Source organism: Rhinichthys klamathensis, unplaced genomic scaffold, assembly GCF_029890125.1.
Source record: "Rhinichthys klamathensis goyatoka isolate OS25496 unplaced genomic scaffold, OSU_Roscu_1.1 h1tg000595l_1, whole genome shotgun sequence".
Taxonomy (NCBI): Eukaryota; Metazoa; Chordata; class Actinopteri; order Cypriniformes; family Leuciscidae; genus Rhinichthys; species Rhinichthys klamathensis.
The window spans coordinates 2,230,826-2,375,004 of record NW_026607051.1 but is presented as its reverse complement, the minus strand read 5'-3'; the positions used below and the strand labels follow the sequence as shown (position 1 = coordinate 2,375,004).

Sequence of the window (144,179 nt, the reverse complement as noted above, 5' to 3'; positions counted from 1 at the left end):
TCAAATGTCTCATCAAATGTTTACTGGTGTTTTAGTCGTTTCTGCCGTTTTAGTAGATTCTGCCGTTTTAGTAGATTCTGCCGTTTTAACTATTTTGGATAATTGTAGACTGAAACGTTATTACATATTGACAATTGGGAATAATGTTTTATACTATGCTAGGTGTTTCGTTCGAGATGCTTGTCTCGTATATTATTGTTAATATAGTCCTTATAATAGAATTATTGAAGACTCACTTAAAGAGCACATATAATGTAATGTTAGGCTATACTATCATAAGAATCTGTTATCACATTGCTATGTTTTTTTAGGCCTTCTGTTTTGTGTGCATTATGGCAGACCAGACCATAATTACTCCAGGTAAGAATTACCACAGAATATGCTATTTCAAGTTAAAAAGTTTCTTCAAATGCAGCATGTTCTCCCTAGTTCTTATTTACAGATTACCTTACTAAATCTTTTGCCACAGAATGGCTCCCTGATTGTTTTAATGTCCTGAACATTTCAAAAACCCATGTGTCTGGCTTCATCACCAACGAAGCTGACCTCAACACTGTGCTAGAATGCCACAAGAGAGAAACTCTGACATCTTTCGTTGCTTGGTAAGAATGAGAATAAGAGTTGTTTTGGTTGCTTTTAGAGAACTGAAGATTATTATTACAATTTCTTGTCTTTAAGTGCTTGCTTTTATTCGTAGGTCTGATGATAAAAGAAAGAAAGAAAAGGGGCTGCATCGTCTGGTTTGGCAGGTAGAAGATTTTTCTGAGGATGTACCTCTTGCTGTCACAAACAGAGTAATTCATTGCTGTCAGCATGGAAATCCACGAAAGAATTGCAAAACTCAGGAGGTAAGATTCAGGGGATTTCTTTTTTCATTTAGGGTAAGTAATGTACAATTTTCAAAAACATACTTTTCAGTTAACACTTTTGCATATATTTCAGCTCTTTTCAGAGGCTGAGCATATATATTCTGGCAAAAGGAAGAGAATGTATATTCAAACGACCAAAAAAGTTGGCTGCACAGCCAAACTGTTTATTAGGTATATTAGAAGGTAAGCTACATTGCTTCTGTACAATAGTGTTGGGAAACTTATTTCAATAGCCAAATTGGATTTGTCTAGAAATATTTTAAAACACACAAAAAATACATATTCTGTATTAAGGTAACAATTTCTTTTAACCTACTGATGGTTTTATTGTATAACCTGAAAAGAAATGCATTAAATTCAAATTTATTTTGCCAACAAATATACAAACAAAGGTTATTCAACAGGAAGAGGCTAAGTTGACTAATGACTTAAATTAATAACTACTAGTTGACTAGAAATATCTTTAGTCGGGGCAGATGACCTACAATTTATTTATGTAGCATTTTTTTGAATAAATATAATTTCCAAGTGGGTTTACAGAGAATATTTTCTTATAAAATACATCAAACCATTAGGATTTTTTGTTTGTTTAGCAACTCTTTCGATCAATTATATTCTTACAAAGCATATATAATTTTTTTCCAGATTCGACAAATTCAGCATTGAGAAAGGAGCTTCAAAAGTGAGAAAACAAGTCGTCATGGACACTCTGAAAGCAGCTCTACAGAAAAATGAAGCAAAGTCATCTGACATAATTCACATCATCTTACCATTTGAGACAGCTCACCAACACCACAAGATTTCGGCAGAAAGTGGATACACAAGAAATATCCACCCTCTTGTGAAGAAAAAAATTCTAGAGTATGTGTCATTGGGAATTACATCTGTGCCTTTCCTTAAAAAAGTGCTTCGGCAGTTTGTGAACACTGAACTCTCAGTTTCGGATTGTGTCCTCCCAAAGTCACATGATCAGTGCTACTTTCCAACTAGCCATACCATTCAAAACCATGAGCATTTGGCTTTAGTAGCAGGAAGGTACTCTGGTCTTGATCAGCTTAATTTGGAAATAAAGCTGAATAAATGGAAAGAAGAGGATCCTGCTGCACATTTTTACTTCAGAAAATGCTCAGAGATGATAAATCCCAAGATGGTGATGGTGTGAAAAGTGAAGAAGAGTCCACCATGCAGAACACATTTTTGTTTGTACATCAGTCCCAAGAACAGCAGAGACTTCTTAAACGGTATGGAGACATGGTTCTCCTGGATGCCACATACAGAACAACAAAATATGCCTTGCCACTTTTTTTAGTTGTTGTCAGGACAAATGTTGGCTACAAACCGATTGCAGAGTTCATTTGTGAAAATGAGTCCACCATGGCGATCTCTGAGGCCTTGTCTTTAATAAAAAAATGGAATGATGCCTGGAATCCAAATTATTTCATGACTGATTATTGTGAACAAGAATACCAGGCACTTCAATTGGTCTTCCCAAATACTCACAAATACCTGTGTTCTTTCCATCGAGAGCAAGCCTGGATTCGCTGGACAAGGGAAAGTAAGTACTATTCTCTCTCTCTCTCTCTCTCTCTCTCAAAATGTATGTGGTGATGGACCAGGAATGTCTAGCCCTACATGTTTTTTTTTTTGTTTTGTTTTTTACAGTTGTCTTATTAAACCTTTTTTCTCTACGATCAAATCAGTATCATAACTCAGTTATTTTTTTCATTTAACTCAGACAATTTAATATGAGTAATAATTTTGTTTTCCGTGCGGCTAAGTGCAGATGTCACAGTTAGGGTTCACTGTTTCTGAAACACTGCAATAATTCAGATAAATCAAATCTCAGCTCATTTAAAATGTGTCTACATTAAGAATGATATGTAATTGTCCCACACAAAATGAGTATTTTAATTAACATTGCAGTAATTGATATTAAACAAAATATTAAGGGAAATGATAAACAATTATATTTGTCATAAGCGTTACGTTTTTTTCCCTATAATTTCAGCTGCTATATGTTGAGGAACCTACAAATAAATGCTTATTATTAGAGAAATAATATGAAAAAAAAGTAATGTTAGTTTATTGAACTTGACAAAACTAGAAATTACATGTGTGTTAAATAGTAATAGTTGTAACATTTTGAAGTAATTACTAATTAGGCATTGTAATGCACCTGTTGCAGGCAAGAACCATCTATCTGATCAAGATCGCAGTGAACTTCTTGGCCTCCTTCGTAGTGTAGCTTCTGCACATGATAGAGAAACATGTGAGGCAGCAATAAGTAAGCTCAGGGACAGTGTCTTGTATAAGAGTAATCCAGAAGTTCGAAACTATGTTGAGAAAAGATGGCTCAATATTAAAGAGGTAGGGTTACAACAGTGCCACCTTGAGAATGAATTTTTTTGATGGTTTGTTTCATTGTTTATAATTCATTGTAATGCATTTATGTACATTGACAGTAAAGGGAGATCAGAAAGTTTTTTTTTTTACTTTGTTAAATTACTTTTTTCTTATTTCCAGAGGTGGTGCAGAGGATTTTCTCCACATGGATTTAATGTGTCTGTAACCACAAACAATGGCACTGAAGCAATGAACAACTCATTGAAGAGCTTTTACCTGAAGATTTCGGGTACTAAAACAGTATCATCTTTGGTTGATATAATAGTTACTGAGTTCATCCCTGAGCAGCTCCTCTCATATGCTAAACTTAATTACATGTACAGCAGTGAACACAAGGTCTACAGTGCTAATGTTCCTGAGTTCCTCTGGGACCGTCCAAGAACCTTTGTGCAACATTGCCTGAAAAGCCTAGAGGCAGCTTGTTGTTATAGCTCCCAACAAGTTCAAGAGCAGAGTAAGGGGCTTTATAAAGTCCAGAGTGAGCAATCATGTGAATGGTACTCTGTGGATCTCGGAGACAAAGACCGTTTTCCGTCATGTGAATGCAGATCTTTTAAGTCCACTTTTTTACCCTGCAAGCATTTTTTTGCTGTTTTCAAACACACTGACAGCTCATGGTACTCATTGTGTCCAGATTACATCAGCAGTCCATATGTCACTCTTGACACGGATGTTGTGTCAAGTCAGAAAAATTTGAAGGTGAAAGAAGTGATTGACAAGGACGATACAGTCTGTGCCAATAGCCTCGTGGGCACCACACCGACATGTAATGACGAGGACAATACTGAACATCCTGTTGCCATAGACTGTCATGATATTCAGTATACAAAGACAGACACAGAGGCAAATGGAGTTTCCACTGCACAGTGTGCCCTGCGAGAGAAATTAAAAATTCTCCAGGATCTGTCATACATATGTGTGGATAATGAGTTGTTGCTAAATGCAACTGCAGTCATTCATGAAATTACAGGAAAGATGAAATTCTTTGTCCCAAAAGAAGACTCACTACCTCTTCTAAGTAAGCAAGATGACAAGCTGAAACTGCGTGTACTTCCAGCCCGGAAAAGAAAAGGAAAGGTGAAAGGCAAAAAAAGTAGAATTGAGAAAAGAAACAGTGGTAAGGTTACTATGGGAAGGACTGCTGTCTGCATCCATGTTATCATGCATCATTCAATGCAACGTTTTTTTATTTTTTTTTATGTTGTACGTGACACAGGGGACCAGTCTGGTTTTTTGAAGGAGAACTTGTTGACAGACTTTGCTGCAAAAAATTTGACAGGTGAGTAGTATGTTAAAGTTATACATTTAATATACTGCAACTATATTGATGTAAATTGTTTAGGTGTGTTATTGAAATTTACAATTACAATTTTGAAGTTTAAAATATGGTATATTTAATAAATACTATTTGACAGAGGCTGAGACACTTCTGGCAGAGCTGAGCAAGCATGAGATTGAGGTAGACAGTGGAGTTAGATTGTCCGTCTGTGGACAGGTGTTAGAGAGCAGTGATTTTGAATCTCTGAAACATCCTCACTGGTTAAATGATAAGGTAGAATTAAGTATCATGATAGGTCAAAAGGAAAAAATAAGGTTGAAATCTTCAAAACTAAGTTTCTTTACTTTTTGTCACAGGTGATAAATGCATATTTGGACACGTTGACGCTCGAAAGCAACATCGAAGCCAACACTGGCTACCGCTGTTTCAATATTTCTACATACATGCCTGTGCTCTGGGAACGTGACAGATTTGATGCCTGGATGTTTGAAAAGGTGATTATGACTAGTGTAAATCTTACAATATTTACATTTTGCTATGTTAAAGGGATAATTCACCCAAAAATGAAAATTGTAATTTACTCACCCTTATGTTGTTCCAAACCTGTTTGAGTATCTTTCTTTTTGTTCAGCACAAAATATATTTTTAATAATGTTAATGATAATGATAATAATGATATCTACTGATGGCAGTCAGTGACTTTCTTTTTTTTCTACTATGGAAGTCAACGGCTACCATCAACTGTCTGGTTATCAACATTCTTCAAAATATATTTTGTGTTTAGCAGAAGAAAGAAATTTATACAGGTTTGAAACAACATAAGGGTGAGTAAAGATGACAGATTTTTCATTTTTTAGGGGAAATATCCCTTTAACACAGGTAGTACCTACTTTGTCATCTGAACATAGAGACAATATGCATTCCTTTTCATTAGTATCTAAAAAATGAAATGCTTTTATAGTAAAATTGAATTGTAGTGAGATTCAGAAATTGTTGCATCAATGGTGGTATATTTAAAGGCATGTTTAATGAGTCTTTAATGATTAGTTAACTCAAAAATTAAAATTCTGTTATTTGCTCTCTCATATTATTACTGCTGTATAAGAAGTCGCTGAGAGCGTCGTTAAGGGTAACGGCAGCAGACAGCGCACACGAAGCGTGCTCTGTGGGGGCCCCGCTGGGCATTACTGGTGTAGCACCACCCCAGCAGAGCACGTCCCTGGGCTAGAGGTCCAGTGGCACCGTAAACCGGCTCAATCTCTTCCATCTCAGATAGGGGTGGACCAGTACTACTTTATTTGATTTTTTATTCTAAACTGTTTTAATTATTCTTACTTGTTTTGATTATTTTAATTTCTTCTATGTAAAGCACTTTGAATTGCCATTGTGTATGAAATGTGCTATATAAATAAACTTGCTTTGCCTTGCCTATTTCAAAACCATATGACTTCCTTCCTGGAAACGCAAAAATGTCAGACTTGCCATTCAGTATAACTACATTTTTAATTGCAGTGAATTGCAACCATTTCACAGTTTTTTTTTTCTTGATGTCTGTAAGCAATAAGGTACACAAGGCTGTGCTGTATTGTGAACTCTTCGCGCCTAACAACGTCCTTCAGCCTTGACTTATTCACAATACAGCACTAGACTTGATTACCTTGTTGCTTTTATAAAATGGTTGCATGGTGCCTGTTCTGAGATGGCTATGAATGGTGACCCAGCTTTTGATTGATGATTTCTGCCACACAATACAAATATTGGAATGTATCTAACCGTTTTAAAATTCGTTCCAAGATGGCGTTCTCCCGAATGAAGTGGATTTTCCTTCCAATCCATGTGAGGGGCAATCACTGGATACTTCTGGTAGCAGATGTTCCAAATATGGAAGTATCAGTACTAGACTCATTTTTAGGAAACAATGTCACATATGTTGATATGTGGAGGTAAGCTAGAGGATTTTTACAAATTGAGTAATGTTACTGTACATGTCTTTTAAATCATAGTGTAGTGTCATACTGTACATATTTTCACTCCAACAGAACTAAGTTCTTCTTGCTTATTGGCTTACTTGCTTATAGTGTTCGCGGCGCGCCCCATGTATAGCGTATCATCACAGTGCATGATGGAAAACAGAAGTGCAATATATACTTTTTTATTATTTTGGCGCTATTATTCACAGCAGAGTGAATGACGCGTGGCTCTATAGGTTGTGTGAAGGCAGCTTTCTGCTACTTGCAAACAGACTCTTTTATAAAGATGGCTAATTGAACTAGGCCACATTAGAAATACTAATTTTTACCTTGTAAATAATTGAATGTATTCCACTTATTTACTCAGGAAGTATATGGCTGTGAGGTACACAAAGACGAAAGAATTGGGAGGATTCTGGAGAAATGGTGGTCTCTGCTCTGCATCACAAAAAGATGGAAACAATTGTGGAGCCTTTGTACTACTGGTAAGGCATTACAGCCAGAGCTTTTCTTTTTGTAAGAATTTTTTTTAATACATAATGACTCCTTTTATGTGGCATTCAATATTTTAAATTTATCTGTCCAGAATGCTCTTGCCCTGACCAGAGGTATCAGTCCCAGCCAACTGACACAACGGCATGCAGTGGAAATGAGGAAGTTTGTGTGCCACAAACTCAAGCAAAATGCGTTATGCTAATATTTGTACTCTTCTTTCCCCGAGTGCTTTTCCTACTTTTTGGCCCCCCGCATCCCTTCAATTCTACTCCCCTTCCCAATTTTTTTGTAAATCGTATATTTTATTTATTTATTTATTGTAAACATATTTTTCTCTTAAATATGTTGGTTCCCTTGCATATTGTAAATAAATAGTTTGTGTGCAATTCAGTTCAGACCTGTATATATATTTATACATAATTTATATTATATATACCGGTAAATATTAATACTTTATAAATAACACTTTTCTTAAATATATGCATGTGTGTGTATTTATATAGACAAAATAATTATACACAGTGCACACATTATTTTGGATGAGATTTATTTATTGCCCAGCACAATTGTTTTGTAAATCGTATATTTTATTTAATTATTTATTTATTGTTTGTTTGTTTGTAAACATATGGTTCCCTTGCATATTGTAAATAAATCGTTTGTTTGCAATTCAGTTCAAAAATCTTCCTTGCTTTGTACACCTAACCTGGTAATGACAGGTGTTTTTTTTATGTTTTTATCTAAGCCAACAGATGTGATTGAGTCATTTCTATTTTTAAACTGCTCTCTAGAAACTTTATTTTTGCATGAACAGTACTTTTAATGTAGCTAAACTGGAATACAATGTTAATATAGTTAAGATTTATTACTAATGATAAATAAGTATATGTATAGTATATTAATAGTAGGCTACTAGTGATTACAATATCACTAAAATAGGTCTGACATCACACCAGTGAAATATAATTTCATCTCAAATTACACTGAAAAATGTAAGCTGTGTTAAAGTCAATGGCTACCAACATTCTTGTTAAATAGAAGAACAAGTTTAGAACAACTTGAAGGTGAGTAAATAAAATAAATTAATACTTTTATTCAGCAAGGATGCATTAAAATGATCAAAAGTTACAGTAAAGACATGTATAATGTTACAAAATATTCTATTTCAAATAAATTTAGCTTTCTATTCATCAATTAAAATAAATAAATTGTACACAACAGTTTAATATTGATAATAAATAATGTTTTTGAGCATTAAATTAGCATTAAAATGATTACAAAACTTATCGCTCCCAAAACTTTTGAGTGTGTGTGTGTGAGAGAGAGAAACATGATAAAACATATGTATACAACGTGACCCTTGAACACCAAGCAACAGTGTCAGGTGTTCTGATCTTAGTTACATTATTGCCAATACGCGAGAAGAAAAAAAAGAAGTTTTTTTTTTTTACGTTTAACATTATGATATCATTCGTGCTTGAACTGAGTGAAAATGAAACTTAAGCAACGAGTGCTTCTGCGCGATCATGACGCTTTTACAACTAATTCATGTTTTGCCTTTGCGGTATTCCCGGAGCAAGTAAACTGCGCATGCTCCATGACCTTGCGAACAAACCACGCCCCCGTGTTGTCGTCAGACTCGAAACCGTGTTTCTCAAAACCAAGAATGCAAAGAACGGACTTGTGTTCTTGGGGAGAACGCTCTTGCTAGTTGTTCTTGGAAGAATGAACTCACAAGGTGACGAGCACACAGAACGCTGCTGACAGTTTGAGACGATGTGTTCTTGCTGGTATTGCGCAATAATTCCCCCGCACAGACACCGTCTGCAGTACCCAAACATAACGAGAATTATTGACGATAACAGCCAGGCTGCAATGGTCTCTTGGCTGTGGGGAAAAACAAGTCTGTGAGCAAACTGGCCGGTTGGCTCGATAGCTAACGTTACACCCGCAGGCGCTTATGGAGATTCTCACTTCCGAAAACGTTTGAGCACATTTTCGATTAGCCATACATTTTCGTAAAATGCCAATATTTGAAATCTACACAGTTGATTTCTCGCATCAAATGTTCTCAGAAGTGAATTTTATGGAAGTTTTTTCCTAACATAATTAAAATTAAAATTAAAATGCTTAAAATATCAAATAATAAATCAAAGTCTCAAAACAACTGCTCAAATGATGAATCAAATGGTCAAATTATTAAATAATAAATCAAAGTCTCAAAATGGCTGCACAAATGATAAATCAAATGCTCAAATGCAATTTCATTTCCTCAATCGTGGAAGCATGAACTGTATCAAAAATCAAGTTAAAACTCATTTGTTTTTGATTTTTAATTTTCATTATCAACCCAGTATAAACCTGTCATAATTAAATCTATAAGTCAATGCTCAAATCATAAATCAAATGGACAAAATATAAATCAAATGCTCAAACCAACATCGAAAATGGCAAATCTAATGCTCAAACGGACATCGCAAATGATAAATCAAATGCTCAAACGGTAGCCGGAAACAGCAAATGATAATTCAAATGAAAATGAGGAATGTCAATCAAGTTGCGTGGGCGGAGCTTTGAGCTCAAGATCGATGACAAACTGACAATGTTTATACAAGATATAATTTTACATTTGCGTGCCCTTTCCGAAGATGTGTCATTGGGAAGCTTTGACGAAAAGGTTTTGGAGTCCACGGTGGAATATATTCTGGAGAGAATGGGGGAAATATCGGCCCTTACGGACACCGATGTCAACAATGTTGCGATTGCGAACCTGCGCGAGGTACTGAGGCAACTGCAGGTGCAAAAAATCAGAAGAACGCCAGGGAGACCAAGTCAAAACATCCCTGCAGAGACCATCGAGACGTATCTTTTGCGAGGTATAAAGGCTGCGGAAATCGCAAGATTGTTTGGTGTTTCGGAGATGACAATACGTCGTCGAATGCGTGAATATGGAAAAAGGTAAGTCTCGTATGGGACTTTTTGTGCGTTATCCCAAAATTGCAGTTAAGTTAGTTAAATAAGTTGCAGTTAACTAAGTTAGCCTAGTTATTGGAGAAATTATTCACCGAATGATTCACTAATGTTACGTCTGATCCATTTCTGTCAGAACAGGTCTGTGCAGTTTGATTTGAATTAAAAGCCCTTAGTCTTAATCTTTGCTAAGGGACCAATAACCAAATACTACGTTTTACGTTCCTAGCAGATTTCACAGACATGGCTCACAGAAATGTAATATTCAAGCAGCTTTATTAAAATGCCTTAGATAAAACGGTAACACTTTAGAATACGGTTCCTTCGTTAATGAATAACTACACAGGAACAAATGAGTAACACAATATTAACAATCTAGTAACTACTATTAACTAACAAGAAATTCTGAGTAACGAATTAGTAAGTAACAGTGCACAGATGAAAGTGGTAGTTCACTATTAACTAGTTGATAACTACTATTTTTTAATGCTTTCCAGAGAACTACTGAAGAAGATTAATAATTCATGCAAAACTAATCAATAACTAATGCAGGACAAATGACTAGCACTGCATTAACATTAATAACTGCTACTGTAAACAAATACACAAGGTTTATCAATATGTAATAGCATAGCAGACTTATGATTTGGGAAATAATAATCCTATGCTCTCTCCTAGATAACTATTTATCAACTGAATGATTTTAAAGAAATGGCTTTTTAAATGCAGTTGTCAGCACTTGTCCTGTAGTGATTCAATGCCAGTCCAGAGGAATGCCAGAAAATTGGCCAGAGTCACGGTGACGGCTGGAACATATTGAGTTATCAGCCATCCAAATACCATATACAGTGATTTTATTATTTAACCTATACCTCGCAAAAAAAAAAGAGATTTTATTAATGTCTCCTACCTCATATACGTGTGTGCAAATATCTTGTGAAGGAATAGAAGATTCTACACTTTAGGATTGGCTTTTGATGTAATAATCATGCTAACTAACTAGTAATGACTCAAGTGTTACTACATACTTCTAAAGGAATGACTAATTATTTGGATCCGTATTCTAAAGTGAAGATCATGGTAACTAACTAGTAATTACTCAAGTGTTACTACACACTTCTATGGGAATTACTATCTAAAACTTCACCAAAAACCTCAAAAGCTTAAAAGAATTAGCAACTCCTTTAGAAGTATGTAGTAACAGTTGAGTAATTACTTGTTAGCTACCGTGATCTTCACTTTAGAATACGGATCCAAAGAATTAGTCATTCCTTTAGAAGTATGTAGTAACAGTTGAGTCATTACTAGTTAGTTAGCATGATTCTTACAGTAGTTCTCTGGGAAGCATTAAAAAAAGTACCGGTAGTTATTGATTAGTTAAAAGTGAACTACCACTTTCATCTGTGCGCTGTTACTTACTAATTTGTTAATCAGAATTTCTTGTTAGTTAATAGTAATTACTAGATTGTTAATATTGTGTTACTCATTTGTTCCTGTGTAGTTATTCATTAACGAAGGAACCGTATTCTAAAGTGTTACCGATAAAACATTACTGGTGTGCATCTTGAGACAATGACACTGGCATATTTCAAGATATGTCAAAGTTATTTTCGACTCGAATTTGTATTTTAGTCTGGGACCAACTTAAGAAATGTGTATAAAAAACCAGCGGTAAATTTACTGTATTAGAGGCACTAGAAGGTAATGAAGTCCCATAAAACTTGCTTGCTTCAAATTGTTCTTTATAAATGAATTTGGAACTAGTTTCTGTCTTTGTGGCTTACACTTAGTTTTTCATTTAATTGCCATACCATTGTTTCCCCATTATTGCAGAGTATCTGACCTATACACAGACATATCAAATGATGATCTGGACAGAACTGTAGCAGAAATCCAGAACCTCTACCCCAACTCTGGCTACCGTATGATGCATGGTCACTTGAGCTCAAGAGGTGTTAAAGTACAAGGTAAGACTTGTTCGTCTCAATGTAAAATGATTATTGCATACAATTGGCTACACTTCTACCTGGACACGATTAAATGATGTAACTCCTGAAACAGGCAAATTCGATCTTCAGTTGTCAGAGAATTTATACAGGTAAGATTACGATTTTTTGTTTGTTATTTCTCTCTTTTTTCATATTAGTTGAAAGAGTGCGCAAGTCCCTGCGGAGAGTGGATCCACAGGGAACACAGCTACGAGCCTTGTCGCTACGCACAATAAGGCGTCGACAGTATTCCGTTCCAGCACCTAATGCCATGTGGCATATAGATGGGAACCACAAACTAATTAGGTATGTTTTTAAGATTTAAAGGATAAGTTCACAATTTATCTTTTAGTTTGTTGACATTTTGTTCCTTGATTTATAAACTCACTGTTCCAGAAACAAAGAAGATGTACATTTAAAAAATTATTTTGCATAGGTGGAGGATAGTGGTCCATGGAGGCATAGATGGCTTCAGCAGGATGATTGTGTACCTAAAAGCTGCTATGAAAAACAGTGCTTCTGTTGTGCTGCACAGTTTCATAGAAGCTGTAAATCGCTTTGGATTACCCTCCAGAGTGCGATCTGATAAGGGCCGGGAGAATGTTGATGTGGCCTACTTCATGGTGTCCAATCGAGGGGAAAACCGACACTCCCACATCACAGGGCGCAGTGTCCATAACCAAAGGTTGCTTTTTTCCCCCCCTTTTATTATCTCAGCATCTAATATTAAGACATTGTGGGTTTTCTTTCCCACTGTAAAGAAATGCATATGAGGTTTGAAAATATTCTATAATTTCAGCATGTTTTGTAAGAAATGCTGTAGTGCCAAGTATCTACGTTATCACAATACATCGGGCCTGTTGTCTGAGGAAGCATTTATGTTATAATTACAGGATCGAGAGACTGTGGAGGGACGTTTACCAGCAAGTTTTGGACCTTTTCTCCTGTCTCTTCCTTGATCTGGAGGCAGATGGCACATTAAATCCTGACAATGAGGTGCATCTTTTTGCTCTGCATTGGACCTATCTGCCACAGCTGCAAAGGCATCTCGGATTTTTCCAGGACGCATGGAATCATCATAAAATCAGAACAGCAGGCAACCAGTCTCCATTGCAACTCTGGACACGGTTCCAAGATATTCAAGATCCATACCAGGTGCTTTCAAATTGTTAAGTTAGTTACCTGCTAATCAAAATCACAAATGTAAAAAAAGTAGTGGATGACAAACAAGAAACTGAACTACAAAAATATTAAAAGGAAACAGGTTTGTTTTTGGGGCTTACAGTCTAAATGTGCCATTACACAAAACAAGGCCTTAAAAAGGTCTTAAATTCATAAAGACGTGACATTAAAAGTTGCATGTACTGCAAAAATGTCTTCCCCAATCATTTTCTTGGTTTCCAATACAAATATCTTAACATCCTTGAATAAAAATATGTGATCAGAAGGTTGAGTAAAAGTGATTTGTATACTGTAGTTGAGCTAGATTTTTTTGTAAAATAAATAGGACATTACCAATAAATTAAATCTACTGAAGCAAGATTATTGTAGTTAATTGCAAATATAGAAATATTTCATTAGTTACATAAATATAAATTACTGAAACTTCAAAACAATCTTAGGATTACAATGATAATTACTGACAATAACACTGACTGGAGTTGTATTTTCGAACTTTGGTTTGTTATTCATTGTGTAGACATTTACATTTAAAGAACCTATTGACATTGTGTTCTCCTTAATATGTTACATTCATTGTCTACCTCCATAAAAATGCAGAAATCTTGAACACATGAATAGTCTCTCGTCACTTTCTAAGCATCCTTAACTGTAGATTGGGGAGAATGTAACAGATTTTCTTTACTTCAGGTGGATGACGACTATGGTGTGGATTGGGAAGGACCACACTCCTCTGAGGAAGAGGGTGTGAATATCCCCGAGGTTCAACTACCACGAGAACTTACCATTGAGGAAATTGCAACCTTGCCTCATCCTGACGTTCCATTTTTAAGTGCGGTTCAAATTTATTATGATACTGTCAGTGTGATAAACCAGTTAATGTCATAATCACTAAAACTTATACCTCTTATAAGAACTTCAAGTTCAACTCTTGAGATTCTTGAATATAATTTGTTTATTGATGTACAAATACATTTTTCTGATGCACTGGCTGGTAATTACATTTGATTAAACTTACAAATACACATATTAAAAATATTAAAGTACTAGTACATTTACCTTTTTAACATAACATTTCATCTTTAAGTTACAAATTATGTAACTTGCAACAAATAAATAAATGGACATGAAATTATAAAATCATGTAGTATTTAGTTTCATTTTAATTCATTCATTTTCATTTTTTCTCTCAATAAACGGTCCAGTTAAAAGCCTGATGGCAGGGAGCATACTGGCCTCTTCATTTAAAAATCCCAGGAACTCTCCAAATGATTAAATTAATCCAAATCCACTTTCACTTGTGGACACTGCTGCTTTTAAGTCCGCCTGAAAGTCCATATAGTTAGTGTAGTGAGAAGGCAGTTTTATTTTCTCTGTGCATGTGAATGCAGTGGGCATTTTGATGGAGTTAGACACCTCCACATAGAGATGTTGTGGGAGGATTGCCCAACCCACCCAAAATGTAACAAGCTGCTCAATATCCAATGCTGTAGCTGTAGAAAAAATACAAATAAAATGTGTGCACACAATTTACAAAGTTGTGAAATGAGCCAACTGATGTCTGAAATGAATGTGTGGTAACAAGACCATTACCATTTTCAATGTACATCCTGAGGTACGATGCCATCTGGCATTTCAACTCCAGAGGAACCTCTTGATCATCCTCATCTTCATCCTCCTCGTCCTCATTCTGCGTCATTGGCCATATAACTCTTTCTAAAACCATCTATGGACAAAGGAAATAGCATAAATGCTTTAGAAAATGAACAGTTTTGTTAAAGATTGCATGTTTTCAGAACAATAAATAATCCATTACTTCAGGAAGGATGATTTTGTCAACAGCTCTTGGGAACAGCACTGAGATGAGAGAAGGGCGTTCCTTTATCATGAGCAGGACCCCAGTATCCTTCAGACCCCGTTTGATTTGTTTCATCTGCTTCTCTCTACGACCAATAACCTAAAGAATCAATACGAATACATGTACCGTTACACCCCTAATTATTAGTCATGCATTTGCTGGTTGAGCGGCGAGCACTGAATGAATAACCGTTGAGCACTTTGCTAGCGCGTTATTTAACTCAAAGAAACGCATCCTATATGAGACTAATCAGATGTATACAAAATAAACATAATACTACAAATTATATCGAAATAAACTAAATTTGACGGAGGCGGCCGCCTCATAATTGTCTATGCAGGAAAATGCTGTGTATTTAATTTTAATGCAAGCAAAAAGGTACGAGAGGCTGTGCTGTATCGTGAATAAGTCACGGCTGAAGGGGGTTGTTAGGCTAGAATCTTAAAAAATAAATACAAATTTTGTCAAAACTGCTCAGCACTAAATTTGAGCTAGGGAAGTTTCTGAAATTTGATTGATATGACCCTGTAATATGAACTTTTCTTCATCGGGTCTAATCTGCTTTTCACTTCCTGCCCTCCATCTGAATTTCAAACTTCATTAGAATCATGTGACTGCAAACAAGCTATTTCTTCTCATTCAACATCCCGTTTCACACAGAAATACACCACAATACTGAATACCGCATGTTGAAGAATGGTTTCTGCAAGCCACTTCCGGTTTTCTGTAGTTAATGTTGGCAAGTCCCAGCTAAAAGCAAGATCATTCACTTTGTATCGTTCCACATCTGTTAGATTCCGTGGCTCTTCAAGCTACAAAAAAGAGCAAGCAAATTGTTTAAATAAATCATTTAAATTGCAAAATAAAAAGTACTGTGATGACTTAACGTAGAAATAAACTAACCAGAGAAACAATATCGACTACATCTTGGTCTGGGCAGTCTCTCATGTCTCTCTGTGATGACTGGCTCATCACTTCCTAGAAGTAGGTTGAACATGGAGGTGCTCAGTCCTGTCAAGAGTGGCCCTCCATGAATGAACGAGTGGCCAATCATTCGACCAATGACTTTAAAAAGATCACTGTCCAGAAGAACTCGTGAGGACGATGGTACCAAGTGGTCTTCTTCTCCATTGAAGAACAGCATTTTTCCAGTGTTATCTTAAAAAGTTTTAAAAGTTGGCAATTAGTTCACACTATAATTAAGACAAAAACTTCTCAATTGCACAAGAAAAGTAAATAGAATACACTTACCAATATTTAAAATGAAGCCGTATTGTATTCTGGACATAAGCATCGCAAAGTAGTAACGCGTTACACCATCCCCAATTGCAGCATCACCTGACGCAATAAAAAAAGCATTCTTTATACATACAAATAGTATATAAATAATAATTCTATGTCTAATGAAAAATATTCCGTTTTAACCATACCTTTAAGGTTGATTGATAGTGGGGATGCCCAGTCAGTTCGGTTTGACTTGTAGAATGACAGAAACTGTCTATCTCTGTCTTCCATACTGCTGGTTAGATCTAGTGTAACCTTAAGGGGTGTCTGATTTTCTGATCCATGTAATAAATTTCTTCTAAACTGGTATACTGCCTGCTGTTCATCACTCTCGATTTTCCAATCTGAAAATATAAGTTTCAAACATACAAATTAACCCTCATCTTGGCAGTAGAATCGTGGTTGGCTAGTAATTTTTTTTATTGCCAGACAGATATTTCCTCATAAAACTATGTAAGGGTTAATGCCCGTATGGGTTGCCTCCGCCGAAGTCCACTAATACCTAGACAATGGACATCTCGAAGGGCATTAACCCGCTTATACCATGGTCACTTGTCAATTAACACATTTTTAAAACATTAGTTTATATTTTAATTAGTTTTACAATCGAAATCTAAAGTTTTTACAAACATTAAACTGGTGGTTGCGCTTAAAATATTAGGCCATTCCAGAGTTTCCGCAAGAAAAAAATGGTGCCGGCCAAAGTGACCGGCAGAGGTTTCGTTTAACTGACATTTTGATGATATGCCGGTCAAATATCGCCTCTTAATTAGTCAAGTTGAGGAAAACTGGAGGCAGGCTATGTAACTTAAAAAAATGACATAATCAGGCCATATAGAATGCAACATGTTATCATTAGTCTAACTTTCAAATAGACGGAAGTAAACATGAACGTCCAATTGGCGTCAATTAACACCAATTGTTTTTTACTATGGTTTCACACACATTCACTTTTTGAAACATTTCAGGATTCCGTACCAGGATACGTTAAATAGGGAAGCCAGGGACCGGTATGTGGACAAAATCGGCACTTTTAACGGTTTGGATCCATATGAAATTTCCTTACAAACCGTTAAAAGTGCCGATTTTGTCCACATACCGGTCCCTGGTTTCCCTATTTAACGTATCCTGGTAAATTCCACATCCTTTTAGGGATTTTAACATATTTTTTCTTTTCTTTCTCCCAACTCTGCTGCTGCTTCTCCTCGATCGACTTGCTGTATGTTTATGTGATACACACAAAGTATGTACACAATTGTGTTTTTTTTCCATTCTTTTGAATATGGTTAAGAGTAAAATGATTACATTATTGGCTTATGTTGTATGCAAATTAACATACTTATATTTACATTTATATGGACAAAAATAAAGGACTCTTATTTTGACATTCTGGCTGGAGAGTCGCGGGCGAAACCGTGAACTGCGCATGCTCCCTCATTTCTGCAGAGGAGCTGTGAAAGAGCAGACGCGACTCTCTCATTCTTTTCATTAAATCCTGTTTTACAGATAACAGTAATCTGTCAGCTGGGTCTCCTGTGCCGGGACCTGCAACAGATTCTTGGGGGCTCGTCCGGGATCCACTCCAGGTGACGCTAGGAGGCGGATCCAGAGATATCAGGACCGTGGGACAAGGTGGCACTGGGGCTAGAGGCCGGTGGCTGCTGCATCAACGGTGACAACGAGACACGCACAGAGGGCTGAACAGGCGACTGTCTTCATCCTGAGGTTAAGGCAGTCTCGGGAAGGACAACAGAGAACGACGTCATGGCAGATCGTACGAGGAAACGCTTGGTGTGGGACATCAGAAAAGACCTGATGACACTGCCTGCTGATGAACTGTTTCGCATCGCCAAGGTCATCGGGCCAGTACGAGGTAAAGACTCATTTGAACTTGACCTGGAAGACAGTGAGGGTTGTTTCGAGTACATCGATGCCTTCATGTCAAGTGAATCTTTGCTCGAGACGGAGGACCAAGGTATGAGTGAACTGTTGTCATTGCAAGAGACTGTAAAATCAGCAAAACAGATTTGCACTGCTGTATGTACATCTGAAGTTGATACAGACACTCACCTTACACATGTATTACATCCACCTGCCACTGATAACCCTTATCTGACATCACATGTTGCACCTGACTCTGGGAGTGTTAAGGGGGGTGTACCTGAAACAAACACAGACATGCGTAAAATGCTTGCAGAGTATGAAGAAATTGGTAGAAAGATTCGCCAGTACATGACACCTACCCAGAACACTAACTTGACCCACACAGTTGCACAGGGAGGCGCCACTACAGCACACATGTACCAGACTGAGCAACAAAAAAATTTAGCTCACGACTTCGCGTTCCCTATGGGGGGGTTTAAGTATATCCAGCCCCGTGAGTTTAAGATACATGGAGGCCAGATTGGAGATAACTCGTCAGACATCACGTTCAACAATGTCTGCAGGCAAATGGACAGCGGCCTAAAGGAGAACTTCAGTGATGCCGATGTTGTTAGAGGGGTGCTGCGAATTATCAAGCCAGGCATTTTTAAAGATATGCTGATGAACAAAGATGACATGACTGTAGCTGAACTAAAGGGGTTCTTGCAATCACACTTGGGGGACCGAAATAGCACCGAGCTATTCCAAGAACTAATGTGCACCAAGCAGAGCGAACACGAAACCCCTCAACAGTTCCTGTACCGAGTCATGGGGTTGAAACAAAAAATACTCTATGCGGCTAAACAAGCTGATTCAGACAGGAAGTATAGTGCAGCTACGGTGCAGGATGTGTTCTTACACACTGTTTACCAGGGTCTAAGCCACCGGTGTAAAGATATTCGCAGCGAGCTTAAACCCTTGCTAGCCGATAGTGATGTAACTGACGATGCTATCCTCAGGCACGTTATGAAAATCACAAGTGACGAGAATGAGAGGCTGCGTCGACTGGGCCCACCAACCAGAGCAAAACCATCCATGGCTAATAGTGCCCAAGTTAGCGATGAAACTGGCGGAGATGTGAAAGCTGCAAAAGGGTTTGCTGCACAAAAAGAGCAGAACGATCAGATTAAGCTTCTTACGGCCAGGATTGATGCTCTAACCAGTATGGTAGACGCTATACAACACTCCATGCCAGTACGAACAGAGGGTGGCTGCCAATGCTCCTCCAGCCAACCACCCTCTCGCCGGGTGAGCCGCTGGCGTTGCTGTCCACGGTGTGCGGACGAAGGGCGACAGGACTGTACTCACTGTTTCATCTGTAGTGAGGATGGACACCAGGCAGTGGGGTGCCTACGGCGACCTCAGCGACAGGGAAACGGGAACCGGCCACTGCAAAGGGGCAACCAGTGACCGCACAGCAAATGCCCCAACCAGACGTTGTTCCCTCAAAGCCGGCCAGGCCTAGGGAGAGAGAAGTGCTAGAACAAGAACACAAGCACCAGGGACAAACAAACAAATCTATAAATGAGGTGAGGTCCAGGAGCCAAGTGGCAAGTGTTCTGGGCTCCTGTAAGACCAAAAACGACAACATAATCAAACTGATCGGAAGCAAGGCACTGACTCAGTGCAACTTGAATGGCTTGACAGTGAGGGCATTACTCGACACGGGTGCCCAAGTCAGCATGGTGGACCGTGAGTGGAAAGATAAATATCTGCCAAGTGTTGAGGTGAGGCCGCTTCGGGAACTTCTTGGGTGTCAAGATGATCTGAAAGTCTATGCTGTAAATGGAGGCCTTATCCCATTTGACGGCTGGGCGGTCATCACAGTCAACCTGCTAGGAAATGAGGACCCAAGTCTATCTATTAATGTCCCATTCCTGGTGAGTAAGATGCCAATGGAGAGACCACTCCTGGGTTTCAACTTAGTTGAAGAACTGATTCAAGGGCAGTCCGAGCAGTTGATGCCAACACTTACCTCACTACTGGCCGGGGCCATTGATATCCCTCGCGAAAAGGCACAAACTTTAGTCAGGGTGATCCAAGCTGCTGAAGAAGATAACGGAGACGGGCACTTGAAGGTTGGTCCAAGAGGGGTAGTTATCCGGGCAGGACAGGTGACTTGGGTGAAGTGCAGAATCCCTTTGAAGATGACACAGTCTGACACGGTGGTCTTGTTTGAGCCTCATGAAAATAGTGACCATTTAAGATTCTTGGACATTGGAGAGGGGCTTTTAGAAATACAACCCCAAAGTGACCCTTGTGTTTCCATACCCATTGGAAATAGCACAGTGTGTGATGTGACCCTGCCACGTGGCACAGTGATTGGATCATTACAGCGGATTGAGAGGATATTAGTGGAGCCTGGGAAAACAAGTGAGCCAACGCAGACAATAATCCATTCTGCGACCACTCAAGAGGAGGAGGTGAAAACATCATTGTGGCATCCACCCGTCAACCTGGACCACCTGGAAGAGGGCCAACAAGAGGTTGTTCAAAGAATGTTGTATGAGGAATCTGGTGCCTTCAGCAGAGATGACAATGACATTGGTTGCATACCCAGCTTGCAGATGCCAATCACACTTAAAGACGACATCCCGGTTCAGAGGGCGTATTCATCAGTGCCAAAACCCTTGTTTAACGAGGTGAAGAGCTACATACAGGATCTCCTAGCGAAAGGATGGATCGTCAAATCAAAGTCACCATATGCCGCTCCAGTAGTCTGTGTCCGCAAGAAGGATGGCAAGCTGAGGCTCTGTGTTGATTACCGTCTCCTGAACAGGAAAACCATCCCTGACCGTCACCCATTGCCTAGGATACAGGATCTGATTGACACCCTTGGGGGATACTCCTGGTTCAGCATTCTCGACCAAGGCAAAGCGTACCACCAGGGGTACATCGCAGAGGGATCCAGACACATGACAGCATTCATCACTCCCTGGGGGCTGTATGAATGGGTCCGGATCCCCTTTGGGTTGTCCAATGCGCCTGCTGCCTTTCAACGCAGTATGGAAGAAATGCTTGACTCGCTCAGGGATGAGTGCTGCATCCCATATTTAGATGATGTCTTATGCTATGCAAGGTCTTTTGAAGAGCATGTTGAGAGTATCCGTAGGGTGTTGAGGGCTCTCCAGTATCATGGTGTAAAGCTGAAACCTGGAAAGTGTGAAATGTTCCGGAGTGAGGTCAGGTACGTCGGACGGCTGGTGTCAGCAGAAGGAGTGCGGATAGATCCTAAGGACCTGGAGGCGGTCCGATCCTTAACAACCAGGACTCCCCAGACAGTAGGTGATGTGAGGAGGTTACTTGGGTTCCTCAGCTACTACCGTGCCTTCATTCAAGACTTTTCCAGGACAGCAAAACCCTTGTACGAACTGCTGCAGGCGAAGCCTGGAACAACACTGGAAACCAGGAAGAAAGCTAAAGGCCCACAAGTTCCCTCCAGAACTCCAGTAGAATGGACCAGGGACCACCAACAGATCCTGGAGGAACTAATTGGTATGTTAGCAAGCCCACCTATACTGGCATATCCGGACTTCAACTTACCCTTCACGCTCCACACTGACGCATCTGAAAGGGGCCTAGGGGCCATCCTATACCAGCGACAAGACGGGAGGTTGAGAGTAATAGGATATGGATCCAGAACATTGACAACGACTGAGAGGAACTACAGATTGCACAGTGGTAAACTTGAGTTCCTGGCATTGAAGTGGGCAGTGTGCGAGAAGTTCCGGGACTACCTATTCTATGCCCCACACTTCACAGTGTACACCGACAACAACCCCCTGACATACGCGATGAGCACGGCAAAGCTCAACGCAGTAGGCCATCGGTGGGTCGGGGAGCTGTCTGACTTCCGGTTTGATGTCAAGTATCGGCCAGGGAAGGTCAACATCGACGCAGACACCTTGTCTCGTCTTCCTCTGGACATTGAAGTATACGCATCAGAGTGCACGGAAGGGCTACCCGCAGGGGCAATACAAGCAGCATGGGAGGGCAGTCATGTGTCAAAGATGAAGGACGTGGCCTGGGTCGCTGCTCTGTATATGTCTACTGGGGAGGATGAACCACATCAACCCACCACCTGGTTGCCGACAATAGGAGAGGATGAACTGATTCAAGCCCAGAAAGAAGATTCTGTAATCTCTCAAGTGAGACAATGGAAAGAGGATGGTGTCAACCTCACAGATGAGATGAGGGGAGTTTTGACAGGAACCAACAGAAAGCTGATGTATGAGTGGAATAAACTACATCTTGAGGGAGGACTCCTATATCGAAGAACGAGGGAGAGAAAACAGCTTGTCTTACCGAGCAAGTACAAAAAGCTGGCACTGGAGCACCTCCATGACAAGATGGGACATGTGGGTACGGAGCGAGTACTGAGCCTGGCGAGGGAACGGTTCTACTGGCCATACATGAAAGCTGAAGTGGAAGAATACGTGACCAGAAAGTGCCCGTGTATAAAACAGAAGAAACCGACTGTACATGTACGAGCGCCCATGGGTAGCATCACAACACACTCACCTATGGAGCTGGTCTGCATTGACTACCTGCACCTGGAGCCGAGCCGTGGAGGATATGAATATATCCTGGTCGTCATGGACCATTTCACAAGGTTCGCCCAAGCCTACCCAACCAAGAACAAGTCAGGGAGGACTGCAGCTGAGCGCTTGTTCCAAGATTATATTCTGCGCTTTGGGTATCCGGCCAAGTTACATCATGACCAGGGCCGTGAGTTTGAGAATGAACTTTTTCGCACCCTCCAACAGTTCGCTGGAATCGGCCACTCTCGAACGTCGCCATATCACCCCCAAGGAAACCCAGTCGAGAGGTTCAATCGGACCCTTCTACAGATGTTGAGGACACTTGCAGACAAAGAAAAAGAGAGGTGGAAAGAACACTTACCTCAAATTGTGCATGCCTACAACTGTACCCGGCACGAGTCCACTGGATATTCTCCCTTTTACCTGTTGTACGGACGGCATCCTCACCTTCCAGTAGACCTGATCTTCGGCCTGGTGGAGCCAACGGACGGAGTCACTACAAAGGGATATGCAAATCAGTGGGCGGCGCGGATGGCTGAGGCATACAAGATTGCTGAAGGAAACAGTCGTCAAGCAAGTGCGAGAGGGAAAGCTCAATATGACCGGAAGGCGAGAGGAGTGGTACTGAAAGTGGGAGACAGAGTGCTCGTCAGAAACCTTGGAGAACGAGGGGGTCCAGGGAAGTTACGATCCTACTGGGAAAAGGTGGTTTACGTGGTGAAGGGGCAGGTATCTGATAACCCAGTTTATGTAGTCTCCCCTGAAAATGGTGACAATAAGAAAACTAGGACACTGCACCGGAATCTACTACTACTGGTGAATGACTTACCTGTGGAGGCTCCCACGACGACATTCCGATCGACAAAACCTGAAAGACAAAAAAAGAAAAGGTGTCAGTCACCCAACAGAGAAAACATCAGAGACCGAGACAGTGACATGACGGACTCAGATGAGGAAAGTAGTGGAGGAGGATACTGGCTGAGAAACCCAGTTAGCTGGACAGAACCAATGAATAGCCTTCTACCTGAGCGAGCACCTGTAAGAGAAGAGTTTAATCAAACACAAAGAAGGGGAGTATCAAGGATACTGGAAAATGCCCCAGAAAGAGAACCAAGTACTTACCTGGTACTACCTGTGGAGGATGATGTGGACGAGGAGAGGGAAACAGTTGCTTGTGTTGAGCCAGAGGGAGTGGCAAGAGAGGCTGAAACTCCAAGTGTGGGGGATGAAGCTGCAGGGAGAAGGTCTACTAGAGAGAAAAGGCCACGACAGATTTACACATATGACACTTTAGGTCAGCCTGTGCTACGGCCATACCCGACACTTAATGCAGTAACCGCTTATCCCATCACACACGTACCATTCTGGGGTATAAATAGTTACTTACCACAAATTGGTTATCCCAATTCATACACTCCCCACACATGCATACCTTACAATTTCACTGTGCCTGTGTGTTGATTGCACATATTGGAGGAAAGAGGTTGACCACTGGAGCTTTTCTTATTTTGTCAGGGAGAGTGTGATACACACAAAGTATGTACACAATTGTGTTTTTTTTCCATTCTTTTGAATATGGTTAAGAGTAAAATGATTACATTATTGGCTTATGTTGTATGCAAATTAACATACTTATATTTACATTTATATGGACAAAAATAAAGGACTCTTATTTTGACATTCTGGCTGGAGAGTCGCGGGCGAAACCGTGAACTGCGCATGCTCCCTCATATCTGCAGAGGAGCTGTGAAAGAGCAGACGCGACTCTCTCGTTCTTTACATTGAATCCTGTTTTACAGGTAAAAACATGGACATTCAAAAGAGTATTATGTAACTATACCAGCGATTGCACTATCACTATTACTGTTTAGTGAATGTAAAGTGTTAAATGTGTTTTAGTTGATGACTTTTGTTTGTCATGATGTATGCGCACTTCAACATGAGGAAAATGAGATTAGTTCGCTCCAGTGGTCATTATATTTAGCTATACTGTTGTATTAATAGTTTGTGTGTCATGAAAAGTTTGTTAGCTTGTGTTAATTAGTTAATATGTCGAGTTTAGTGTATCTTTGAAGCTCTCTCTGTGATCGCGTTTGGCGCGCTTGCCAGTCACGTGATCGGGCACTGATAGAAACGTAGGAACAAAAGTGAAATGTTTCACAATGGTTTTAAGGAGCAAGTACCTTTTGGAATACACATTTTCAGAGTTCATATGCATTAAGTTCATACTTAATCTCATTGTGCTAAAGAATATTAGTATGACTAATTATAAAATATAATATATATATGTTAAATGTTAACTAAAGATGGTAAAGTGAAGAAATGAGACAAAAAGTGATTTATTTTGATGTTGGTGACAAAAGTGATGTAATGAGACAGACAAAAGAATGTGAATTAATGCTTTAAAAGCAACTGTTGTGCTTAATTGACTTATTGTGCATTAAATAAAGATATCTGCAGAGGAGCTGTGAAAGAGCAGACGCGACTCTCTCGTTCTTTACATTGAATCCTGTTTTACAGATAACAGTAATCTGTCAGCTGGGTCTCCTGTGCCGGGACCTGCAACATTTACTTTCGCGAAGCTGTCAACATGGCGGCCACGCCAAGTAATGACGTCACGACGCCCAAGCCCTATTACCAGACAACGAAAACCCTGGGCCATTCAGTGTTCTTTTGTAAAAACTATTGTTTACTATTCTTGTCTGCTTTGACATCATCTCGCCCAATTGCATTTGAAGACATTTGATAAAAAGAACCATTTAGAATATTGCTGGAAATGTGCAGACCCTTCACTACAGCACGGATCTCAGATCCACTGGTCTCTTGATGCTCCTGCTCTCTACCAGAAAGAATGCTCCCTGCTCTGCTGCTGTTTTCGTGAATGGAAAGGCTGTTGCTGCTTCCTGCTCTGCTGCTGCTGCTTTCGAGAATGGAAAAGCTGTTGCTGCTTCCTGCTCTGCTGCTGCTGCTTTCGAGAATGGAAAAGCTGTTGCTGCTTCCTGCTCTGCTGCTGCTGTCGAGAATGGAAAAGCTGTTGCTGCTTCCTGCTCTGCTGCTGCTTTCGAGAATGGAAAAGCTGTTGCTGCTTCCTGCTCTGCTGCTGCTTTCGAGAATGGAAAAGCTGTTGCTGCTTCCTGCTCTGCTCTCATAATGTAGGGTGTTGGGACTACTTGCTGGTGTATTGCTGCAAGTAAAGCTGCCCTGCATGTTGCTAAAGTGGAGTTTTAAAAGACTTGTGATCAGATTATAATAATATAATGTGTGAATAGGGCACTGTAAATTGGACACTTCAGAAATAAAATTTAAAGTAGCCTAAGAAATATACTTACAGTTCACAGCAATCAACATGTTCTTGTATCTCCGGTAATGGGAAAATCTTGCTGCAATACAAACAGACCACTGGTGGCCCATTTCCAGACACTTGTCCTACAGCAACCTGCCAAAAACATGCCAAACTTACAAAGGCTTAAAGTGATGCAGTGATAGTTTTAAAGGGACTGTTCACCTAGCCTGGTAATACCAGACTCTGCTACTTCACTTTGCTTCGTACACAGAGTCTGGGATAGCATAATAGAGAAGTGTTTTCTCTCTCGCTAGGGGGCGCGTACTGAAGTTTAAAATCATTGGTTACCCGTAAGCCAATCAGATAAGTTTGTTTATGACGTATGTTATGCTCCGACACAACCGCATCGAACCACAGACATCATGCATCGAACTCAAATCTACGATCGAACTTCCACTGTAAACACTTGATGATGCGAGCGAAATACCCGAGTGAACATGGCTGTAAACGACTTTTTTGATCTGTGAGTGATGTAATAGAATGACTGCTGCGCTTGACAGGGCACAAACGAGCAGAGAGAGAGAGAGAGAGAGAGAGAGAGAGAGAGAGAGAGCCCGGGCCGCGCGCGCGCACTCCCACGTCTACAAACAACACGAGCGCTGTCTTGCTCTCTCTCCCTCGCGCATATTCATATAAATCAATCGACAAGATAGTAAGAGGTCGGAAGACCGCGGTTTCACGTGGAGCATTTGGAGATTTTTAGAGATTATAGACTCTAGGAACAACATCTCAATGAACAACATCTCAACTATAAAGGCCTGTCTCATATAAGTTAGACGCCTATCTCAAGTACAAGCCGGTGCAGTTCGACGATTTGGGCAAATAAAAGCCCGGGCTATTATTTGAAGTTTTACGGTATTTAAGACCTGGAAAAGAAAAGCTACACTGACCTGTCAAAAGGCTCCCCAGTTTCTCGCTGACGATCGGTAATAGTTGATAAATTAAACTTTTCCCAAAGGGAGTAGGGCCACAACATCACCTCCATTCAAAGTGTTTAATACACACTCTTCTTGTTCGGGCTTCAGTTTGCTAATGCCGGGAATATTCTCCACAACAGAGCGAATTGCATCCGCATCTCCATATCAGCGGTCGTTTTCGATTTCCCTGACCTAATCTTAAACACGGCGCTTACCGACTACGTCACGGCTTTCAGCCCGCCCTCTGTTCGTTGATTGGCCAGGCTGTTTTCAGGCCGGTGGAAAACAGAAAGATAGGCTGCTATCTCAGACTGAGTACAGGAGCGAAATGAAATTAGCGGAAGTAGGAAGTCTGACGTAGTCAGGCTACTGTTCACCCAGCTCTCGTGCTTGGACGTGAGCACTTTAAAATATAATCTGTGAGCACTTTAAAATAGAATTACAGGGCTCCAGACTAACTTTTCCACTGGTTGCACTGGTGCTACCAACTTTCTCAGTTGGTCGCACCAGCATATGATTTGGTCGCACTTTTTTTTTTTTTTTGCTACATGCCATGGGATTAATCGATGCATGCTGATGAATAGTGGTTTTAATGGCCCAAGGCTAGCAAAGGCTTTCTGGGTTGCAGCATTTATACCTGTAATATATTATATATATAAAAAAAAAAAAAAACATGTATTATATGATAATTATCATTGCCAAATTTCAGGATTTTCGTGGATTTTGGACAGTAATTTTAATCTGTAATTTTAAGCATTTTACATTTGAATTATACAATCTAAAAAATGCTGGGTTGTTTCAACCCAAATTTGGGTCTAATATGGACAAACCCAAATGTTGGGATGAAAATGCAGGGCTTGACATTAACTTTTTGAGGCACTTGTCCTTCGGACAAGTAAATTTAGGTTTCTCTTGCCCATGCACAAAAGTCACTTGTCCCGGTAAAGATTTATAATTTTATCTAGGGCTGCACGATTTGGGGAAAATGTCATATTGCGATTATTGAGTTCAATATTGCGGTTGTGATATGCGATTGCGATATAATAAACAAATGGTTTCATGAGTCAACTTGTTTGGTTCTAAACCAAATGCACACACAGATTAGTGATAATTCTGAAATTAGCAATAACAACTAAATGATTGATAACACCTATAATGATCAATAAGCCATTGATGTCTGGATAAAAATGAACTGTATAACAGGTAGGACATATACAGAAATTGAATAAAGTTATCAAACAGTCTGGGCTGCATAAATTATAAATCATATATAGACTACTACTTATTGAAGCTACACAAGTTCTTTAGTCAAGAGCAGTGAGTAATTTTCTCTGTTCCCTTTGTTCTTTCAGTAACTTTACTGACAGAACGCTTTATTGGTAGCTGGCCCTTTAAGAGCAGCCGCTGTGGACAGAGACGCGGATATCACACGCGCCTCATTCTCTCACGAGTCACAACTCTTTATGTCCATCATAAGACTGTTCTTATGTTATGAAGATACTCGACAAATGACATTTTGGCTTAATTGTGTGTGTTGTTGATGTTCGTTCAAGCGCGAAAGAGAACTTCTGGCGCGCGGTCTGTGCATGCGCATTATACTGGCGCGCGTCTTTCTGTGAGTCACATTCAGGACATTCACAGGCAACGCGAAAAAATGTGTTCGTTTCAAATCGGTAAAATTAAATCTGTAAAATAGACGTTACGAGTGGCACATAACGTGAAGTAACATGGCATTTTATTTTGTTTGAAATGTAACTTGTCCGGTCGGACAACTAATTTTCTCTTCTACTTGTCCTACAAAAAATCCACTTGTCCCGGACAAGCGGACAAGCCTTAATGTCGAGCCCTGAAATGTAATAAAAAAAATTTTACAGTTGGAAGGGAAAGTTGAAGTTGGGTTGAAATTTTTAATTACATTTTTAACCCAACATTTGGGTTTGTCCATATTTGACCCAAATTTGAGTTTAAACAACCCAGCATTGTTTAGAGTGTATACATCTATCTATTTACATTTTAATTATATTCTATCTATCTATCTATCTATCTATCTATCTATCTATCTATCTATCTATCTATCTATCTATCTATCTATCTATCTATCTATCTATCTATCAGCATCATCTTTCTATCTTTTAAAAATCATTAAACATTAAAATGTATGCATTACATTTTAAAAGATGAGAGTAGTATAATATGCTGATACAGATTTTCCGTTATCAAAGTTTATAGTTGTAACAAAAATTAGAAATCTCACACTCCTTACCTTCTGCATTTTACAATAATTTTCCTCTGTCGATCGATTACTATCATCTAACCGCTGAAAAGACATAGGAAGGGGCTCGGTATTTCGTGAGACCTTTTCATTTTAATATGCCTTAATTCCTGAATTCGTAATTGGCGCGTTTCACCATCAGTGTGCAATGCACGTGACGTGTACGTTCGTCAATAAATAAACTGCACGTGTCTTGCGGAAGAACACTGTAGCCGGAGCTACTTCTCTCCGTTAATGTCTATGGCGAGTCACGCAGGCACTGGGCAACTCCGCAGCCGAGCCCGGGATAAAATAGTCAGAATATAAACACTTCAGTGTTTCCCCTAGGATTTTTTTTCAGGGGGGGGGGGCTGCTAGTGTTGCGGAGCGGGCGTGTTACGGATACGTGGTGTACATTTTTTAGCAATCAAAAAGCATGTCTAATTAATTGAAATAGTGTATTATGAATCATTAAACGTATACAACATTTTAAAAAAAAATATGAAAAAAAATTTCACACTAATTCTGTGTTGTGTTTTTTCTGGTAATAAAATGAAGACATAAAACACAAATGTTATAATTTATCATCAGCTTTAATCATATGAAATTAAATAAACTTTTTGTCAAATAACGTGCTGCACAATGAGCTTTACTGTTAAAATTAAAACATGGATTATTCCTAAAAAAAATCAGTTTTGATGATAATTTATTTGGATTAGTGTTAGTATTATTACATTGGGACATATCTAAATTCTACTGTACAACGGTAATATATTTCTGTCACGTTAAACCGAACTTTTATTTTGACGGGTTGCCGTGAAGACCTTTTGTGTGTGTGTGTGTGGTACGTTAAATGAAACTGCGCGTCGGCTGCACCATTCATTCACACAGAACAAGCAGGATTCGTATTTAAATAGTCTTTGTGGTTTAATATCCACACACACTTGTCTACATCGCGATTTGATTTCAAGTGTATACTGAACTGCTTTCTATTTATTTCTCAAAAGATTGACAAATTCCATGAAATTCCGCGTTATACAGTAAATTTCTTTTTAATGACTGGATTTCGTCAGCAATTTAGGGGGGGGGGGCGGGGGGTCGTTTTGGGGGGGCGGGCCGCCCCCCCCAAAACAATGGTAGGGGAAACACTGCACTTATTATAAGCGTACCGTAGGGATTCAGGATAAATCAAAAACACGGTTTGGAAAATGGATTCATGATGTACTCGTTCATTTTCAACATAAGTTACGTTACGGACTGCAGCAGCTGATACAACGGCGTTCTGTTGCGCGAGCGTCCACTCGCACAAATGCGACCACATACAATTAACTCGCACATTCTCAAAAAACGGTCGCAGTCTGGAACCCTGAATTAGTAATTCTAGAAAAAAAATTTACTGGAAAAGCTGCTGGAAAATAAGACAGGCAATGCCGTTTTGACATAGCAGCATTCTATGTTCGATCATGAGAGAAGAGAAGTGTCACAACATACAATGTAAACAGAAAAACAAGCAATACATTGACACTAGAAACATTTGAGCTATAATACTAATAGTAATTTAAAGATGTGGTAGCATTGGATCTGGACGGGAAGGATAACTCTGGGAGTTGGCAGGGGTGTGTCACAATCGCGATTCTGCCTTCTCACATCGCGATACAGATCGTGGATCTGAATATCGCGATTTCGGTTTTATATCGCGTATCGTTACAGCCCTAATGGAATACTGAAAACACAAGTGAAATATTAATTACTGACTGTATGTATAAGGTTCACATTGCCAGTTTTTTGGAATTGACAATTTTATTCAATCCTGGATCTAAAACCTTCAGATGACACGTAGCTCAGCTCTCTGTGGCTGAAAACTCGCAACAAACAGTAGACACTCTAAAAGATTATGTGGGTTTTTGTTTCTAGTCTGACGTATTTTGTACATACTAAAACTCATCCACTTGTTTGGTTATCCCCATGGTGTTCGTGGAAACCCATTTGCAAAGTTCTTCCCGTGAGGCTACATGTATCTGCTCTTTCCCTTAGTATGTCCTTTTGATCTATTTCGTATGCACAGTGGTGTAGTCTAGTTTTTTGTAGTGAGTATACTGTGATATACTGTAGGCTAAGTTACATTTGTGACTGGATTCCGTGATTCGATCCGTGTCGCTGCACAAACACAGACGGCGCGGTGAATTTATGAATGAAAGTTCTGTCACAAAACGATGTTGTTACGAATCCTCACGCTTTTTTAAGTGGGTATACGGAGATCCTTGACCTTTCCTAGTGGGTATACGGAAATCCTTGACATTTTCTAGTGGGTATACGGCGTATACCTGCGTATCACATAGACTATAGGCTACCACTGCGTATGCAAATTATCTTTAAGTTCTGTACCACAAACAGCTTTGTTTTAAGAATTTTTTAAACACTTACTTCTGTATTCAGATCTTTTTGCAGGGGTCTTACATAAATTGTTGCAGCTCCTATACCGACTGCATCAGAGCACAAATATTCAGGAGAGTAGCCTTCATCTGGACATGGGATAGGTTCCAGAATTTTTGTCCTGGTGCAGCCTCTCGTCTTTAAAAGCTGAAAACCACCAGCTTCACTCAGTTTTGGGAACTGGCGCATGAGTTCTTGACTAAACTCTGACGAAGAAGAGTATTTGTCTGATGAGGAAAACATTTAAAGAAAATGCACATTAACATGCAGCACATTATCAGTTATGATATTATGTATATGATATAACTGTTATTATCATAACTGTTGCAAACTCACCAGAGAAAATAATTTTCTTTTCTCCAAGTCCAGCTCTCTCCAGTTGAAACTTTTCTGGCACCTTTGGAACTTCTGAATCTTTCCTCTTGGCTAGGCAAAAGAATCTGTGTGTGTATGACACACACTTTTTTTTCAGTCTAGGAGATTGTGAAGGAGGGAAATGCCCAGTTCTTCTTAGTTGATTAACTGGACGACGAGGGTAGGGTGAAAATAATCGATTCACCTCACCTAGAAATGTCAAAATTTAAAGCAGTGCTAAATACAAAGTCAATGCCTTAAGTATAAAAAAATCATTATTAGCTTAACTCTGTCCCCTTACAGCACCAATATGACAAAAGTAGTATGTCTCAATTCAAAGTACTCATTAAAGAGCAGGCAAAAAGTACATAGATGACATACTTTTTCCAGTAACTCAGGTGTTCTGTTGTTGGATGTAAGAGTGAACATAGCAGTCTCCGTACACCTGACACCAGAGCAGCTGATAAGTGCATAAGACGCAGTGGATTACTTTTATTTTTCGAAGGGAATGCCGCCCCTTACTTTTACTTTTATACTTTAAGTAGTTTTGAAACCAGTACTTTTACACTTTTATTTGAGTAAAAAGCTTGAGATGATACTTCAACTTCTACAGAAGTCTTCTTAAACCCTAGTATCTATACTTTTACTTGAATAAGTTAATGAATTATGTGAATAACGTTACTTTTGACACCTGGCAGTAATGAAGGGGAGAGGGCACACTTGATGTAAAATAAAGCTTGAACAAGTGACCGTAACGGCCTTGTGGAAGGGCCCTTTAGAAGGGATCCCGTTGTTCTCTTTCCCTGAATGCCCTTAAAGGGCGCAAAATGGCGTTTGGAACTAAGTACAAAGTTAAAACAGCTAATTTCAGATTCATTTTGAAAACATGACACAACATTTATTTTTACCATAGATATGAAGGGGACTGGAGCGATTACAAAATGGCTGACTGAGATTAACGTTAGACTCACCTTGCAACGTTACTACCTCTTGTGCCCGTCGATCTGGAGCACATTCAACCGAAGGCTGCTGGGGAGGGCCGGTTGTCAATAAGGTGCTCTGCTCCAGGGCCTCTGCTGTATGGAGTTTCCTTTGTGTCTTTTTTATTCAATCAAACATTCTGTGTTTGAGAATAAAGCTAATTATTTTGTAAAAAAAAAAAAAAAAAGAGTGCAAAAAAGTCTTCTAAAGGCTCAAAAATAAAGAAGTTGATAACATAATTATTTGCAGTGTGTGTACTCTTGTGAAAACTTTTTTTATTCTTTTTGTGCACTTCAAAAACTTTTCATCACAAACCCACACATTTTGCTCTCCTTTCTGCTGTCTTTTTTGCGGGTGTAAATATTTTGCTTGCGAGTTGAAAAGTTTTGCTTGCGAGTTAAAAAGTTTTGCTTGCGAGTTGAAAAGTTTTGCTTGCTCGTGAAGATGTACCTCAGTAGGCGGTCTCTAACAACCAGATGAAAGGCCTTTTTCTATTGGTCACCCTCGATTGAAGTGACAGGTTTGCCACGCCCACTACAATTTCCCGCCGCTGCTGCTGCCATCATCGTCGCCAGGCCAGTCTGTGTCTGAGAGAAAAGCGAGCGAACTTCTAGAATGGCGAGCAACAGGTCGTTTACTGGGTAAGTAAGACAATTTAATATCATAAACAGTGACAAGTGAACTGAATGATTCTCTCCTCTTATGCTGTCCCATTTAAATACGTTGCGTCGGATAGACCAGTCTGTAACGTTAGTTAACTTAGTGTTACCGCTGACTAGATTGTATTAACGTTAGCCAACACCAAATATATTGTACCGCTTGCCGTGTGATTGATGTCCAATGTTGCTATCTGAGCAGACATACATAATCACATTGGATTTTCTCAGCGTAACGTTAAAGGCCACTATTTTCGATGTTCGTATAGTTAGTTTCTGGAGTGAATATATAGGCTATATATTCTGTATTTACACGACTTTGGCCAATCAGCGTGCACTAAAGTCACTGGTAACGTTAGTTCCTTCCTATAAGTTAGTCCTGGTTTAGACCCGCCATTAGTTCGAGGAACTAACGTTATAATAAGATTCCTTCGGTGCATCAGCCCCTTAAAGTCATAGGCACGTTAGTATTTTCACCCAAAAAAAATAGTTTAAAGTCAGTTATTCATCAGTTATTTTGCTGTAGTGTGTCAGAATTGCATCACCTTGGAGACGTTGCCACAGTTCTTCTGGATTTTGTCTGTCTCCGTTTTTCTGTTTCTTCATGTAATCCCAGAAAGAATCAATGATGGTGAAATCAGATTACCGGTATACCGGCTGTTGTCAGACTCATTGTGCATATAAACAATTCACTGGATTATTACAATTAATGGCTAAATGCATGTTTGGAAATGTAATGTTACACTGATATTTTACATCTTTTTTTGAGGGTGAAAATACTCAAGTGCCTAAAACATTTGCACAGTACATACATATGTATGTACCGGTATGTGTGTGTGAGAGTTTGTGTAAATTGATCTAGCCACATGGATTGTATTTTTGATTTTCACAGTGTATTGCATGTATAACTTAGTTATTGTATGTTTTACATTAAATTTGAGTTATTTTCTTTGTCTTAATGGCAGAATTGAAAGCCAACCAGGCAGGTCACAACCACAGGTAAGCTACCGGTATTAGCTTATTTCTACAAATTAATCAGTTGACAGTTTGTTTTGGTCAGTATTATAATACTAGTGTTTTGCACCTAAACCTTTTTTCCCCAGTATGACCAACGTGCTGTAACCGAAGCAGCACAACATTTAATGTCCTTGGTGGCCAGAGTAATCCCTGAGGAAAATACAAGACAGGGTCAGACTCAGAGCCAGATCCAGCAGTCAGTAAGACCTACTGTGGAACATGAAATGACTAGGTAGATAGCAAGCATATTTAAAAGGGCCAGTTTAGGTGTTACACAGGATACTCAAACATTCCTTTTTTTATAGTGATAGAAGTTCGGCATAGGATGCAGCAGCTAAAAATAGTATTTCTTGCTACTCAAAAATAAACACCAAAAACACACATTAATAGTTTTACCTATTCTATAATTTGCAGATCTTTTCCTGGATTTTTTAGAAATACTGGCAAAAATAAAAGACATCTTGCCAGAAGTCAAAGGCCAACAGTACCAGCAAAAGTGCAGAAAACGTTTGATTGTTCTGTGTCTTTGCTGGGCTCTAAATCTGATACAACCCCGTCTATATCTGAAGAGCTGGAGCTCATGCAAGCAGGGCTAGGAAAGAGGACCCTGTCCTTGACATCAGATACAACACATGCAGAGGTGAGGAGCCCGATCCTAAGCAAATGCATATTCTGAATAGCATTATTTGTTGTGTCAGTGTTTTAAGGGTTTTCTTTAACCTTAACAGTTATCAAGTTTGCTGCGGGAAGCGTACTCAAAGATGAATGATTTGGAAGACAGGTGGCTTCTTTTCAAAGCTGCAGGTCTGCTTTTATCATCATTTGGTGTTAAAGGGATACTCTACTGGTTTTTCATATTAAACTATGTTATTCCCTTAACTAAGACGAGTTGATACATACCTCTCTCGTCTCAGTGCGTGCACTAAATCGCTGTCTTGCGGCGAAACTTTGTTAGATCTTATCTCAGCCCTGTTCATTCAATACGAGCCCAGAAGAGAAGCCACCAAACACCTCCACGTTTTCCCTATTTAAATAGTTACAAGAGTAGTGTAACTCGACCTAGGACGGTGACACAAAATAAAACGTTGCGCTTTTCTAAGCGTGTAAAATGGATAACTATATTGTATGACAGAATACCATAGCAAGTGCTTGGGAGCACTTCGACTCGGCGCAGTAATATCATCACTCGTGAAAAGTCCTCTCCCCCGCTCCCTCTCCTCCTCCCTCTCATTTCAACGGGAGCGGACTTTTCACGAGAGATGAAATTACTGCGCCGAGTCGAAGTGCTCCCAAGCACTTGCTATGGTATTCTGTCATACAATATAGTTATCCATTTTACACGCTTAGAAAAGCGCAACGTTTTATTTTGTGTCACCGTCTTAGGTCGAGTTACACTACTCGTGTAACTATTTAAATAGGGAAAACGTGGAGGTGTTTGGTGGCTTCTCTTCTGGGCTCGTATTGAATGAACAGGGCTGAGATAAGATCTAACAAAGTTTCGCCGCAAGACAGCGATTTAGTGCACGCACTGAGACGAGAGAGGTATGTATCAACTCGTCTTAGTTAAGGGAATAACATAGTTTAATATGAAAAACCAGTAGAGTATCCCTTTAAAATTCAGTAATATAAATTAGTCCATTCAGTACAGAAAACATTAAAGAATTATACCGTAGAGTTCTCTTTTTCAGTTGTTGTATTACCCTCATATAGGTGGGAATGGAAGGAGAAGAATATCTGTAATACCATTGGAGGCAGAGGGGTATACAGGATCAGTGATCAAAAGTGCTTCTAGTGGTGGGAAGAACTTGCTGTACGTCGTGCCGTTGCAGGATGAGCTTGACATGACACCACTGCCACCAGATGCACCTGAATTTGCCCGAATGCCAAAGGCAACTTGTAAAAAATGCAAGACTCTGATGCCACTTCAGACACTGGCTTTGCATGTTGACCAGTGTGACAGCATGCACAACTCAGAAAACTCTGAAATTGAGGTAAAACTACGTTGCGTAGCCTTTAGGTTACTATCTTAAAGGGGCATTTCACCCGTGGGAACATTAATCTTTATTGAAAGTGGGTCATATATGTAGTCGAAAGGTAACATAAATGACGAATTTGGTGCCTTCTTGACCGAGGAAAGACAGAAAGAAACTTTAGGGGGCATTTGTATGAAAGACAACAACTCCCACAATGCACAGCTCCACAAGCCACTCCCACTAATCCAGAACACCGCCTATGAGGTATCCATATACGCACGCCAGCACCGCTATCCATATGGTAAAAGTAGCCACGAACATCTGGGTTGAGCATCAGCCTTTCTAAATCCTCTTCTTCCATATCATATTGAGTACCTTCTGCCATTGTCTTAATTCACATCTGGCTCCACAGCGCTTGTTAGCTTAGCTTCCAAACAAGATGGCGGATATTGCTTTTAGTTTCTGCAAGTGAAGTCCCACCCACTGATCTGTAATAGGTCTGTAGCGTAAGAGAGTCCCACCCCCTGGAAAAATGAGGAACGGGTGTGTAGTCTCAATCCCTATACAGAGATGTGGGACTTCCTGGTTACAATAACGCAAAATGACGATTTTTACATCATTGTAAGCAGGAACTACAACACTGAAATCTGTATTTCTCCTGTCTCAGGGAAAAATGAGGGAATAATGCACGACCATTCAAAAATATGACTGGGTTTCTAACGATACAAAGATTAATGCAAATGGGTGAAGTGTCCCTTTAAAGAACTGTCCAGTGACAGTGCTGACAAATAGCAAAACTTGTTATTACTCCAATTGTAACAATTGAAATTCAGGACATTCAGTAACACTGTAGCCTTGCAGAGACTTTGCCTTGAAGACCTTTTAATATACTAACTTAACACATTCACAACCACATTTCACTATGCCCCTGACTTCTAAGTTTTTTTTTTTTTTTTGACATATTTTTCTTTTCTCTTTGCAGGAAGAAGATTTGGTGTTTATAGAGGAGGCAACATCATCTAATGTTATACATCACCCTCAGGAGGTACACAACCAAAAGCTACATTTAACATTGGCTATGTTTACATAACACCTTTTGTTTCAACTGGAGTGAAGTCATTCTGATTGATGAATCCGAACGTAGTTCGTAAAGTGATCGGGTTGATGTGTGCGTTAATGTGCCACAAGTTTCAAATCATGATTGATTATTTTAAATGCGCTCACTGCATGAATATACGGAGTTTCCTGCTGTTTGTGCATTCCATTCTCCTACATTGCTTATTTTCTTTGTTTTAAAGAGCAGACATATTCATCTATTTCGGGTTCTGATTAGGAAACGATGAGCACATGAACTGTTATGCTGTGCTGCTTATATTTATCAAACAGTAAAAACGGCAAAAATAAAGTGTCTGTGGATGAGAGTATGAACGATTGACTGATGGAACAATGTTCTCTACTTCACAGATGATGAGTGTAGAGGACTTTTAGAAAAACTGTCATTTGTGACATTTTATTTAAGAACAACTGCAGCTCATTCGTCATACCTCATTGCGCCATTTCTACGTCATTGCACACACTCAGTCCTTTCCAGTTTCGGTTTTCAATCCGATCAAGTGTTTACATGCATGTTCTCTCAATCGGATTAGAAAAGGAATAAACCACCCATTTCAATCCGATCAATCATTCGGATCGAACTAAATCGAATTCAATACGATTACTAATGGATTATTTGGTTGCATGTAAACATAGCCATTGTCAATTATCAATTACTTCTACAGAATTGGCCCTGCCAACATTTTGTCTTTAACTTTTAGGCACTTGAGACCCAGTGCCCAATATGCACAGGAACCTTTCCAGTTTCTGACTTAGAATTGCATGCCAGCTTTTGTGGAGAAAGGTAATGAATGGTAATAGTGACTCGCAATAGAGCTTAAAATAACACCTAGTTATAAATGTTGTTCTCTGAATCCATATGATCACTGTATGATGAACAGGTCAAAATGTAATTATTTATTCACTCACAAAATTAAACCATATACAAAGACCAAATTAAATCTGGCAATGGTGAAGAAAAATATCTTCATAAAAAAAAACAAAATTCCTTGTGCGTTTCTCTGGTCAAATGGCATGAGGTTGAGTGATCATTTTTGGGTGTAATATTTATTTTATCTGTGTTTACACTGTTGCTGAAGTGTTTGAAAATGTTTAAAAGTGGTGAAATGTTTATAACCTGAGTATGTATCAATTATTATATTTTTGCTTTTAAACAAAAAACAGTCCAGATGGAGTGCCAGAAAAAATACCCTGCTCTGATTTGGATCATATCTCATGGTAACCTACCTATGTTCATTGCTTCTGTTCAAAAAGGATATATATATATATATATATATATATATATATATATTTACTTTATTTTTATTTCCAGTGAGGAGGATGTGATTCGTCATGCAGCAGCACAGATAAATACAACAAAGACCTTTGAAATCTGTGTGTCACGAGACAACATGGTTGAGAGAGGTCTGAAGCTGTGGAAACGTCAAAAAACAGGAAGCCCTGTCAATCCCTTGAAAATCATCTTCCTGGGAGAGCCAGGAGTTGACACAGGGGCACTGAGGAAAGAGTTTCTGTCCAGTGTGTAGTTTGCTTTAATCATGCATTTAGTTGACATGTTCATTTATTTTATTTTATATATATATATATATTCCTAGATTTCATTATTCTAAAAATACATGGTCTGTATTTGAAATATCACAGCTGTGCTGTTTTTCAATGCCCCTCTCTCTAGCCTAATGATATTTAATCTTTTTTTCTGGATTTAGCTATGGTTGCTGGCATTGAAAAACGTCTCTTTGAAGGTGATGCGAAGAAAGGAAAAACACCGAAGTACTCCCTCAATGATCTGGATAATGAGCTGTTCAAGTATGTCTTGCCATTGGATTTTGGGTTTACTTTATATTCACACAATTCCTTCTAAATCATTGCAGATAAAAGAAAAGTTTGGAATACCACAATGGTATAATATATATATATATATATATATATATATATATATATATATATATTAGGGCCGGGACTCGATTAAAAAAAATAATCTAATTAATTAGAGGCTTTGTAATTAATTAATCGAAATTAATTGCATTTTAATTGCATAAATATTTGACCTGAGAACAGTGAGAAGTAATTTTTTTCACATGGATTTTTAGTATACCATTGAATAATGACAATACATAAGCTTAATCAACAACATATTGTTTATTTTTGTTCAACCAAGTCCAGCAGACCAGTGCAATTTTTGCCATTAAGTGTAGCCAGGGCCTGAAATTAACAACCGACCACCTGCCAAATGCGGGTGAATTTTGCTATTGGCGGGTAACACTGTCAATCTACCTGCCACATTGGCAGGTAGCCAATGAGAATTGAGTGATTCATTAGGTTTTTTTTTTTTACGTTTTCATTTTCATTGCGTTGGACCTTAGCTATAATGTGGCGGCACATTACTGGGGTAAAAAGGCCAGCTGAAACAAACAACCAACAAAAAGATGAGGATGAGTCAAAGAAAAGTAAAACAAGACATTTTAATACAAAGTGGTCAATTGGCGACAACGGCAAGGTTCGTGAGCGGCTGATTTATGACAGCGACTGTTGTTTCGTAACGTTCATGCGATCAGAAAGAAGATGAGGCCCTTTTCTGACTACGTTTGGATGTGCGAGTATTAAACTGTTGGTGAGATGGGATGAGATAATGTAACGCTGACGTAGGCTCCAGAACAATGACAGTTGCACAGATGTGTGCGTGTGCAAATGTAGTACATGTTGGGAGTTGGGAACCGGTGAGAAAATGTCCGGTACCCGGTAAATTTACCAGTAATAATATTAATTTAGTTCAGCTTAACGGTTCCTGAACGCTGTAACTAAAAGCTGTCAGGACCTAGCTGTCTACGTGACTAAATCAGCCATCAACACAGCCGCGTGTTGATTTGTTTACATACGAGCTGCGGTAAGTCTATAGATCTGTATGTGCGTGTGTGTCAAAATCAATATATAAAACGATTTTTTTTAAAATGTATATTCTAAGAGTTATTATTACTTATATTGATTTCGTTAATAACTTGACAGCACTTAAATGTGTACAAGTTAAAGAACAATATTGTGAAATTCCCGTTTTTCACTTTTAGGCTATGAGGCAAAAAAAAAAAAGGCTGGTAAAAAGTCTCTGTGGCAGGTGAATTTTGATATCCACCTGCCACAGTGGCTGGTGGCCAAAAAAGTTAACTTCAGGCCCTGAGTGTAGCAATAGCTACACTAATAGCAATAGCGAATTCCTTGTTGCATAACTCGCACACAACCATGCTCTTATCGACGCTTCCATCCGTTCGTTTTTTTCCACGGGGCCAACCAAAGCGATCTATGAAGCAAGCGATCTCGTCAGCTTCTTCATCGTGAACGCTAGTTGGTGCTCCAGTATAATTGGTCCGCCGAAACTCATCCAGTGAGAAACGTTCCGCGGTGCAAAAATAAGTGCGATTAAAATGATTTTTTGTGTAAATTAACGCATTAAAGTCTGTAATTAATTAATCTTAATTAACGCGTAAAAGTCCCGGCCCTAATATATATATATAGCCAAGAACTGTTGTCCATATATAAAACAGTATATATCTCCAGAGTTGCAGGTGAAATATTCGCTGTGAGCATTGCGCAAGGAGGACCGCCACCACGGTTTATGCAAGAATGGTGTTACGAATACCTTGTTACTGGTAACATCAAAAGGGATGGTGTATATGACACAGAGATATCACCACTAATCAAAATGGTAGGTCTGGTTGACTTAATTTCATTAGATACACGTTCTCTATTAATTATTGTCCATAAGTAAATTAGTTTGATGTTATCATGTTATAAAGCCAATGACAAATTGGTTTTGCTTTAAAATTAAGCTGTGAACCATGCTTGTTACTATTTATTAAAGGTAAAAATTTTACTTTTAGATTGAAGATGCATCTGACCTGTCCAACTACACAAAAGATATCCTGGACTGTGGCTACACTGGACTGATAGACACTGACCACAAGGAAAGCATATTAAGGTCAGCACTGAGAAAAAGGTTGTTCATTTACATAAGTATAAACTCTTAACAGAAGTACAATGCCTGCTGTGTTGTAATATGGTACAGATGAAAATTGAGCAATATCACACTCACAATTATAGACTTGTTTGATGGGAGCTATGAGTCTTTCTATATATACAGACTCATACATTATAGTTGTTCTTTAAACCAAAGGAATTTATTTCAATTATACAAATAAATGTTATAAAACTATTTTATAGTTCCAGTCCTTGATTCTGATTAGTTGAGCTACGTTCAAAGCCGTTGTAAATTACTCAACATACACCTGTGAGCACATTACATTAGTATTACTGCGCAACTGCTGTTTGATGCTTTGTTGCTGCATGTGTTGATTGGCAACCTCTGGAACTACATTGCTTGGTGGAGGAATAAATGTGTTATAATGTTATATTTTTTGTTGCTGGTCTTTATTTAATGAATACATTTATTAAAATGAATATTTTTGTTATATAAATAAACTGTTTTATAAAAGCAATAAGCCCCTTGAAGCCGTGTTTTACAGTGAATTTAGAACAGCTAAAGGGGTTTTAGGCACTCCACGTCGTAGCTAACAATGCCCCTCAGCTGTTCTACATCCACTGTAAAACACTATTCAAGAGGCTTATTGCTTTAGTACAATCTGCTTTGTTGCTTTGAATGCCCTGTTTTTAAATATGAACATTTTTAATGTTTTAATTTTGCCTTTTATTTTTGTTTTGCCAGAGCTCTTTCTCTACATATTACAACAAAACGCATCCCAATGCTGCAACAACTGCGTGAGGGCCTTGAGATATACGATCTCATCAAAGTCATGCAGAAAAAGCCACAGGAGTGTCATGATCTCTTCGTCATAGGATATAATGACAAAGTATGTAGAAATTAAATTTTGAGCATTTATTTATTTTGCTTTTGTATTGTCACAAATTACAAATGTTAAAATCTATTTTTATGCTTTTCTTTTTGGTATTTAGGTTGACTCCCATTACATTTTATCCCACCTGGCCCCAGAGATGAGCCCAACTGGTTCGATTAAACAAGTGAAAGAGTCCAAAATCATGGAATTCTTTCAAGATTTCCTACTTGAACTTGAAGGTATGGACTTAAAATGATTTTATAATGTGCTATGTTATTTGATAACCAGGTGTAAATGTGCTACTGTAGTTCCCATTGTAAAAGAGTATAAATAAACAAACAATCATTCTAATTACATCTCTTTACTTCTTCTGAAGACACTCAACCAGAAGATGCGACAGCTGGAGAAACCTTGTCTGTACCAAATATAATGCAGTGGATGACTGGGCAAGCTCACAGGCATCTGCTTGTATCAGAAAGGGAAAATTTTAAAATTGTGTTTAAATTTGACCATTGCTGTCTACAGCACATGCCAAACCACACTGTGTGTTACCCAATTGTCAGTGCTTGCACTAATACCGTAACATTTCCCGTAGTCCATATGGTAGATTACGAGTCTTTCAAAGCAATCTTGCAAACTGCTGTTACATATGGGGCAAGCTTTGACAGGGTGTAGAAAATTTTCTGAAATTGTTGTAAAACTTTGTATTTGGTGTACATTTCTTAAAAATGAATTACAAAAAAAAAAATCAGCCTATTTCTTGTGGGAGCCACAAACAGGTTATAATAAAAAATAAGTTCCTTATTGCATTACAGAATTTATTTTTTGACTTTCTCATTGAAGGCAAAACACTTAATAAATTACATTTGAGACAAAGCAGACAGCAGGATGTCTTTTTTCATACATGGATTTATATTTTTTTGTTGCTGTAGTCTGTTTTAAAGGAACACTCTGACTTTTTGGGACTTTAGCCTATTCACCTTATCCCCCAGAGTTAGAAAAGTCCATACATACCTTTTTCATCTCCCTGTGCGTGCTATAAGTCTGTTTGACGCACCCACCGCTAGCCTAGCTTAAGCGAAGCACTGCTACTTGGGCGGAGTGATAACCGCAGCACCTGAGACGCGCTCTCTGCTCCTCACCACGGCTCGTCTCAGGTGCTGCGGTTATCACTCCGCCCAAGTAGCAGTGCTTCGCCTTCAGAGAATATAGTTCCCAGTATTTATACGGTTAAAATATGTCTGTCTCATGTGACTTTGTACACTCTGTGACTATACAAACCACAACATGTAAATAGGAAAATGTTTCCGTTATTTTGTCACTTATTTGGATTAGTATGCTAGCTGCAACCATTTACAAACAGTCTTTGTGCTAAGCCAGGCTAGCGGTGGGTGCGTCAAACAGACTTATAGCACGCACGGAGATGAAAAAGGTATGTATGGACTTTTCTAACTCTGGGGGGATAAGGTGAATAGGCTAAAGTCCCAAAAAGTCAGAGTGTTCCTTTAAAGAATATATATTTATAACATTAAATCTACAGCTAATTCACATGCTTGTAAGTAGATGTCATAACCAAAACAAGTGGACTCAACGCTGGGGTTCACTTGATTCTGTAAAGTAGCAAAATCTTCAGGTGACAAGGGGCAAGGTATCTCTGGGACAATGACTCCATGCTCAGAGTCAACACGCTGTGAATTCTGGGAGAATAATTCCTCAGCTTGCAATATCTGACATTTGGGGGGAAGACAGGCATTGATTACAAGAACACAATCACCTTACAACATACCATAATACAGTATAGTTTTTTTTTCCAAATCTATCTTAAGTCATGCTTACCTCTGCAAAATCAGGCTCTGACACAGGTGCTTGCAACATTCCAATATTCCAAAGCTGATTCGGTGACAAATTTCCCTCTGTTCGCAAGGGATGGCAGTTCCACATCTCTATGAAATGCTGCAAATCTGTGTGTATTCTCGGGATGAAAACATATCTCACACAGAATAGGTGAACGGCATTGGACAGGTCAAGTAATCCCTCCTCTTCCAAGCTGTGGAGAACATTGTAGTAACTTGATGTTACAGCAGTCCAAACGTCTCTCCATAGCCGTTCCACTCTAAGACAAAGAAAAGTGTGAGGTGCTGATTTAACTGCATTTCTTAAGTTTACATTTAAAAAAAAATCAGAGATGCAAAAAAGTGTATGAGAAGAATACATTAACCATGCTCTCCTATTTAATTACCTTTGGTTATGCACACTTTTTCCAGCAATAAAGCTGCCACGGCCAGTTCCTCGCACAGTAAACATGCACCGAGCAATGTCTACATTCTCCACCCCTTGGTCTGCTCGTACTCTAAAAAAGTTCGAAAGAGCAGTTTTTTATTATTAGAAGTATTATACGTGTTGGTTTCACGAGCCTCAAATCTACAAACACCAAACTCGGCTCAAACGGTCTTTACAGCACGGACAGTTTCAGTACCTGATTATGACTGGGTACTATGAGCAGAGTAGTTATTACACATACCTGGCAAAGTTAATAATAAGTATGCAGCTTCAAAAACTTAATTTATTGATAACAAATTTCTTCCCTCAAGCAATGTAGCTCTTCAGCAATGTTTAGCAGAACGATTGTAAAGCAACACAGCCAAAGCTCAGTAATACTTATTTAATGAGGTAATGGGTATGTTTAAATTAGGGCTGTCAGTTAAATGCGTTATTAACAGCGTACATTTTTTTTATCGCGAGATTAACGTTCTTTTTGGCCTACCAAACTTTGTAGTTTTTTTCACATGCTTTTGCAACAACTAGTAACGTTAGTATAACTACAACACCACACCGGATCTAGCTAGACCGGAGAAGCGTAGCGAGCCACGTCTAGGACAACTCGTATCGCACATCGGACGCGCACTTTCTCAGTTTATGGCCAACAATATTGTTGTTTAAGGACATTGTGGAAGTAAGATCACAAGCACACACACACAACTGATGCGAATTCTCCGCCCCCTTGTCAATATCAGGACCTCGTCAGTATTTCTTTAACCCTTTTATTGATGGACAGTGTTACATTGTGTGAGAATCATTCTGTATAATGTGCATACCTTGATGGCCATCCATTTTTTTCTATTCCATCCATGAAAAACCCAAAAGCTGTTTTGGCTTTGTTATTCCCAGCAACATCCAGGTAAAAGATCTGTTCAGGAGTTGGACACAACAGCATAATATTGATATGTAAGATATACAAGAGAAATGATGAGGGGTTGATTAATAAATATGTTTACCTTCCTTGAAAAGCCATCAATAGCCCCAAAAATCACTATGTTGTACCTATTAAAAAAAAGCCAGCATTTTGTTTATTTTCAAAAACATAAAACGTTTATTTTATTTGATGAGCAGTCTCTTCTGGATTTCTTTGATCCAAAATATAGTAAAAACAGTAATATTGTGAAATACTTTTACAATTTAAAATATAAATCTTTTGTAAGATAAATTTCTTTACTGTCACTTTTGATCAAATTAATGCATCCTTGCTGAATAAAAGTATTAATTTCTTTTAAACAGTAGTGTCTAGTGTGTAATGTTGCAAAATATTATATTTTAAATTAATACTGTTCTTTTGAACTTTATTCATCAAAGAATCCTGAAACAAAATTGTACCTAACTGTTTTCAACATTAATAATGATATTTTTTCTTGAGCATCAAATCATATTATAATGATTTCTGATGGATCATGTGACACTGAAGACTGGAGTAATGACTGCTGAAAATTCAGCTTTACAGTCACAGGAATAAAAAATAATAATAATTGTAATAATATAATAATACTGTTTCTACTGTATTTTGGATCAAATAAATGCAGCCTTGATAAACCAAGAGACTTCTTTTTAAAATATAAATCATCTTCTACAGATCCCAAACTTTTGAGTGGTATGTGTAAATGAGATTTAATGTCAAATCTCATTGATTTAGCGATATAACATCAACATCACAAATGACACAAGACAAACGTAAAGCTATGATTAATATTTAATTAAAAATATATTAAAAAATTGTATTAAATGTATTAAAAAGTACCTTATCAGCTTGTGATTAGTGTCTATATGGACAAGAGACAAAGGTGCAGGAACAGAGTATGTACGTCTTGCGACGCATGACAGCTGGACCATCCTTGAAAGTACCCCTGCACCATCTACACGTTGCAAAGACATCTTTACTCTTCTCCATGTAACTCGGTGTCCCATTGCTTGTAGAGACCCTTTCACCAGCCTGTATCCAGCATGAGGTGTTCTTGCCTTTATAGATCTAACTTTCTGATCAAGCTCATGATCAGAAATATCAGAATAGTTGCTCCTGACAGACAGACTTTCCTCTTTCATTCGCCTGTATAAGGTTGATCTTGAAATGCCATGCACTTCAGCCAAAGAGGCCAGAGGTAAGTGCATGCTGAGCAAATTTTGGAGTGTTTCTCTTTGTATGTTTAATCTGGGACGCCCCACACTTCCACTCCATTCAGCCACAGCTACATTGTCCAACAATGGAGGGACAATACTCTGTGAAAGGTAATTGGAGATAACTACATTTAACTGTTCTAGAGCATCCACCACACCCTGGGGTATGTCTATATATGATGCTCCAGCTCGAACAAACTGTAACTCCTGACAGCAAACAAAGTGGAGATAATCAAAGTCAATGGGATGCCTATTAACAATTGAACCAATTCTATCCACAGACCTATGCAAAATCTGCCATTGCGTGGTCCTGCAAAGAGAAACAACATTTAAAAACAAAATTAGCTGATGTAACAAATATATAACATTCAGAAGCATGTCTATTTAACTGTATTACTTAGTTTTTGACTAAATCAAAATGTTGCTGTAGTGTGTCAGAAGGAAATATCAGTGTACATTTCCAAACATGCATTTAGCCATTAATTGTAATAATCCAGTGAGATGTTTATATGCACAATGAGTCTGACAACAGCCGGTATACCGGTAATCTGATTTCACCATCATTGATTCTTTCTGGGATTACATGAAGAAACAGAAAAACGGAGACAGACAAAATCCAGAAGAACTGTGGCAACGTCTCCAAGGTGATGCAATTCTGACACACTACAGCAAAATAACTGATGAATAACTGACTTTAAACTATTTTTTTTGGGTGAAAATACTAACGTGCCTATGACTTTAAGGGGCTGATGCACCGAAGGAATCTTATTATAACGTTAGTTCCTCGAACTAATGGCGGGTCTAAACCAGGACTAACTTATAGGAAGGAACTAACGTTACCAGTGACTTTAGTGCACGCTGATTGGCCAAAGTCGTGTAAATACAGAATATATAGCCTATATATTCACTCCAGAAACTAACTATACGAACATCGAAAATAGTGGCCTTTAACGTTACGCTGAGAAAATCCAATGTGATTATGTATGTCTGCTCAGATAGCAACATTGGACATCAATCACACGGCAAGCGGTACAATATATTTGGTGTTGGCTAACGTTAATACAATCTAGTCAGCGGTAACACTAAGTTAACTAACGTTACAGACTGGTCTATCCGACGCAACGTATTTAAATGGGACAGCATAAGAGGAGAGAATCATTCAGTTCACTTGTCACTGTTTATGATATTAAATTGTCTTACTTACCCAGTAAACGACCTGTTGCTCGCCATTCTAGAAGTTCGCTCGCTTTTCTCTCAGACACAGACTGGCCTGGCGACGATGATGGCAGCAGCAGCGGCGGGAAATTGTAGTGGGCGTGGCAAACCTGTCACTTCAATCGAGGGTGACCAATAGAAAAAGGCCTTTCATCTGGTTGTTAGAGACCGCCTACTGAGGTACATCTTCACGAGCAAGCAAAACTTTTCAACTCGCAAGCAAAACTTTTTAACTCGCAAGCAAAACTTTTCAACTCGCAAGCAAAATATTTACACCCGCAAAAAAGACAGCAGAAAGGAGAGCAAAATGTGTGGGTTTGTGATGAAAAGTTTTTGAAGTGCACAAAAAGAATAAAAAAAGTTTTCACAAGAGTACACACACTGCAAATAATTATGTTATCAACTTCTTTATTTTTGAGCCTTTAGAAGACTTTTTTGCACTCTTTTTTTTTTTTTTTTTACAAAATAATTAGCTTTATTCTCAAACACAGAATGTTTGATTGAATAAAAAAGACACAAAGGAAACTCCATACTGCTGCATCCCTTAAAAGTCTTGTAATTGCATTTGTGTCCATTATTAAAAAACGATGTCGTCGAAGAGGTAATTTGGTAAACACTCGACAGGAGCGCCTGAGGTAACGTTACCACGGCCCGTTGGTCTTAAAGCTCCGCCCACGCAACTTGATTGACATTCCTCATTTTCATTTGAATTATCATTTGCTGTTTCCGGCTACCGTTTGAGCATTTGATTTATCATTTGCGATGTCCGTTTGAGCATTAGATTTGCCATTTTCGATGTTGGTTTGAGCATTTGATTTATATTTTGTCCATTTGATTTATGATTTGAGCATTGACTTATAGATTTAATTATGACAGGTTTATACTGGGTTGATAATGAAAATTAAAAATCAAAAACAAATGAGTTTTAACTTGATTTTTGATACAGTTCATGCTTCCACGATTGAGGAAATGAAATTGCATTTGAGCATTTGATTTATCATTTGTGCAGCCATTTTGAGACTTTGATTTATTATTTAATAATTTGACCATTTGATTCATCATTTGAGCAGTTGTTTTGAGACTTTGATTTATTATTTGATATTTTAAGCATTTTAATTTTAATTATGTTAGGAAAAAACTTCCATATAATTTAGTGATGAAATAGTGTACGTAATTGTAGAAAAACGAAATACTGTATTGACCTGCCTCTCCTTCCTCGAATGCCGAATTGAATGCTGGGATATTTCTGCCGTCAAGTTCACACAAGTTACCAGCCGATGCATCCTCGGTAAAATGGGCGTGTCAAGAACACATCCGGGATTTATAACTGTTCTTGCCAAAATGCAAACTTGTGTATTGGGACAGTACTTGGGCCACAAAAGATGACGTTTCACAAGAACACAAGGACACAAGTACAGACAAGAACACACAGATTGAGAAAGGCCCACCAGTGGATGGACGGCCTACGTCATTTCCGTATCGTCATTTCCGTATCGTCATTCACTTTTCAAATTTGACGCGCCATGCTGATGTCAGCGGTAAGAAAAAATATATAAACTGTCGATGATTTATAGGTCATGTCAGAATTCAAATGCACAAACTAGCTAGTTAAAAAATCGTCTTGTTTTCAAGGTACTTTGTCGTGTTTTTTAAAGGTATTAGTGAACTCTGGTGTGCCTCAATTCTAGAGCTAGGTTGCTACAATAGAACACTTGTACTCCAATATAGTTAAATATAAACATGCTCATTCTAATCATATTGTACATCTGTTCTTGCTTTAGGTGTGGTGAATGTCAAAAAACTGCCCCAGGCTGTAAGAGACATGTGTGTCCCTTTTAAAATTGTACAATGCAGAAATTGCAGATGTTCTTTCAAAGACTGGGTGGGGTACCGTATGGAGACCTGCGAGGGTTTTATACAGACCCTGAATTTCCTGAGCATTGCCCAGACTGCCAGTTTTAGGCGGCAGGAATGAGGTGTGGTGTGCACAGTGTGCAATAGGCTTTATGCACAGCTTCACTACTTCCTGAACTTCAGCCAGCCCTTTGTTTCCTGTCTGTCATTATTGGACAAACTGATTAGTCCAGGTGTGCCTGATTATTGTTACTGAGGCCAGGCACACCTGAATTAATCAGTTTGTCCAATAATGACAGACAGGAAACAAAGGGCTGGCTGAAGTTCAGGAAGTAGTTAAGCTGTGTGTGCATAAAGCCAATAGTTTATTTGGTCTATAGTTTATTCTCTTGAAATAGGGACTTCCCCCACAACCTTACGGGCCTGACTGTGGCATCTTCATTCTGATGGTCAGATTTGACTAATTTTACTAATTAGATTGTGTAATTTCCAATAAATATTGCAAAACCATGAAGTGTTAATTTGATCTGGATTGTTTGGTAAATTGTCTGATCATGTGAATCTACGTATATTTTAAAAACAGAAGTGGTTACATTTACAAAAAAAAAAAGAAAAGAATTGAATATCCAAATGGGCAAGGCAAAAAACTGTGGTCAATTAACATGTACAAGTCTGTTGTATTGACAAAACGTTATAGTCCATTGATCTAGGCTGAATTTAAGTCACAAAAAATAGTGATATGATCTGAACAATATATATTTTCAAGGTGGTTCTTGTGAATGCAGTTTGCATGAATTATTGAAGTTATAATATTAGGTATATAATTGAGAATTGTTTTATGTAAAGAGATATGATAAAGATCATATTTCAATTTGCACACAGCTTTTATATTATATATTTTAAGTCATAAAAGTAAAATGACAATACGGAAAAGACGTGTGCAATTAAGCCTGCAAAGAATGCTGTCTATCCAGAGGTGAAAACAGAAAATAAATATGCTGTCTATCCAGAGGTGAAAATATAAAATAAATATGTCTATCCAGAGGTGAAAATCTAAAATAAATATATGTCTATCCAGAGGTGAAAATATAAAATAAATATGTCTATCCAGAGGTGAAAATATAAAATAAATATGCTGTCTATCCAGGGGTGAAAATATAAAATAAATATGCTGTCTATCCAGGGGTGAAAATATAAAATAAATATGCTGTCTATCCAGGGGTGAAAATATAAAATAAATATGCTGTCTATCCAGAGGTGAAAATGTAAAATAAATATGGTGTCTATCCACTGGTGAAAACAGAAAATAAATATGCTGTCTATCCAGAGGTGAAAATCTAAAATAAATATATGTCTATCCAGAGGTGAAAATCTAAAATAAATATGTCTATCCAGAGGTGAAAATATAAAATAAATATGCTGTCTATCCAGGGGTGAAAATATAAAATAAATATGCTGTCTATCCAGGGGTGAAAATATAAAATAAATATGCTGTCTATCCAGGGGTGAAAATATAAAATAAATATGCTGTCTATCCAGAGGTGAAAATGTAAAATAAATATGGTGTCTATCCAGAGGTGAAAATATGAAATAAATATGCTGTCTATCCAGAGGTGAAAATATAAAATAAATATATGTCTATCCAGAGGTGAAAATATAAAATAAATATGCTGTCTATCCAGCGGTGAAAACGGAAATTAGCGGCAAAACGGAAATGACGGAGAAAACGGAAATGACGTAGGCTGTCCATCCACTGGTGGTGTCCAAGGGGGTAATCCATCGACCGGAAGTTGAAGCCGGCCGGGTGCCGCCATGTTGTAGCAGAACTTCACTTGCGTTAGCATTTCCATTGACTCCCATTCATTTTTGCGTCACTTTGACAGCGAATAACTTTACATCTGAGGCGTTTAAAGACTCCATTTGTCCATTATTTATTTCTAAAGAAACACGACAATGTATAAAGGGCTCCATTACCTTCTATGTTACACTATGGCCCCGTAGAAACAGATTTAGTAAAAATAGGCTAACGATTGCGTCATAACCACTCGACTCTCTGTCGCGCTGTACAGAAATTACCGTACAGACAGGAGGAGAAGCTCGCAGGCAATCGGGGGGACGTCCCGTCAAGGGAGAAGCCCATAGATAATGAGTCCATAAAAACAACAGAATACTTACTCCTGCTCACTCACGCCAAAGAACTCTTTGCTCAAGTTCCCCGTCTCTGCAAGTTTAACGTTGGCAGTTTTCACGCACAGCTACTAGAAGATTAACGTCTGTCAGACAGGTTGCTCACGTCATCAAGCTTAGTTTGAGTCGGTCTGAGTCTGCGCGTCAGGAACGGAAGTTCTCAAAAATCGCTAAAAGTGGGCTTCAACTGTCTCAACTGAGTTCCAATGAGATCGCTCTGTCCATTTCTTTTACTGTCTATGGTGGTGTCTATCGAGAAGTGAGTCTGCGGGGCTGCAGCTGGATATAAAATAAATATGCTGTCTATCCAGAGGTGAAAATATAAAATAAATATATGTCTATCCAGAGGTGAAAATATAAAATAAATATGCTGTCTATCCAGCGGTGAAAACGGAAATTAGCGGCAAAACGGAAATGACGGAGAAAACGGAAATGACGTAGGCCCGGATTATTATTATTTTTTTTTTTATTGAATATCAAGATTTACAAACAAACATGGCTGCATAACTTCCTTTTTTACAGAATAGGATATAAGAAAAATATAGCCAGAGGGAGCAGCACTTAATACAACACGAATGTAATGTAGACAATTACAAAATAGGATATTGGTAAGGAAAATAAAACATAAAAAATAAATAATAATAATAATAATAATAAAAAATAAATAATAATAATAATAATAAATAAATAAATAATAAGTATGTAGATAAAACATCCATGACATAAGGGGTAAATTCAGACTTTTTCATCCATTTATCTCAGTTGGGAAGTGTTTTAGGGTATCATATATTTTTTGAGCTTTAGGACCTTTCAGAGTTTTTAAGGATTTTATATACAGTTTAAATTCATTTAAAAAAACAACAAATTTGGGAGATGATTTCACAATTCTACACTTGTGAATGAAGAATTTAGCTAGACATACAATTGTATTAATACACAACTCAACATCCTTGCTTTGCAGAATCAAACCAAATGTAATGTCGTCTCTGGATATAAAGGTTGGGAATGAAGATATCTGCTGCTTAATCCATTTATGTACATCACACCAAAATATCTGTATTACATTACATGAGAAAAACACATGGTCCGTAGTTTCAACACCCTTTTCACAGAATGTACAAGTGTTATCATCTATACCAAAGCGAAGTCTCAGTAATTCTTTAGAGGGATAAATGTTGTTCATTACTTTAAAGTGAGTTTCTTTCACTTTGGGGGGTATAGGGAGTGTTAGATACATTGTTCTTAGTTTAGTAATTGAATCTTTATCAAATTTTTGAATGATGTTATTTTTATTTTGCCTTTCAGGGTAAAGGTATTCAGTAAAACAATTTCTAATAAAGTGGTTAGTACATTTTTTATCTAGAATACAAATCCCTTGAATTGATAGTGAGGCCAATTGTGGTTGTATTGGATATTATAAAACGGTTAGTTCCAATCCTTGATTCTGATTGGTCAATAGCTGTGCTTTATTCACGATAAAACACGGCTATGACCGCTTCACCCAACGGTTCTATGTATCACTACACAACACCCCTAGCAACCACTCTTAGCAACTTAAACAGATGTTTCATCTCATTGATATTGTTCATTTAAAGCTAGAGCAGAGCATTGTGAGAGATCGAGTAAGCGAGTGTACCTGCATTTACAGTAGACGTAGCATTTTCCTTCAGGTCAGTCCTATATTCATAATAAAAAAATGCGTTTGAATGTCCGCTGCATATTTTGTCCTTTTAACAGTCATGGGGTTTTCCGTGCATAACGTTAATCATCTGTCAGTTGCGTCTGTCTTCTCTGTGATCACAAGTTCGAGTCCTTTCAAAAGCCTTCTCTACAGACTCACTCACTCACTCACTCATAAAGACAGTCTTTGCCGCCATCTATTGGCGAAATAATATATGTAACTTCTGTTGCTGTTCACGTTCCGGGACTATTTTTTCCAGCGGAAGGCAGGCTTTTAGTGATTTTACTTCATGAAAGTTGCATAGATACATATTTTTCGGCTTTAATATTTTTATTGTGTGGCAACCGTTTTATAAAAGCAATAAGGTACTCGAGGCAAGTGCTGTATCGTGAATAAGTAACGGCTGAAGGGGTTGCAGGCACTCCGCTTCGCGTCGTGCCTAACAACGCCCTCCAGCCGTTACTTATTCACGATACAGCACAGCCTCTCGTACCTTATTGCTTACATATGCCAAAGTGTTTCTTATTAGAAAGACAAATTGTTGGGGTAGCGCTCTGTGTAATTTAGTGAAGTCTGATTTTAAGGGTTGGAAATTATGTTTGATGCCAAATTGTTCATAATTTAAGAAATGACCATTGATATCCATTAAGTCAGCTATGGACCATATATTTCTCCCATACCAATCTTCAAAAAACAGAGATCTGTTGCAGTGCAGAACATATCTGTTGTTCCATAGTACAGACGTGTGGGGTGAGAAGTTGTGTACGTACAACATTTTCCAATACAAGAGTATTTGTCTGTGAAACTCTGATAAGGATATAGGTAATTTGTCAACATTAAAGTCCGCTCTAAGCAGAAAATCTAAACCTCCTATTTTCTTGAATCAAGTATTTGGAATACAATACCAAAAGGCGTTGCCGTGTTTGATCCAAGATTTTAACCAATTTATTTTTAAGGTCCCATTAAGGCAGTCAAAATCAATAACTTTTAGTCCTCCATCCTTTGTGTCTTTAACCATATTGCTTTTTTTCATATAATGTGGTCTGTTTCTCCAAACGAAGTTTATGTTGATTTGGTTGATAGATTTAATTAATTTGTTTGGAATGGCATTGGAATAGGCTGGGTAAATACATCACGATAAACATTCCATCTTAGTTAGGTAAATTCGTCCTAGAATTGATAGGTCCCTCTGTAAGTAGGCCCGGATTATTCACCACACCGCTCCAGTGTTTGAGAGCGAATCGAAAATTCACGCGCACGGCCATTGATTAAACCACGTCAAAATCATGCAGCACTTAAATTAAATTATGAATTTAAAACTGATTTTGGAGATCTATGACTAGTTCATAGGTGCAATGGCCTATGCCCACACATAATATACTGCGGTCACAAGAATAATACAAATAAAATAAAAACTTTTGATTATTATTTATTTATTTATTTATTTATTTATTATTTGATTATTCGCATTTTTTATTCTTTAGTTATTTATTTTTCATGTCAATCTGTGTTCATTTTGACCACGAACCATGCGCTGTCACTTAATTCATCGCGTGCAGCCATTCATCCCTTTAAAAACGAACGATAAATAGTGCTGAACATGTCTGAGACGGAGAGTTTTGAATTGTGCAGCGCAGCCTATAGCTCTATAGGCCTATGTCTAAAATGACCAGCCATTTCTCATATTTTTTTATCACATAATTTATCAAAATGGTTAATTATAAAATAAATTGTCTTTGAATGCTTGAGATGGACCCGCGCAAACGCGACATCGGCCTCCCGTATAGTGGGCCGACTCAAAGCCGACGTAACGGAGCTTGTAAATAGAGCACTGACAGACAGGAGATCTGCCTATGCCTGGCCGACGCCTCTGCGATGTTATAGGGAGGGAGGCCGACGCTCGATGTGGGGCCGACGTCGGTCAGACGTACGTGTGCTATCTGGGTACAGTGTAATGCCATCAAATTCAGTAAGCAAATATAATGCAAAAGCTATGGTTGTAACTATTATGTTAGCTGCGTACAGTAGCCTACCAATATAATTTGTGTAAAGAATAGGCCTACTTATTTTTTTATGTGCAATTACTTCCCAAACTAAGTGTTGTATAACCAACATTAGAGCACTGATGTGTGAACTAAATTTGTTGTGTTACAGTGAAGTTATTAAATATTTTTTTTTATATAATATAAAATGTGCAGAAGCAGTGCAGTATGACCAGTGAGTTTACCATTGATGTGTAAACTGAATTGGGTGGTTTGTAACATTGAAGTTAATGACTATTTTTATATTTTTGACTATGAGTTGATGCTGTAGTCGTTTTGGGGTTATATTGCACTTTGCAGATGGTCCCTTCGGACTCAGCCGCCTGCGTGCTCATAGAGATCCAATTATATATTATAAAGCTCGTTTTGAGGAGAATTGGGTTGTATCTCGTTGTCTAGGTTACTGTGATTGTAAATAGGTGTCGTTTGTGTTTTAACAACGTTTAGCTCAAGAATATTGATCCGGGAAGTTCGAATAGCATGTGAATATATTGCCAACTTCACTGAACACATTGAGTTAAGCACTGACCGCATTTCTTTATATTAGAGTCCAAGTTCAAACACTATGAAACGCTCCATTAACGTACGGAGCTCTGAAACACTGCCAGCGGGACATTAAACAGGAGGAAGTGTCTGTCCGAGCTGCCAACAGGTTTTGCGTGGGAACGCAAATATCTTTGCGAGGGAACGCAAAACTTTTGCGTGGGAACGCAAATAACTTTGCGAGGGAACGCAAACATTTTGCGTGGGAACGCAAATATCTTTGCGAGGGAACGCAAAAGTTTTGCGAGGGAACGCATAGTTTCTCGGGGGAACGCAAAAGTTTTGCGAGGGAACGCAAAAGATTGAAAAAAAAAAAAATCTCCTATCCTAAAAAAATTTCCACCACCACGTCCCTTTAGGGGCTCCGTAGGTTTGTAATGTTTTTGTAGTGGAAGCCATTATAATTTCTGTGATGGTTTCTATTTTTTTTTTTCCAAAAAATAAATACATAAATAAATACATAAATGCATAAATACATACATACATATTGGTTTTTGTCACGAATCTTTGTGCGCAATGTATTTTGTCGGGTCTTTTCCCATAGTTCTTAATTCCGGAAGTAGCGCAGGATTGACAGCATAGATATATACATATATAATATATATAGATCCCTCATTAGCGATTCCACATAAGCCGTCCAAACGGTCAAAGTCAGTCCATGAACAATCGAGAATAAATTGACTGTGTTTGCAAGCAAAGTTATATGCAAGTATGAATATCTATAACTACTGTAGACTTCACCAGATGATTTTCATAGGATTTAATACAACAAGATGAAAGCATTAGCTAACACGACATTTAAAAGTTAGCATAGTTTAAAAACCTGTAATATTGAGTTAATATACATTAAAAACATAAACCAACACATTCCCACCTGTGAAAGGTTATCTCGTTTTTTTTAGGGAATTTAAATCCCGGCAGTTTTTACAAGCAGAGGCTACACACTGTTGTGCCATCTAAAAACTCGTTGATTTACAGTGAGGGACGACAGCATCTGAAGGGTTTTTGACCGTTCCAATATGGCGGACGCGTTAACACGTCTGCAGTGGTCGAATGTGATTTCTACGTTTAGATGTCTATGATTGTCAGGCCCACATGTTTACTTCCTTTAGCGTCTCCGTTTCCTCCAGAACTTTCTACAGCTTCAGAAGGAAAGTACTGAGAGCGGACCCATGGCAACCAGCGGGTGAGTTATTTAAGGCCTTTTTAACAAATGCGTTTAATACCTACACACACATACATGTAACGTTATAACGTTACCCATATAATGTGAAATTACATTGCAGGCGTTTCTCTGACAGTTTCATAGACGAGGATCCAGAGAGAGCCCTTGAGGTAGGCGCTTTTTCACTCTCAGCTATTTTTGCAGTTTACACACAATACTTCAGACGTGTTTATCTGATTTAGGATTCAAACATCTCTCTCGCGATGGGCAGCTTGGCGGTTAAACGGATTGTTTTAAGGTTAGGTTTAGGGTAGGGGTTGGTATAAAGCATCAAACCACATGAATATAATGCTGGTAGCATAATCTGTTAGGTAGCATTTTTTTTCGCTGTCGAACTGTGCTAGCTACCTACAGTGGGAGCTAACAAAATCTGAGGGTAGCATAAATTGTCAGACTGGTCAAAACTTTGAGCTTCCGCAAGAGCCAATGAGGTTTGTTCTCGCACGTCAAACAGGTTTCGGGTTAAACTTCTGTTTATGTTCACTGATATTTATAACGTGAATAAAAGCCTAAATTTAATCTGTTAATTATTGCAATCGTATCTCTTCAGAAAATCTGCACTAAACCGCTTTATTCATATTGGTAATCCGCGGGCAGGCCAAATAATATAAAAAACAAAATTCCAATTAATTGTGGGTGGGTCGCGGGTGGATGAGATAAATCATTGTGTTGATTATAATAAAGGCAGAACTCTAATTTCGCGGTAAAACGCAACGAATGTCCCTCACTCTTTTAATTTCGTTTTCAATAACAACGATCTCTTCAGGGAAAACCAATCAAGGAAAACATATGCCCAGATCACCTCCTAGTGGCCATTATATAAAACCCCCACATGAGATATTGCTTAACTTAACAGCTTTAACTAAAAAAATATACACAAGGCAAAGCTTAACAGAAATTATTCTGATTAGAGTGTTTTCCAACATAATGGAAATAACTTGTTTAAAGCTTAATTTTTCATCAGGCACTAATTTGCCGACTCTTTAAGCTATGCGGTTGCGGGGTCCATTTGTTTAAGCAGCAATGAAGGCAAAACAGATCCAAGAGAAAAAAGAAAAAAAAAGAATTAATAACAAAAGAAAAGTACAGTGTGTGAGCATTTTACTGAAATAGTTAACTAGGATGAATCAAGTGCTGGTTATGTGATTAGTAATGAACGTGAAGCGCTGTAAATGACAATAAACTAAAAAAGCCTATATCCAGCTTTTGCTTATAGGCTTAATGTATTTAATATCTTGTGTGTGTAAAAGTGAATTATACAAGCTCATATACAAGTCGATGTGTACAAGAATGGTAATGCGTTTTATGCATTGCGCACAGTTAAATGATAGAGCTTTCATCATAAAACTAAGCATTTAAATATCATCTTACTAAGACACATTACTGGGAGATATTATAGCATGTGTGGTAGATTTTTCCCTAAACCTAACTACGTACCTGGGTCTTGTATCCAATCGACGTCCCCTAACGTCTTCAGTCGACGTTTAGTCTATCTGGGTCTCGTCTCCAATCGACGTCGCCTAACATCTTCAGTCGACATTTAGTCTATACTCCAGCGAGTCTACAGTCGACTTCAGCTGAGTTCACTAACTCTAAATTGCTCCCCTAACTAGCTTACTTGCTTCCCTAAACTGACCAGCTGCGCAGCAGTAAGAAACAGACAGACCTCAGCAAATGTCTTCTAAATGCTTTAATCACGGCCAGGAGAGAGTTCTCGACATTTCCTCAGAGAACGGCTCTATGCACGGCGGTATTTCCGGTGAAGGTCTAAGGATGCTGGATTACTTCAGCCGATCGTAGAGTCTAGGGGTGCGCCGATCCGATATTCGGTATCGGTATTAGTCCGATACTGGCCAAAATCACTGGATCGGATATTGTATGAATCGCGGGAGTATATTCCGATCCGATACGACCACGGACCTAGTCCTAAACTGTCAAACAAATGCTTAACAACACCTGAGAGACATGCCGTAAAGAGAGATGAGCAACATGCGTCACGCTGCAGCTGCACGCAGGGTCGCCAGATTTTCACAACAAAACCCGCCCAATTGCATTTTAAAAAGTAGCCAATCGCGTTTCGGGGTGTGAGAGGGAGCGCTGACTTGGCAACACTGGCGTCACGTGAACAGTAGCTAGAACGAGTAAGGTGAGACCTGTCAGCAATTATCATGTCAGCTGTGTGGAGTTATTTTAAAAAAGTGTGCATTTTGTTTTGTGAGTCTCCGCAACGGCGATAGATTGGAGCGCGTCCGAGTGAAGATTGTGCGCGCGCCACAAGAGAACACTGTATCCGTGCAACTGATAGCAGCGGCAACAAGCGCTCAGCTTGATTTAAAAAAACAAACACATTTTAGCGCTAGGTCTAACTATGTTAATTAATGCTCTGTTAAATGGAGATGTTTTATTTATTTGTATTACATCTGTGCCTCATAATGTTTCAAAAGTGTTGGGGGGCAATATCGATCCTGAGAAAAAGAGAAAAATACATAGCTACAGAACATATATCATCATAATCATGTTTATTTGGCTTCATGTTTTATCCGTAGAAACGTTTCTCTCAGTTGTTTATGTGCGGAACCGTGTAGAACAGCGGTTTTTAATAGGTGAGGCGCGCCTCCCCAGGGGGGCGCCAAAGAGCGACAGGGGAGGCGCGACACGCAAAGAAAAATTAACTGTATGCAGCTCTTGAGCTCTATTAATATCGGCTGTGAGGGAAAAAAAAGATTTTTTTGGGGGGGGGGGGCAGGGGCGTCATGCAAGCCAAAATTCTGGGGGGGCACAATCTGAGATGTTGCAATTGTTTTCTGATGGGTGATATGGATCATGTTAGGAGGGGTCAGGGGGTTTCTCCCCCTGAACATTTTTTTAATTCTGGCTGCTAAACATACCATTTCAATGCAGTTTGGGAGGGACAGAAATACCTTAACGGAGCTAGCAGCAACCCTCCTCTATCTGAGGACTAAGTTAAAGTATCTATTTTGTAAGTTTATGTAAAAGACAGGTTGATGAAAGAACTGTAAGCTCAAATTCAAAAGCTTTTGAAGTCTACTTCATTAAAGCATGTTTACACACACACTTACTGTACACTTAGGCCCACTACACATGATTTTAAAAACAGTACCATTGCAGTTTTTATGTTATGATTTTAAATTGGTATGTGACCTAAGAACGATCTTACATTAAAGGTAGCACATACAAGTGCTGAGGTCTGACTTTGTGGTGCTCTGAAATTAAGTTATTTTAATATTAATATTTGATGAAGGACTTTGAAAGAAGTTTGACAGATTTCAGTGCTGAATAAGGTTAACACTACCCCGTTTATTTGAAAATGGTTAATATTTGACAGAAATGTAAAAAAAGTAATCAAATCAAATGCAATATGTATAGCTATCTGTATAACAACTATGCTGTAGGGATTTGGGGTGTAGTCCTACTATGATATTAGACTACATTAAAAGATAATGAATTTCAAACCTGAACCAAACATATTTTTTAATTCAAAGATCAAAGTCTGTCATTAGTCTTTAGTCTGCCAAAAAAAAACCCCATTAAAATCATGAACTCAAATGTCATTGTGAAAAAAAAATGTGTTACTGTTGTAACAGTGTGTAGGCTAAATCAGACCTTTCATGCTATAGCCTAACGCTAATAAGCCTTATGGCAAAATTATTATTACAACTAAATTGTCGGTCATTAAATAGGAAAACTAAATAATTTTGTAGATGATTTGCTTTGTGTAGGCCTAACCCGACATCAGACTTTATAAGGCCCGGACGAAGTTTTTTTTTGCACACAGTGACGCGACCAATCAATCACTCCTTTAATGCTGCGTTCACACCAGACGCGAATAGCGCGTCAAATTCGCTCTAGTTATAGCCTACGCGTGAACACTTTAGGCTTGTTCGACTTCATGCAGCTCTGCGCAGACCGATCGGCGGCAGACTTGAAGCAGTGCATGCCGGTTAGAAATTTTGTCCGACTTGATACAGCGCCGACGCCACGTGACTGTGACGTATCCCATCAAAGTACCGCGAGAGCGATTCGAGAATAGCCGGAGAACTCAGCCAGCGCAGCTTCTGAAGAGCGGCTGCTCTGGGCTGCACGAGCTCTGATGACGACACAGCTGTTCCACGATTGGCCGGATTCACCGCATGACAACGATCACGTGCGTTTCGTGTTTATTCGGTTTATTCTCACACACCTTTAGTTCCACTAAAGCTCACAAATCATTTTTTTTTAACAGTAAACACTCTTTTCATGTAGTCGCGATGTATTGTGTTATGTTTATCAAAATAAAACTGATTAAAAAACGTTGATTCCACTTCATTGATAGTAGCTGTAGGTTTATGTTGAACTTTATTCTTGTTCAAACAAACGCTGTATGAAGCAGTACATAAAGTATTGAATGAAAATGTCTCTGAAACATCTGTGTATTTGGCTAATATTGCATTTATTTCACTTCAGCTGTGCTAAAGTATACAAACACCACGTGAGCGGTCACTACGGGAACCAGAAAGTGTCCGACTTCACGTCTCCGTTTGCAGCTCCTCCCCGCCTGCACGCGGCTACTCTCGCCGATCAGTTACATCCAGCCGCAGCCGATGTCGAACACACCTTTTGAATCCATTCGCGCGTCAAGAGCAAATGACGCGCGTAAAAAAACTAAAGTTTAGACTGGCTGCCTGCACATTCACTGTCCTCGCGGCTGCGGCTGCTGCAATTGGAAGGGGCTGGCTGCAGGACGACTCAACTTCCACGGACAGTTTTTAATATTTTATATCAAGATTTTGCTTTAGTAGGCTATAATTTTCGGGACAATTAAGGCCGGTTTCGGGATTCGGGACAACAGCTTAGATTTGGGGACTGTCCCGAATTTTTCGGGACTTCTGGTCACCCTAGGGAGGAAAAATCTGAGGGGGCACGTGCCCCCTCACTTTGAATGGGCATGACGCCACTGGGGGGGGGGGGGGGGGGGACTTGCATGCGGTTTAATATTTTCGAGTCAATTAATTTCACCTACCAATCATATGAGAGGAACGCAGCTCTAACACGTTACAAGCCTATCAGAAGCAGAGCGGGTCCAGGCAACACAGTATGATTGAGATCCAGTAGCGTACTGTGGGGTTTCAGTCAGGGCCTTCAGTAACGACCCCACCCCCCCGCGCGCCGAAAGCGCGTGCATGCTAGATAGAACCGACGCCTATTTTTCACGCGACACGCAAGCGTGTTTGAAGCGTTTCCAGGCAAAATAGAATAGGAAAAGATGATTTTTATTTTGTCCACGAATACATATTAATAAATTACATTTTGATGGTTGAAAGTCTAGGTTTTGACATAAATTTAGATACAAATATAATTTATAAATAAATAAATAAATATCAATTTTCAAACATTGCACCTGTCAATACAGAACGAAATATTGTGTAGTCTATTTTGCTGTCAATAGTGCTGACAGTGTCTTTAAGGCTTTATATTTATGCTTAACATGAAGTAGCCTAGTCACCTATGAAGTCACCTAGCAGCAGCGCCGCGTCAGACACGTTTCTGGTGTGCAAAGACACAGAAAACGCGACGCAGTCGCCACGCTCACGCCACGCAGCCAGTGTGTCATCGGCCTAACACTCACTCATTACTTGTAAATAAAATACATCCTCCGATCATTTCTGATGAAACGTTCAATGACCTCCTCATGCAGTTGTGCGTCCTGCTTAGGGTGAATAAGCAGCTCCTTATCTATGGAAGTAAGCGGGCGCCATAACTGAGCTGTTGCTGGGTAGCGTTGCGCCATTGCCTCCTATTGTTTTAGTTGCAATTTGCGTCCACTGGAATAAACAGCCCGCGATTTACGACTGTCACTAACGTTACAACTTTTATAATGTCGAGTGGGAAAACATGTTCCGTTTTAAATTGTTTCAGTGGCGGCAGTAAAGGGCGCATTGGGGTAGTAACATTACTGTTATGTCTGTTGTTAATGTTTGATTTGCTTGACTGTGACAGAATTTTTTGAAAATAACAAATTAAATTAACAGATTAAATTAAATATAATGCCGTTTTTGTTATAATAACAATTATTTAATGATTTAAGTAAAAAATATAATAAATAGGCTATGTAATATAGTGCTCAGCAAAATCTCCTCTCTAGCTATTTTTTCTATTCAATTAACATGCTATGGTCATTAAATGGCTTTCCTGAGCTAAATGTAACGTTATGTGACATAATTGTTCTCCTGCGGTTATATTGACCTCTTTCCATGGTTTAAAACACTAATTGGTCGATATTATGTATACTTTCTAGCTGTACCTTACCCTTGCCTTTTGCAATGTGAAAATGAGATAATGGACACAAATGAAAAACATGAATTTCCTGAGCTAAATGTAACGTTATGTGACATAATTGTTCTCCTGCGGTTATATTGACCTCTTTCCATGGTTTAAAACACTAATTGGTCGATATTATGTATACTTTCTAGCTGTACCTTACCCTTGCCTTTTGCAATGTGAAAATGAGATAAATAATGGACACAAATGAAAAACATGAATTCGTTTATTTGATGTCATTCATTTATTTATTGTTGCCAAATGGACAGATCTTTTTATAGTTTCCTCCAAGCTAGCTTGCCAAGCTATTTTCATAAATAATCTGTAAGATCATTTGTACCTTCATCTGTGACTGGAGGCCACTGTCTGACATCATCAACCCAACAAGTCATTCTGCCTGGCTGTGTCATCGACGGTGCGTTATCACGGAGGTTTGTTTACATCCCGGTAACAGCTCGTAATGGCGTCGCCACAAGATGGCAGTCTACACAGAACGCTCGTCGGATTCGTTCAATAGCGTCTGGCTGCAGACAAGTGACGTCACTTGCACTCTCGGACTTGCACGCTCAGACACGAGCGCTTCCTCTGCAAGTGACGTCACTTGCACTCTCAGACACGAGCGCTTCCTCTGCAAGTGACGTCACTTGCAATCGACGCCTGATCTCTACGTAACGCGATCGTAATAGTCTTTAAACGAAACGCGTGAAATTTGACCGCGTCAACACGAAGTGTTTGTCCGCGGCAATTTTTTACGTGTTTCTTTTGAACGCGTAGACACGCTCATTTTGGTCGTGTTAAGGTGTCATTTGTCATTTTGTTGACAGTTTTTTTCAAATTGCTAAAACACTACAAGTGGAATTTGAGGCTCACTCAGTGAAACCATTCACTCATGTACCCAATCTTTAGACCAAGCCTGCAAAAATACAAGGACATTATATGCTTTGCACTCAGTTTGCATTTGAAAAACAAACTATTTGCAAAACTCTAAACACATTTCTCTACATTACACACATCATTCAAAACTAACAGCTCTTGTGTTTCATTTGGGAAACACTGGCATTTAAATGCCACATTAATTTACTGATGACCTACAGCCAATCATGTGGGAAAACACTTGTACATAAATTGATCACTTAGAAATCAAAACTCAGTTTTGAGAAAGAAAGAAATTATTTTTACTATTATTATATATTTAATTATTTTCAAGACATTTTGGACAATTTCATGCTCCTAACTTTGTGGGAACAGTTTGTAGATGTAAAACATCAAGATGATGCATTTTTTTTCTTTTTATTGTAAATGTCAATTTACAGTTATTACACACAGTTAATGTGCAAAACAGACAAATACAAGGTAGAAATAGACAATATACAACATATATAAAAACACATTAGCACATTATTCACTTTGCTCTAGTGTAGTTCGACAGTTTACCTTTAATTTCATGACATCGACTACATGTTCAAGAAACATTTGCATGTCATTCATTACAGTAAAGATGAAGCAAAAGGGTTCCAGAGCATCGATTCTGTCCTGTGGAAACTCAGCCTTCTCTAATCTCTCAATGGCTTCCGCAACGTCTTCTTCCTCCATACACTCTACTTTGGGCAAATGAACAGAACCATACAGTGCACTAGATTGATCCAAACACCACTTGCTGGCTATCTTCAAATCTGGCATCAATCGACTCTGTGAAATAACACGGAGAACAAGGGATTGCAAGTGACGCCACAGCCGGTAGCGGAGAGCAGGTGTCGACTGCAAGTGACGTCACTTGCAGCGGAAGCGCTCGTGTCTGAGCGTGCAAGTCTGAGAGTGCAAGTCTGCAGCCAGACCCTTCTCGATTCGTTAGATGCCAGTGCAGAGTCGTGTTTGTCCAGTAATTCCTTAAATACGTTTTGATGCGCTTGAGAGCGGAGAAAGATCGCTCAACTGATGCGGTGGACACTGGAATGGTCGCGATCAAGCATGTGAAGGCATAAAGCTGACATTTACTGACATTGCTCACAACCCGCCGAATTTTCAAACGGCTGATGACATCAGCGGGGGCTAGCGCCGATACACATCGCTGCCCCCTGGGGCGTTCTGTCACTGCGCATCAAATTTTGATCGGCTAATAATACACGTCAGTCAAAGTTAAGATCAAATGGGAAATGGCAGCTTCAACGGAAGGCTAGCTATACTACTAGTGCTGGTCCACGGAGCTGGGATGCGTTAGATCGATGACCATATGGAAAATCCAGCTCAGCCTCAACAAAATAACCATATTCTTTCAGGAAATATAAGCATAAAAATGAAAAAAAAAAAATATATATATATATTTTATATATTATATTATATTATATTTTGACAGGGCCAGCAGAGAAGGCCCTGATGGCCCTGACAGCCCATAATTACTATATAAGAGAAGAGGCATGGTTCGTTCGAGCAAGTTCGATAAATGGACAATAATATGTTGTCCAAGCCGATCTACTGTGCATGCGTGGTACGCGTTCACCGAGCGGACCTCAGCAGACAGCAGGGGCGTTGCTAGGGTCTTGATACATTGGGGGCTTAGCCCAGTCCCCACCACCCACCCACCCCCGCTTTTGGTAACTACTACTTCTACTCAGCGCAGAGGCACATAATAATAAGCAATAATAATATAAATGGGGGGTCTGGGGGACCTCCCCCAGGATTAAACACTTAATTTCCTGCATTCAGGTGCATTTTTTGTAGCTAATTTAATTGATAGGTAAAAAGATAGAATGCTTTATTTGTAGAACTGTAACAGCTATTCACAGAAACACAAATAAATAATACATGAATATTAAATAATATTAAAAAAAATGAATATAAAACTATATATATATATATATATATATATATATATATATACTGTATATAGATATTTATCTATATCTATTTAACTATCTACACACACACACACACACACACACACACACACACACACACACACACACACACACACACACACACACACACACACACACATAAATCACTCCAACAGTCTGCTTGTATAAGTCTGGAAAAGGAACTATAGCAGGCATGAAAACGGGTCAGGGGTGAAAAAGTTGAGAAGGATATTACCCCGGGGGTCTGGGGGCATGTTCCCCCGTAAGAAAATTTTAAATATTCCATATTTTAAAGCATCAATCTGATGCATTTTGAGATGCATTTTTTGCCAACCTGGAGAGCTGGGAGAAACTTAACTTCAGCCATGAGTCAAAAATATTATGGCCTCCGTAGCGTTAGCTAATAATTTTCCACCGGAGCTTTAGCTAGCTGGCTAATGTTGCGTTCTCTCCTGCTGTGTTCAACGACTCAATTCATCAAGCTAAGCCTATGTCAACAGAGCTCCTGGGTAACTTAGATATAGCCTACCAGAAAATATTAGGGATGTCCCGATATCATTTTTTCTGAACCGATCCAATCCGATACCAAAAATTCGGAGTATCAACCGATACCGGTCCAATACCAGTGCAGTTTTTTTTAAATCAAAGTAGAATTTCTATAACTCTGTGTGTTGAACTGATAATCACTCTTTTGTGTGTTAAACACAATCTACTTAATACAGACAACTTCATTATAAATAAAAACAACAAATCAAAAAAAAGAAAAAATATGATCATAACCTATGACAAAATTTATATTATAAACTAGATTAGTGGATAACTCAGTAAAATTTAGTCTAGAAAAAGAATAATTGTATAAAATCTGAAAATTTAGTGAAAAAAACATTATTTAGTGGGGAACAAAGAGACAATAAGTGTAGCACTAAATCAGGTAAAACGTTACACATTGCTCTTTGTATTGTTGTAAAATACATTCATGAAAAACAAGATAAAAATCAGAAAGATCAATGATATATATATATAGTCTACTATAAAATTAAGACATTTTTAAATGTATAGCACAGCTGTTTAATGAGGCAGCAACATATGATAGATAGGACAGAACAGAACAAAAAAAGCTATTAATAATCTTTCATTGCGCAAAAGTATTATGATATAATTATGAAAGACTCATGTGCGGCACACAGCGCTTATGCGCATCTCGAGCGCAGAATGATGCGCTTGAAGCAACACGGAGTCACAGCGCGCAGAAAAGTTAAAAGCACAAAGGAAGGCATATCGATGCATAGTGTATTATACAGTTTCAGTATCTATCTATGTAATAGTTTATTGAGCCTTTTCTTTTAACAGTTTTAAATTTCAGTTAATGTGCGCGTGAAGAACAATTATAGTGCTCTCCAGTGTTGTGATCTAACAGACACACGGTAGAAACGAATATTAAGGTAGCCTACAGCAATACAGTCCAGCAAGATAGTCATTTTATGCGAAACCATATAGCTTTATCTATTGTCCGATAAGTAGGCCTATAATAATAGTAACATTGAATCATCTTGGAGAGAGTTTCATCGTTGACTGTCGTAACCAAACACAACGCGCTGTTTGATGCTGAATGGAGAATGACTGACAGCCGCAGCGGAGGGAAACGTTTACGTGATCTTGAATTTAACGACTTAAATTTGTATTTCTATCTCACATTATACTATAGTCTTCATATAGTATATAGTATACCTTCCCCCTCTAATGTCCATAATAGCTACCACCAGAAGCCACAAACAACAATGACAGTCAAGCCCTAAAGCTGTAAGTTAACTGATGGTTCTTTCAGGCTCTCTCTCTCTCCTCTGGTGCGCACTCTAAATGCAAGCGTGCTGTAACTATAGTAACCATAGTAACTTTGATCTGCTTGTACACATTTTAATCGTCTTTAATACATGATTCCGAAGGATAGATTAAAAGACCCGGTCATTTTTTTTATATATATATATAAATACAAAAATATTAAAAAATAATAATAATTATCAATAAATTATTATTTTTTGAGATCCGGGGCTAAAAAAAAAACATCCGGGGCTGAAGCCCCGAATGCCCATGTCTAACGACGCGCCTGGCAGACAGTAATACAAGTAGTGCGCGCCCGTGCTGTCCGCGGCTGTCCATGTACGCGTCCAAACTGGAGTATATTTTGTGCTTCACACACACACACACACACACACGACGCACAGAAAGACACGCGCCAGTATCGAGTTATCTTTCGCGCTTGAACGAAAAATAACACAGACATTTAGGCTATGCCAAAATGTCCGTTTTGTCGAGTATCTTCACAAGAACAGTCTTAAATGAGTTAAATACAATCTTAAATGAAAGTAAATAGTAGTGAGAGAATGAGATGCGTGAGATCCTGTCAGCAGGTCTTAAAGTGACAGTAGCCACTAATTCTCTCTGTCAGTAAAGTTAACGAAAGAACAAAGAGAACAGAGAAAATTACTCACTACTCTTGAGTAAGGAACGCTTGTAACTTTAATAACGATTAATCTATATTCCATTTATAATTTATGCAGTACGGACTGTTTTATAACCTTATTCAATATCTGTATATTTCATACCTGTTAGACAGGAAAGGTACAGGCAAATATGACATTTATTATGGGTTTAAGTGAGGATTGTTTTAAGTTAACTTAAATTAAAAGTTATATTTTTTTAAGCTTAAAGGGTAAGTTCGGTATTTTACAATTAAAGCCCTGTTTTAAGATCGTTTCTAAAGAAATCGAACGGTTAAGATTAAAGTTTGGACACATGCTGCTGTCCCGAGAATTTTAGGTTTATTTGGTAGCTCCCCCAACCTCTACAATGCTTTCATATGTGCATATGAAAGAATCATTCATAAAACGCATATAATAAAATACCGAACTTACCCTTTAATGTACGGAGCAAAAATAATTTTCATGGAGACATCATAGCTATATTAATATCAGTGATACTGGACCTTCATTCATAAAAAGATGCCATTAACATACAGCCATAATACTTGAAAATAAATCCATTGAAGATAAGTCCATATGTGCAGTTTCTCTCCAATCGGCTTTGGCGCCGATTACACGTTAAGCATGTTTTGTTGACTTGTGGTTAGGCCTACTGACGTTCAGTGATTTTAAAAGTAGCCTCAATTAGGCCTGCATGAAGTTGGAAATGATTTGCTGTTGCAAAGAATCGTTTATGAATGCACTTTAAAAAAAGTTGTGGAAATAAAATGTCTTCAAATACAATATTAAAAACTATTTACTTTTTATCTGTTTTTATTGAAACTCTTCATTGCCTGGAACACACAAAAGATGGCATTTACTGCAGAGGCGTGTGGGGGTTAGGGCAGGCGGACAGGATTTTGGGGAAGGGGGGGCTCGGCTGTCCTTACCTACTGTAAGGGGAGGCTCACATTCACCCAATTTGAAAACCCCTGGTGTAGAACTCAAAGTGAGGAAATGAACACAACGTCATCATTCGGAAGGGCATTATGATATGGAGTTATGATCACATAATATGATAGAGCGAATGAGCTCTCTGGGTGGGTTGCACCCATAAGGATTAAACTTAAATCTAGATTAAGTCAAGGTTTATCTAATAATTCTGTTGCACCAAACTTTAAAAATTGTTTAAAAATAAACAGGTTTGCATTTAAACCGTCATTTTGATCATTTATAAGATAGATTAACATTAACCCTGTTTCTCCATAACTTAAAAGTCAGATTTAAATCTCAATTAGGGATTAACTTTAAATTTACAGGTGAAGAGGCTTAAATAAAATAAAGTGCACCTACAATTAAAATATGTGGCTGATTGAACAAAGACAGAACAGTGGGTGTGTCGTCAGGTTTGTTTTTTTGGTTATTGCAAATAAAAATAGAGCATTGAGCTGCCGAAGTGTGAGGGTCATGGCGGACCATAAATTTACGCCTGCTATTGAGTCCAGGATGCGGATCCCCCACTCATCTCGGTGCACTCTGTGACGGACAAAGAAAAGAAGAAAGGAATATATTTAGCATTTAACGACATCCACGCGTGGCTGCTAGGCGGCGATCACTGGTCACTCCGCAAATCATGCCAGTTGATCATAAGATTATCTTGGTGGTTTTATCATACGTTATACAGCCATGCAAGGAATAATTGACGACGGACTGTTGAGTTATTAGAAAAATAATGCATACCCAAGGTGGTAACGCAGCCACGACTCTTAAAAATGTTGTTCAAATGATGTATTTCAAGATGTTTGTCAGGTTTTTGTTTTCAAAACGCTCTTGTGTGTAGGACTAATTTCTTGCACATCTAATCCCAATCCTCCTTTGCTAATTCCAAAACATAATTTTAGAGCTAGTAGGTTTGAGCCACAGATAGCAGAGTAATGCAGTTATTAATGCAGTAATTAGAAAGTGAGAGAGAGAGATATTAAGCGTGTCTGAATTACCTGAATCTGTGCATCTCTCAACATTGTTCGGCACCAGCATCTCTACTAATATCTGCTCCAAGAACAGCCCTGTTATTACCTCGCTAGTAGTGAGATGTCACGTTGCTTTTAAGTTGTTAAACTATTTTACTGATAAAATCGTCAGAGCAGAACTGACAACATGTTAATGTGTCAGTGTGTCCGTTTGAGTGGGAGAGAGAGCAGGAGAAAGAGAGTATGTGCTTTTCCATAATAAATACATAATACACAATTAAATGTAATTTTGTGGCAAAAAAACATGGACATAGGGGTGGATATCACAGGGTACCTCACGATATGATACATGGCTCACGATACCAATAATATCACGATACAGCAATTTTGCGATAATCAATATATTGCTAGACAATCCTAGAATGATACATCACGATATCTGTCGAACTATGAAAACTAAATGCCCGTGAAAAGTTAATGTGCAGGTTTTCTCTCTTTATTAAAGTCCAAACTGTTAGAAAACAGCACAAAAAGTTTTTCAGTCTAAATTAATTTTAACATTTTAAGTCAATTAAACATTTTATGCTTGTGCTTTTTAAAAGCTTAAACTTTTCTTTGTGAAACTGACAAATTTAACTGCTTATCGACTTATGTAAACCTGGTAGTGGTACATTTCAAAATTTATCAACCTCTTTTATTTAAACCTGGGAAGTGGGAACATCTCAGCGTTTACCAGCTTCCTTAAAATAAACGTGAATAGTGTTGCCAAAGGTATACCGACTTGGGTGTAAATGTTGTAAATATGTTGTAAATAGACTTTTTACATCTAATAGATCTATTATTTTACTTGCACTGCTGTCCGCCATCCCATTAAAAAACTGTCTTTCTTAGGCTAGTTAATTTATGTTCACGTTTCCCTCATTCATGTGTTGAGCGCTACCTCAAGGAGCCAAGAAGTAGCGATGCTGGGAGCAGGGAAATCTATTATTTTATTAAAGGTCCCATGACATGAAATTTTCACTTTCTGAGGTTTTTTAACATTAATATGAGTTCCCCTAGCCTGTATATTGTCCCCCCAGTGGCTAGAAATTTAAATCGGTGTAAACCGAGCTTTGGCGATCTTTCTCTGCCTTTGAGAAAATGAAAGCTCAGACGGGCTGCTCTTGAATCTCCTCCGTATGACGTTATACGGAGGAAAGGTAACCTCCCCTTTCTCTGCTTTGCCCGCCCAGAGAATTTGGCTCGCCCATGAGAAAATGAGCTAGGAAGTACGAACACGCGAGCGAGATTTGAGTTTTTCCTCTCGAGATATCATGGCTTGCAAACGAGCGAAGCATGGCAGTTGATCAGTGTTCGGATTTACAAATGAACACACAAGTAATTTTTAGTTCCTTCATCCGAGCCTCTGAAGAAACAATGGGTTAATTTTATTTTCTCTGGAAATGCGCCGACACAACTTCCCAAAGTTTTGTATGGTCCAAACATTTCACCGACAACGGTTTCCTCAACTTGGGCCAATACAGAGCTGGCCTCGATGAACGTCTGAAAATAAATCGATCGAGTTACCAAGCAACAATTTCTGATGTGTAGCCTAATTGTTCAAGTTCAGACAGGTAATCTTTCTCTCAAAATCGTTCAATACTGTTTATGCATCAGTAAGTCAAGCCAGTGACTAAAATATCAACTTCACATCGTTTCTTTTAGTAGGATGAAAATAATCTTATTTAAATTGTGAACAAATTATATACAGAAAGCGATCAAAGAACAATCTTTCCACACAGCGCGAGTTTATCTGGACAACTCGTTATGAAATCAATGACACACGTTACACTGCACAACGAAGCTCTTACTGTATGTACATCGTGTTTGCATTGGTGAAAGCATTAGATAGAGTGCAGAAACTGCGTTGCAATAAGATCTTCATTCTCGCGATCAATAGACTGTCATCTGCTTGCTCAATGCTCATCACGGCAACATTTTATGTGATGGGAATAGATCTAAATACTTTAAAAACTTCTCACGGTTCGTTAATCTCGATAGCTGTAATAGTAAAAACGTATAATAGCTGTAGTAAAAGTATTCGAGAGAGTTCCACATGTAATACGTAGCTATTTCATATGCAAGCATGTCAGCCAATCACAGCAGTGGCCGGTTACACTGAATCCCACAGCAGACACGCCCCTTCAAACAGAGCGTTCAAATCAGAGGCTAAAATCAGGCTAGGAAAAATGCCTTTTATTTCTAAATTATGACTATTTTTGATCTAAAAAACATACTAACATTATAAGGGCAACCCAGGAAACATTATAAAATAATAAAATAACCCCATGTCATGGGACCTTTAATTAAAATATCGATATTTGGCGTCAGCGTGTCGATTATAGTATGGCACAGATATATTGCGCTATCAATGTTTTGTCCCACCCCTATTGTTTACTATATTTATTTGCTTGTTCAGTGTTTGAGGGTTTTGGTTCTTTTGCTGTTGTAGTCTGTAAAGACCTTTTGAAATAACTGAAATCATTTGGCGAAGTGGTATGGAACTGTAATGCAGTCAATACCTGCCTAGAACTACTTTAGCCGTGCATTTCCCTGAAAATAATTGCACACCATAGAACAGTCGTCAACCAATCAGATTCAAACAGCCCTGTAGTATAATACTCCATTAATTGATGCTATAAATATATTTCCAGGCTTATGAAATCCACACACGCTGCCGCAATGTTTTCATTGCCTGCTTGATCCGTAACACTCTCTCTATTTAGCAGTTTATAAAGACAGCTGACATTTTACAAGTTTACATCTACTAATGTCAGAGAGAGAGTTTCTGGTGGTCAATAAAGAAGGTAAAGTAATATTAACATTGTTGCTGTTTAATTACAATGGAGCATCCATCATGGTGGAGAACATTTATTGTAAATGGAGGTTTTAATCGCAGGTTAGAATTCTAATCCCTGATTTGTTAATCTGTGTTTAAAATTAAGTGGTGCAACACAACTCGATTTAAAATAAAACCCAAATGAACAAATCCTTGATTAGCGTTAAACTTTGCTTAATTTAATCCTTGTTGGTGCAACCCTGACTCATAACAGACACACACGGAAGAAAACAGTGCTCTGTATGCTGTTTCAAGCTCTTCAGATCGCATAATTCAGAGGAAATGAATAGAAAATGATAATCTGTATAAAGAACATCTCAGACACCAACATTCTCAGACACCAATGATAACACTCAACATCCATTCTCTTCTCTCTTTCGGAATAATAATAATAATAATTCATTACATTTATATAGCGCTGTTCTCTGCACTCAAAGCGCTTTACATGGAAGGGGGGATCTCCTCATCCACCTGGATGATGCGACAGCAGCCATATTGCGCCAGAACGCCCACCACACACCAGTTTATTGGTGGAGAGGAGACAGAGTGATGAAGCCAATTAATAATAAATAATAAACTTTATTTTATAAAGCGCCTTTAAAAGCAACTTCTCAAAGTGCTGTATGCAGAATGAGCAATACAAAGCTCAAATAATAAAAGTAACATCAACAATCAAATGCTAATTTAAAAAAATATGTCTTAAGTCTACCTTTAAAAATGCCATAGTTCTGAGCTTCCCTAAGATCAAGAGGCAGAGAATTCCAAAGGACAGGAGCATATGAAGAAAAAGCCCTGTCACCCATAGACCGTAAGCGTGTATGAGGAACAACCATAAATAGGAATAGTATAGGAAGGGGTATAGGAAACTAATAAATAATAAGGAGCCAAGCTATGCAATGCTTTATATGTGAGCATCATAATTTTAAAATCCACTCGGATTCTGACTGGGAGCCAGTGTAAGGACTCCAAAACTGGAGTAATATGATTACATACCCTGGACCCAGTCAATATCCTGGCGGCCGAGTTCTGTACATATTGCAGTTTGTTGAGTGTGGATTTAGAGACTCCAGCTAAAAGGGCGTTACACTAATCTATCCTTGAGATGACAAAGGAATTCATCAGCTTTTCTGCTACTGAGAAATTTAGCATGGGATGCAATCTTGCTATGTTTCTGAGGTGAACAAAGGATGATTTAACTGTACTCTGAACAAAAGAATCAAATGAAAGACGAGAATCAAAAATAACTCCAAGATTCCACACTTTAGCTTGAGTCGCCAAGACAGAGCCATCAATAGTCAAAGATAAAGAACCAGCTTTGGAAATTTGATTTTGGGAACCAATAAGCATAACTTCAGTTTTACCACCGTTCAGACAAAAGAAATTATTACTCATCCATTATTTTATCTCAGAAACACAGCCGGAGAGAAAATCAACATCAAGGTGTTCACCAGATTTTGAGTGTAGATAAATCTGCGTATCATCAGCATAAAAGTGATAATGGAGCCCAAGCGATCGCAGCAAATGACCAAGTGGTGACAGATAAATATTAAAGAGCAGAGGGCCCAAGACTGAGCCCTGGGGAACACCAGTGAGAACAGAGCTAATCTCAGACCTGAAACTGCCCATGGAAACGAACTGAGAACGGTCAGTGAAATGGGATTTAAACCACTTCAAAGCTGTCCCTGACACACCAAAATCTTGTTCAAGCCGGTAAAGCTGCTCTTAAATCAAGAAGGATGAGAATGGAAATTGCACCAGAGTCAGAAGCCATCAACAAATCATTGGTAACTTTGACCAAAGCCGTTTCAGTACTGTGGAATTTATGAAAACCTGACTGAAGAGGTTCAAAAAGGTTATTAATTGGAAGATGGTTACACAAATGAGAGGCAACAACACGCTCCAGTATTTTTGCCATACACGGAAGATTAGAGAGAGGTCAAAAATTATTAAAATCATCCAGGGCAGTATTTTCTTTTTTTGGTACAGGAGTTACAGCATCAATCTTTAATGCTGCTGGAACATCCCCCATCTGCAATGAGTCATTTATAATACTGAGGACAGTAGGGCTCAAAACATCGAAGCAAGATTTAAATATGCTTGTGGGAATAGGATCAAGCAAGCAAGTGGTAGATTTTAGGGGTGCACGATTCAGAAAATGTCACGATTCGATACCGATTTTTTTGTCTCAAGATTCGATTCAAAATCGATTTTCGATTCAAAAACGATTCTCGATTCAAAACACGATTTCGCAGTATATAAATGTAGTTTACTTTTTCCTGTGATTGATTGCAGTAGACACAATTTAAAAGAAAAAAACACAACAAATTAAATGTAGTTTGATATTACTTTATATGACTTCATACAAAAATAAAAACTTCTGCAACTAAAAAGTGCAAAGTGCCAAGCTTTGGCCAGCTTACATTTAATTCAAGTTTAAAATAAAACTTAAATAGAAGCTTTTACATTTAGCTTTAAAGTGCTGTAGTCAGATCAAACAAACAATTATGCTAAATGTGGTTTAAGGACTACTTCAGCTACCAGGTTGACTGTTGAAATGTGAACTCGACTGGGCATATTGAACTTCGTAAAAATATATACTAATGTCATAGAACCCTTGCGAAATTATTTTAAAAAGCCACCGCTACTGGTAACATCTATGGTTTAGATTGATTTGTTTAGATCCAGTGAAGTCGTTCATAGGCGTAATTTGCGGGTATCTCCAGTTAACTAGCAGACCATAAATTTATTTCGCTATTAAATAAGAGATCTGTTGTTTTTGAAATCAAGCTGAGCGCTCGTTGCCGCTGCTATCAGTGTCATGGATACAGTGTTCTCTCTCTGTGGCTCGCGCAGTCTTCACTCGGACGCGCGCTTCAATCTATCGCCGTTGTGGAGACTCCGGTAAAATCACAAAATAAAATGCTCACAAACGTGATGAACATATTCGGTTTTGATGAGAGAGAGAAAACACTATACGAGTGCGGTTTAGAACCCGTAACCTCTGACACGCTTGGCAAAAGATCTACAGAACTCAAACATAAGATCTGCGGATCGATGCATTTATTTACGGGTTGAGCAGAGAGGCTGCACAGTTTGACCAGCGGGCGGCAAGAACTTGCAATGTATAACTATTTATCAGACCGGCCCTCGCAGCCTCGAAACCTTTACAGTCTATGCTCGAAACACTACCGGACCACCGGTAAAAGTCCCGACTCACCCGATTGCCACTCCACCCGTGCACGCCATAAAAAAAATAAAAAAAAATCGATTTTTGGAATTCTATGAATCGATTCTGAATCGGTAAAGATTGAATCGCGATTCAAATGTGAATCGATTTTTTTGCACACCCCTAGTAGATTTCATTCTTGATACCTCCCTTTTGAGAGCCTCAGAATCAAAATGTAGGAAATTAGTGAGAGAAATATCAGTAAACCCAGATGAACAGAGAAGTGAGATGGTGGGAGCAGATGCAACAGAAATTTTTTTGCGAACACTATCAATTTTAGAGTTAAAGAAATGAAGAAAAGAATCACATAGCTGTTGAGAAACAGGCAAGGTGGTGGCAGCATCAACTTTAAGCAGTCTATTTATAGATTGAAACAAATGTCTGGGATTTCCTTGATTGTTTTCAATAGTCTGAGAGAAATAAGAAGATCTTTCAGTCTCAATTAATGCTCTGTAGTTACCCAGAAGATCCTTCCAAGCTAAATAATAACCATTCAAGCCAGTAAGACGCCATTTGCACTCCATTTTTCAAAACCATTTTTCGATTAGTGTGTATATATATATATATATATATATATATATATATATATATATATATATATATATATATATATATATATATATATATATATTAGGGCTGTCAGTTAAACGCGTTATTAACGGCGTTAACGCAAACCCATTTTAACGGCGTTAATTTTTTTATCGCACCATTAACGGTCTTTTTGGCCTAGCAAACTTTGTAGTTTTTTTCACATGCTTTTGCAACAGGACGCGGCATGCGCGGTGCTGCGCAATGAAACCCATTAATTTCAATGGCTTGCTCCGCGCGAGGACATTTTATTGCTTCGTCGACCAAAGCGCAAGCGGATCTAGCTAGACCGGAAACAAAACAACAGGCACGACGCCGCACACACTTGTTTAGGCTTGCGAGCCGGCCAAATAGTTGGTTAACGTTAAGTTTTGAGTGGATGACGACGAGTGCGAGACGCCGAAACGGATGCCAATAAGATTCTGAATGGAAAGTTTACTTTTAAAAAGTTGCCAAATGGTTCCTGTGAGGGACCAAGCAGTCAAGGAATGAGGGCCATAGAAATATTTCCAAAAAACATATATTTTACTGAATCCAGAAATCATATTCAAAAATATTCAAAAAGGAAACCAAAGTCCAAATAATCAATCAAAAGTTTAGGCCTATAAAAGAGATCAACAAAACAAACTAAACTCAAACAACTGAGTACATGTGAGAACAAACTAAACTGATCTACAAGTTAAACATCAGGGACACATTTATACCAACGGACTAGTCCATATTAACACATAAGGGAATACAAAAACAACAAACTTAACAATACAACACCAAAATCAATAACAAGACCAGTTACATAATTACACTATAATTAAGTGTATATCTTAACACAAATAATAAATCTAAAGAAAAGAACAAGCAATTGAAAAAGACAACACAAACAACAACTCCCCCCCCCCCCCCCCCCCCCCCCCCCACACACAATCATTCTTCTGGTTGGTAGCGGCAAGCGAAACTAAAATAGCAGTTGAAGCGGTATGCCGGTATGCCGGACCACCAACGGAACTGGCCGATCGATCACCAACTGAAAGCTCCAGCCATCCCCTCCTCAGCAACACAGCGGTAACTTAAACTCAAAGAAAGTAATTTTAATAAATGTGTGTACTGCACAACACCAACTAGATTGTGTGCACTTCAACCAGTTAATGATGTACTGCAACTCAAATAAATATCTTAATGAGAAATAAACAATGTCTGAATCTTATTGCCAAATAAATATATGAACAGAAACCATTGAAAGAACGAATGAAACGAAAGAATGTACAGGATAAATTCCAAGAAAATCTAAGTAATGGGTGTTTGTATGTATGTGCGTGCGCGACATTACCGCTCACTAATGTGTGGCTGCATCGGGGCCATCACAGTTCCATTGACAAGACCAAAGTGATCTGTGTGTTTTGTCGTTGTGAACTGAGCTATCATCATCGCAGCACGTCCAGTCTGAAATACCACTTGAAGCAAGCCAAGCACACACACACACACACACACACACACACACACACACAGCTGATGCGAATTCTCCGCCCCCTCGTCAATATCAGGACCTCGTCTTTATTTCTTTCACCCTTTTATTGATGGACAGTGTTACATTGAGAGATTATTTGCTCCAAGTGAGAATATTAGTGTGAAATTGAACACAGTATATGCCAATGTTGTTTTCATTAAAAAACATTTGCACAAAGCAAGCCGATCCACTTTTCCATGTTGATAAGAGCATTAAAATAAGAAAAAAATAATGGGACAAAAAGAAATCAAGAGACATTTAGAATAGATAAAAATGTGTGATTAATTGCGATTAATCACAAGTTAACTATGACATTAATGCGATTAATCGCAATTAAATATTTTAATCGTTTGACAGCACTAATATATATATATATATATATATATATATATATATATATATATATATATATATATATATATATATATATATACACACACTCACCTAAAGGATTTTTAGGAACACCATACTAATACTGTGTTTGACCCCCTTTCGCCTTCAGAACTGCCTTAATTCTACGTGGCATTGATTCAACAAGGTGCTGAAAGCATTCTTTAGAAATGTTGGCCCATATTGATAGGATAGCATCTTGCAGTTGATGGAGATTTGTGGGATGCACATCCAGGGCACGAAGCTCCCGTTCCACCACATCCCAAAGGTGCTCTATTGGGTTGAGATCTGGTGACTGTGGGGGCCATTTTAGTACAGTGAACTCATTGTCATGTTCAAGAAACCAATTTGAAATGATTCGAGCTTTGTGACATGGTGCATTATTCTGCTGGAAGTAGCCATCAGAGGATGGGTACATGGTGGCCATAAAGGGATGGACATGGTCAGAAACAATGCTCAGGTAGGCCGTGGCATTTAAACGATGCCCAATTGGCACTAAGGGGCCTAAAGTGTGCCAAGAAAACATTCCCCACACCATTACACCACCACCACCACCAGCCTGCACAGTGGTAACAAGGCATGATGGATCCATGTTCTCATTCTGTTTACGCCAAATTCTGACTCTACCATCTGAATGTCTCAACAGAAATCGAGACTCATCAGACCAGGCAACATTTTTCCAGTCTTCAACTGTCCAATTTTGGTGAGCTCTTGCAAATTGTAGCCTCTTTTTCCTATTTGTAGTGGAGATGAGTGGTACCCGGTGGGGTCTTCTGCTGTTGTAGCCCATCCGCCTCAAGGTTGTGCGTGTTGTGGCTTCACAAATGCTTTGCTGCATACCTCGGTTGTAACGAGTGGTTATTTCAGTCAAAGTTGCTCTCATATCAGCTTGAATCAGTCGGCCCATTCTCCTCTGACCTCTAGCATCAACAAGGCATTTTCGCCCACAGGACTGCCGCATACTGGATGTTTTTCCCTTTTCACACCATTCTTTGTAAACCCTAGAAATGGTTGTGCGTGAAAATCCCAGTAACTGAGCAGATTGTGAAATACTCAGACCGGCCCGTCTGGCACCAACAACCATGCCACGCTCAAAATTGTTTAAATCACCTTTCTTTCCCATTCTGACATTCAGTTTGGAGTTCAGGAGATTGTCTTGACCAGGACCACACCCCTAAATGCATTGAAGCAACGGCCATGTGATTGGTTGATTAGATAATTGCATTAATGAGAAATTGAACAGGTGTTCCTAATAATCCTTTAGGTGAGTGTGTGTGTGTATATATATATATATATATATATATATATATATATATATATATATATATATATATATATATATATATATATATATATATATATATATATATATATATATATTAGGGGTGGAACGGTACATGTATTCATATCGAACCGAAACGGTACGGGCGTCACGGTTCGGTGCACGAATTTACACGGAGAATACACGGTATAAAAATAAATAAAACTCGCGTGCAAATTAATTAATGTAGCCTAATGCGGAACTACCGTTAGATTACGCGGGTTCTTTAGGGACACATAATCTGTAGGCTACCATCGGGTTAGCTCTGAACGCGCGTTCACTTCAAACGTTGGCTTTATACGCGCGTCCTATTCGATTTGGACTAGCGTCGAACTAGAAGCGAATTTGACGCTCTATTCGTGTTTGGTGTGACCGCATAATGAAGGCTGCGATGTCAAGATTGAAATGCTGGACTGTGTGTGTGTGTGTGTGTGTGCGCGCGCGCGCGCGAGAGAGAGGCGAGATCGAACTGTGTGTGTGTGTGTGTGTGTGTGTGTGTGTGTGTGACAGAGAGAGAGAGAGAGAGGCGCGCGACCGAACAGTGGAAACATAAAAAAAACATACTGCGTAATTTTGTTCATACAGATCATTAAACCTGCAAAGTGTTTACTTGTATTTGTGTACACTCGCAATAAAACACAACATTGTGCACACTGTAAACTCTTGTCAAACTGTAACCTACAACTGTCACTCAACCAAAATCATACACACACACACACACACACACACACTGTTTTAAAAGAAAAACATATTTATCCGACTCCATTTCAAAACAGTCTGTGTTCCATCTTTTGGACATTCATCATATTGCATTGGTTTTCATTTGTCGTCCTCGGAGCACTAATCTTACATATTCTACATTGATTAAAAAAGAAAATCGAATTTGTTTTTAATGGTAGTATTATTTTAACAGAAATCAATTATTTATAATTCAGATGAGAATAATGTTACATTGTTAATTAATAATGTTAATTAAAATTAAGGAAAACAAATATATTGATCTGAAATATAGCAAATTAATTTTAAATTAATTCAGGTACAATTACCAAACATATCGCAAGGTCTTTTTGTCTTTTCATTAATTTAATTAATAAACTAATTAAATAAAACTATTGTCAGTGCACTACAAATAAACTGGTTCTATGCCTTTATACTGGGCTCGACATAAGCAATGGCCCGATGGCCCGGGGCCAGTAAAAGTGTATGTCGGGCTAGTTGATTGGCCAGTCACTTGCCCGCGCGGGCCAGTAACTGGCCATCAGATAAAACAAACAGCAAACGTCATACACAGTGGCGCGAAGAGTGTCAATGTTACTTCAGGTTATTTATAACGTGTTAAAATGTCAAAGAACTACGAGGCTAATACGAGAAAGAGTACCGAAACCCGGTATTAAACGGGACTGAATTTTGAAAGACCGCGCTGTATAGATAAGCTCGGACGTTATCGGTTCTGCTATCGGTACTGGAGAAATACACGTAGGCTATCATTTATTATTGCTATAAAGACTTTTTTTTTTTACCATCTCGCTGAGTCGCCAGCCATTTCTATAATAAAATTAAACCATTTGTCTGTGATGCATTTTTGCTATTCGCGCAGTCCAGAAGAGAGAGAGATCTCACGCGGTGCCACAACACGCACAACACCTGACGGAGGACAGAACTAAACATTCAAGTTATGGTTACACATTAGATCTGTGATATTAGTATGATTTTATTTTAGATTTCGGCTTCCAAAGATTATAGAATATATTTGAGGTAAAACCATTAAAAACTGCATTCTGTCTAGCGCAACTTCTTTCCCTTCGCAGCAGTACGCTGTCATTTCTCCTTAAAACTCAAACTTTAAGACAGAATCAGCACGATCGGTGATTGTTGTAAAATGCAGTATCTTCTGTTGCTAAATTGCGGGACGCTTTTAATAATAAAAAGAGCTATTAAAACTAAAAGCACAAAAATCTGCGCAAGAGATGCGGTTCCCAATGCGGCGCGCGCTCCGAAACAGATCGTAACGAGACAAGCAAATTATACTTTGGGCTTCATGTGCGCGTCTAAACGATCAAATGTACACAAAAATGTGTCAAAATGACTGGCTTGGAGATTCACTTAAACAGTTTATGTCTAAAATGGACGCAGTTATGGAAATAGTTGGGAGAAAATATGGTGCATCAGTAGACTATTAGATCTGCACTCGTTCTTAAAGGGGAAGCAGTCTAATAAACATGCTGACGATCACGCCATTACTGAGAATCAAACAACAAAAGGCAAAAAGAAAATCACTCTCAGCTCTCTTGAATGAATAACTTTAGCTTTAATAAGTAAGATGAGGAGACTGAGAAAAAAAGAGAGAGGGAGATGAGGAGAAAGCAGGTAGGCTATTGACAAATTTACTGCACACTGACATTTGGTTATTTTTGCATGTGTCCAGGGGCTCTCTCTTAATTCCTGAACTCCCTTCGCTGTTTTGATTAATCCTAATGTATACAATAAATACAGTTTAATGGAAAAGGGCTTTTCCTTATATTTCTTTCAGGGCCAGTCAAAATATAGAAGGGGCCAGCAAAACTATGATCTACTGGCCCCGGGGGCCAGTGGGGATTTTTTTTTATGTTGAGCCCTGTGGTTTATATAATAAAACTTATTTAAAAAATACAATGCCTTCTGCATTTTTGTTTTGCTTTTCCCTCCATTGTACCGAAATCGTACCGAACCGTGATGTCTGAACCGAGGTATGAACCGAACCGTGACTTCTGTGTACCGTTCCACCCCTAATATATATATATATATATATATATATATATATATATGGGGATGATTAGGAGGCCATGATGAACAGAGGCCAATGGGCAAATAGGGATCTATTGTTTCAAATCAAGAGCGTAAATTCAATTATGACATACATAATCGCGCTGAGTGTGAAAGACCCTTAATAGTTTTTTTTTTTTTTTTTTTATCACTTGGCACCAGTGTACAGGTACATTTGACATCACTAGAGTCTGGTGGTAAAATGCAAAAGTTTGATGCATATTTTATTTGCTCAAGTTTTCAATTGCACAATATTCAAAAAGTACTTGACCCAAGTGTGTATGTTTTTACTATAAGAGTGTTTTTGGGGTGACAGATAAGTTTATCCCCTTAATTTTTTGCAAATCTATAGTTCATCATCCAACACATCATTTTATCATACATATATAATTTAATACTCACAATATTAGAGAAAATAAATGTGGGTCAATGTGTTTGTGTATATAATTTCTCTGTCTTGTCTTACAGGAGCTAAATGAGGCATTGGGAGAGAAAGCTGAAATTGCTGAATGGCTCTGTCAGCGGGCTTATGCCTATATACTATTGAAAGAGTACACTAGTAAGCACTCCTTTACTTGTCTATTTTTTTACTTGCATGCTATTGAAAGACTACAGAATACAATTCTGCAGAATTAAGCACTCATTTATCTATATACTAAAATCTTTGCTTAAATAGCCTAGTATCGCTGATTAGGGCTGGGTATTTACCAAGCGTGCCACACAAGTCCTGAAATCATCTCGATCGCCCCTAGGTGGCTGGATGCAGTATAGGTCATAAGCCCTCTCCATGTAATGTAATGGGACATGAGACAAACTGAACAATCAAATTACACTTTAAATAATTTTTTCCAAAGATGGTTTTTAGTCATTTTAGGTGGTTTTTAGTCATTTTAGGCAGTTTTTATCACGCTGATGTAAGTTTTTTATAAAATAAGTTTGGTTTTAGTTATTCATTTATTTGATGTTATAAAAACGTATGTGACGTCATGATTGACAGCTTCTTTGAGTGAAGTAGTCACTGAGGCACCGACTTTTTTTCTGTATCTTCAGGTTGAAGCTTAAACTATAATTTCTACATTTCCATAACTGTTTATTTCACATAATGAGTTGTTCTGCAGTAAACTGTACTAACCGGCCTAAGAGATCCGATGGACCTTTGAATTTTTTTTCGGTAAGTTAAATTTATAAGCTAATTAGAACATAAATGTTATGGGCCAGCTAGCTAAAAGACAACAACCGTCTATGGGCAGGACCTTGATATCACGGCTCCACTTCACACTCATTACTGCGCAGATTCAAGACTCAAGATGTCAGCGCCATATTGGGACATTGGCTGCTTTACTTACTACAAATGGAAGAAAGTGAAGGTGCATCCTCCATCTTAATTTACGGTCTATGGTATTAACCCAGGTTCATCGATTGGTTCAGATTCACAAGATCTTGATTTAAATAGGTAAAGTTCATAAGATCCAGTGAGAAGCATTCCACTTGGGTGACTTCTCCGATACAAACCACAAATCAAAATCCTCATGAATGAAACTAGATTAAAGCCAAATGAAACAGCGCTGACATTCTCAACAACACTGATGTGGGAAACAGGAGAAACATTGAGCCACAATTATATAGTTAGAAAGCTTTTCAACATTTACCATGATTTACCAGGGGTGTAACGCAAATCACGATTCTGAACTCACAATACGATATGATATTTTAAGCCAAGATAAAGTTTATTTTTTATTTTTTACTCTTTTATTATTATTATTGTATTATTATCAGGACCAACTATCATTCCCCCATTGCCTTATTATACATTATATTCAACATTTTATATAGTCGTTTTACCCTTATGTACTGGTACTCCGTTTTGATTTTTAAGTTGTCGGAAATATGTGACCCTGGATCACAAAACCAGTCTTGTGGGTATATTTGGGTATATTTGTATTATATATAATATAATATATTATATTATACGGGTATAATTGTGGCAATAGCGTAGCCTGGGTTTCCCCATACTGCCTTGCCGCAGCGCGATTTTATTCACGCTGCTAGGTAGTCGGGATACCATGGACCAAATTTTCGCCTCATCTAGGGAACCAATCACAGAACGGGGAGGGAGCAGCAAGACGACGACGTCTATGCGACACACCGAAGCAGTTTGTTTATAGCTATGGATCCAACATGGCAGCAGACGCGAAGTTACCTTTCGATGTAGCCTTACGGCCGTTTCACACCGCAAGCGTGAGCGGCACTTGAGCAGCGCGTCAGCGTAACTACATCGTCACTGCAGCTGCGCGAGAGTATTCACACTGGAAGCGTTTGTACAGTGTCACAGCAGCGGCTCCAAAGCTACATATATAAGCGAGCAATTCTTTACAAAGACAACTATACATTTGTTTTTAGAAGTTGGTAATTTATAACATTGATAGTCTTGAAAGTTTGTAATGGGGAGGTGTACAACATTCGCATATTAATGTTAAACAACAAAACAACCCAGAAAATGGCTCCAATCTATTCGTTTCAGTCATACTTTCGATATGTTTACAAGACTGCAACTCTGCGGATAAAAAACAAAACACACAAATAAACCACACACTCGGGTTTGATTTGGGTTGTGCTAGCCTATGTAGCTGTCTGTGTGTTACATAAACTAAAAGAACGTTTATATATATTTTCTGGCTAGTTTACTTTAGTTTTTTTTTATATAATACAGATACACAACTTTCACCCAAACTGAATAATTAAAAACAAGTTTTTACCGGGTAGCCTAAATCTTCTATAAGTCTTTATTTTCTTTTATTTGCCTACTCAAGTTCTTGTTAAAACTCACTAGACATGCTTATTCTGTGCATTTTGGGCACTTTTTGTGTGAAATCATATTTATTTTTGTCCATCAAAAGTGTGCTTTCACTTTAATTGAGCGTGAGCAGAGCAGCAAAAACAGATTCGACGCCGAAACCCCCGCTTCACTGCTGCTCACTCGCCGCTCCTGCTCGACTCTCACGTGCTGCTCCTGCTCCCGGTGTGAATGGACTCATTGATTAACATGCACGCCGAAAAAAATACACGCCGTCTCACGCATGCGGTGTGAAACGGCCGTTAGATACACGCCATCGTGTACACATAAATCTCTGACCCATCGTCTTCTTCCTCGTCTAATTTCTGTCGCTCTACATACGTCATCTGGTATAATTGAAACGATTGGCTATGAGCTACGTACAGGCGCATTTGATAGACATTCTTAGCACCCAATAAACGGCTCTGGACATTCGTAAACCACGCCTCAAATACGAGAAAATGAACATGTGGTTCCCAGACCCAAGTCTCAATGAGACTTGGGTCTGACGTTAGCCAGGCTAGCAATAGCGGGTATATTTGATAGCCAACAATACAATGTATGGGTCAAATTATCCATTTTTCTTGTATGCCAAAAATCATTAGGATATTAACTAAAGATCATGTTCCATTAATATATTTTGTAAATTTCCTACTGTAAATATATACAATTTTTGTGAGTGAATTCAGCACAATCGCGAAGATAAATGGATAACTTTAAAGGGTTAGTTCACCCCAAAATGAAAATTCTGTCAGTAATTACTCACCCTCATGTTGTTCCAACCCCGTAAGACTTTCGTTCATCTTCGGAACACAAATTAAGATATTTTTTATTAAATCTGAGAGCTGGATCACTCCTCCATAGGCTTCTTAAGGGATCGAAACTGGCCGGCCCAAAAGTTATGAAAGACATTGTTAAAATAGTCTGAGTGACTACAGTGGCTCAATCTTAAGTTTATCAAGCGACGAGAATACTTTTTGTGCGCAAAAAACAAACAAAAATAACGACTTTATTCAACTATTCATTTCCTTCTCTGTGGGGCATGAGATTTCACGTAGTGAAACTACGCAAAGCTTCTAGGTTGCATGTCACACGTAAGCTCAGTGTAGTTGAATAAAGTCGTTATTTTTGTTTGTTTTTTGAGCACAAAAAGTATTCTCGTCGCTTGATAAACTTAAGATTGAGCCACTGTAGTCACTCTGACTATTTTAACGATGTCTTTCATAACTTTTGGGCCGGCCAGTTTCGATCCCTTAAGAAGCCTATGGAGGAGTGATCCAGCTCTCAGATTTAATAAAAAATATCTTAATTTGTGTTCCGAAGATGAATGAAAGTCTTACGGGGTTGGAACAACATGAGGGTGAGTAATTACTGACAGAATTTTCATTTTGGGGTGAACTAACCCTTTAAAGGCGATTTTCCCAATGTTTCGATTTTTTTGCACCCTCAGAATCCAGATTTTCAAATAGTTGTATCTCGGCCAAATATTGTCCTACCTAACAAACCATACATTAATGGAAAGCTTATTTATTCAGCTTTCAGATGATGTATACATCTCAATTTAAAAAAAAAAATACCCATGTGACTGTTGTTTTGGTCCAGGGTCACATATTAGGTACCGTATTTTCCGCACTATAAGGCGCACTTAACCCTCTGGGATAGACAATCACGCCGGCGTGATCTGCTCGCTTTTTTTCTTATCAGTGCAAAAGAGACTCAAAATACTCGGTTGATTTTGATTTTACATATAAGTGTTATACATCATTAGATCCTGTTAAGTTTCTATTTTTTTTGTGGATACTCACAATAAAAACAAATTGTTGTGCTTTTCACCAAATAAAGAAAAACAAACATGATGCAAGTTCTGCGTTCTCTCTGTCAGTGAAGTCCATTCTGAAACGCGTCCTAAGATTAACTGTAACTCCGCGATTACTTGTCACACAGGCACGAGAGATTTTTCTTTATGAAGCTTGAATTCTCTTCTTTTAAATGAAGTGATTTATATAAAAAACAAATATTCTCAGTTTATGCAATCTGTATGAAAAGAGAGTGCTGTCAGTATTTTTTTCCCCAGCTCATTACACTTCATTACGCGTTAATCTGACACGCCCACGGAGGACGCGCGCTATTCAAACGCAAATGTCGAGGCAAGCCATGACAATGCCCACATCAGCCGTTCCACCGCGGCGGTAAAATGTGTGGTGTATTTGCTGCCTTTTACCGCTAAGAGGCGCTACAATCATAGACTCTGAAAAGTGTTCGTTTATTCTCTCTAATGCGTAATCTCCTTCCGCAGATATGCTGGCTGATTCAGAGCGATTGAAAGCTGGTAGCAGATGAATTCAACAAGTGAAATGTAGTTAAAATAATTCATAATCACAATACTGAAATTAGGCTACTGAAATGTAATTGAATAAATAATGAAAACATTTCAACATAAAACATTCCAATAAAAACATTTAGGCCACATCAAAGAGGCTTTACGACTTTATCAGCGTACAGAAGGTAGCTCAGTGATCAACGCAGCAACACGAGCTTCGAGGAGCTTCAATCGACCCGAGATCGAATCTCAATGTAGCATAGGCCTACATGTTGTTAACCGATGTTGTCCTACAGCGTCTATATTTTACCACCTTCATGCTTAAATAGGTAACTGTTTATAACTGTTTACTTATTTAAAGTCAAGAGTTTTGTTTGATTATCATTACAACATAAATTTGCTACATTCCTGTAGAACCGCAGCCGCTGCACAAACGACAAAAACTGATGAAGGAAGATTGTCAGCCGATTGCATCAGAAAATGAAAATGAAGAAGCTCGTCTTTAGTCTGCTAAATTATTGTGTAATGTAAAAGAACACTAAAATTACTTAAGTTTGAAACCAATTTCGGACATTTCAAGGTTTAAATAGTGTCGGGACAGTTTTTTTAAATTTAAAACATGGGTTGCATCGGGTTTAGAGTTTATTTCTTTTGCGATGCAAAATAAGAAACACTAGGCTAATCTTATTCTTGCGACATTTTAAATTTGTATTGCCAAAGAAATTACAGCTAAATTAAACAATTAAAACCGTACAAAACGAAAATTGTCCAAAGAAACATAATTAAATTAAAAACATGCGTTTTTCTTTGCCTCTCTCGAGCTGGATCTCTTTTTAACAAGTTTATTTAAACTTTAAACTTCAATTGAAATTTTGTGTGAAAAAAAACTTAAAATAGGCTACAATAAATAAACTACAATATTTATAATTTAATAAGATATGGGGCCTACATTTGGACACAGATTTATCCTTTCAATAATTTTGCCTGCTCATCAGGCTGGCTATCTGACACTCTCCATATGAAAGAGGAACATTAACACCTTTGTCCAGCAACTGTCCCTCCAACCCCCCACAGGCTATCGGAGTCTGAGGCTGACTTAACACAAAGAGAAGTCGCAATTCACACTTAACCCCCTGGGGTCGGCTATCGCGCCGGCGCGATTGTCTCGCTTTTTTTCTTATCAGTGTAAAAGAGACTCAAAATACTCGGTTAATTTTGATCTTACATATAAGTGTTGTACATCATTAGATCCTGTTAAGTTTCTATTTTTTTTGTGGATACTCACAATAAAAACAAAGTGTTGTGCTTTTCACCAAATAAAGAAAAACAAACATGATGCGAGTTCTGCGTTCTCTCTGTCAGTGAAGTCCATTCTGAAACGCGTCCTAAGATTAACTGTAACTCCGCGATTACTTGTCACACAGGCACGAGAGGTTTTTCTTTATGAAGCTTAAATTCTCTTCTTTTAAATGAAGTAATTTATATAAAAAACAAATATTCTCAGTTTATGCAATCTGTATGAAAAGAGAGTGCTGTCAGTATTTTTTCCCCCAGCTCATTACACTTCATTACGCGTTAATCTGACACGCCCACGGAGGACGCGCGCTATTCAAACGCAAATGTCGAGGCAAGCCATGACAATGCCCACATCAGCCGTTCCACCGCGGCGGTAAAATGTGTGGTGTATTTGCTGCCTATTACCGCTAAGAGGCGCTACAATCATAGACTCTGAAAAGTGTTCGTTTATTCCGGTTTATTCTCTCTAATGTGTAATCTGCTGCCGCACCGCGCTGATTCAGAGCGATTGAAAGCTGGTAGCAGAAGAATTCAACAAGTGAAATGTAGTTAAAATAATTCATAATCACAATACTGAAAGTAGGCTACTGAAATGTAATTGAATAAATAATGAAAACATTTCAACATAAAACATTGCAATAAAAACATTTAGGCTACATGAATGAGGCTTTACAACTTTATCAGCGTACAGACGGTAGCTCAGTGATCAACGCAACGACACGAGCTTCGAGGAGCTTCATTCGACCCGAGATCGAATCTCAATGTAGCATACATGTTGTTAACCGATGTTGTCCTACGTTTATATTTTCCCACCTTGATGCTTAAATAGGTAACTGTTTATATCTGTTTACTTATTTAAAGTCAAGAGTTTTGTTTGATTATCATTACAACATAAATTTGCTACATTCCTGTAGAACCGCAGCCGCTGCACAAACGACAAAAACTGATGAAGAAAGATTGTCAGCCGATTGCATCAGAAAATGAAAATGAAGAAGCTCGTCTTTAGTCTGCTAAATTATTGTGTAATGTAAAAGAACACTAAAATTACTTAAGTTTGAAACCAAGTTCGAACATTTCAAGGTTTAAATTTTTTAATTTAAAACAGGGTTGCATCTTGTTTAGAGTTTATTTCTTTTGCGATGCAAAATAAGAAACACTAGGCTAATCTTATTCTTGCGACATTTTAAATTTGTATTGCCAAAGAAATTACAGCTAAATTAAACAATTAAAACAGTAGGCCTACAAAACGAAAATTGTCCAAAGAAACATAATTAAATTAAAAACATGCGTTTCTCTTTGCCTCTCTCGCGCTGGATCTCTTTTTAACAAGTTTATTTAGTCTCCCTCGCTGCGCGCGCGGGTCTCTCTCTCGAAATTAAACATTTCAGGGTAAAAACACATCATACAGCTGATCATACAGCTGAAAAAATTATTTAACCTTTAATTGTTGCTTCAAAGACACAGCATGCCTTGTTGAATTCACCTTACAATAACTTCAATTGAAATTTGTGTGAAAAAAACTTTAAATAGGCTACAATAAATAAACTACAATATTTATAATTTAATAAGATATGGGGTCTACATTTGGACACAGATTTATCCTTACAATAATTTTGCCTGCTCATCAGGCTGGCTATCCGACACTCTCCATATGAAAGAGGAACATTAACACCTTTGCGAGCGAGATTTTCACCCTTGTCTTGTCATTTTCTCATTGGGAAGCGCTTACATTGCATGTTTGAGTAGATCCTCTGTAGGCCTATACTGTTTTTGTCGTTAGCCTATATGAATACAAGTTTACAGTTTTGAACGATGTAAGCCTACTCTACTCTTATCTGTATGACCAAAAAATTACGGGGGGGGGATTAAAATAATTCAGCAGAAGCAGGGATGTTTAGACCAGAAGGAAATCCTAGTCCCCCCTGCCAAATCACACTTTACTTAAAACCATGTTTTTAAAAACTCTAGGTTGTAGGGAACAGACCTCTCTGCCATGCGCGCGCATGGTTTGGAGCACAATATCTGTCTCGCATGCACGCTCGCTCTAGATAGATTACGGGATATTTTAACTAATTTGCGGTATAACTAGTCGATCACGAGTGGCTCAACAGGTAGATCTATAGATAAACTATATCTTTTAGGAATTTGACCGACCGGGTTGACACTTCAGCGTGAGAAATCGGGGGTGTGGCGTGAGAGCGTGAGATTTGGGTCAATTGCGTGAGTAGCCTACTCTCACGCTCAATGCGTGAGAGTTGGCAGCCCTGAAAAAAAAAAAAAAAAAATATATATATATATATATATATGCTATATATAATTAATTTTTTTACATAACTGCTTTTGAAATTACGATTGGTAGCCTATTATTATACAGATCAGTGTTAATTTCGTTGACGAAAATAACGACGAAAATTATTCGTCAACGACATTTTTTCACAGACGAAAACGAGACGATAACTAAATAAAACCTAGTTTTGAATGACAAAGACTATGACGAAAATCTATTGACATTTTCGTCAACGAATAAAAACTAGACGAAAATAGGCGCGTTTCCATTACAGATTTGCGCAAAACTTTTGCGATTTTTTCTAAATGTCGATAAAAAACTATTGCGAAATGACGGCGTTTCCATTAACTGATGTTATGCGACTTTTTCCCCTCTCGCGATAAGTCATTTAAACATCAACGGGTAGGTTTATAGCCTATATCCCTATATCACAGCCACCGCACCACCACACTAGACATTAGTATTAATAGAAGGAGACGTGGTGTGTTATCCAAGCATTAATGGCAGGGAAAGACCCGTATACTGCGAACGGCATAAGGAGTTTCTGGGTGTTTCTCCCTCATTTCTGCTCCGAGGTCTGATTGTGGCATTTCTTTGAGGTTTAGAATCCAGTATTCCTGTAGCCTATTGTTTCTTTTATGAATTTAATAAAGAACTCTGTCCAAACGGTCAGTGTACATTTGTGTCCATTCGTTTTTCCTTATTTAACCCGTATTGCAAAACGAAAAATGAACGGTGGTTGTTTTTTTTTAAATGCAAAGTTGAACACCAATTTTTTTTTTTTAAATTTAAACTGTACACAAATGCTGCGAAAAAAAAAAAAAATCGACTAAATTTCAGATGTTTGTTTATGACTTTTTGCCCCTTTACTAAACATTTAAAATATTCCCAACTTAATACAATTTTTTTTTAGATTTTAATGGTTTTCTAAGGCCAAATTAGAACCTGAAAATTATATTTTTCCCGCAGTGCTGAATGAGAAGAGCCATATTTAGGCCTATGTCTCTGGAACCACAGCCTTACAGAAAGGTGATTTAGGTGAGTTATAGGCTAATGATAATAAATGTGTCTGAAAGAATAACGAGGCATTTTAATTTTATTAATAAACTATTGTTTTCTAAATCTCCGCTGAGGCGCGCCGCGCGAATGCACCTTTAGAGAGAAATGCACCTTTCATACGGATTACATAATCAGAAGGTATTAGCTTTCGATTCGAATTTGTTCGTTTTAAAGTGGACATTTCAAGCTTTAGCTTTTTTCACGGAGATCATGAAAGCGCGCATGATTGTTTTATTTTATTTTACAAAAGCACAACGTTTTCTTGTTATTTTGAGTTTACACAAATAAAAGCATAGTTGCGAATAATGTATTATTATTTTCTGTATGACCAGAAATTATAGAGTATTTTAAGTTGTTTTCACTGTTGATAGGAAAACGCAAGTGTTCGCGCCCGCGTCTCCCTGCCTGCAGCGCGCTCATACTCCCCACAAACACTTGGATATGCGTCAAAATCTTGTGTTTCTTTGTGATAATCTTAGCCATGTATTATTATTGTCTAACCATTATGAATGACATTTGACGAATTGCTTTGTTCCTTTTTTTGGATAAAAGCATCTTCTAAATATGTAGCCTAATAAATGTTATAATAATGATGATAATTATTAGCCCATTATTATTTGCGTATACCACGGGACCCCAAACACACCGCGTCTTCTAAGTCAGGTGACTGTAAATGCGCAAAAACTGTTTCCATTGCAGTTTTGCGAAATATTCCTTTTTCGAATTGCCTGAAAAACCTCCTCATGCGAGCGTAAAAACTTTTTTGCGATAAATGGGAGTTTTTGCGAAATTGACGTGTTTCCATTGAGCGTAATTTCAATTCGCAATTTCAATTTGCGCAATTTGAAGGGTAATGGAAACGCGGCTAATGTTAGATAGTGACGATTTGGGAAGCGATCCGTCAGAACTGATGTCCTGCGTGTGTGGTAGATGCGCACATTTGTAGGCTACTGTAACGTGATCTACCCCGCGGTCATAAAACGTTAAAAAATGTGAATGTCTGGGAGAATGAGTAGGGCAGACATATAGATCTCTGAATAAGAGTGACGATGCAAAAAAGAGCTCTATTCGGTGCGGTTTTCTGTGCGCACACACCTAACCCGAAGCGTGCAGTCATGCACAATACACCTACAGCGCGCGAGTAGGCTACTGAATTGAGCTCTCTTTCGTGTCTGAATGGAGAAATACACAACAGTATGTCTAAATGTCCTTTTTGGAGAGTATTCATGTAAACTATGCTGGTTATGTCTTAAACTGTGAGTGTGTCGGATGTGCATCAGTGCAATTGTATCCGCATGTCATTGGACATGATCCGACGTCTTAAAGTGACAGTGGCAATAAACCTAATGCGGTCCGTGTCCTTAATTTTGATCAAGCAACAAAAGAAAAAGAGAAAAGCATTCACTGCTCGTTAATAGCTTTAATAAGGAGGATTAATTATATTTAATTCATACAAATAAATATGTCTGCTTGAAAGAATAAAGAATGATGTGTAAGTAGTTATAAGGAATGAATATATCATTCATTGTAAAGAAGACTGTGTTGTACTTTAGGAAAAGTGGTTTTATTTCATTTTAAGATATTTTTTAAGTAACAGCAGTTAAATCTGTATCTGTATTGCATGTTCAAACTTAAAAATCATTCATATTAATAGGTTAATAGATGTTTTCTCCGGGAGTATATGGGTTTGGAAATTTTAGAGAAATTCTAAATTAACGCATTACAATTGAACTAAACCCATTATATTTTAGTCGACTAAATCTACTGTAGATTTAGTCGACTAAAATGTTATTGTATTTCGTCGACTAAAACTAGACTAAAACTAAAACAATTCAGATGACTAAAATATGACTAAAACTAAATGGCATTTTAGTCAAAAGACTAAGACTAAAACTAAATCAAAATGTGCTGACAAAATTAACACTGATACAGATGCAAAGTCGTTCTGTTGGATACTATTTTTTTCCTTAGTGTAAAATGGAAATGCATGATAATTGTATTTTATAAATATAAGCAAAAAAAAACTGTATGGTGTATAGGGTTGGGTATCGTTTGGGTTTTATCCGATTCCAGTACCTACTCGGTATTTTTTAAACGGTTCCGGTGCTTAAACGGTTCTTAAATCGGTACTTAAGAAAATGAAACCGCACACACTTTATCAAAAAATAATACCCTTTAATTTACAGGGCCAAACTGGACACAATATTAACTTAAATCTTTAAACAATATAAATACAAGTAACATATGGTAATAATAAAACCAATATAAAATAAAAATTCATATTTACATAATATCAAATGAAACAATATTGTATCAAACAATGTAATAATACTGGAGATTAATAGAGATTACTAGCAGGCAGAGCTGCCAACTCTCACGCATTGACCGTGAGACTCACGCAAATGACCCTTTTCACACAGAAAAATCGCGGACAAAGAGGACAGACAAGACAGAGAAGGTTACTTTTGATATGGAACAAATCCACAGCTGTCAGATTCTGTCAATATTTTTACGAGATTCACACAATAAATAACGTTTTGGCTCTTTGAAATGCGACAGATCGCTGTAGCGCGTCAGTTCAAACGGCACGTGATACAGCAGCCTACAAATACAAATCCACTGCTTCTTAGCTACGCAGCGTTGAGTGAACCTATGAAAGAGAACATCTCTGGTTGGTGTAACATATCTCTCAATAGGGAACGGGACGCTGCCAAGCTCCTCGCGCTGCCGACCAGCTTCCTTTTTCGGCAGAGAAATCTGAGGAGCAGATGGCGCGCGCGCGCCAACATAGTATGACGACGTAAGTGCGTCGATGCGGCGCCCGCGCCATCAGCCAATGAATTGGCTTGATTCTATATGGGATTCAGACTATCGGCAGATCGGTACACCCAGAGGGCGTTCTGACACGTAATTTTACACGTGAAATGCAGCCAAACCTTGTGAGTAGAGATGGGATTTATGGCTCTTTGAGGAGATCCGGATCTTTGCGATCCGTTCCTTTCAAAGAGCCGTTCAAAAGAACGGCTCTTTTGGCTCTTTTTAAATATTTAGTCAGTTTAAAGAAGCCAGCTTGGGGGAATCTCAGTTTATCCTGGAAATAATCACTGGGAGGAATGATGAGGTGAGATTTGTAGTCAATTAATTAAAACTCAGATATCACACACCAATATCTGAGTTTGAATTATTCTGAAATATTGATTATTACCTCATTTGTCATGTGTGGACTATATTCCATAGGGTTGCACAACATCCCTCTGCTTAGAAAGTGATATCACTATTTTGGATTTACCTTTAGTACAAAGTATGTGTATGTGTAAAGCTATGTTGACTTATGTTATTCATACAATACCACAAGAACATTTTGATAAAAAACAAAAACTATTTAAAGTTGTAAATATATACTGTAGATACAATAACATGAACACAAAATGTAATGTAAATAAATACAAAGCAGTTCCTTTGTATTTATTTACAAAGGAACTTAGTGTTACTTTAGTGTGTTTTTTTTTTTTTTTTAACTGGAGTAACCATGTGACGGCATAAGTCATTGGCTCTGCTCCTACCCAATGACAGCACGTAGGGTTTTTTCCCACTGGAGTACTCACGTAAAGGATGCGCGCGCGTGCACAACTATCATCATGCTGTTAGGCAGTAGCGCTGGGTGCGCACCTTCCCCTATAACTGAGGAGCTAATTTGTGTGCATCTGTGTGAAACACGCATGAAAAAAGAACGACAGAAAGAACGGCTCCCCTTCAGCCGCGACTCGGCTCCCATCGTTCATGTTTATGAGCCGTTCAAAAGAATCGGTTCGTTCGCGAACGTCACAACTCTACTTGTGAGAAAGAGCGCGCATGCGAGACAGAAGAAACTGTGCTCCAAACTGTGTAGCACACGCACGGCGGAGAGAGAGAGAGCGAGAGACCTTGTGTGTGTGTGTGTGTGTGTGTGTGTGTGTGTGTGTGTGTGTGTGTGTGGTGTGTGCCTAATGAAGTTAGGCACCGAAATCAGGCACCGAAATTTTCGTTCTTATTCGGTCTGGTTACTACCGTTTACGTCGGAACCGGTTCCCTATTGGCACCGAGTTTCGGTACCCAACCCTGTGTAACAGAGTTTTAGAGCTAGACAAATCTAAATAAATATAAAAAACACAGCAGACCTTGTTTATGCGGGATTTGAACCCGTGTCATCTTGATGATGAACCCTAAGTTCTACCGCTCGGCTATGAATTTTCTCACTGAGGAATACCCAAACGTCTGTTTCTCACATGAGCGATTTTTTCATTTAGCCTGTGAGTGTAGGCCTATACTTTAGCCTTTTACAGTTTTAAAAGATTATATCTTATCTGTATGACCAACAATTACGGAGTAGGCTATAAATGTTTGTTGTAGGCTTATTTGGAAATTACCATAACTTGTAGTATTTCATCCTTAGGCTACAGACATTAGCCCCACTTACGTTTTGCTAAATGTCCCTTTGCGCCACCTGGCGGTCGTTTCGCGAACGACTTTGAAATGCGACTGGTTTATTTTTACCGCGGTGGATGGCTAAAAATGGTATGTGGATGGCTAAAAGGTGTGACTAAAAATGTGCTTTTGGCTTTCATTTATATTTTGATTGTTTGTATATATATATACACACTACCGTTCAAAAGTTTGGGGTCGGTACGATTTTAAATACTTTTAAATGAATTCTCTTCTGCTAACCATGGCTGTGCTTATTTGATTAAAAATACAACAAAAATCAGTTATAGTATTAAATATTATTCCAGTGTAAATCAGCTGTTTTCTGTGTGAATATATAGTAAAGTGTAATTTATTCCTGTGATCAAAGCTGAATTTTCAGCATCACCAGTGTCAGTGTCTTCAGTGTCAAATGATCCTTCACAAATCAGTATAATATGAGGATTTGATGCTCAAGAAACATTTATTATTATTATCAATGTTGAAACAGTTGTTGGTCTGTCAGTTGTACAGTTTTTTATTTTTTTTTTGGATTCTTTGATTAATAGGGTTAGGGTTAGAATCTTTTGTAACATTATAAATGTCTTTACTGTCACTTTCGATCAAATTAATTATTCCTTGATAAATAAAAGTATTGATTTCTTTCCTCCAAAAAATAAAAATAAAATTCTCACTGACCCCAAACTTTTGAACGGTAGTATATATATATATATATATATATGTGTGTGTGTGTGTGTGTGTGTGTGTATACATATTTATTTATTTATTTATATATATATTGTCCTTGCATTCTTTCTTGTGTGACACCACTGAATGAAAGGCTCATTAGTATGCAGTCTGCTCAGGTGAGAACTGCCTAATTATTCATGAGGGGGTTGGGCCGTTCCGCCCATCCGCATATTGCCTTTGCAAACAAAAAAATGTTTTTCACAATTTAAAACAATCTATTGTTTTATTTGAATGATTAGGCAGAATGATTTTCAGATCAATTCGAAGCAAAAACTCTAGGCAACAACATCCACTAGTCAAAAGTCTTGTGGACAGATATTTAGTATGTTATTTGTGGCCTTATATTAGAAACTTTATTTTTTAGTTTTTTCAATAACCACGCATAAACAATATTCTCTCAACAATACAAACATGTATTAACATGTTGTTCACATATTATGGTAGCCCTGTGTGTGCTATATAGAGTGTAATTTCACCTGTGCCATTAATATGTTTATAAGCAACTGAAAAAAGCAGAAATGTCAGAGCATGCCAAAACATCTCAAGGACCCTGAAAACACCTCAGACCCCAGAGGGTTAAATCGCTATTCTAGACAGTGTTGATAATGAAGGAATTAAATGATTTAATTTACATGTAGCCTAGTGATATTTCTGTCATAAAAGTTTATTACTAAATATTTCATTATTTCAATAATTGATGAAATAAAACTGGTTTGGGGCAGCTTTTTCCAAGCAAAACTAAATATAATCTGAAAAAACGCATGTTAATTTGTTGTCATGAACAAAATGTTCAACTTAATATTAAAGTCTACAGGGATCTTTGGATCCTTACAACCAGGCATGCAATTTGTGAATTAAGTTTTTATTTTATTTTGTATTATTCAAATAAATATCGAAACATGGTGCTTCGTGGTAATGCTGCTAAATTAAATAACATTTATAGAATAATTATGAACTTAAATGAAACAATATCGCAACATTTCGACAAATACATTATTATGTTTTTACATTTTAATTCAGGGCGATTTAGCCTACATTTAATTAGAGCGAGATTTTCACCCTTGTCTTGTCATTTTCTCATTGGGAAGCGCATGTTTGAGTAGATCATCTGTACCTCTCGTTTTCATATGGATTAGCCTACATAATCAGATAACATTTATTAGCCTAAATATTTAGACATTTAAATTCTTTAGACATAGCCGATTTCTTATCGTGACTGAGCTGAAGTGGCTTTCGGTTCATTTTTGTGACGCACAGTTCCCGGAGACAGAGAGGACAGATATACTGTTTTTGTCGTTAGCCTAATATGAATACAAGTTTACAGTTTTGAACGATGTAAGCTACTCTACTCTTATCTGTATGACCAAAAAATTACGGAGTCGCCTATTAAGTTATTTTAGCTGTAATAATGAGATAAATAAATTAATCTAAATGAACGCGCCGCCGCGTTTGTCGAATACTAACTCACCATGCCAGAATAAAACCCGACTTTAGAAAAATGCATAGGGCCACTCGGCGTGGTGTGCCAAAACACTTAATTATAAACTTCAATATTTCATTCAAAATAATCTCAACACGCTTTATGAAATTTTGAAAAGCCGTGCATGCATTCAGGCCACTGGAACTAATGAACAACTGAAACGCTGGTTTTGATTTTATTGTTTGTCGTTTAAACGTGCCTGTTGCATATCTCTATTTTATATATTTTATATTGGTGAAGTAGCCTATAGCATTGATTAGCTGTGGAGGGAGGGGTGTGGGGATAAAAATAATTCAGCAGAAGTAGGGATGTTTAGACCAGAAGGAAATCCCAGTCCCCCCTGGCAAATCACACTTTACTTAAAACCATGTTTTTAAAAACTCTAGGTTGTAGGGAACAGACCTCTCTGCCATGCGCGCGCACGGTTTGGAGCACAATATCTGTCTTGCATGCACGCTCGCTCTAGATAGATTACGGGATATTTTAACTAATTTGCGGTATAACTAGTCGATCACGAGTGGCTCAACAGGTAGATCTATAGATAAACTATATCTTTCAGGAATTTGACCAACCGGGTTGACACTTCAGCGTGAGAAATCGGGGGTGTGGCGTGAGAGCCTGGAATAAAAAAAATATATATATATATAGCCTATATAAAAAAAAACTGTATGGTGTAACAGAGTTTTAGAGCTAGACAAATCTCTCTGCAATAATAAATATAAAATTTACAGCAGACCATGTTTGTGCGGGATTTGAACCTGTGTCATCCTGATGATGAACCGTAAGTTCTACCGCTCGGCTATGAATTTTGTTACTGAGAAATATCCAAACGTTTGTTTCTCACATGAGCGAGAAAACGTTTTGTCTTTAGCCTGTGAGTGTAGGCCTACTTTAGCCTTTTACAGTTTTAAAAGATTATATCTTATCTGTATGACCAACAATTTGTTGTAGGCTTATTTGGAAATTACCATAACTTGTAGTATTTCATCCTTAGGCTACTGTTAATAGACATTTGCCCCACTTACGTTTTGCTAAATGTCCCTTTGCGCCACCTGGCGGTCATTTCGCGTACGACTTTGAAATGCGACTGGTTTATTTTTACCGCGGTGGATGGCTAAAAATGGTATGTGGATGGCTAAAAGGTGTGACTAAAAATGTGCTTTTGGCTTTCATTTATATTTTGATTGTTTGTATATATATATATATATATATATGTATATATATATACTAATGAGCCTTTCATTCAGGGGTGTCACACAAGAAAGAATGCAAGGACAATATATATATATAAATAAATAAATATTTATACACACACACACACACACACACATATATATATATATATATATATATATATGTGTGTGTATATAAATATTTATTTATTATTATAGAAATAATGCAAGGAAAATATATATATAAATAAATAAATATTTATACACACACACACACACACATATATATATATATATATATATATATATATATATATATATATATATATATATGTGTGTGTGTGTATAAATATTTATTTATTTATATATATATTGTCCTTGCATTCTTTCTTGTGTGACACCCCTGAATGAAAGGCTCATTAGTATGCAGTCTGCTCAGGTGAGAACTGCCTAATTATTCATGAGGGGGTTGGGCCGATCCGCCCATCCGCATATTGCCTTTGCAAACAAAAAAATGTTTTTCACAATTTAAAACAATCTATTGTTTTATGTGAATGATTAGGCAGAATGATTTTCAGATCAATTTGAAGCAAATACTCTAGGCGACAACATCCACTAGTCAAAAGTCTTGTGGACAGATATTTAGTATGTTATTTGTGGCCTTATATTAGAAACTTTATTTTTTAGTTTTTTCAATAACCACGCATAAACAATATTCTTTCAAAAATACAAACATGTACATACATGTTGCTCACATATTATGGTAGCCCTGTGTGTGCTATATAGAGTGTAATTTCACCTGTGCCATTAATATGTTTATAAGCAACTGAAAAAAGCACAAATGTCAGAGCATGCCAAAACATCTCAAGGACCCCGAAAACACCTCAGACCCCAGAGGGTTAAAAGCCTTTAATTTTCTCAAAAAACGACAGTGCCCCTTATAATCCGGAGCGCCTTATATATGGATGGTGAACACACGTTCACCAAGACGGGGAGACAGCGCCGGGCGACTTACGCCACTATCTGCCAATGGATCGTGGATGCCTGGGCTGATATATCAGTCTCAACTGTGATCCGAGCTTTCACGAAGGCAGGCATAATCTCTTTATTCAGCCAGCTCACATACCCGTATTTACTTCCTGTTTTCGGTCGAAGTCCACAGTAGTTGATTGTCGAGTTTGCACGCGCGATCAAACCTCCTCTGTGTGTTCAACATCTGATTCGGATGAACTATCCATTTGAGCTGATATTCTCTGAACACCACACAGCACCGTCATCGGCTGACAGTCTGAGTCTCCACTGTTGCTTAGTTACCAATGATCGCGCGCGCACACTCGACAATCGCCTACTGTGGACTTCGACCAAAAAACAGGAAGAAAATACGGGTATGTGAGCTGGCTGAATAAACATAATTTTTATTAATATCTTTCACATTTACTGCAGTCAGATTCACCGTGTTCACTCACATGGCTGTGCACTTGTAATGACACATTATGGTTGTTAAGAGGCTAAAAGCAGGTTTAAAACTTGCCCCGTTTAAGTCATTGGGGTGCAAATTTTAAAAAGAGGATAACACAGTGTAGGCAACACCGTTTTTTGTCGTTGTTATCTGTACTGACAGCACTCCAAATTTACAAAAAAATTTACCGGAGTTCTCCTTTAACGTTTGAACAAGTTGTCAGAACGCTTAATAAAGTTTGACTTTATCTGACTGTTTTGTTGACATTCCCTTTAGCACATCTAGTGGATGCATAACGCAAACCCAGTCAAACGTTTGACTGCAGTATCTTATGCGCCTTATAATCCGGTGCGCCCTATATATGAAAAATGTTCTAAAATAGGTCATTCATTGAAGGTGCGCCTTATAATCCGGTGCGCCTTATAGTGCGGAAAATACGGTAACCTATGTTTTTTGTTTAATTTTGACTTTTTTTAATTTAGTGTCATGAACATACATGCAAAATTTCAACACACTGATGTATTTTGACATACTTTGATATATTTTGTGATTTCAGTTTTTTACTACCCTATGAAGCTAAAAAATTAGATTTTCCCCCACTTATTTCAATACAGAATAATATTTTGTCAGCCACATATGGTAAAATTTAGCTATTAGCTATTTTTTCAATCTATCTGATATACAAATAAACCTACGTTGTTTTTCTTGAAATTAAGACTTTTTCTCATTTAGGGTGACGAACATGCATGCAAAGTTTCAACACGTGTTGTTAAATGTGCATTCCGAAATGTTATATGATCTTGCTATTCATGGGTCAATTTGATCCATATAGACAGCTATTCAAAAGCAACTGTTTAATTAATAATGTAATTTTTTTTCATAGTGTGATTTTTGGGGAATGTATTGAATCCAGTTAGGGGTCAATTTGACCCGGGCCATGCAGGCTGAAGCCAGGAACCGAACAGTGCATGAGGGTTAATGTAGTAATGTCACTGAAACTCTTTCATTTGTTTTTTCCTCACGCAGTACTCGCACATTCAATGGAGATATTCGTTGGATCTCTTTACGCAGACAAATCTCTTTACGCAGACAAATCTCTCTACGCACGCACAGACTCTCCTGGTGCTTGCTATGACCCGCCTCTCCCACTATTAATGCACTATACATATAATAATGAACCATCTAAAACGCTTTGAATAACTATTCTACTAATACTAAATGTGATATAAATGATGTTTGCGCTTTCACTTTGAGGAGTGCTGTTCCAGTGTGTGCGCTTCAGATGATCAATGCAATCAATCACAGTTCTAATCGCGAGAAAGTGTGTCAAAATTACTATTCCCAAACTGTAAGATTAGTTCATCCAAAAATTCTGTGGTCCGAAGATGAACGAAGGACTTAAGGGTTTGGAACGACATGAGGGTGAGTAATTAATGACAGAATTTTCATTTTTGGGTGAATTAACCCTTTAAAATGCTATTTGTTTCTAGATATCATATTCAACACTCAAATACAACACTGGGGTTTATACAACCATTTAAATTGCACATAAGGCAGTTTTAAAGGTTCTCTAAGCGATCCTGGGTGACGTCACTTCTTGTTGACGTTCGAACTATTGTCAAACAAAACGGAGGCTAGCTAGACCCTCCCTCCTCCTCATCCGCACACTAACCCCCCAAACCACACCCCCAAACCCTTCTTGTCGGTCATTGGCTGGAACAGTTTGTTATGTTTTGGGGAGCGGGTCGCTGCAGTTTGTTTTTGGTGCTGTTTGTGAAGCATGGGCTGTCTACAGAGATCGCGTTTCTTTACAGTGTGTTCAGGGGACAGGCAGCCAGCGGATAGTGAGGAGATGTTTGCTGTATGTGACAAAAAATGTTTTGGCCTAAAAAACACATGACATCGCTTAGAGCACCTTTAATATCAACTTATATAATTGTTTCTACTCCAATTCGTTGTTGAAATATAAACATTTAAACAGTGTCTGTCCTAATTTTTCATGACAGATTTGTTTAAACATGCATTATATTTAAAATGTATAAACTGTATTATTGCAGCTCTATATATAAAATTGTGTGTATATGTATGTGTGTGTGTGTGTATATATATATATATATATATATATATATATATATATATATATATATATATATACATATATATATATATATATATACACACACACACACACTCCTGTCCCATTTTTGGCTGCATAAAATTCATAGTTTACAGTTATGAATAACTGCACCAAACTGCTATTTGTTTCAGTTTACAGTGGGTGTAGAAATACAGTTTTATTGCTGTGGTTTTTTTTTTATGTCATAGTGTTGTCCTGTATGAAAATTATTTTAATACAATTAATTTGTTTGACAGAAACTTTTTGAACGATTTTAAGTGTCAGAGTTTTGGGTGAATAGACCTTCAATAGAGGGACAGAAATCTGTCAGATTTCATTAAAAGATTCTTTGTTTGTGTTTTGAAGATGAACGAAGGTCTTATGGGTTTAAAAAAAGTGTTAATTTTGTCAGCCTTTTTTTTTTTAGTCTTGGTCCTGTGTCAAATGTCCTTTTTAGTTGTATCATATTTAATCAACTAATTGTGTAAATATTTATCAATAATGTATATTCATATATTTTCTGCAGGTGATGTGATAATCCAGCAGTTTAGTGACTTCTTATCTGTTGAAAATGAGACCATCCTCTCGTACCGACCCTCAGACCAGGCTAGATCTATTCCTGCACAGTGTTGGGGCCAGCGCTATAATGAGCTATGGGCTTTTGCAAGAAACTGCTTCTCCTGTCCCATTGGCAGGCTACAGGGGAGAGAGGGTTCTCCATAACCAAAGAAGAATATGCAGGAGATGACTGATCACTTGTTGACTGATATGTGATTGTCAACATCTGTGTTTGGCTCCTCAATGTCCCTATCTCTGAGGAGCTGCTGGCATTAGATGGGTCTAGATATAGAATGCACCTCGGTCAGCAAAATAGTAAGAAAATCACTGATGTCCAAGCACAGAAGAAGCTGAAGGAAAAGCTGGCACTTTGATGGCACAAAACATCACAAAATCTAACATGCTGAGGAAGCATTATACAGGGAAAAACAGATTAATCACAACAAATTGAGACAAGAACTTGGATCATGTAATAAGAAACTCATTGATCAGGTTAATGGTATGCAGTGTACACTCTCTATGTCAGACAATGTGTTTTAAGGATGGAAATGTGTTCTCTTTGCAAATGTAACTATGAAATTGGTCTTAAATTTAATTCTGCGTGGTAACCAGTATGGTTTGTAATAAATTATGAAACAACAGACCACCAAATGTCTTCTTTCAAATAGGACCACAATTATGCTTGTTGTCCAAAGGCTTCATGAACTTTTAGTTTGGGTATGCCATCTCTTGGGTCTGGGTTTGAGTTCAACAGGCCCTATTTTGTACCATGTCTGTGGAAAGTGCCTTTATGATTGTGTATTATGGTTAAGGATTTTTTTAAAGAACTTTATCATACAATTCTTTAAGACTGTGGATAGATTGCGGTTTTTGAGTTGAAATGAATCTCTCTTTGTCTTTTAGAAGCAATTGATGATGCCAAGAAAGCCCAGCAGCTGCAGCCAGGTCTTGCACTTGCCTTCTTAAGAACCGGGTAAGTTCACAATATTGTTTTCTCAAATAAAACACAAACCTGTGTATTTGTATGCCTCTGCATCATTAATAAGTCATTGAAATGCTGTGCATTCTGGGGATTCTGGAATACTGGAATACTTTTCAAATGTACTGTTGTAACGAAGAAAACCGGAGGGGTAGAGGAGCGCTTCCTGGACTCCAAAGTTTGGTTAAGATAGAGGTGCTCTTTGGATGGGAAACTAAATACCAAAAATCAAAAAAGAGAACTCCAAGGCACTCTCAATTGAAAAAGTTAAAAAGCCTTTATTATTATGGCTTGGTCAAATTTAACCATCTAAAAAACTCCAACGTGTTTCGGCTACATGCCTTCTTCTGGGAGTTAAACAGATCTCAAACAAACAGAGTTTCTGATGAACTAACAGTCCACCAATCAGAAGTCTCCATCTGTCAACTAAGGTGCTCAGATTACAATTGTTAGTACACAAAAGGGACAGCAGATGTCATCATTTCCACTTCTTAACTAATCAATTAAATACACACCAACACGGTGACACATAAAAGTTAAAATGCAAGCATAGTATATGAATTTTAAACCACCATAAGACAACAGAACATCACAGATATACACTGAGGTCAAGTTCCTCATTCAAGCCTGGAAATTTAGTAGCCTGCAGGCGATATATCCAGAAAGCTTCCCGTTGTACTGTTGTAACAGTGAGACCATTATAATCAGAGGTGGCGCAAGAGAGCTGCAGCACAGGTTACCTTATTGTTCTTTGTCGAATCATTAATACAGAGGGTAATCTTTTTTAGCAATACCGAGAATGTGGCCACATAGTAAAGTAGAGCTGAAAGGTAAAGAGTATTTCTTTTAGACCAAAGTTGAAAATCATGAAAAGGGGCCAACCAATAGTGACAATCACCAGATCAAATCAGAGTTTGTTGAAAAAAAAAAAATCAAATCACACTGCCCTGTTCCACGGCCCAACAGACAGCAACATGTTCAGTCTAACTTTCCCCCCCCCAAAATAAATGCTTGCTTTACAAATTGTCCGCCTTTTCCATCAACAAATAAACACTTTTAATATCCAACATAAAATAAAGGACTTTAATATGCCAAAACAACTCATTTATCTCTTCTGTAATAAAGAGGAAGAAGTACAAGAGTGATGAATACAAAATACAAAGAAAAATGTAATTCATGACCCATTTAATCATCATTATTGCTTTATTGCAAATCATGCTGCAGCAAGATCCTTAGCAGTCCCTTGAATGGCCATCGCAGATCTGTAGAAAAGCCCTATCAGAGCATCTTCTAGAAAAAATAAATAAAATAGTAACATTTAGTGGCAGTAAACCACGAATTACCAGATTTAAGAACAGTTTTTACCTTCAAGCCATCAGGCTACTCAACAGCCTCTAATCATCTCCTGCACGCCTACACTTTACTACATAGTAGGGCTGCTACTAACGATTATTTTCATAATCGGTTAATCTTTTGATAATTTTTTCGATTAATCAGATGAAAAAAATATTTTTAATTAAATTAATTTTACTTTATTATTTTAAACAATATTATTCCACATCCTACCCAGTGCTGTCCTCCAAACAATGTGTAATGTAAAGCCTATGAAAGCAAATATAGTGAATGTATCAATGTAGGCTATGCTGTACATAAGCAAAAAATGGTTAAAATGCATTCTTAATCTAAAAACAACTGATTGCTTACTATTTTAAAGCAGAAATGAAAATGACTAAATTAAAAATTATGATAAATACAAATGCACAAAATGTTAACTTGTATGAGGCATGATGAACATACACATTCACTCATATAAACATAGTAATTATATTACATTAATCGGCTATTCCTGCATTTACTGTTAGTGCTCTCATAAATATGACTACTCGTGTTACACGTGTATTTTTGAACTTGCAGTTAATTTCTTACAAAATAAATATTTTAGCAAAATGTGTTTTAGTCAGAATTATTGCGCCGCTCTTCTACTGTGCTCCGTCTGTTTGACTCGCATGTGCCCACCGGTGCTCGTTCATTGAACATTGAAGTTTAACAAGACTCACTTGTCAGAATATGCAAAATGTAAATACTTGCGGGACCTTCTAACATTTACAGATAAGGATATAACCATAAAATGTAAGATATGCGGCATATGCGCTGAGGAGAACACGTGTCAGAAGAAGCATTAAACAGCACACACATCTGTCAAAGCACGAGAGGGCAAGACTTGGTAAAAGCTTATGCTTTTGTTTGAAGCGCTTATATGTATAAGCATTCTTGGATCATGTACAGCTTGGATCATGTACCTTTCCCAGAGCAGCTCACTCTGTGTCCTCCACTATTTTCCATAACTCGTTTTGCCCAAAGAAATGGGCTTATTACTACTGTAAAGTGACGTGACTGGCTGATTGACTGACTGGCACAGCGCTGAAGCGACTAATCGATAATCAAATTAGTTGTGGATTATTATTATTATTATCAATAATGAAAATAATAATTTTTATCGATTAGTTGTTGCAGCCCTAATACACAGTACGCACTACTACACTTTATTAAGCCACTACTGTACCAGTTTGATTTTACAGTAATTTATATTTTTAAATCGTTGTAGCTCTACATCCTTACCTCAACAGTGAATTTTTATTGTTATATGTTACGTTTCATACTATATTATTATTCTATTTATGTCTAAATTGCTTTGTCTGTATATTTTATGACTGTGTTGTCTGACTGAATGTTTTTGTCCTGCACTTGACCTTGACCTGAGCCTTGTCTTAAGCATTTCAATGGCCAGTATTCCTTGTGTGATGTGAGCAAATGACAAAAAAAAAAAACTATCTGAACTTTAGAATCCAATTACCATTGATTTGCAAACCATTTCAGATTTGACATTCCAGTGCAAACGCATATCTCATTTTAAAACGGTTTAGGATTTTTAGAAAAATGTAGTCAAACATTTAATTTCTCCTTTCTGTGTGTGGAACTACACTGTGTGGTTTCATTATTGATCTGTTTAAAGGGGTCATATAATGCCATTTTCATACAAGTTAATTTGATTCTTTAGGGTCTAAATGAAAAGTTTGTAATATACTTTAATTAAAAATTCTCATTAGTATTGTAAGAAAACACTCATTTTACCTGGTCAAAAACAGCTCTGTTTTCAGCACGTCGTTTCAGTGCATGTGCCTTTAAATGATAATGAGCTTTGCTCACCCCGCCCCTCTGTTCTGTGGGGCGTTTTGACACAACGCACGTGGAGTGTTGCCTTGACAACAGTTGAGGGTATATTTTGGAGAAAGAATGGCAGCGGGAGTCTCTGAGGACACATCTGTGCAATCGTATCAGTTTGAACTGGAGTCGGACCCGGAACAAGATGACGGCCGCAAAGAAGTTCGACAATTAAGGCTCGAACAGGACGTTTCTGAATGGTTGGTTAAAGCTGCAGTCCGGAACTTTTCCTCTTTGTCGCCATCTCTCTGTTCGAAATCTGTAACTGCAGTGATTCGCGGAATTATTATCTTTACGTGGGTTGTAAATCGGCATGAAACAGCGCGGATGAACACAGTGCTTTGAGGCGAGTGCTGCTGTCAGTCACCGCGCTGTGTGGATATAATGTCATACAGAATCACAGATTCACTTTTTGAAAGTTTGACCAACATAAGAATTTTCATAAGAAAATGTCTTCTGAACAAGTAAGTAAAATCCATTTTTGTTCTGACCAACTAAGGGGGAAAAAGCATTCGACATAAGCTTCGTTAGATTTAATCAACGTGATTTACAGCAACTGTGCAAATTATAGCCTACTTTGTTCTCAAATTGTTCATGTTAACAACATCAGCATTGCGTGACTAATGTTAAATTTAATGTGTTTTATGGTTAGCAGCTACCTGTGTAGTTCAGAATTCATATTCTCCATAATAGCAAAACGAGAAAGGCACAACAAAGGAAACTCCATAACTGTGTGAATTAAGAAAACGTACTGTTACACGATTGAACTATTGAAATGTCCTACTTGTTCAGCAGAAAAAAGCCGTCTCTTCTTCCGTTTTGAACCCCTTCAAAACACGGAGTTCATGCACTTTCAAAAGCCCTGCCGATGTTTAAATCCTTGTGTTCGCATGAGACGGTTTCTTTCTCTTTCTCTAGCCACCTTAAATCCGAAGTACGAAGTCTTTTGGGTTTTATAACTGCTGAATCTCCAGTTGACACTGATGATTGTTGTTTGTATCTTTCTGGATGCCATAAGTTTAATTATGTAAAGTGCTGCGAGAAAAGCCTATACATCTAAACATCTCGTCACGCGCAGTATAGCCGGCTATAGCCGAAACTCCTTCTTTATGTGTACGGGTGTGACGTAATGACGCAAAGACATGCTCGAATTTCTCGCGGAAACCCACCAGTACCACTGGAATTAAAATCATTATTACAAGCTAACCGTTTTGAATCTAGCTATGGCTAGCAGATAGTTTTGACCACTGGCAGAATAAGTTTTTTTTTAATATAATTATTTTGGATTATTTTTAACTTAAAAAAGTTACGGACTGGAGCTTTAACATAATGTCACTTTGATCTATCTTTGTATGTAACGTTACTGGCAGGGTAACGTTAGAGTAACTTAGTGAGATGTACGAACGCTATGTGTTTACTGATGTATACGTACTCAGTTTGTAATAGCACAATAACCATAACGCGTTGTTCATTATAAACGTGGGATTATGTTGATATTGAGAATTACATTGAGAACTTCGTACATAGAAAACATGCCGTAATGTACCCTGAGTGTAAACCTTAGCCGCATTCATCGTGAAGCGTGCAAGCGATTTGCAAAGATTAATATAAAGGTTAATACAATTTTACACTCACTTCTTCTGGAGGTGCAGCAGGGACACGAATAGTTGGTACCGATTCTTTTTTCAGGAGCAGCTTCTTAGCAAAACCAGCTTTATACTGATCCTCGTTTATAAAGCAGTCTGCTGAGAAATGATTCGCGCCAACATGAAAGCATTGACGTTGCTCGTGGGGAATATTCCCTTTGAAAACAAAACTTAGCCACTGTGTCTTCAGCGGTTCGGATTTAGGAACATCAAAATGACTGCTGTGTTCGTTATTACACCCAAGAACAGAACACCACAATCGCTTTGATGCCATTCTGCTCCATCGTAACAACAATGACGGACTATGATGACAGCTCGCTCAGTGCGGGGATGTGTTGAAACGCTGCTGTCAATCAACAATCGTGGGAGGGGCGTCCGACCGTGTGACGTCACATGGTCGAACGGCTCGATTTGAGACTGGGAAAAATATATAAAGAGATTAAAACAAAAACACTGGATAGATTTTTATCATTATATGATGGTTGTGTACAGGCACTGCCAACACACATTTCAGTACAATCAACTTGTAAAAGTGCATGTACCATTATATGACCCCTTTAAATCTGTGTTAAATCCAGGCTTTCTGAGTCAAAAGCAGACCATGCTCACTTTTGGGGATATCAACTCGCACTCTTAAGGCATAGTATGTACGATTTGTTTTTTAATTAAAATATCCAAAAACAACTAAAACAATGTTATATATATTTTTGTTTGACTTGTGAATGTTAAATCAAATGTTTCAACAATGTTTAAATCCAGAGAAATCGGCTATTTTAACCAGTGTAACGGCCTGTATCACTGCCTCGCCTGTCAATGACGTTATTTCTGCTATAACCTTGATTTCCGTAGAAACCATGGAAACACTAAAGACGTTTTAATATGCAACTGTTTGGATACTTTTATCGACTGAAACGAATCATTGTTATATAGCTCAACACGGTTAGTCTTATTGGTTGAATCTATTGATTTCTTGATTTACCGTGAGTAACATGTTTGTACCATGCCTCATATACAACACTATTTTGTCACATAGTTAACATGGCACAATCAGAAAGAGCTTTATTTGTAGTAACTGTAAATGCAGCATTTTCTACACCATACAATATATTCAATTCCATTCCATTTACGAACACAAGTCATCCAGCTTTTATTAATATAATATTCTAATATCGCTCCAGCTTACTGCAGTGTGCAACAAGCGTCTCATGACTCTGTGCATTAGCTCGGTGGCTGGTATGTTATAACAACTTTCAACACACTCAAACGTATTTTAGTATGATTGTTTTGACAAAGTAAAACAGTGCTGCGTTACCCCAAGATTTTAATTCGTCAGATAAAGTGACCTGTTTGAGTAGTAATTCAGCATTTGCTGCTGTTTCATTAGAATTAAATAAAATGTGAATTTAAAATGAATAATAAGTGTTCAGGGACGAAGGAGGTGGACGTTAAACTTTAAACGTACTGCTTCTTACCACAGTAACATTAATAAAACTTTAATACATTTGCTCACCAATGAACATGATTTCTGCCTGACTCCCGTCAGATTGCTTTCCATCGGCTGTGAAGATGAAGACGACAACTCCCATGATTCCACGCTCATTCACTGTGTCATCTAGCTACGCCTTTATTATTGTTCTGAAAAAGCGACCTCTACCGGCGAAACGTACATACTATGCCTTTAAGGTCAAAGAGAGTATATTTACATAAGATATTTACACAATCAGAACAGAGCGGTCAATTTTTTGTTTGCTGTCAAAGAGAGAGGTGTGATATTTCAGGACAGCTAATTCAGTGATATCTGTCAGGACGTTTACTGCATGCCATTTCATAAAATAACTATAAATAACAGGCCTAATGTGTTTAATGCCTAATGTGTTATTCTTTTTGAAGAATTGCAGAGTATCATCTACATAACTTCATTACTGCTCTTCAGGCCCTCACAGCTGGAAAAGAGCTTGATTGTGAGTGTCAATGAGTTCATGTCTGGGCTTATAAGTGTACAGTTTAAAGGTGTTGTTGCATTACATGATTCATAATTACTCTATTGTGATTATGGGTAAGACTGGGCGATATGATATTTTCGATTTCTATCTAAATATCTAAATATTTAACACAGCATCCATGTAAATATGTGCTGTGCTCCATCCTCCCAATAACAAGATAAACAACAAAACCTTTCTGTAGTTTGCTTTGGAAAGCTGTTTCAAACTCCTGAAAAAAACCCTTTATTTTGGACTAATTTTGTTCTAAATGTCACACAAGTTTGTTCTTTAATTTTCCTTTAAGTATATTTTGAAGCCTTAGGGCCAGATTTATTACACTGGGCAAATTAGCATGAGACTTCAATCCTATAAAAGGATGTTTGATGATTTTGGATGGTAAATAATGGTGCAAATGCCAGTAAAATTCCTACCTCAAACCTTAGTAAATCATGTTGCATGATCTATTTAAATACTGTCCCGTAAATGTTGCATCTGAAAGGGAGACTCCTACAAATGCATATGCAATAAGGTCTGCTGCAAAAATAACTGTCCATGCCTTTTCAGCTCTAATTTGTAAACAGTAAACAAGTACACTCTAATTTGTGTAACAAGTAAAAATATTACACAGATATTTATATGAACCAATATGATTAAATGAACCAAAAAAAATCCATCACAGCAGTCACAAACTTCTGACTAATATAAAATTTTAGAATTGATAGCGTCAAACAGTTTGTCTATTAGTCTATTAGCATGTGCTACCAACAGTATACTAAGAATTAGGATTAGTATTTGTTTAATCATTGACCAGTAAAATCTTTAGAATCGGCTGCATGCTGGTGTTTGCATTTTCTCTGTTGGTGAAATATCACAGTCAGTAGTGTTATTTCTTATTTTTGTCTTTTAATTCTTATAAATTGTGAAATTTCACTGTTATCTAAAATGTTGATTTTGTAACAATCACCAGTTGTTTCCAACAAAAGAAATTATATTGTAGTAGTATAGTTTGATTATTATTGTGATACAAACTTTTGTGATACTCACCTGCCATTTTTATTGATTCTGTCGAAGCTCCAATAAAAAATTTAAAAACGCGGACAGTGACCGATTAAAATAGCTACCTCTGATTTTTCATACTTTTTCCCAGCCATATGGCGATCACCGAAATAAGAATGCCACACTAACATACACTTTTGTTTTGGACTGAATTTGGATGCATTTCATGTACCAGAGTAAAATAGTGAATTTGCTGTAGGAATCATAGATCCAAGCAGCTTATGTGAGAAAACAAAGAACTGAATACAACAAACGGACTGTTCCTTCTCCAATTTCTTGTTTTATTGATTGCACACACTTTCAATCAAGAAACAATTACATTTGCGTTGTGGCTTTTCAATTGCAAAAGAACCAGACGTGAGCAGGACAGCTGCTGGTCATTTCTTCTGAAGCTCATTGGAAATAGTCATTGTGGCTGTTAACACTTCCCCAAAGAGATGCAGCCAAGCCTACAGGCTCCTTCTGTATCTGCAGTGATTATCTAAACTAGACTTTTGACTGGAAATTGGCTGTAAAATCATCTACTGTGACTTCACCTTAAACTGTAACTAAAATTTGTGTATGATTCTGTGAAAAAAAAGAAAAGAAAAAAAAAGCCAGATCTAAATGCATTCTAAATAATGCAGTTGAAGTGTAATTGGAGCAAATCTATTCATATCATCTAAATTCATGTAAGAGGTTTTACAATATGTAGAAGTGCATTAAATGTGAGATGTAAGATTGCTGTGTCCATTTATAGACTATGACAAAGAATCAGATATAGTTGAATTTTAGTTTGGAGTGATCTTCATTAATTTTGCTTGTAAAATACTGCATTTTGACATGTATTTGTCTTACAAAGGCTCTATTGAAGGATTTCAAACATGGATCCAGCACTGTGAGAACAAATTGGCGAGTATGTATAACTTCACCAGGCCTTTCCACCCATGTGTCAAATAAATGTTCTACATTAGTCAATATGAAATGCATTTTTTTGTTTATTGCTTGAACTAATACCCTCTTTTTCTCTGAATTTTCAGCACACGTTCCAAACAAAACTTCAGATTTGGTAAGCGTGTTTGTTGTCTTTCCCTTAAGTGAGCTCTCATTAAAGAATAATTGTCTAGAACTGCCTTTTTCTTGCTTGATTTTTATCATCTTATATGTATTCGTTGTTCATTGTATTTTATTAAATGCAGTCCTTAGAGAGGAGAGAGGAGAAGTCTGTAAACTGTTTTTTTTAGTGAACAATGATTTTCCCTGCTGTGTTGTCGTTTTCTCTTTGGTTTCAACTGGAATGCACGAACAATTGACTGTTTAAACAGCAGCAATCTTCAACCCTTTCTGTCAAGTAAGTGTGGTGATGATGCTTATTGTTTTATTTTAAACACCCTGTTCATCTTTGTTTTGTTACACAAATTATGATCCAATACGTGTCCAAAAGATGTGCAAAAATCATGTCACATTTGATAAGTACCTACTCCACTTCAGACATGACTGGTACCAGACAGAGTCTCATGTTGCAGTGATCATCATGGTAAAAGACGCCAAGAAGGAGGATGTTACTGTCAACTTTGGTGAAAGAGAGGTAATGTTCATGCTTTTCTTCATGTCACTAATATATTCATCATGTTAATAGCACTGACAGAGATGAGTCTACTTTAAAGTTCTAAATGTTGAAAAGAGGCCAACAAATGTGTATGTATTAAACATTTAAACTTTAATGAATTAGGTAGCCAGTTGGCTGGCAGGAGGATTTTTCTCTGGAACGCTCACTGAAGAAAGAGACAACTGGGCATTTCACATTCAATAACACTTGATAATGAATTTTCAGTACAGTAGAACACAATTACAAGTCCACATTCCAAATTTGGACTTGCTCTTGGAATGAGACCAAGAAAATGACGACAATTATCCATTAATCATCAGTTATTCTATCCATCTTATTCCTCGCTTAGATAATAGAGGAAAACCAAATTGTCTCCTCTTTGTTTAAAGTGGCTTCTAGCTATATGCACTCACCGGACACTTTATCAGGTACACCTTGCTAGTACTGGGTTGGACCCAGATTTTGCTCCATATTAACATGATAGCATCATGCAGTTGCTGTAAATTTGTCGGCTGCACATCCATGATTCAAACCACATCCCAAATGATTCCACCACATCCCAAAAGTGCTCTATTTGATTAAGGTCTTGTGTCTGTGGAGGCCATAGTGAGGCCATTGAGTACAGTGAACTAATTGTCATGTTCAACAGACTAGTTTGAGATGATTTGAGCTTTGTGACATGGCGTGTTATCCTGCGGTAACCTGTGGTCATTAAGTCAAGTCACCTTCATTTATATAGCGCTTTTAACAATATTGACTGTTTCAAAGCAGCTTTACAGTGATAATAGGAAATTAAAGTATAAGAGATTGTTTTTGCTTTACAGCAGCTCTAGAATAAAGTTATTGTCGAGCTATAGTTCGTTTTGATCAATTCACTTCCGTTGCAAAGATCATTAGTTATTAACTTAGGGGACTTACACGACACCGTTCTAACAGAAAACCCTTAACGCGCTCCAGCCTGCTCATTCGCACAACAACAGTGCCTGGGGGCTCGAGAACGCAAACCTTGAAATAGGTTCCAAGGTGAAAGCTATATAATTATAAATATATATAATTTTTTTCTCTGCACAAGCTTTAAAAACGGCGTGCACATGCGTATTACGTGTTTAGTCATAGGTATGCACGTTTGAGTATATACTGTATCTGCCCAGGCGTGTAGTCTTTCTTTATAAATTGACCTCAACAAGTTACTTGTCTGGCCTTAAATTTATAATACAGAATTATTTATCGCTTTCGAGTAGCTATTGAACCGGAACTATTTTGACAGCGTTTTAACTGTACAGAGGTAAAGGGAAGGAGAAGGGGCCTTCACAGGGGAGAGACTAGTGGACACTTCAGGACTGCGTTGTCGACGTGTTCAGGCGCAGATCCTTCATCAGATCTGGATATGGCCTGGATACGGCGGACTGCGATAAACCTCGGGATAAACAGAAAGACTAATAATAGCGTAGATGCAATTCTTCTTATGATGTAACGAGTAAATATTCTTTTGATATTCTAGGTAATAACAACTGGCCGGAATTTAGAGATCGCAATAGACGTGAAGTACTATAATGCGTTAAGAGCTCGCTCAAGTACTGGGGAGCTAAACCATTTAGTACTTCATAAGTAATCAGCAATATTTTAAAATGTATACAATGTTTAATAGGGAGCCAATGCAGTGTTGACAGAACTGGGCTAATATGGTCATACTTCCTGGTTCTAGTAAGAACTCTAGCTGCTGCGTTTTGGACCAGCTGTAGTTTATTTATTAAGCATGCAGGGCAACCACCCACAAGGGCATTAAAATAATCTAGCCTTGATGTCATGAACGCATTAACTAATTGTTCCTCATTTGTCATTGAGAGCATATGACGTAATTTAAATATATATTTTTAAGATGAAAGAATGCGGTTTTACAGATACTAGAAACGTGACTTTCAAATGAAAGATTGGTATCAAAGAGCACACCCAACAGAGAGCACACCGTTCCTAACCAACGACGAAGGTTTGACAGAGCAGGCATCAAGTGTTAGACAGTATTCTAGGTTATTACGTGAGGAAGGTTTTTTGTCCAATAATTAGAATCTCTGTTTTTTCAGTTAAGTAGTAGGAAATTACTAGTCATCCAGTTTTTTTAAATCAGCTATGCATTCCGTTAATTTTGTGAATTGGTAAGTTTTGTTAGGGCGTGAAGAAATATAGAGCTGAGTGTCATCAGCATAACAGTGAAAACTAATGCCATGCTTCCTAATGATATCTACCAAAGGTAGCATGTGCAGGGTGAACAGTAACGGTCTTAGTACTGAGCCTTGTGGTACTCCTACTGAACTTGTGATTGATAAGTATGATTTAAACCATGATAATGCAATTACACTAATGCCAACATAATTTTTGAGTCTATTTAAAAGAATTTTGTGGTCTTAGATCGAGTAACACTGTTGAATATCAATTACATTTTTACCCTTAAATGGGTTTGGGAGTTTTTTGTATTTCCTAATTCGGGGAACAGACACAGTCTCTACACTCACCTAAAGGATTATTAGGAACACCTGTTCAATTTCTCATTAATGCAATTATCTAATCAACCAATCACATGGCAGTTGCTTCAATGTAGGGCTGGGCGATAAAACGATAACGATAATTATCGCGATATCATTTTTCTCGATAAAACGATATCAAGAGTTCGATAAATGTTCGATAATGTTTATGCGCCTGTTACGGGTGTGCACGGAGATGAACCCAAGCGCAGACGGTGTACAATGAACTCAGGGTTTATTGGGACAAAACAGGAAAACAAAACCCACGAGGGGGCAAAACAGACGAAACAAGGGATATAAGACTGGCAAGACTAGACTAGATAATGACTAAACAAGAAACAAACAACACTTAGTATAATACTAACAATGACTACTAACTACGACATTCACTGACAAGACTTTCCACAGAATACTCACAGGTAACATTTGGCAATGAACCGACACAAGACAGCAAACACAAGGGGATGAAATAAGGAGACTAATCAAGACATAACAGGTGACACGGGTAAAGCAATAATGACTGAATCAGGATAACAAGGGGGCGGGTCTAAGAGACGAGACAACACAAGCACATGACCAAAACACAAGGCCATGTGCTTGCACACAGAACATGGGTCTGTCATGATCCTGCCGCAATACTAAGAGAATCACGGACATGATGGCAGAATCATGACAGAACCCCCTCCTTAAGGAGCGGCTACCAGACGCTCCCCAAGGAGACATCAAACACGGGACAAGACTGACTGAGACATAGACAAGACCCAACAAAACATGACAAATAATAACAAGGGCATACAAGAGTAAACAATGACAGGGTTGGGGTGGAACATCAAAAATAATAAACAAGGAAGGGGAGGCGGAGGGACAACAAAGTCTTTGAGCGAGGGTCCAGGGTGGGTAGGCGGGACGGTGATCTTGGGACTACGGGGTGTGGGCTTAGGATGGGGGGTCCGAACGGACTTGGGTGGAGTGGTGTGGGTAGAGGGAGAAACAGTCCTGGGTTGAGCCATGACAGGGGAAGCAAACGGGAGTCCGGAGGGAGTGGAGACAGCAGCAGCGGGAGACGAAACGGAGACACGGGAACTGACAGGGGAAGAGGAAGCAGGAACGGGAACAGAGTTACTTGAGTCAAGGCTTCCCCAAGAAGAGGTGAGACTCATCACCTCCGACTCTGGAGAGGCGTTGACTGTTGCGCTCTCGGCGACTGGCGTGGGTGCTGCGCTCTCGGCGACAGGCGTGGGTGCTGCGCTCTCGGCGACAGGCGTGGGTGCTGCGCTCTCGGCGACAGGCGTGGGTGCTGCGCTCTCGGCGACAGGCGTGGGTGCTGCGCTCTCGGCGACAGGCGTGGGTGCTGCGCCCTCGGCGACAGGTACGAGGACAGCGCTCTCGGCGGCGGATACTGGGACTGAGGGCAAGACAGGACGGACAGGGACATCAAGGATCTTGATGAGACGAGACAAGTATTCTGACAAGGTCCTTGCAGCAATAACGACCGGCATCTCTTGCTCTGCTGAAACTGAGCGTACGACAGCCTCAGCAGCTGAATCGGCGGCTTCTCTCTCTGCATCACTCACGGCTGTAGGCTTGGGAACAACCCTTACCGCTGCAGAATCTGGAGCCGCGCCCTCAGCGACCGATTCAGGAACGGTACCTTCGGCTGTAGCGGGCTCTGGGACAGTGCCAGCAGTAACGGGCTCTGGGAAAGTGCTTACAGTAGTGGGCTCTGGGGCAGCGCTTGCAGACACAGGGGACGAAAACAGACCAGAGACTCCCCTCCTCCTCTTCTTCTTCTTAGGTCGGGGAGCAGACGCCTTAGCTGGGCTCGTGGCCGGTTGGGAAAGCTCCACAGGAACCGTAACTGGTCCAGGAAGGGCAGTCTCAGACAGAGCTGACTCCGCAGCGGAGGACTCCGAAGCGGACTCCCACGAGACACGTCTTCCCCGTTTGCCGCAGAGACTCGTGGGCGGAGATGATGTCTCAGGAACTGAAGCGGTGTGGGCCTGGTCCCCAAGTGTGACCACAGCTAGTACACGACCCTCCGGGATCACGGGCAGCTTGGCGGATGATGAGCTCGTGGGTATCTGTGACTCTCTCCGAGACAAGCAATCCACCAAATCAGTGAACGGATAGGTCACCAGCTCCTCCCGTTCAGCCAGGGGTGGAAGAGAGTTGAGACCTGCAACGAGGTAGCAGTTTAGGAGGAACTCCGGGATGAAAAACCCCCTCTCGTTCGCAACCCGGGCATACTCCCTTATCGATAGCCGTCCCTGAGCGGGAATCGGGAGTTTGCCTCTCCTCGAGTCAGCGATGGTCTTGAACCACCAATCCTTAAGTTCATCGGAGTCATGCTTGACAAGGAAGGACATACCGTCAGCTGGGTTCGATGTTGGTCGGTTCATTCTGTTACGGGTGTGCACGGAGATGAACCCAAGCGCAGACGGTGTACAATGAACTCAGGGTTTATTGGGACAAAACAGGAAAACAAAACCCACGAGGGGGCAAAACAGACGAAACAAGGGATATAAGACTGGCAAGACTAGACTAGATAATGACTAAACAAGAAACAAACAACACTTAGTATAATACTAACTAACAATGACTACTAACTACGACATTCAATGACAAGACTTTCCACAGAATGCTCACAGGTAACATTTGGCAATGAACCGACACAAGACAGCAAACACAAGGGGATGAAATAAGGAGACTAATCAAGACATAACAGGTGACACGGGTAAAGCAATAATGACTGAATCAGGATAACAAGGGGGCGGGTCTAAGAGACGAGACAACACAAGCACATGACCAAAACACAAGGCCATGTGCTTGCACACAGAACATGGGTCTGTCATGATCCTGCCGCAATACTAAGAGAATCACGGACATGATAGCAGAATCATGACAGCGCCAAAAGCGGAACGAAACTCATTTGAACCGCGCGCCACACGGAGCTTTTATCTGCTCGGCTCAAAGTCCAAACGGCAGCGCGTCTCGCTCACTAGATCCAGTAAGAAGCGCTTGAATTCAGCAAAGAACACAAACGTCTCAGTGATTTAAACCAGTTTAAAGGCAGATGAAACAGCGCTGACAAACAGGAGAAACACTGTGTGCAACGATACAGTCAGAATCTGAATTGATACTGAATCCATTTACCATGGATTTACTGTAACGTTGGCCTAGTAATATTAACTGCACCATGAAATGTGGGATATACATATTGAATTGTATTATATTATTAATGTAGACAATGTATTAAATGACTAATGGAATATAATTACAGTATTTAATCATGTATTTAGGCTACCGTTTTTTACAAATACCATAGAAACCATAAAGTAAAATGTTGCCATGCTAGTAAGCTGCTATAGGCTATGCCTGGTTTTATCTGTGGTTATCATGATCTAAATGCATGATATTGGATGACCAATGGTTAATTTTAATAAAACTCACAGTCAGAATATTACATTTTACCAAATAAAAATGGGGTCGTTAAATTTTTTTAACAGATGTTACTGTTTTTGTTAATGAACATAAATTTAACATAGTAGTATTAGCTTGAGTTAGGATGCAGATTTACTATCAACTCACTGTTAAATATGCGTTTCAAGACAAAAAATGTAATATTAATATTGCAGCCTGCACTGCAAACTGTGCTGAAGATACGTGCCTTGAAACAAGATACAAGACTTGAAACAATATCCCCCATTAGCACATGCAGAAACTAAGAAATATATTTTTCTATTCAGATATTTATTTTGTTAAGGAACAATGACAAATGTTTGAATGTTCTACCTCAGATTTGTGAGTAGTTTAAAACCACAATTAACGCTCTGGTTTCTACAACTTTCACTTAGGAGCAAAAATCTGCCCTTAAACTTGAAAGAAATAAAGATTTGACATTTATCGTGATAATTATCGATATCGACTGATATAAAAAAATTATCGTGATAATTTTTTTTGCCCATATCGCCCAGCCCTACTTCAATGCATTTAGGGGTGTGGTCCTGGTCAAGACAATCTCCTGAACTCCAAACTGAATGTCAGAATGGGAAAGAAAGGTGATTTTAAGCAATTTTGAGCGTGGCATGGTTGTTGGTGCCAGACGGGCATTCACCAGATCTCAACCCAATAGAGCATCTTTGGGATGTGGTGGAACGGGAGCTTCGTGCCCTGGATGTGCATCCCACAAATCTCCATCAACTGCAAGATGCTATCCTATCAATATGGGCCAACATTTCTAAAGAATGCTTTCAGCACCTTGTTGAATCAATGCCACGAAGAATTAAGGCAGTTCTGAAGGCAAAAGGTAGCCTGGTTAAAACCAGACTCAGTTGTAACTGAGTTATGGTCTGGCAAAGCGTCATAGACAAATCATTTCCAGAGGGGCGTCACCAACGGACCTCGCGGACAGACCTAAAACCAATCAGAGCAATGAAGGAGATGACGTATGCAGAGCGGCGGAGAAATATCTCCGAGTGTTGTTCTTTGCTCGGTTTTTAACAAAAAGTAAACGTTTAAATCGCTTAAAACAGACGCGATAGCTGATTCGAACGAGTGATGTTCGACGGCGGCATCCATCTTTGTAATGTAGGCTACAAAATCTGCTTCAAAATCCCAGCGCTGTCGTCATCGTGTAAAGCCCGCCCCAACGTTTCTGATTGGTGCCTCGATTTCGACGGATTGGAAATGGGCTTGAATGAGCTCTTTGCCAGACTAACTTTCAGAGCAAATCTAAATTTGCCGGAAGTTGTTTGGGTTTTCCCAGGCTAGGCGAAAGGGGGTCAAACACAGTATTAGTATGGTGTTCCTAATAATCCTTTAGGTGAGTGTATATGATATCTATGTGAAAGAGTTTCTATGTGATGCGATTTATCCGACCTCAGTGACGTGAGACAGCTAGCAGACGGTCGGTTTAGCCAGTCTGTCTGCTTCCTGACCTGAGCCCGAATTCATGTCTGAGCTCTAAGACTATGTGCCATATTACTAGAGAGAAGAGCAACACCATCCCAGGAGGGATGAATACCATCTCTTTTCAACACGTCAGGCCCCTAAAACTTTTCCAATTGTCTATGAAATCTATATTATTTTGCGGACACCACTTAGTAGACTGTCCTCACTCAATGGCTGGCTGTCTAAGTATCTCATCACTCCGGCGAACAGGAAGAGGGCCAGAGCAAATTACAGTGCCTGACATCGTACTTGCGAGTTCACACACCTCTTTAACGTTAATTTTAGTGATCTCCGACTGGCGAAGTCGAACATCATTAGTGCCGACGTGAATAATAGTCTTAGAGAATTTACGATTAGCATTAGCCATCACTTTAAAAAAAAAATTATGTCAGGCGCTCTGGCTCCCGGCAAACATGTGATTGGTGGCTGGTGTCTCTATTTTCACGTTCCGTGTTATAGAATCGGCAATAACTAGGGCACATTCAACAGGATTCTCAGGGGGTGTTTCACTGAGTGGGGAGAATCTATTTGTTATGGTAATCGGAACGGAAGAGCGGTGTTTTGTCCCGCGACTACAGCGTCTCATGGTCACCCAGTTGCCCTGCTGCACGGGCTCTTCAGCCGGACCCAAACAATGTACAGAGTTCACTAAGCTAGTCGCATCCAAAGCAGTATCTAAAGCCCCCTTGCATTCTTACTGTCCTCGATTAAAGTTTCTAAAAAAAAAAGAAAAAGAAAAAAAGAAATGGACATTTTCAGCAACAAAACTCTGGTAGGCTGTGGCATTTAAACAATGCTCAGTTGGTACTTAGGGGCCCAAAGGGTGCCAAGATCTGTACCAAAAATAATGACATATCAGACTAGCTTGAGTTCCGTCTACCTAAATTAAAATCTAATGAGTCTGTTCTCTTTTTTGTCTTAGCTGACAGCTGTGGTAAAGCTTCCATCAGGAGAAAATTACTCCCTAAATGTCTATCTTCTGCATCCTATTGTCACACAGCAGAGCACATACAGGATCCTTTCAACCAAGGTCAGCCTTGATGTATATGCTTGTCTAGCTGAATGTTCTTTATTTTTAAACTAACTTTCTTCATACTAATATTATTCATTTTATGCCATTAATCGAAGCCCGATCTAAGTTAAGTTACCGATGTAAGAAAGTATTAACTACAGGCTGTTGAATGATTTAAAAGTAATGCACACTCTGGTGGTAATGCACTTCGAGTGAGCATTATTTTTCAGTAATTCAATGGTCTAGGGTTAATTCTATTTCTTATACCATGGTTACTACAAGACATTTTCAGGTGTTTTAAGTCATTTTGAGGATTTGTCCTCTTGTGTGTTGAACTACTTTACTATCCATCTTTCTTTTACAAACATTCAAAGCCTCAGTTGCTAATTGCAAAGTGCAATAGTAACAGACTTGAGCCGCTTCTGTTTTTTTTTCTTTTTCTTTTTTCTTGAGAGAGAGATTAAGTAGGTGTGAATTACAGTTTTGCAATTACTGAAGAGGATTGGGTAATTTTAACAAGTTAAACTACTTGTTACTAAACTACTTGGTCCTTTTTGCTTCGTTGGCGGCAAGGCTCTTTGAAATATCTGAGATAATTTGATTAATTGATATTGAATTGGCTTTCCAATGGCTTTCAAACCTACCTCTGGTGTTTGTTTCCAAAAAACTCTATTTTAGTCTTATCTTACCATAAAACTCAGTCCCACTAAAGGTTTCAGTAACACCTGGCAATCTGTAGGTGCATAGGGGTGCAATCTGTGGCAATCTGTAGGTGCAAGATTGTAAAAATGAGAATTTCAACAATTACACTATTTTCTTATAGCCATTTCCTGATTTGTCCAGCTCAACATTTTGTCACACTGTATTCGTGGATCTTTCCCACAGTGATGAATAAATATAGGAGTTTTTCCTGTCTCACCTCATATTTGGAACTCAGGAGTATAATATGCACACTGAGTTTTGTTAGCAGTAATTTATAACAAATAAAATATCCTTTTTTTGAATTGTTTTATATTAATCATTTAAATTGTTGTTTGATAATGAAATTGCAATTCTTTTCTAAGTACTAAATTGTTAATGAAGCTCTACAGAACTGGAATCGAGGATCAAAAACATTATTTTCTTTAACCATTCACATCCCTACAAATGTCACCACCAGAGCTCTTGTTTCTATTGCGTGTCCTTATCAGGAACCACAAATGTTTTGTAATTAAGCTAAGATTAGCAGAGATGGGGGACTCGAGTCACATGACTTGACTCGAGTCGCAAATTTAAGGACTTGAGACTTGCTTGACTAAATTAAGAAAATGACTCGACTTGACTTTGACTTGAGATCCAATGACTTGAGACTTGACTTGACTTGAACTGTATGACTCGAGAATGACTTGATATAAATTTTTATATAAATCATCGCAACATCAATTGATAAACAAAATGAAAGCAACGGAACCATTGACGTCAGTCATCAGATTCTGCGCGATTGCGTGACTCTGCACAAGCCCAGAAATAGTCTACATCGCGGTGAGCGCGCTAAATACAAAAACATCTCCCAGCATCGTTTCTTTTTGGATTTAAACACTAGAAAATGACCATATTCATGCAAGAAGATTTGTTGTACGCATAATAACTGGCAAGGGATATCGGACGACCATCACAACCTCGAACAGTCGAACTTCATTCACCACGTCTAAAAGTAAGCTTTGCTTGTTTAACCTGTTTGTTATAGTTAATTTGACTATCTTTAAATCTAGTGAGAATAATATTGGTCAAAACAGCATGCCTCTTTATACACAATTATGTTTTCAAATGTAGCTTAATGTTGTCAATATTCAAATGATAATTAATGATGGTATATGTTTTGTATAACATTTGCCACATTTCTTTTTAAATCATGCTTTAAAGACAAAAATGTTGTTCTTTCCAATGACGAAAAACAATATAGAAAACTGCTAGTTTTGTCGTTTATGTTTCTCTTAATGTTATCAGGGGGTTGGTGGCAAAAAATGCCAGCAGAATTAATATGCACCCAAAATTCAAAATGTGGTGGAAAAATGGCTGAGTTATTTTCATAATTATAACATAGGCCTATATAAAAAAATATTTCCAGATTATTGGCGCGATTGCAAATGTGATGATTTTATAAAACAGTTCAGTAAACAAAGAGTGAATATTGTGATGTGACATTTTAGACATAATCTTTCTAAATATTCTCTGTTTTTGCTCTATTTCTCCAATGACAATAGTTCCAAACAAGCCACAGAAAGAGTTATGTGTATTTGTGATTCAGTGACCTAGTTGCTTAGTTCCAGAACGAATCTGTCATATTGAACAAATCAGTTGACTGCTTCTATGACTCGTACATTAAGACGGTGATTTGGCGCCACCTATTGGCGGTTTTAACTTCATAATAGGCTAAATGCCAACGGCTGTTATATAACTTATAGACCAATTTTCAGTTGGTAAACATGGTGACGTTTTTCTGTGGGCGGAGCTTAGGTGGTGGCAGAACGATCCCTCTGGCCGCTTCACTAACGTAAAGTCTGCAAGTTTTGTTAGCTTGTTTTTAACAATGGCTGGAGAAAATCCGATTTTATCTTAATGTGCAAGGTCGCTCACTGTCCAGGACCACGATTGTTTTTTGCAAAAGTTAATTTTAACGGACGGAACCAGATTGGCCGACCCTTACACTCATTGATTGAGGATCTGACAGTATTAACGTTAACGCTACCTCCGGTTGAGTGGCCTGACTTCTACACCTACCTGATAGAGAAACAGAGGGCACATACATTTTTAGATGCCTATAACTATGTGCTGAATGGTCAAGTACAAGACTTGTGTGGTACGATCCGCAGTTCTGCTGAGCCAGCGCGATGAAGACGACAATGTAAAGAGTGACATTACGGTGCAATTTTAATGAGGTGAATATTTTCTAGAAATAAAAAAAATGCAGATAAAGCATATTCATTTTTCATTGATTCTTGCACCCAACAACACAACAAGATGACATTTAATAATAAGAAGAATAATTTAAGATCCTTATTTTGTAGCCGAATCTGTGCTGGTTTGTATTTGCCGCCTCCAGTTTTCCCTTTGTTCTGCCACCAGCTAGTGCCGTGACGCAACTGTGACGTCGGCTGGAAATTGGTCTATATAAAGGGGATGCCAGTTTGAAGAATGCCATTTGGTGGCATAGGAACCATTATACTTGAATTGTGAATTGTTTAATACCTTTTAATGGTCTTCTGCAATGTTTGAGGCATATTTATTTTTTCATGCTTTAATGTTGGCCTAATTTCAGTTACATTTACATTTTAGGCTATGTAGTTTGAAATTGTATTTATTTTTTATTTTTTAGATTTTTATTGTAGTAACCACTCAGCTGTATGTGGAAATGCATATTTAAAAAAAAAAATGTTGCAAATAAACCATAGTCCACAACTTATGTAGTTTTAACTTATTTTAATATATAAATTCAGTGAAATCATCAAACGTTTGTATGACTTGTGACCCAAGCTACGACTTGACTTGACTTGCTTGACATAAGGCAGTGACTTGACTTGACTTGCTTGACATAAGGCAGTGACTTGACTTGACTTGCTTTTATAAAAAATTGACTTGGACTTGCTTGAGACTCGAAGGTTAAGACTTGAGACTTGCTTGTGACTTGCACATGTGTGACTTACTCCCACCTCTGAAGATTAGTCATTTCCATTAAACACACCCTAATTGATTGCCATGGTTCTTACAATTCCTGCTGCTCTTCTGAAGCATGCATTCTGTGCGAAGGCACTTAATCTCTAAATCTGTAATCTTCCTATTTTTCCCCCTCTTCTTTCCTCAGATAGAGATTAAGATGAAGAAGACTGCAGCCACACAGTGGGAGAAACTGCAAGGAGAAGGCACAGTTTCTAACATGAAGCACTTTACTCCCAGTCAGTATTGAAAAGCACAGAATAAAGCCAGCATTTTATGTTAATGCCAAAGTGGGTTAAACCAGGTTATTATTATTATATTATTATTATTATTATTAAGTTGTTGTTATTTCCATCTAAATTTATTAGACCAGTACCCATCATCCTCCCACTACACACGCAACTGGGACAAGTTGGTAGGTGAAATAAAAGAGGAGGAAAAGAGCGAGAAGGTGGAGGGGGATGCTGCTCTCAACAAGCTGTTCCAGCAGATCTACTCAGACGGCTCGGATGAGGTCAAGCGGGCAATGAACAAGTCCTTTGTAAGTATTTCAAGGCTGCTCAAGTACGCATAGATTTTGATATCTCTTTTGATGTTCTCGCATAGTGCTGGGCGGTATGACCAAATATTTATATCCCGGTATTTTTCAAAATTGTACCGGTTTCACGGTATATGGCGGTATTATTCTTTTTTTCAAGCATGACTGGGTGTTAACCACATTTTCTACTGATTGAGAGTGGAAATCTGCAGTAGATTGACTTCAAGTGTCATGGCAGTAAAATAGGGCATTCTATCACACTTTACCGAGTGAATATTGTAGAAAAAATCCACACTAGTATTAATACAGGTTTGCAAGGCCCCACAAAATGATGCTGTTAACAAAGAGGTGCTAGCAGGAGGCGCTTTAGGAGCGGCAGAAATAACGGTTTCCCCGGTAACGGCTGTACACAAAGCATTCCCAAAGTTGTTTAGGCGACATACACAGGTATTGCGGTATATTAAAAATTCATATCATAACAAAAATAAACACCGGTATTTGGTATGAACCGGTATACCGCCCAGCACTATTCTCACGTCGTATGCCCACATTTTTTAAATGGTATAATTTGTGTGCAGTTTAGAACAGTAAACTAGAAAAGAACCACCAAGACTGAATTAAGATTTGATAAACATTATTTAGAAAACGGCAAACATATTTTTGTCTCTGTGTCTCTGCAGTTTAGTAACTCTCTGGGAAAATGAAAAAATTGAAAATGTATTTAATGGTCCAATTCTATTCTGCTCAATTAACAAGATTCTATGTGTCAAGACTTCATAGAATGGTGGTCTACTGAAATCTGAGCTGCTGTCTTTCATTCAACAAACATGACACATTCATCCTCATTTCAATCCCTTCTGCTGTCATACAACTTTAGTAAAGTTGTACATTTTCAATACTCTCCCACAGATGGAATCAGGAGGCACAGTCCTCAGCACCAATTGGATAGATGTTGGTAAACGGAAAGTAGAGATGAACCCACCTGAGGATGTAGAGTGGAAGAAGTATTAAAAGCAGTGGATGACATCTTGCACACTACCATCACCAGTTGTCCTAATGTCCTTATGCTTTTTTTTTTACATTTGATTCTTTTTGCCTTCACACTTCATGCGTTCTCCTTTGTTAGACCCAGAAGAGTCCTGGATCCTTGGCTGTTTCCCAAAAGTATCGTAAGCCTAAGAAGATCATTGAATCATTGCCACCAATGGTCTCATGATCAACTTAGCTCACGATGCGCTTGAGAAACGCAGCCCTGGACTAAAACATAGTTTAAAATGAGATTAACTTCTTTAAAATAAAACTTGGAGGTCTAAAATTAGCTTTAGTCTGGAACCAAACTATCCCATTACTTTTTTTTTTTTTTATAGCATCAGACAATTTTTTAAAATCACACATTTAAAGAAACTGTTGAGTAGCTTTTAATAAAAAGCTCTTTAGCCACTCTGAATATCTTAGGTTATGTTAGCTCTCCATCTGTGAAACGTGTGCCTCAATTAATGTTGATCTCTGTTTTAATGTATTTCATGGTTTCCTAAATATGATTTCAACATGCTGTAAATAAAATGTTCTTGTTCTCTGATTGGGTGCCTTTGGTCTCCTCAATATCAATGTTTGTCCATCCTCAAATGAGTTCTTGCATATTTTAAAGAAATTGAAAATGTAATAAGTTTTCCTTCTAAACAAAGAGGCTGAAACTGCACTGGAACTGACATTTTATTAACAGAAAGACAGATATAGGTGTGACATGCAAAATGTTAATGTGAACGCCGGTATCTGATGGTGCTAGATATTAAACCAATGAAGTTTGTTCTCGCTTGTCAAGCAGGTTCGGATGAGCTTGTTTGTTCGCTGATCAAAGTTTGAGTATAAAATTCTAAATTCAATCTCTTCATCATATAAAGCGATCGTGTCTCTTCAGAAAACTTTTTGAAGCTTCAAAGTAGTTGTTGCGCAGCCTGTCATTGGAGGGACAGAAAGCTCTCAATTTCAATAAAAAGATCTTCATTTGCGTTCCGAAGATGAATGAAAGTCTTACGTCTTTGGAACAACATGGTGACTAATTAATGACAGAGTTTTCATTTTTGGGTGAACTATCCATAAGTGAGAACGACAACTTTAAAGCTTACAGGCTGCGTTGTACCAATTCGCCGCCTACTGCTACACACAAAAGTGTTTCTTCACAAAAAGAGAATATACTTTTAGGGTGTAGTATAAGACAAGATTTGGGACATACCATTACGTCATAAAATTGCATCTTTAACCGATGCATTGTTGTATAATAATGTGCATCCTGTCACTGTAAACTGGCCTGTCAACCATCTCGTCACAGTTAACCTCCTCTACATTTCATTTAATTTCCTACCATATTGAAGAGAAAAGAAGTAGCATGTTGATCTGCCAGTGGTGGGTTTTTAATGCTGAGACTCCTCATATTTTTGCATGATGCATTTATGATTTCCATTACACGAGAGTAGATGTTAAAACTTCATGCTGATTTGTACTCGGCTTTCGCCAAGATAAGCAACACTAAGACGTAGCTTTACAGTAAACTATGCTTCATCCATTTACGCTTCTTTCCATATGGTGGTGTGACTCCCCTTCTGTCCGGCGTTAACGGCTGCAGTGTACTTGGCGCGTCAGCATACACGACGGCTGCAACTACAGTGTGGTCTCCCTAGTGGACCAGCACGACAACCGTCTGGATTGAGCCGAGTAGGGGACATCTCTAGGGTCTTCAAGTGGGCACCTTCCGTCCTCAGTGTTTCGTCGACTAGCCCACAACACCTCAAGAGGGCTCGACAGTGACTCTGGCGTCCCAGAGTCACCCCCCTCCGTCCCCCGCTCAACTCAGCCCAGCTTACTGACCTCTACATTCCTCCTGCTGCTGAGACCTAACCACAATCTCTCCGCAACCCAACCATACGCGCCAACCCGTTTGACTAAGGGCCCTTACATAGTCAACGCATCGGTACGCATACGCGTGCGCAAGGCTACACATCGCTACGCTTCGGCCGCCATTATGCGTCGATGCGTAGCCAAATGTGTCATCCTAGTTTTTGATACGCGACGCGCCGATGCACGCAATACTATGCGTTGTCGGTGGGGGCGACATTGCAAGTAATGTACATAAAAAGGTATATTATTATGTTTACAGAAGAAGAAGATTTGAATACAATGGCGGGCGAAGGGGAAAAGTTATGCAAGCTTGTTCGTATACATCCTTTGTTGCCGCCGATGTAAAATCAGCAATATGCACTCCTCTTCAGTTGCCATTTTGATCTGAATATTACGTGACCCGACTCTAGACTCTACTACCCCCTGCTGCGTGATCGGTGTATTGCATTTCATGCATCGCCGGTGACGCTTGTGTACTATGAAAAGGAGCGCGTAGCTCGCGTCGCTCGCGTTGCTTGCTCGCGTTGCTCGCGTTGACTATGTAACGGCCCTAAGGCTGTCGAGCCCCACTGGTGCGTTAATGCAGTTTCAGTGGCAACGGTTCCGTATGGCATACCACCTACCGCAAAACACAATATCTGCCCAACCACCCGTCATTCACGCAATATACACAGGAACGTAATGACTGTAAATACTATACAACATATACAAATAAACCAACAGACTCTTCAAGTTTTCAAGAATTCTACGAAACCGTAGCGTGGCGGCCTGTACACAGCCAGCTAGAATCTTTCCGTCTCAACCACAGCCAGTTGCTGCTCCTTTCTGCTGCTTCAGATAAGTTCTTTACTGTGCGATGCAACTCTTGGCCACTGAATCCGACGTCTCTGAGGAACCGGGTTGTAGAGTGTGCCACAAAACCTCGACAACCCACTTCCACTGGATAAACCTAGACTCTCCATCCTCGCTGTTCTGCTTCAGTGGCCAGATGAGCATACTGCAGTTTCTTCCTCTCATATGCCTCATCTACCGCATCCTCCCATGGCACTGTTAATTCTATCAGTTGAACAATGCGTGCTGATCCAGACCACAAAACAATATCTGGTCGTAGGTTAGTGGTGGCAATCTCAGGTGGAAAAATAAGCCGTTGATCAAGATCAGCCAGCATCTTCCAGTCCCCAGCAGCTTCCAGTTGTCCTGGGCGAGAATTGGTGTTAACACTTTTTCTTGGTGGTTGCTCGCCTGGGCGGAGGAATATTGTCTTCTGCGTGTAATGTTTTGCTAGAACAGGCGGCAACTTATTGGTCATACTACGCTTGCCTTCCAATGCTAAAGCCAAAAATCGCAATACTTGGTCTTGGCGCCAAGTAAACAGACCTTGGCTAAGAGCCACCTTACATCCTGTCAAAATGTGCCTTAATGTGGCAGGTGATGAACACAAAGGACAAGAGGGATCCTCTCCTACCCAGAGGTTTAGGTTCTGCGGTGATGGGAGAACATCATATGTTGACCTAATAAGGAAACTGATCCTACTCTCTTCCATTGACCAAAGGTCTTGCCAGCCCATCTTGCGTTGTTCCACACTCTCCCATCTCATCCACTCTCCCTGCTTGGCCTGGGAAATGGCCTTTATACACCTCATCCTCTCCTCCTGCTTTCGCACCTCGTTGACTACCAGCTTCCTCCTTTGAGCTGGGCCTGCCTTGTGCCATTTAGGAGGAGCTAAACTGAGCCCAAAACCCCCTCTTCAATGCTGTACCTGTCCCACGATATCCCCAATTTGAAGGTCAGCCTTTGCCTCTACTATAGATTTCTTTGCTGACCACTTTCTACCAGTTTTTAACACAGGGGCTGCCTCCCTTACACATTTGTCGCGTGACTCTACTAAGGTAATTTCCAGTCTGACCTTGGCACACTTAAACTCCTCGGTTAAAGCAGAGACTGGCAGCTGCAATATTCCTTTACTATAAAGTCCCACTCTGCTGAGGCAGCGTGGAACTCCCAACCATTTCCTGATGTATGAACTTATTAACGCTTCCAGCTTATCCACTGTTGTCAAAGAAACCTCGTACACAGTCAGTGGCCACAGCAACCTCGGCAGTAGACCAAACTGAAAGCACCAGAGTTTTAGTTTGCCTGGTAGAGGACAGCTGTTTATGCTCTTCAACCCTTCCACTGCTTGTCTAACTTCTCCCACTCGAACTGTGTCCTTTAGATCCCCATCGTACCATCTCCCAAGACTCTTCACTGGCTTCTCAGAAACTGTTGGTATTGCCTCACCATTAATGAAGAATGTTTTATCTACTACGTTTCCTTTAACTATCGAGATGCTCCTTGATTTATAGGGCTTAAATTGCATTCGTGCCCATTCAATATTATCTGTTAACTTCCCCAATAACCGATTAGTGCAGGCTACTGTTGTAGTCATGGTTGTCATGTCATCCATGTATGCTCTGATTGGTGGTAGTCGCATCCCAGAAGCCAAGCGCTCTCCTCCTACTACCCATCTTGATGCCCTAATGATTACTTCCATTGCCATGGTAAAAGCCAGTGGAGAAATGGTGCATCCTGCCATTATTCCAACCTCTAACCATTGCCATGCAGTGCTGAATTTTGGAGTTGAGAAACTAAATTGCAAATCTCCAAAATAGGCTTTCACTAAATTTGTTATTGACATTGGTACATTTAATCAAATGCTGCCCAAATAAGCTCATGTGCATGGCACTGAACCATATGCATTAGCCAAATCCAGGAATGTCACATGGAGCTCCTTCCTCTCCTTTTTAGCTGACTGAATTCGTTGCCAGATAACATTGATGTGTTCTAAGCATCATGAGAACCCTGGAATGTCCGCTTTTTGAACTGAAGTGTCAATGAAGCCATTCTTTAATAGGTAGGTGGACAATCTTTGGGCAATAATGCTGAAGAAAATCTTACCTTCAACGTTTAATAGTGAAATAGGACGAAACTGACTGATGCTTGTAGCATCTTTTTCTTTAGGTATAAAGACTCCACCTGCTCTGCGCCATGCTCTAGGTACAACCTGTTTTTCCCATGCCACTTTTATCAATTTCCACAGAATTCGCAGAACTCCTGAAGCACTCTTGTACACTCTGTACGGAACTCCATTAGGCCCTGGATATGATGAAGCCCTTGCCTTTCTCACAGCCTGCTCTACCTCTTTCCACTTAGATGCACAGACCTCCATTTGGTATTCTGGTGGGTTGATAGGTGGTATGTCTGATGGAATTGACATAGGCTCATGCCTTTTTGCATCTGTAATATTATTATCTGTAATAATAGTAACTATTATTTTGTTACTAGTAACAAATTGAATTTTTTGCCATTGACTTCTATGGGGATCTGTCTTTCAGATATCAACTATTCAGTTCTGACTAGTATGTATTCCAATTGTGACTAGTATATATTAGATACTAGTAGTTATTCATTAGGTACTAGTACTTATTTTTTAGATACTGGTACCTATTACTAGATACTAGTACTTATTCAATAAATACTAGTACTAAGTCATTGGATACTTGTACCTATTAAATAGATACTAGTACTTATTCATTAAATACTAGAACTTATTCATTAGATACTAGTACCTATTCATTAGATACTAGTACTTATTAATTAGCTACTAGTACTTATTAAATAGATACTAGTAACTATTTATTAGATACTAGTATTTATTCCAAATGTTACTCTCACATTGTTAATGTGTTCTGTTCTGTGTTGTGATCTTGTTTCCCCCTATCTTTGTGGTTTTTGGTTTAGTCCTGTTAGGTTTTCCCTGTCTGTGGTATAATTCCCGACACCTGTGTCTAGTTAATTTTCCCATTAACCCCAGTTCATTTAAGCCCTGTGTTTTCCCTCAGTGTTTGTGGGTCGTCGTCCATGTATCGTTGTGTTTTGCTGAGTTCCTGGTATTTTCCTGAGTTCCTGTATTTTCCTGTAACCTGAGTTTGTGAATAAACCAGCTGCATTGAAATTCTGTTCCCTCGTCTTCAGCAACCTGTACAAAACCTGACAGTTACTAGTAAGATTTTTTATTTTACTAGTAAGATTTTGAATTCAACTCTACAGTGGCCGTTCTGACTAGTCATAACATAAGACTAGTAAAAAAGCAGTTTTGATTAGTAAGATAAGAATAGTTACTAATAACAATTACAAAAGATACTAGTATCTAATAAGTACTAGTAGCCAATGAATAAGTACTAGTAGCTAATGAATAAGTAGTGTCAATTTAATAGGTCCTAGTATCTATTTAATAGGTAGTATCTAATGACTCAGTACTAGTATTTATTGAATAAATACTAGTACTATCTAGTAATAGGTACCTAAAAAATAAGTACTAGTACCTAACGAATAACTATATATATGTACTAGTCACAATTGGAATACATACTAGTCAGAACTGAATAGTTGATATCTGAATGACAGATCCCCATAGAAGTCAATGGCAAAAAATTCAATTTGTTACTAGTAACAAAATAATAGTTACTAGTCACTATGGAAATAAGTACTAGTATCTAATGAATAAGTACTGGTATCTATTTAATAGGTACTAGTAAGAGTGTGAACGGATCAGTATCACAAATCTTCTGGAAATAGTGGTCCATCCGGGGACTTTTGTATGAGGCGCCACGTAGGATTTAAATCAAACTTCGCTTATCAATACATACATAACACACGTGCATATACACCTATAAATTACTCGCATATACATACATACTATTGGATGTTCAAAATACATATATGAAATACACGTGCACACTAATATGAAATTAATACCAATACATATGTTAGTAATGAATGCATATAAACTTGTGAATAACTTGCATATATATTATACATATAAACTTGACGCGCACGCATACACCTATAAATACTCGCATATACATTTAAACTTCCATGCACATACACCTATAAACACTCACACATGCATATACACTCGCTGCACGCAGACACACCTATTCACACTCGCATATAGCCTACATATAAACTTCCATGCAGACACACCTATAAACACACTTGCACATACATATAAACCCGATGCGCGCATACACATCCATAAAACACTTGCGCATACATACAAAATAAAACGTGGATGCATGCTTTAGTTGTGTATATATATATGTATATACGAGTGATTTCATATGTGGATGTGCGTGAACTTTTCAGTGTAAAAGGAAGTCATTTCAGTGTAAAAGTAAGTCATTTATTCTTCTTCTTCTTTTGGAGTTTTATGGCGGTTGGCAAACCAGCTAAAAGGTGCATTTACCGCCACCAACTGGACAGGAGTGTGAAGCGTCAACACAGGGGGCGCAGAGATATCACGCAACACCTGAAATAAAGCTTGCCACAAAGAACCTTTCTTTTACTGTCTATGCAAAGAACCGGCGAAAGTATTGATTATGAAACATTTGAATGGTTGATAAAGTTCATAAATCGATGCAGACTCGCCATCTTCGCAGTAGTGAACGCGCCTATAGAGAGAAATGCACACTTCATATGAATTAGCCTACATAAGCAGAGAGTAGCCAATTTCCTTTAGTTTTTAATTGTTTTGTTTAAAAGTACACATTTCAAGCTTTCTATAGATATACAGGTCTGTGATGCAAGTAGTTTATACGCTGAGTTTCGGTTAATTTACGCGCTCCAGTTCACACGCCGGCGTCGCGTGTCCTGATCACTGTCCACTATATTTGCTTCTTATTTATTAATCCAGACAAATTTGTTTATGAAACATTGATTAAAATGAAGATACAATTTATACAAAACGAAATTTTCAAGCACAGCTAATATTCGAAGATCGATGGGTATTATTTGATTATTATTTGAAAATCGCAGCCCTCCACCACACACACATGCATGTATAGGCTACTATAGGCTACACACCAGCAGAGATGGGCATAAATACATTGAAATGTATTTAAAACACAAATACAAAATACTGTGTGGAAAAATGTATTTAAATACAAATACAGTATTTTGTATTTTGAAAATACACAAAATACATGTGAAATTGGCCATCCAGTGCAGGCATAGGTCACAGTGAATAAAGAAACTACATAGGCCTAATTGCTGGACATTACAAATAAACTTGTGCAAAATAGCAGCCATTTATATACTTATTTCTGACCAGGTTACAATGTAGTCGATTACTTGTGGTGAACACTATTAAAAAATTCATACTGCATGTAAAACTGTGGGAACCTTTTCTGCTTTCTAGCAAAGAATATGACCCAAAATCTGACTTCACAGTAACAATATATATCGTGGTTTCACAATTCTCAATATCAGTTTTAATACAACAGCAAAAACTGAATTTCAAACTCTGTTGAAGCTTTTTTTTTTTTTTTTTGCGGGTAGTCCAATGCTTTTTAAGTAGGGGTGTAACGATACCCTCATCTCACGATTTGATACAAATCACGATACTGAACTCACGATACGATATTATTGAGATACTCCAAGACATATGATAAAAAGGTTAACAAAAAATGTACTGTTGATTAAAATGCTAAATTTGATATTACATTGTGTGTGTAAATGAATAGGTTTGGACTCTGTGCTGGAAACCCAAAGCACAGGACAATAGAGACACCAGAATAACAATAATATTCATGATTCTGAAGCTGAAAACAGAATTATTTAAGACGAATATGCTTGCACTCTTTCAATGACTAGATATGTATGTGGCCAAATAATGTAGGCCACATACTTTACTTTACAGTTAAAGGGATAGTTCACCCCAAAATGAAAATGCTGTCAGTAATTACTCACCCTCATGTTGTTCCAGCCCAGTAAGACTTTCGTTCATCTTCGGAACACAAATGTAGATATTTTTGAATAAATCTGAGAGCTGGATCACTCCTCCATAGGCTTCTAAGGGATCGAAACTGGCCGGTCCAAAAGTTTTTAAAGACATCGTTAAAATAGTCCAAGTGACTACAGTGGCTCAATCTTAAGTTTATCAAGCGACAAGAATACTTTTTGTGCACAAAAAACAAACAAAAATAACGACTTTATTCAACTATTTATTTCCTACTCTGTGGGCCTCGAGATTTCACGTAGTGTAACAGCGCAGCGCTTCTGGGTTGTACGTCACACACATCACACACATGACCAGCGTCGGCCAATAGTGAGCCTACGTGTGACATACAACACAGAAGCGCTGCGCTGTTACACTACAACTATCTCGAGGCCAACAGAGAAGGAAATGAAGCGTATGGAGGAGTGATCCAGCTCTCAGATTCAATCAAAAATATCTTAATTTGTGTTCTGAAGATGAACGAAAGTCTTACGGGGTTGGAACAACATGAGGGTGAGCTGACAGAGTTTTGGGGTGAACTATCCCTTTAACATCAGACATTTGGCATTATCAGGACCCACAAATATTCCCTAATAATTGCATTATTATTATATTCAACACTATATAGTAGTTAAATGTAGTACTGACACTAAAACTCTGTAAACTAGAATTTTTTCTCACACATTAGTTTTTTTTGGGGGGTGAATTATCCACGATACATATTGTTGCATTTTTGTATTGCGATATATTGTGACACGATATTGTTACACCCCTATTTTTTAAGTATAGTAATTTTATATTTATTTTATGTAAAGTTTATTTGTTTCTATAAGTTCATTAAAATTATAAATGAGTCTGAACTAGTTGATGCACGAAACCAGCACCTGGATAAAGAGGTTGACTGGCAAAAAGTATTTTATGTATTTTGAAAATACAAAAATACTCATCTTAAATGTATTTAAATACAAATTACATTTGATTTTCCCCAAAGGCTTCAAAATACAAAATAGTATTTTGTATTTCAAATACATATTTTAAATACATGTATCTGAAATACTGCCCATCCCTGCACACCAGAGCATGTGAGCAAAGCGGAGCGGTGTGACGCTTATAAGTTAAAAAACTTAAACATTTTTATATTTATGTTTAAATAATATAATGTTTTTTTTTTTTTTTTCATCTATGTTGATTATATGAAAAGGGAACCGCATGAGATGAGTAAGATAGGATCATGAGATATAGGCTATCGGAAAACATTTGGAATGGGTCAGACATGATTTTGACCACTTACTACTTAAAGTTTTATTTTGTAGACAGCCTTTCTTTAAAGTTTATTTCGTTTTTTTTATAAATTGTATGTTAATTTTAATCAATGTTTCATCAACAAATTTGCCTGGATTAATAAATAAGAAGCAAATATAGTGGACAATATAGGCTAATCAGGATACAGAGGCGCCGACGCGTTCACACTTCATATGAAGTGTGCATTTCTCTCTAGGCGCGTTCACTACAGCGAAGATGGCGAGTCTGCATCGTCAACTTTATCAATTTATGAACTATAACAACCATTCAAATGTTTCATGCATAATCATTACTTTCGCCGGTTCTTTGCATAGACAGTAAAAGAAAGGTTCTTTGTGGCAAGCTTTATTTCAGGTGTTGCGTGATATCTCTGCGCCCCCTGTGTTGACGCTTCACACTCCTGTCCAGTTGGTGGCGGTAAATGCACCTTTTAGCTGGTTTGCCAACCGCCATAAAACTCCAAAAGAAGAAGAAGAATAAATGACTTCCTTTTACACTGAAATGACTTCCCTTTACACTGAAAAGTTCACGCACATCCACATATGAAATCACTCGCATATACATATATACACAACTAAAGCATGCATCCACGTTTTATTTTGTAGGTATGCGCGAGTGTTTTATGGATGTGTATGCGCGCATCGGGTGTATGTATGTGCGAGTGTTTATAGGTGTATGTGCATGGAAGTTTATATGTATATGCGAGTATTTATAGGTGTATGCAAGTTATTCACAAGTTTATATGCATTCATTACTAACATAATATGTATTGGTATGAATTTCATATTAGTGTGCACGTGTATTTTATATATGTATTTTGAACATCCAATAGTATACATGTATATGCGAGTAATTTATAGGTGCATATGCACGTGTGTTATGCATGTATTGATAAGCGAGGTTTGATTTAAATCCTACGTGGCGCCTCATACTTTTGGCATACTCTTCTAATATGCTTTGTGACACACTTTTTCTAATCTCACATATTTAGGATGGATATTATGCACATTGGGACGCAGGGTTGGAATTGAACTTCCAACGGTTGATGATGACATAGGCCATTTCTCAATATGTGATCTTGTGTTCTCATACTATGTTCCCTTAACAGAAGTTCTGAAGCACGAAACAAATCACATGAGCCAAATCGCTACACACAGTGGGTGCTTCTCAATTCTTATTTGTGCATCCTCGTTTCATTTCCTTGCGTCTCAGCTCCACCCCCTGTAGGATACGAGGGAAGGCTGCAAGGAAAGAAAAGGAGGACGAAGGAATCGAATGAAAGCTTTTTTTATATATTGGAATACTTGATCACTCGAGCGTCACTTCACAGCGTCATCAGCAGCGCTCAAAGGATCTGCCCTTATGTTGTGGAAGTTTGGTTATTTAAGATTTTCATAATAAATAATAATAAAGCAAGATACCCTGTTGAAATATGTGAGATGTGTGGTTTATATAAACTGCAAAGGTAAAGTATAAATTAAAATTATTGTGACGATGGGAAGGGGGAGAATTTATACGTTTATGAGCCTTTCACACACGACGCGGAATGCGCTGCGCTGTATGGCAAGCCAAAGTATTCATAAACGCCTGGTCAGGGGCACGTTCAAGTTCAAAACGGTGCGCAACGTTTTGCTACGGTTTCCGGGTTGAACACTTCCTGGAAACGGCATGCACCGGTGTGCAACGGGGTTTGAGATAAGTTTTCTCTTGTTTGGTGGGTGTGTCAGAACTGCAGTCCAATCAGCAGCAACATGTATAAAGCACTTGTATAAAGTATTAAAGTGAACTCGCACAATGGCTTCAAAGAAAGTATTTTATAAATGTGTTCGATGCAGCTCGGTATACGCAACAACTGAGGATATTAGAAGACATGTTTGTCGTAAGTTTTATTGTAAAAATATAGGATATCAACATAATGATGTAGTTGTTTATATTTTTAGCTTCATTGCAAGTGTATGACATTTGGTATAGAAATAAACAATGGTAATTAAGTGCTTTTCCTAAAAATGAGAAAGAAAATGCAGTGTATTAAAACAGTATGAACTACAAATAAAGTTAGTATGTGAGGCTAAATAGATGTATTTTAGTCTGTATTAGGTAAGATCTGTGGTTCCATTTCAGTTTCCACAAATCCCTTCACTCTATTGGGATGTTCTCTTGTGTTCTGGGCGGCAAGTGCAGTAACTGTAACATCGGGCATATTTTGTAGTATTAAACACATATTTATACCGACTTCATCAGGCTCCGAAAATTCTTCACAAAGAACACAAAGAATGGCCTTCTCAGCTGCCATACTTGCAACTGTGCCCCCCCAACATTGATTGGACCTGTAATGCGGTCAAACCTGCCTGGAACTACTTTAGCCGTGCGTTTCCCTGAAAATAATTGCGCACCTTAGAACGTTCTCAACCAATCAGAATCAAGCATTCAACAGCTCTGTGGTATAAGATACAGTGGTGTGAATAAGTTATTACCCCCATGCTAAAGTTGCCTAAAAAGAGGAATAAAAAATCATCTTTTGGAAATTGATCTTAATGCCTTAATTAGAAAAATGAGGAAAAATCCAACCTTTAAGGACACCAATTTTCTTTGTGTATGAATAATGTATCATAAATAAATAAATGTTCTTCCTTAAAATACAGGGTGCATAAGTCAGGCCCCCCCTATGTTAAATTCCCATAGAGTCAGGCAGATTTTTATTTTTAAAGGCCAGTTATTTCATGGATCCAGGATAATATGCATCCTGATAAAGTTCCCTTGGCCTTTGGAATTAAAATATCCCACATCATCACATTCCCTTCACCATACCTAGAGATTGGCATGGGGTACTTTCCATAAGATCATCTTTAAATGCAAATCAAACCAGCTATTAGGCTAACTGAAATAACACCATGCCAATCTCTAGGTCAGTCAGTCAGACTGCCTGACTTCGACTTCATGCAGCTCTGCGCAGACCGATCGGCGGCAGACTTGAAGCAGTGCATGCCGGTTAGAAATTTTGTCCGACTTGATACAGCGCCGACGCCACGTGACTGTGACGTATGCCATCAAAGTACCGCGAGAGCGATTCGAGAGTAGCCGGAGGACTCAGCCAGCGCAGCTTCTGAAGAGCGGCTGCTCTGGGCTGCACGAGCTCTGATGACGACACAGCTGTTCCACGATTGGCCGGATTCACCGCATGACAACGATCACGTGCGTTTCGTGTTTATTCTCACACCTTTAGTTCACACAAATCAGTTTTTTATAACAGTAAACACTCTTTTCATGTAGTCGTGATGTTAGGCTATATTGTGTTATGTTTATCAAAATAAAAGTGATTAAAAAACGTCGACTGCACTTCATTGATAGTGGCTATTTTGAACTTTATTCTTGTTCAAACAGATGCAGTATGAAGCAGTACATAAAGTATTGAATGAAAATGTGTCTGAAACATCTGTGCATTTGGCAAATATTGAATTTATTTCACTTCAGCTGTGGTAAAGTATACAAACACCACGAGCGGTCACTACGGGAACCAGAAAGTGTCCGACTTCACGTCTCCGTTTGCAGCTCCTCCCCGCCTGCACGCGGCTACTCTCGCCGATCGCTTACATCCAGCCGCAGCCGATGTCGAACACACCTTTTGTCTCCGAGTTAAGGGAGCTGAGGTACTGTGAGGTTTCTTCACTGTTGTTTCAATACAGTTGACATCCAGAAGAAAATCACGGACATCATTTTTTTGTTGTTGTTGATGTAGAATAAAGCCGATTCAGAACGAGTGGTTTTTCCTGTTTTTCGAGAAAAATCCTCGCCAGCCTTTTTGACACATTAGCGCCGCTCTGTGGACGCAAGCGGCATTACAGACTCTTTGAAATTCTTTTGATTTAATTTTTTCCTCCCTATTTTTGAGTATATAGCCTCTTTCCTGAGAATTGCTTTTCATCTTTCTATATTTTCTCTATAATACATTTTTGGACGCTTTGCAGTATTTTTGCTTAACAACTTTGTAATTCTACAACAATTGAACACTTGCATGGACTTGTGTACGGACAATTTAGTTTGCACAAGTGAGTGAATCTGCATTTGGAGACT

General features: G+C 38.4%; 6 protein-coding genes across 8 annotated transcripts; 4 read left to right on the top strand and 2 right to left on the bottom strand.

Annotated features, from left to right (window-relative positions):
• The first annotated feature begins 9,868 nt into the window (after positions 1-9,868).
• On the top strand, positions 9,869-14,125 carry LOC130075648 (uncharacterized). The gene is made up of 6 exons (XM_056240388.1): positions 9,869-9,974; positions 11,820-11,953; positions 12,133-12,280; positions 12,411-12,659; positions 12,868-13,129; positions 13,844-14,125. Exons 1-6 carry the CDS (start codon positions 9,937-9,939, stop codon positions 14,039-14,041), a joined length of 1,029 nt encoding a protein of 342 aa, XP_056096363.1. The 5' UTR covers positions 9,869-9,936; the 3' UTR covers positions 14,042-14,125.
• Positions 14,126-14,128: 3 nt separating this feature from the next.
• LOC130075661 (uncharacterized) lies at positions 14,129-15,983 on the bottom strand. The gene is made up of 5 exons (XM_056240401.1): positions 15,915-15,983; positions 15,695-15,823; positions 14,970-15,110; positions 14,747-14,879; positions 14,129-14,646 (listed from the first exon to the last, which is right to left on the bottom strand). The coding sequence occupies exons 1-5, from the start codon at positions 15,981-15,983 to the stop codon at positions 14,426-14,428; spliced, it is 693 nt and encodes a 230-aa protein (XP_056096376.1). The 3' UTR covers positions 14,129-14,425.
• Positions 15,984-33,622: 17,639 nt separating this feature from the next.
• LOC130075660 (uncharacterized) lies at positions 33,623-37,369 on the top strand. The gene is made up of 7 exons (XM_056240400.1): positions 33,623-33,679; positions 34,660-34,693; positions 34,798-34,943; positions 35,126-35,351; positions 35,440-35,515; positions 36,422-36,702; positions 37,352-37,369. The coding sequence occupies exons 1-7, from the start codon at positions 33,654-33,656 to the stop codon at positions 37,367-37,369; spliced, it is 807 nt and encodes a 268-aa protein (XP_056096375.1). The 5' UTR covers positions 33,623-33,653.
• A 301-nt stretch (positions 37,370-37,670) lies between these two features.
• On the top strand, positions 37,671-43,374 carry LOC130075647 (uncharacterized). Its single transcript, XM_056240387.1, has 10 exons — positions 37,671-37,729; positions 38,499-38,581; positions 38,962-39,015; positions 39,110-39,315; positions 39,504-39,603; positions 41,347-41,494; positions 41,670-41,767; positions 42,512-42,656; positions 42,760-42,880; positions 43,018-43,374. Exons 4-10 carry the CDS (start codon positions 39,189-39,191, stop codon positions 43,314-43,316), a joined length of 1,038 nt encoding a protein of 345 aa, XP_056096362.1. The 5' UTR covers positions 37,671-37,729; positions 38,499-38,581; positions 38,962-39,015; positions 39,110-39,188; the 3' UTR covers positions 43,317-43,374.
• A 786-nt stretch (positions 43,375-44,160) lies between these two features.
• Positions 44,161-48,345, bottom strand: LOC130075646 (uncharacterized). Of its 2 annotated transcripts, XM_056240386.1 has the most exons (7): positions 48,289-48,345; positions 46,711-47,394; positions 45,917-45,962; positions 45,737-45,828; positions 44,881-44,991; positions 44,478-44,754; positions 44,161-44,368 (listed from the first exon to the last, which is right to left on the bottom strand). In XM_056240386.1, the coding sequence occupies exons 1-7, from the start codon at positions 48,312-48,314 to the stop codon at positions 44,162-44,164; spliced, it is 1,443 nt and encodes a 480-aa protein (XP_056096361.1). In that variant the 5' UTR covers positions 48,315-48,345; the 3' UTR covers position 44,161. The 2 variants fall into 2 exon arrangements, with proteins under 2 accessions (XP_056096361.1, XP_056096360.1); XM_056240385.1 differs by lacking the exon at positions 48,289-48,345 and having other exon boundaries at positions 46,711-47,678.
• Positions 48,346-57,650: 9,305 nt separating this feature from the next.
• sugt1 (SGT1 homolog, MIS12 kinetochore complex assembly cochaperone) lies at positions 57,651-130,673 on the top strand. Of its 2 annotated transcripts, none has more exons than XM_056240390.1 (13): positions 57,651-57,792; positions 57,893-57,941; positions 84,608-84,698; positions 106,813-106,882; positions 113,647-113,717; positions 115,636-115,689; positions 115,814-115,842; positions 116,102-116,124; positions 116,265-116,361; positions 124,774-124,881; positions 128,705-128,795; positions 128,925-129,097; positions 130,004-130,673. In XM_056240390.1, exons 1-13 carry the CDS (start codon positions 57,779-57,781, stop codon positions 130,103-130,105), a joined length of 972 nt encoding a protein of 323 aa, XP_056096365.1. In that variant the 5' UTR covers positions 57,651-57,778; the 3' UTR covers positions 130,106-130,673. The 2 variants fall into 2 exon arrangements, with proteins under 2 accessions (XP_056096365.1, XP_056096364.1); XM_056240389.1 differs by having other exon boundaries at positions 116,099-116,124.
• The last annotated feature ends 13,506 nt before the right edge of the window (positions 130,674-144,179 follow it).

What these genes read in the sequence shown, in the direction of transcription:
- LOC130075648 (XM_056240388.1), top strand. Translation starts at nt 9,937, where the DNA reads ATGACAATACGTCGTCGAATGCGTGAATATGGAAAAAG. An exon ending in AAGAGGTGTTAAAGTACAAG is followed by an intron (nt 11,954 to 12,132) that starts GTAAGACTTGTT and finishes TTTTCATATTAG; the next exon opens with TTGAAAGAGTGCGCAAGTCC. An exon ending in ATATTCAAGATCCATACCAG is followed by an intron (nt 13,130 to 13,843) that starts GTGCTTTCAAAT and finishes TCTTTACTTCAG; the next exon opens with GTGGATGACGACTATGGTGT.
- LOC130075661 (XM_056240401.1), bottom strand. Translation starts at nt 15,983, where the DNA reads ATGAGCCAGTCATCACAGAGAGACATGAGAGACTGCCCAGACCAAGAT. An exon ending in AAACCATTCTTCAACATGCG is followed by an intron (nt 15,111 to 15,694) that starts GTATTCAGTATT and finishes TTGATTCTTTAG; the next exon opens with GTTATTGGTCGTAGAGAGAA. An exon ending in CAGGATGTACATTGAAAATG is followed by an intron (nt 14,647 to 14,746) that starts GTAATGGTCTTG and finishes TTTTTTCTACAG; the next exon opens with CTACAGCATTGGATATTGAG.
- LOC130075660 (XM_056240400.1), top strand. Translation starts at nt 33,654, where the DNA reads ATGGCGAGCAACAGGTCGTTTACTGG. An exon ending in CAGGCAGGTCACAACCACAG is followed by an intron (nt 34,694 to 34,797) that starts GTAAGCTACCGG and finishes TTTTTTCCCCAG; the next exon opens with TATGACCAACGTGCTGTAAC. An exon ending in GCTTCTTTTCAAAGCTGCAG is followed by an intron (nt 35,516 to 36,421) that starts GTCTGCTTTTAT and finishes ACCCTCATATAG; the next exon opens with GTGGGAATGGAAGGAGAAGA.
- LOC130075647 (XM_056240387.1), top strand. Translation starts at nt 39,189, where the DNA reads ATGGTTGAGAGAGGTCTGAAGCTGTGGAAACGTCAAAAAACAGGAAGC. An exon ending in CACAAGGAAAGCATATTAAG is followed by an intron (nt 41,768 to 42,511) that starts GTCAGCACTGAG and finishes TTGTTTTGCCAG; the next exon opens with AGCTCTTTCTCTACATATTA. An exon ending in TCATAGGATATAATGACAAA is followed by an intron (nt 42,657 to 42,759) that starts GTATGTAGAAAT and finishes TTTGGTATTTAG; the next exon opens with GTTGACTCCCATTACATTTT.
- LOC130075646 (XM_056240385.1), bottom strand. Translation starts at nt 47,462, where the DNA reads ATGCTTCTGAATGTTATATATTTGTTACATCAGCTAATTTTGTTTTTA. An exon ending in AAAAGTGTGCATAACCAAAG is followed by an intron (nt 44,755 to 44,880) that starts GTAATTAAATAG and finishes TCTTTGTCTTAG; the next exon opens with AGTGGAACGGCTATGGAGAG. An exon ending in CAGAGCCTGATTTTGCAGAG is followed by an intron (nt 44,369 to 44,477) that starts GTAAGCATGACT and finishes CCCAAATGTCAG; the next exon opens with ATATTGCAAGCTGAGGAATT.
- sugt1 (XM_056240389.1), top strand. An exon ending in AGCTGGAAAAGAGCTTGATT is followed by an intron (nt 113,718 to 115,635) that starts GTGAGTGTCAAT and finishes TGTCTTACAAAG; the next exon opens with GCTCTATTGAAGGATTTCAA. An exon ending in CATGAAGCACTTTACTCCCA is followed by an intron (nt 128,796 to 128,924) that starts GTCAGTATTGAA and finishes TAAATTTATTAG; the next exon opens with ACCAGTACCCATCATCCTCC.